The sequence below is a fragment of the Aethalodelphis obliquidens genome, unplaced genomic scaffold (genome assembly GCF_003676395.1).
Source record: "Aethalodelphis obliquidens isolate GAN/ISIS:26980383/991018 unplaced genomic scaffold, ASM367639v1 scaffold12, whole genome shotgun sequence".
Lineage (NCBI taxonomy): Eukaryota > Metazoa > Chordata > Mammalia > Artiodactyla > Delphinidae > Aethalodelphis > Aethalodelphis obliquidens.
In genome coordinates, this window is record NW_020837956.1 from 27876365 (window position 1) to 28020543 (window position 144179).

Genomic DNA, 144179 nt, shown 5'->3' on the forward strand with positions numbered 1-144179 from the left:
ACGTCAAAAATCCACAGCAACACAGTTCCCCTAAGGTTTGCAAAAATACAATCTATAAACACTATTAAAATTGATATGGAAAGCCCTTCCTATACTAAAATTCCCTGATTCTATAGAATACATATTATAGATGATGTCACTCTTACTGTTCTGGGATTTGTTTTCTATGAATTCACATCTAATAAGTCTAGACCAGTGGGGGGGAGGGGGGTGTCCAAGAGAAATATAGTTGAGCCATATAAATAATTTAAAATTTTAAATTTGTAAATTTTCTAAAAGGAATTTGGATTTCTTTCCTTATATTAAGAGCTCCTCATAATGCTTTACATTTTTTAAAAAGTTTCCAGTACATTAGTTTAACTGATCTTTTCAATAAGATTTTCATTTTTCAGATCAAAAAAGTGAAGATAAAGGAAATTTAGGAGTCTGAACTTATGTTTTCTGATTCAGTCCAGTTCTCCATGTACATTACTCCCACTGTTTCACACTGCTCTTTCAACTAACCCATGTAACCATGGACAAGAAATAAAAGGTGAAAGATACAAATCCAAAACCAAAAATACAAACAAAAACAGGTAAAGCACCCTTATGGGAAAGAATGAGCTTATTCTTCCTTTTTCAAAATTTAAGATAATTCTGGTCAAACTCTGACTAGTATTGTGGCAAGGTTACCATGTTCCAAAAGACTGGCTCAAGTTAAGCATCTGTGCCTTGGTTTTCCTCCTCCTATCTCCTCCATACATTCTAAATGGTTTCTAGATTCAGGTCTTTGATATTCTATCCTGAATATCAATATTCAGGATATTGATGCAGGAGAAATAAAACAGCATAGAGAACTTTTTAAATTATGTATTTCAAAATCAGGGCTTCAATTTTTTTAAAAAACATTCTTTATTGAAGTAGTTCCTTAACCAGGGACAATATTGTCCCACAGGGAATATTTGACGATGTCTGGAGATATATTCCCTTGTCATAACTGGGCCTGGGTCAGGGCAGGCGTTCCCACAGGCATATAGTAGGTATATGCCAGATATGTTGCTAAATATCCTACAATGCACAGAAGAACCTCCCACAAAAAAACAATTATCCACACCAAAGTGACAATATTGCAGAGGTTGAGAAAATGCTTAACCAAAAGCAAAAACAAATCCCAAACAGATAAAGAACTATTTTAATAAGTAGAACTTATTTCTACTAAGAGAATTAGTAGAAAATAATCTAATCTTACATTAAAGCTTTCTTCAAGAGACAAAACCTAGAGGCTACAAAAAAAATTAAAATTTTAGAAAATCACAGACAAAAAAACGAAGGTATAACAAAGTTGACATCAATTAAAAGTCAATATCATCTACCACATTAAAAAGATTTGCTCAGGCCAAATATCTTCAATCACCCTTGACTCCACTTCTTTGCATCCTACACACAATCCATCAGGAAATCCTATTAGGTTCATCTTCACAGCACAGAAAAATTCTGACACTTTCTTCCATCTCTGCTGCTACAACCCTGGCCCAAACTACCTTCCTGTCATCTGTAATACTGCATTCCTAACCTGTCTTCCTGCTTCTATCCTTAACTCTACCCTACCCCCATTCATGACTATTCTCAACATTGTAACCAGAATGATCTTTTTTAAAATATAAGACCACAACATGCACTACTGGGCTCAAGAAATTCGGTAGCTCCTAAAAACTAAAACCATCACAATGGCTTATTAAGTCCTCTCCTTATGAGATCTAACGGCTATCGCCACCACCAGGACCTCCCATGTTTTCTCTTACCTTATTGCTATTACACTCATCACACTGCAGCTACAGTATCTTGCCAATCCTTGAACTTCTTGCCTCTGGGTTCTGAGCCTCTTGTTCCCAAAGCACAGCTTGCTCCCTCACCTCCTTCAAGTTTTTGGTCAGAAATGTTTCCTTCCAGGTGAAGCATTCCCTGACCACTATTTAAAACAGCAAGCTTCCTCTAATTTAGTTGTCTCTAGCCACCCCGCAACCCCTCTTTCTCTAGCACCAAAAAAAGTTCCATTAAACCAGTGGTTCTCAAATATTTGGCCTCAGGACCCTTTTATACACCTAAAAGTTAACGAGGACCCTGTTATGGACTGAGGTTGTGTGTCCTCTCTCCCCAAATTCATATGTTGGAACTCTATCTCCCAATGTGAGGGGGATAAGATGATGTTATGAGGATTGAGCCTTCGTGAATGTAATTAGTGTCCTTCACTAATTAGTGATTAGTGATAAGAGTCACAAGAGCTTGCTTCTCTCTGCTCTCTGCTGTGTGAGCATACAATGAAAACACAGGCATCTATAAACTAGGAAGCAGGCTCTCACCAGACATCAGATCTGCTAGCTCCTTGATGCTGGACTTCCCAGCCTGCAGAACTGTGAGAAATAGGTTTCTCTTGTTCATAGGCCATTCAGTTTAAGGTATTTTGTTACAGCAACCCCAGCTAGGACATAACCCAAAGAGCATTTATCTGGCTTCTGTCAACATTCACCACATTAGAAATAACAGAAAATTTTAAAATATTTAGGAACTTGGGCTTCCCTGGTGGCGCAGTGTTTGAGCATCTGCCTGCTAGTGCAGGGGACACGGGTTTGAGCCCTGGTCTGGGAGGATCCCACCTGCCGTGGAGCAACTGGGCCCGTGAGCCACAACTACTGAGCCTGCGCGTTTGGAGCCTGTGCTCCACAACAAGAGAGGCCACGGCAGTGGGAGGCCCGCGCACCGCGATGAAGAGCGGCCCCCGCTTGCCACAACTAGAGAAAGCCCTTGCACAGAAACGAAGATCCAACACAGCCAAAAATAAAAATAAATAAATTAAAAGAAGGTTCAACATTTTAAAAATAAATAAATAAAATATTTAGGAACTCACTTTCAAATAACAATAAACCCATTAAATGTTAATATTTTCATGAAAGATTTTTTTCAGAACCAAAAAAATTTAACGAGTAATATGGCTTTACAATTTTTGAAAATCTCAGTATCTGCTTAATAGAAAGTAGCTGTATTCTCACAGCTGCTTCTGCATTCAGTATGTTGCAATGCATTCAGTATGTTGCAATAGGTTGCTCTGGGTAAAGTATGTGAATAAAAGCTGGCCACACACAGATAATGTATTGGGTTGGCCAAAAAGTTTGTTCGGGTTGTCATCTTACAGGAAAACCCAAACAAACTTTTTGGCCAACTCAAAGAAGGGAGGAACGCTTTAACAGCTTTTTTATATAACTGAGGATAGTCTTTTTTTTGATTTTCACAAAAACTCTATGAGTGGTCATTTCTTAAAAATTATTTACAACATGGAATATTAAACCATATAAATAAACTTTTTGTACTGTTACCTTAAACTCCCTTAGTCTATCATGCATTTTGAATGGAATTTTTAAACATGAATGATTTTAAAAGATATTACATTGATTCATTTGAAAATACTGGTTCAGTTATACAGAACTTCCATATACTGACATAGCACATTACCCAACATCTTAAATCAAATTAATATCACCACCAACCTCATTAAAAAACTCAAATACTGGGAAATCGTCAAAGCTTGCCGTGACAGACACAAGTTTTCCACCTTTCCAATTAGGGCTTTAAAGCCTGAATTTTATCATTGACAAACACCATCAGCTGTTTCCTTAAAGTGTCAAGCTCACTTTACTCATTTTCAAGAAAATGTCTGCAAAATATCCAAATCTGAATGACCAGTTTGTTCCTGAAGTAAAAATGGAACCATACGACTGTACGCCACACAATGGAAACTAATCAGCAATAAAAAGGAACAAAGCATCGATACACACCACAACACAGATGGATCTCAAAAGTAATTATTCTGAGTGAAAGAAGGCTAAGGGAATATACACTGTATTCCATTTACGTAAAATTTCTAGAAAATGCAAACTAATCTATAGTGAGGGGGCAGAAGAAACTCTTGGGGGTGATGGATATATTTATTATCTCGATTATAATAGTTTCAGGGGCATATACATTTGTCATATGTCAAATTGTACACTTCACGTGCAGTTTGTTGTACCTCACTTATACTTCAGTAAAGCTGAACACAACCTAAAGTTTATTAATGATGGAAGAGTAAAATAAATTTTACTCACATACACAACCTAAAGTTTATTAATGGTGGAAGAGTAAAATAAATTACGGAGCATCTCATTCTTTGGGTTACTACTGAAAAGCGCTAAATTACATCTATTTTTATTGGCTCTGATGAACAGGTCTTGGGAATCCTGTTAAGTTGCGGGGGGTGGGGCCTGAGTAAGGTTCAGAAAATAAAAATTATATCTTACATATGTACAGGAATATGTGTCTCTCTGCAAACAGATGAAGGGATGAAGGATAAATCACGAGTTGGAATTGGCAAAACGGGAGGGGGGGGATGAACTTTACCTTCTGTTTAGCTGCTATACTGCAAAGGGCTGGCACGTTTTTCCCTAAATTCTAAAAGGTAGAAAGCTATTCTTGAATTGTATTAAAGTATTACATCAATCAAGTGACTCAGCAAAACTCAGTTTCTTCTGAAGAGCACCTCCACACTCTGACTTGATGCCTTTTGACCTCCACAGTAAAAGCGCCTGGGCAACACCATCAGCCATCACTGAGCCGACCCTGGGGGATACACCCTCTCTGAAAATGGCATTTTTCATGTCAACGATATCCGGCACCCACAGGGAGCCGACTAACAAACGCCGATATGAGACAGGGAGGTCGCGGAGCTGACAGGATCCCACAACAGACCGAGGGCTGAGGGCCGGCCGCCTCTCCTGAGGCCAAAGCCACGACGGCTCAAGGAACAAAGGGGCAGAGGGGCTGCAGAGCGGACACCATCGAAAACAATACTGCCTACAGCAGGCTGACCATTAAAAAGTAAAGCACGGACTTACAGAGAGCGGCCAGCGCAGGTCACGCAGTTCTGTCCGCAGCACCCGGGAGACAGCCACAGCCCAAGATGGCGGCACATTTAAAGCGTGTTCTCGGCCCTCGTTCGCCGCGGGGCGCATGCGCAGGGCGTGAAGGCCGCGGGCACAGCGGGAGGCTCGCAGCTGCGCCTAGTTCCTCCAGCCCGAAGACAATAGCTGCCTGGGTCCCGGGCAGGGCGGTTCCCAATCTGAGCTTCTAGCTCCAGGTGAGCATCGTCACAGCCTTGTCTCTCAGGGCCCGGCTAAGTCCTGGGTTAGAGCCTTGTGGAAGGTCTCTGGGCTGGGGGGAGGGGGTGTGTGTGTAAAGGGTGTAGATTGTCGCGTGGATGTGGCACGGGGCGGGACGGTCACCCCACTTCTCTGGTTGTGCGAAGACTGCAGAGCACGCAGACCTCCGCGGTGGCTGCGCAAGAAAGAAGCCCAGGAGCCCCCAGTGAATTTACGGACTGGTGAAAGTAACGGCCATTTATTGAGCACCTGTGAATCAGGTATTTATGTATGTTATTGCGTTTAGTTCTATTTCTCTATTTTGTAGAAACTGGAATTGGATCTATGAAATAGATAGTAGTCATTTATGATGTTAACTTCCTGATCTCAAAGGGTGTTTGAGGATTATGTAAGAAAAAGCCCTTGCTTGTAGAAAATAGATACTGAAGTACTGGGAGTGATTGGGTATGATGTCAGCAGTTTACTTTCAAATTTGGGGGGTTTGCGGGGGAGGGGTATGTTCTTTCTACTCTTGTATCTTTCCTGTATGTTTGAAGTTATTTCAAAAGAAAAAGAAAAATTAATTTAAAAAATTACACTAACCTAAAAAGAGCTGTGTGCTACAGTCACTGTTTTTCTGTATTAGGTAGAAATTTATATTACAAAGTAATTCACAGTTCCTTGAAAAAAAGAACAGCCACGAAGTCATCTAGGTGTGGGTGTTTTCGGGAAGACAAAAATCTGTGACTCCCATATAAATTCTTTCATGCCCACAGGTCTAGTGACATTTTCTATTCCTCGAATGAATTTTGTCATCTTTTTTTCTCTATAAGTGTATCCAATCCCCCTAGGTTTTCAACTTTATTAATGTATGGTTTTAATAATACAAGCATATTATTTTAAAATCTGTGCCTGACCATTTCCTCTTTTATTCTGTACTTTGTTCATTTATGTCTTCTCAGTTTTTTCTTGACAAATCTTATTAATTTTTTCGATTGTTTTTTCTTGTTCTAATTGTTGTTCTCTTTTGTATTTCTTTCCTTATTTGTATTCTTTCCTTTTTAAAAACATATTTTAGTTTATCCTACTAATTTTCAACTTCTTCTGTTGAGTGTTCACTGTCTTTATTTTTAACCTCTCCTTTCCTAAAAAGTGCAAGCTATTAATCTTCCTGTACTGCTTTAGATGTATCCTTTAGGTTTTTGTGGCATACTTTCATTATCATTCAGTTTTAAATTTTTCTAATTCCTATTGAGATTTCTTTTGTAGTCTATGGGTCAAAGACAATTTTTCTTAATTTCCAGATATGTGGAAGCTTTTTCATATTCATCTATAACTTACTTGCATTAATTAACCACATTATGGTCAGAGAACTTGGTCTGTATAATATCAATCACTTAAAATGTCTTCAGATTTCCTTCATACCCTAGTATCTGATCATTTTGTAAACATTAGATCAAGTAGTTAATTGTGTTCAAGTGTTCTATATCCTTACTGATGTTTTTGTCAGCTGTATCAGGTAAAGAAAGTGATTTCTGTCGGCTTCTGTTAAGGCTGCCAATTTTCCCTTTCTATATTTAGAATCCATGTTTATAAAGCATGTAAAGGTTTAAAATTTCTTCCTGGTGATTTTCTCATTTTAACAATTTGTAATCACCTTTTTCAAGTCCAGAAAATTTTTGTCTTGAAGTCTGTTTTTCCTGATATTGATTTAGCCATGCCAACTTTCATTTAGTTGGTATTTGCCTTGGCTTATCTTTCTCTATGTTTCACCTAGGAACCTCTGTGTCCTTATGTTTTAAGTGTGTTTCTTGTAAACAACATGTAGCTCAGGGTTTGCTTGCTTGCTTTTTGTGTGTTTATTTGATGTTTATTTATGAAGCATTAGAAGCAATTTTTTTGGTTCATTGACATTGATTGTGCTTTCTGGTATTTTGTGCTTCATTTCTACTACTTTAAGCTTTTGTTGCGTTTTCTAGGTTTCTCCATTGATGCTTTCTTTGAAGTTGAATTTTTACTGACCCTGTCCTTCCCTGCCTCACCCCCACTCCCACGTGCCATTTTCTTCTCTACTACGTGGGAAGTTACTCACTCTGGTACTATCTTTTGGTGGTCACCCTACAATTTATAACACATTTAATTGAACAAATTCTGAAGTTAATAAATATCTTTTCCCTCCTCATGAACAATATAAGGACCTTGGGACATTTTAACTTCAATTATCACCTTACCCTTTCTAACTTATATGATTTTTCCGGAGATCTGCTGGGAGGAGTTTCTGTGAACATCTGATACACCATCTGCTCCCTGTACTTAATTTACTCCTACTCACCCTTCGTTTCTCAGCTTAAATGACACCTCCTCTGAGAAGACTTTCCTAGGCTCTGGGTGAGCAGTCATCAAACTGGATTACCATATACTTAGAAATGCCCAAAGATTTCCCAAGGGGGCACAGGCATAATAGCTTTAAAGGAGTTAATTTCCAGAGCCTCACCTTTTATGTGCACCCTTTCCTAATATTGAGAACCAAGCCACCCACAAGCCGAAGTAGGTGATTGATTCTCCTTTTCTCCTTCCCTTTCACTATTGCCCTGTTCTCACTTTGTAAAATAAAAGTATGTCTCTAGTACCTGTATTTATTATTATGCTTTCCCCTGGAGTGTAAATTCCTCTCGAAGACCAAACAAATAGGCAGCAGTTCAAAATATTAGTTTAGCATCAGTGAAACTTCCCTGTGTGTCTTTCCCTATATTATTCATATTTCTCTGACAGGCAAAGCATTAAAAACGGAGTATTTTGGTGCATGTTGGGTTGTTAATAGACATAATGTGAGTCAAACCGGTAGGGTTGCCACATTTAGCAAGTAAAAATACAGAAACCCAGTTAAATTTGAATTTCAGATAACAAAAAAATGTTTGAATACAGGATGCCTCAGATATACTAAAACACTGAAAAATTATTAGTTTCTGAAATTCAAATGTAGCTGGGCATTCAGTGTTTTATCTGGCAACCCTAGCAAAGTTAAGAACAGATTTCTTTTTTTTTTTTCCATCTCTGACGTTTTTAAAAAATACAGTGTTCCGAAGAGAAAGTTCTATTAGATCAAACCCCAAAATGTAGGTAAGGCATTTTAAAGCAGAAGTACTTCATTTCATCCAGGCTACAAACTCACAGCAAGGGTCCTTTCCTTATTTACCAATCTATCTTCGAATTAGAATTGAGAAATAAGATGATCATCATAGAGATGCTTAACTAAAACGTTGATTTGAAATGAAAGTCAGAATTGATCTGAGAGAAAACAAGGTAGATTTGGCTAAATGATTTGAAAATAGAACTCACTTTGGCAATTAGGTTACATGCAGAAACTTTTTAGAAATTGAATTCACCAAATCTTCAACTCCAGGATTTATTGCTACCAGTGTCTTTATGTTAAAAGTTGACTGATCTGTACGCTTAAGACAAGTATACTTTATGTTATACCTCAATGTAAAAAGAGAAAAACAAGCTTTGGAAAAAAATTGTGGAAATTAACTATTTTTTCTGAGTATATCTGCTAAGTCAGTCACATCTAAGTGAAAGAATAACACATGTAATTTGATCATTTTTGATAAGGCCTTTTAATGAAACTTCCCAGAGGCTAAGAAAGATGATTCAAGCCAAGTAGTCTCTAATTTTAGCACTTAAAAAAAAAAAATGAAGATTGAAGAATCTAGTCAAGTCCTCAATCAATCATTCAGTCATTAGAGACATGGGCGCGTTAATGGTATGACAGCAAAAAAGTTGAAGAACCACTGAACTACTAAATTATATTTTCTCACAGCAACCTGGACTTTTTCCCTTACTAACTATAATCTGTAAATACATATTTATTTGTATGACTACTGATGTCTGTTTCTCCTACAACATCAAGTCTCATAGAAATAATACTGAATGTATTGTTTTTCCTCAGTGAATCTTTAAGTGAAAGGTTGAATGAACAAATACATTACTGTGCAGGTGGTATTTGCAGTCCTGGGAGTAGATGAGATTACCTGGAACACGTAAGCAGAGCAGAAAATGGAACTCTAGAAAACAGCAGTGGATTAACAGCTCCTATTAGGGCCACAACTGTGTCATTTGTTGTTGCACCTCTTTCCCTTTTCCTTTCCTCTTTTGTCCTTAATAGGGAGCACAGTGTTTTGGACATAGGAAGCATACAAAAGTAAAAATAACCCAGCTTCACTAAACCAGTCTAAGATCCAGAGTACATAGCTACTATTAAGAGTGTTCTTTTCAGTGAAACAATTACTCTAGAAGACTGTGAACTGGGCAAGTCTCTTAAATTTTTGTGCCTCATTGCCTTCACCATCTTGTAGGAAAAGCAGATATAAAATCTATAAAATATAGTCATTTCCATCACCCCCTTCATGGAAGCTTCACGTGATCCCTCCTCAGAACACGCCATTTGAACATTAATTTTCTTTTGTTATCATTAAGTTTAGTAAATCATCTCTGAGTATATCATGCATGTCATGCCATGTGCTATACTGTGGGTAAGAATATTTTTCCCCTAGTTTTTCCCATATCCTCCTGTATCCTAAAGTCAGGTCCATTTTTTCTGTGTTTTTGCTACCCACTTTATAGAACTTCAGCGTTAAATAAATTAACTCTTGACAACTTGTTCAGATAGTCTCCTTTCAGGTTAACTGGGTTTTCTGTCATGCTGGTTTGTTAGGTGCCACCAGGAGGCAGCACAAACTTGTTTGTGATCTCACTCTCGGTGCCTGTACAGCTGCAGTCATTCTGTCGCTTCCTAAGGTAAGATATCTTTTCTACTTAAGATGCAGTTAAACCTGACCTCTTTTTTTTTTTTTCAAATACACAGTGTTAGTGAGGGCGTCGGGGAGCAGGTACTGTCATATACTTGTGGTAGAAGTGTTAACTGGAGCAATTCAAAAACTACATATCCAAAGCTTTAAAAGTGTTTATATCCTTTGCCCTGGCATTCCCCTTTCCCAGAACCACTCTCCCACCCCTAGTCATGTCTCTTAAAAAAATTATTGTGGCTATGAGCAAAAATCTAGCTACAGGGACATTCCATACAGCTTTGCTTATAATAATGTGAACTAGAAACAATGTAAAGGTTCAACAATAAGGAATTCAGATCATACAGCAGATTACTTTGTAGCTGTTAAACACGATATTGTTGAAATGTTTTCCCAAAATGGTATATGTATCACAAGCTACGTTACACTAGACAATTTTAAGTACTAAATAGAAGAGCACCATTTGCTCCCATTTCCTTATATCTGCTCTCAGGTCCCAGAAACACGATCCTTATTCAGCGTGGCATCCTCCTGGACAACTAGAAGGCTAAGACTTCCCACATAAGCCCACATTCTTCTTCTCCCCAACCTCCTTCGGAGCTCCCTGTCCTGTTCCTTCTCCAAAACCCAGGCTTCATCCTGCCATCACAGCCCTAGCTTCCTTTCCTTTCCACCCAGCCCTTTGCCATTTGCCAGCACAGCTCTCCTTCATTCTGGCATCCAGCTCCATCCTCATAGCCTTCAAGTCCCTTTTCATCATATTTCCTGAAAACTCCAATTCTTTTTCTCCTCCTAAACTCCAGGAGGTGACACTGAATTAAGACTTTAAGGATGAGGAGGAGTTGGCCAGGCGGAGACAGAGGACATGGTGGCATGTCAGGATATATATGTATAGACCAAGGCAAAGAAGAGAAATATAACATGAAATGCACAGAGAACTCAAATCAGTGATATGTGGTGGTAAACCGAGAAGCATGTTCAGAGACACAGCCTAAGGGCAGCAGGGACCTGATTACAGAGGACAGAGCATGATGTTTTGTTTGTTTGTTTGTTTTAACATCTTTATTGGGGTAAAATTGCTTTACAATGGTGTGTTAGTTTCTGCTTTATAACAAAGTGAATCAGTTATACATATACATATGTTCCCATATCTCTTCTCTCTTGCGTCTCCCTCCCTCCCTCCCACCCTCCCTATCCCACCCCTCCAGGCGGTCACAAAGCACCGAGCTGATCTCCCTGTGCTATGCGGCTGCTTCCCACTAGCTATCTACCTTACGTTTGGTAGTGTATATATGTCCATGCCTCTCTCTCGCTTTGTCACAGCTCACCCTTCCCCCTCCCCATATCCTTAAGTCCGTTCTCTAGTAGGTCTGTGTCTTTATTCCTGTCTTACCCCTACGTTCTTCATGACATTTTTTTTTCTTAAATTCCATATATATGTGTTAGCATACGGTATTTGTCTTTCTCTTTCTGAATTACTTCACTCTGTATGACAGACTCTAGGTCTATCCACCTCATTACAAATAGCTCAATTTCATTTCTTTTTATGGCTGAGTAATATTCCATTGTATATATGTGCCACATCTTGAGCTAAGATGACATTACTGTATATGTAGCAAACTCACTTCTAAGACACCATCAATTTTAAGACACAGTATTGATTTCATTGATTTTCTGAGGATGGGTAGGTACCAAAAGGGTTAAAATGCAAAATGACTCTGCAGATCTTACAACTGAATGGAGGAGTTTATTTCCCTTCCCTTTAAATTTGGGCTGGCCTTATGGTTTGATTTGCTTTAGCCAACAGAATTTGTGATCAGAAGAATGAGAAGGAAACGAATCTCTTCTAATTAAAAAATTAGCATAAATTTAAATAACTGCTGATGCTATATCTGTGAAGTAATTGAAGATTCCTCAAAATAAAAGTGGAAACTAAACAAATTTAATGATTATGTAGAATTAGAACTGTTGGCAGTGTAAACATAAAAGAAGAGGGGCATAGGTAAGAATGAAATTAAAATCTATTAAAAGAATTATCTTTTTAATTTTAATTTTTTTTACGTTTTTATACATTTTTAAAGATTACTTTCCATCTACAGTTATTACATAATATTGGCTCACTTCCCCATGTTGTACAGTACGTGGTTGAGCCTGTCTTACACCCAATAGTTAGTACCTCCCACTCTCTCACCCCTATATTATCCCTCCCCCCACCCCCCCACACAGGTAACCCCTAGTTTGTTCTCTATATCTGTGAGTCTACTTTTGTAATATTCACTAGTTTGTTGTATTTTTTTAGAATCCACATGTGGTATCATTCAGTATTTGTCTTTCTGTCTGACTTATTTCGCTTAGCATAATGCCCTCCAAAGTCCATCCATGTGGCTACAAATAGCAAAATTTCATTCTTTTTTATGTCTGAGTAGTATTCCATTATATACATTACATCTTCTTTATCGGTTACTCTGTTGATGGACACTTCAGTTGCTTCCATACCTTAGTAATTGTAAACAGTGCTGCTGTGAACATTGGGGTGCATGTATCTTTTCGAATTACTAGTGTTTTTGTTTTTTTCAGATATACACCTAAGAATGGAATTGCTGGGTCATATGGTAGTTCTAATTTTAGTTTTTTGAAAAATCTCCCTATTGTTTTTTACAGTGGCTGCACTAATTTACATCCCCACCAATAGTGTAAGAGGGTTTCCTTTCCTCCATTGCCTCACCAACATCTGTTATTGGTGTTCTTTTTGGTGATAGCCATTCTGACAGGTCTGAGGAGATAAAGATGCTCAACTAGTGATGCTGAGCATCTTTTCATGTGCTTGTTGGCCATCTCCACTTCCTCTTTGGAAAAATGTCTGTTCAGTTCTTCTACCCATTTTTTGGTTGGGTGGCTTGGTTTGTCTTTTGGTTTTTTTTTTTTGATTTTGAGTTGTATGAGCTATTTATGTATGTTGAATATTAACCCCTTATTAGTCACATCATTTGCAAATATCTTCTCCCATTCAGTAGGTTGTCTTTTTGTTTTGTTGACAGTTTCCTTAGCTGGGCAAAAACTTTTAAGTTTAATTAGGTCCCATTTGTTTATTTTTGCTTTTATTTCCTTTGCTTTAGGAGACAGATCCAAAAAAATATTGCTGTGATTTTTATCAGAGTGTTCTATGTTTCCCTCTGGGAGTTTTACAGTATCCAGTCTTACATTTAGGTCTTTAATCCATTTTGAGTGTATTTTTGTATATGGTGTTAGAGAATGTTCTAATTTCACTGTTTTACAAGTAGCTGTCCAGTTTTCGCAGCACCACATATTCAAAAGACTGTCTTTTCTCCATTGTATATCCTTGCCTCCTTTGTTGTAGATTAATTGACCATAAGTGTGTGGGTTTATTTCTGGGATTTCTGTTCTGTTCCATTGATCTATGTGTCTGTGCCAGCACCACACTGTTTTGATTACTGTAGCTTTTTAGTATTGTCTGAAGTCTGTAGATTACCTGGGGTAGTATGATCATTTTAATAATATTAATTCTTCCAGTCCAAGAGCACAGTGCATCTTTGCATCTGTTTGTGTCATCTTCAGTTTCATCAGTGTCTTACAGTTTTCCAAGTATAGGTCTTTTACCTCCTCATGTAGGTTTAGTCCTAGGTATTTTATTCTTGTTGATGCGATGGTAAATGGGATTATGTCCTTAATTTCTCATTCATTTTTAGTGTATAGAAATGCAACAGATTTCTGTATATTAATTTTATATCCTGCAACTTTACCAAATTCATTGATAGCTGTAGTAGTTTTCTGGTAGCATCTTTAGGATTTTCTATGTATAGTATCATGTCATCTGCAAATAAAATAAAAGATAAATTCCTATCTTTGAAAAAATGAATATTATGAGCCAACCTCTTGCAGGACTGATCAAGAAAAAAAAAGGAAAGGCAAATATAAAATATTATGGGGAAAAGAGACCTGAACTACAAATAAGGTTGAATGAATGTACTTCTGTCCAGTAGTGAAAATGAATGAACTGAATCTACATATACCTAAAAATCTTGAAAACATAACTTTGAATTAGAAAAAGTTTCAAAAGGATATATACAATATTGTACATTTGTGTAAATGTTAAACAATCTGTATTCTTTTTGCATGCATACATAGAATACATGCATACATCTGTAATTTAATGCATACATCTGTAATACATGCATACATCTGTAATTTAAATTTTATTTTTTAATTAAAATTTTTATTTTTAATTCTTATTTAGAATTAGAATTCTCATAAGAATTAGAATGCTAATTTATCAACTTTAAGACACTAGTTTTCCCTGGGAGAAAAGAAGCCTAAAGGAATGGGGTGGGGGGTGGGGGATGGGTGCAAAGGGGATTTTAGCTATATCTTTAGTGTTTTATTTCATTTGTGTCCCAGAGAAAATGACAGAGATGGAACTGAAGGCAAAAAAAGAAAAATATTATTATCTTTTAGGTGTTATGGGGGGTACCTGTAGGTGCCTGTTATATTATTTTCTATACTTTTGATATGTTTGAAATGTTTTATAATTTAAAATTATTTTGAGGTTGGATTAAGTCAGTCATGCTCTAAACATCACCCAACAAAGTGTGCTGTATAGTGATCATATTCCTGAATAATCTCACACATGACGTAGCTACCAGATTTACAGACAACAGTCAATACCTATTAGTTCTATCACAGAACTTCCTCAAAGGTATTAGACCGAGGATCATGTCAGTGGTTTCTTAGTTACAGTTGTTAACTGATTCCTTGGAGGATGCCAGAGTTAACACTAGTGATCCACTAGATGATTGCAACGTTTTACTAAATAACTGCTCCTGAATTCAATGTCATGGTTAAATTATTGCCAAGGGTGAGTGCGTGCCCTATGATACTGGCCTTGCAAATGAAGTCAGAGAAATGTCAGTGCTTAGAAAGGAGGATTCAATGTGATAGGGATCCAGCCAGTAATTAATTACACCATGTCCTTCCCCTATGTTAACACTGATCACTTTGAATCATCATTGCTGGTCTGTATGCTTGGCTGGCCATGGGCACGCAATAAACTGTTGACTGACTGATTAGTCTCCAGGAAATGAAATTCTGTGAATAAAGGGATTGCACCTACTTAGCCCCAGTTCCTAATATGGTGGACCTAGCATGAGGTAGCGCCAGCTAATATTTATTGAATGAGTGAACATGCTGCTACTTCCATGAAAATTTCCCAGATCTCTCAGGATCTCTTCCTCTCAAATTTGTACCCTCTCAAAATAATTTAACATCTTTTTTTTTTTTTTTTTTACAGATACTTGCGTTTATGTCGCATTTTCCACTACTACCTTTTACGTTTCTTAAGATCAGGGACTGTTCTCTTTTTGTAATTTATTACAGAGTGATGACAAATGGAAAGGAAAAAAATGCCTTAAAGCTAAAATTAATACATTTTTACACTTTTCTAAGTTCAGAAGAATTATATTGACCTTAAAGTATGCAACTTTAAAGCACTTAAAATGAATTTTACTTCCATGTATTTAGTTGGTAGCAAAGGAATGGATAATAATATGCTGTGCCATACTACCTACAGGGCTGGCATGCTTGTTTGCTCAGCTGTTTCTCATCAAACACCAGTGACCATAGAGAGCTGCCAAATATTTTCTAGGTCATTTGTTCTGTTTGTAAATAGAAAGTGTACAATAATTAACAAGAGGTAATCATTTGCAAACTGGATTTATGCAGAATGAAAGAATTTTTTTTTAAAGAGGAGGGACATTAATGCAGGTCTTGAGTGCTTAATGACCCCATTAATTGAGAAATAGGTAATTGGAGAAATTAAACAGAAGAGGTAACGGCCTTGGAGCCATTACTCTATTCTGGGCGTACTGCTAATGTTTACCAGGTGATTTTCCTCTGAATTAAGAGCCGAGAGTCAGTCTGCTTTCACACAATAGTTCTTAATCTTGCCAACCATAAGAATCTCTTCGAAAGCTATTGAACAACGCAGGTTCCTCGATTCTCTTCAGCCTTCCTTAACCAGAATCTTAGGGATGGGACTCAGGCGTAGAATTTTTACAAAGCTGACCAGGTGATTCTTTTGATTTTTTGATAAAAAGCTAGCCAGGTTTGGACATCATTGCTTTAGAACAGGGTTTCTCAACCTTGGAACTTCTGATGTTCTGGGGTAGCTAATCACTGTGGAGACTGCCCTGCACATCACAGAATGTTCAGCAGCATCTCTGCCTCTACCCACTAGATACAGTAGCACCTTCCCTTCCCCAAGTTGAAAAAAACAAAATGTCTCCAGACATTGCCAGATTTCTTGAGGGGAGTGGAGGGAGGCGGCGGGGGGGGGGGGGGATTAGGAGGGTGGAGGGTGGTATTAAATCACCACCATTTGAGAACCTGTGCTTTACAGCAATCCTGTTGATAGAACTTTATGCAGTGAGGGAAATGCCCAATACAGTAGCCACGAGTCCCATGCAGCTCTTGAACCCTTGCAGTGTGGCTAGTACAACTGAGGACCTAAATTTTAAATGTTATTTTATTTTAATTAACTTAATTGCAAAATCCAGTTTAACTAATAACACGTAACTAATGGCCATCATACTTGACAGCACAACTTGATAAGATCCAGATCTGACTCTAGACAGTGAAATCTACACAATTCCTCCTGAAGTACTTCTGAGACATGTCATGTAGAAATAATTTACAAGAATAGAAAATCTACCTACCTTCCTGTCTGAATCAGAAAAAATCTTGGGATGGTAGGACTACTGGAAAGTTTACTTGCAGTTTTGCTTTCTGTGTTGCCTAGGAAATATTTTTTGTTACTACCTTTGATACCCAGATTATCAGACTTAGAGCAGTCTGGCTGAGAATAGCCCCTTTCAGTTCCAACCTTGATCTCCTTTTATTGCCAGTCCTTAACATTTTCTTAGGAAAAACTCCCATTTTTGTCTGGTTTTCTCAATTCCTAACAGGTTAAACGTAGAGTTACCATATGACCCAGCAATTCTACTCCTAGATATATACCCAAGAGAGGTGAAAACATACGTCCATGCAAACACTTGAACGTGAATGTTCATAGCTGCATTTTTTTCCAGTTTTATTGAGATATAATTAACATACTGCATTATATAAGTTTAAGGTACACAGCATAATGGTTTGACTTACATTGTGAAATGATTACCACAATAATTTAGGTAACATCCATCATCTCATATAGATACCAAAAAAAAAAGATAAAAGAGAAAAAAAAATTTTTTTTCCTTGTGATGAGAACTCTTAGGATTTACTCTCTTAACTTTTATACATACCAGGTAGCAGTGTTAACTATAGTCATGTTGTACATTACATCCCTAGTACTTACTTATCTTATAACTGGAAGTTTGTACCTTTTGACTCCCTTTATCCAATCCACACACCCCCCACCTCTGGTAACCACAAATCTGATCTCTTTTTCTATGAGTTTGCTTTTTTGTTTGTTTTAGATTCTACATATAAGTTAGATTGTATGGTATTTGTCTGCCTTGTTTCACTTAGCATGATGCCCTCAAGGTCCATCCATGTTGTCACATTGGTAGGATTTCCTCCTTTTTTATGGCTAAATGATATTCCACTGTATGTATATATGCCACATCTTCTTCATCTAGTCATCTGTTGATAGACACTTAGATTGTTTCCATTTCTTAGCTATTGTAAATAATGAGGCATAATCTCATTATTCATAATAGACAAAAAGTAGAAATAATCCAAATGTCAACCACTGATGAATCAATAAAACAAAGAGTGGTGTATTCATACGATGGAATATTTTTTGGCAATAACAAACAATGAAGCCCTGTTAGATGCCACAACAGGAGGAACCTTGAAAACATTATGATAAATGAAAGAAGCCAGTCACGAAATACCATATATTATATGATTCTATTTATATGAAATGTCTATAATAGGCAAATCTATAGAGACAGACAGTGGCTTAGTGGTTGCTTAGGCCTGGGAGGGAAATGGGGACATTGGATGGTGATGGCTAATGGATAATAGGATTTCTTTTTGGTGTGATGAAAATATTCTAAAATTAGGTTAGAATATTAGAATATTCTAAAATATTCTAAAATTAGACTGTGGCTATACAATTATGTGACTGTTCTCAAAACCGTTGAATTGTATGCTTTAACGGGGTGAATTGTATGGTATGCGAGTTACATCTCAACAGAGCTGTTAAAAACGCTGTCCATTTAACTACATTAGCAGATCTAATGAGAAAGATCTGCATGTTCTATCAGTTGGTGCATATTTATATTAGAACTGGAAGTGGCTTTGGATAACGTTACTGTCTTATTCCAAAATAGTCTCTCCACTGGCTACCACCACTCTCATTTCCAAGGTAATTAACGTGACCCTGCATTGTGTCCAAACTCAGGGTAAAATCCTTAAGTATGGCCCTTACTGAAGAACAAATCATTCCACTCTTAGAGACCCACCATAAGACAGAGAGTGCATCCGAAGGACACCCGTGGTGTAATCCCAGCCTGCAACTGAAAGGGCCCAGCCTTTGTCATTCCTGAGCTGGTTTGGCCTCTCTAGTCCAGAGGAATAATGGACACATGAATATTGCCAGTGAGAAAAGAGAAAAGGATACGAAGTTTCCAATATGCGCCTAATTTTGTCACGATTCAGGCTGGTCAGACCCTGTCCTGGATGTAAAGCCAAGAATGATAAACAGCTTTGTCAGACAGCTAGAAGACAACATTCACTTTTAGGGCCTTGAGCTCTCCAGGCAGCCCAGATAGAGCCCATTCTCCAATTTTCAGCTCACCTGACTCAGATGACTTTACAGGAAATAGAAACGTTTCTAGGTATTTAGTTATATAGAGAGACCTGATACTGAAAATAACTCCTAGGCTTATGCTGCTTGGGCACGGACTATTCAGGAGACCTCCTGGAAGTATGCGGAAGACGGGGAAGGGAAAATAGCAAATATCAAGTGAGATGAAGTCTTGCATAATGTAAACTAAAAAAAATTTTGTCTAAGGCAATTATGCTTTTATTTTCCAGAATAAATAAGGTCACATGAAGTTAAATAGTTTGTCTAAGTGGTTAGGTAGAGATTTGTTAAAAATCATGTAAAGAGAAATAGGCACTCAGATTGGAAGACATGAAAGAACAGGATTTTTTTTTTTTTGGGGGGGCGGGTACACGGGCCTCTCACTGCTGTGGCCTCTCCCGTTGCGGAGCACAGGCTCTGGACGCGCAGGCTCAGCGGCCATGGCTCATGGGCCCAGCCGCTCCGCGGCATGTGGGATCCTCCTGGACCGGGGCACGAACCCGTGACCCCTGCATCGGCAGGCAGACTCTCAACCAGTGCGCCACCAGGGAAGCCCAAGAACAGGATTTTTAAAGAAAAGCACGTAGGGAGGAATATTAATTCAGTAACTCAGTTGACAAGGCTGTGGACCATAGGTTAAAAAGCAGTAGCACTGGCCTATGTCTAAACATTGACACATTTCTGACCTTTCTTGCGTTCACCAAGGATGCAGATGAATAAATACATACAGCTTTTATGAGAAGAGCTAAGTCCTCTGGCACGGTTCTGGGGAGAGTCTGATTTACTTGGAGGACAAGTGTCATCTTCAAGACAAGACGTATCAAATGTACTCTGAATTTCTTATAACTAGACAGAGTGACAGCCTTCCCTGGCCCTTACCATCTGTCTGGATGAGGTGTCCTTCTGTGTTCTGACAGCACCCTGGACCTACCCTTACTATTACACTTGAATTATTTTCTAAGCTTTTTATTTTTTTTATCTGCTTTCCCCACTAGACAAGGAACTTCTCAGAAACTAAAACATTGTTGGCCATTGTGTGGTTTTCAGTTTTCGAGAGCCTCTTATCAGAGTTACTAAGGCAGGCATACTTTCCCATCTCTGGTAGCATTTCAGTTTCAGGAGTTCTGTAAGGCAGCTGGCCTCTTCCCAGATTTGGTGATTCAAAGGTTAACACCATACCAGGACTCTGCCGTAAGACCTTGGGGTAAGTCAGATTGTTGTACGATACTGAGTTTCACTAATGGCTGGGCTCCGAGATGGATGCCTTTTACAGAATTGCTCACTAGAGTGGGTTTAGTGTCATTGCATTGGCTTCAAGTCACATGTTTTTCAGATGGCATTGTCACATGGCCTTTGGACATTAGAAATGCGCTCCCCCCAGTTGGGCACCCACATGAGCTTTATCTGTTATTTCAGCCATGTTTATGTGAGGCGCTTAAGAAACAAATTACTCAGTGACAACCATAGGACCTGAAAGAATTCAAGCACCTCCCTATTGCCGCTCTTCATGGGAGGGGTGGGTGGGGACAGGGTAATATAGCCATTGAAAATTCTGATTTTTCTCCCAGATATGGAATCAGAAATTTTATTTTCTTCCTTGTATGTTTCAGACCATCAAACCTAATCCCAGATCTTGTCTTCTTTTGTTTGTTTGTTTGAACTCATTCTCTTTCTCTGAATGGAAATCTCACCAAATCTTTGGGTGATGATCTTTTCATTTACACCACTTAAGTAAAAGTTACAATAGACACAGTTTCTCTTTCCTGGGCTGCCTCTGTCAGTGCAGACACTATGTACGTTTGGATAAAGAACAGTAAATAAAGTCCATGAGTGCCCCTAAGCAGCATCAGCCTGTGTGAGCCAGTCTTTTATCTCCAGAGTTATAGGAGCTCCTTCTGCCTCTGCTGCTGAGGCTCCTAGGATAAGAGACCAGCAGACAGACATGCAGCGTTCTGTATTTCAGGAAATACAGATAGATGGACTTTGGAGTGAAGAAATGGTATTTGTGGAAACCTTTGCCCAGAGTTGTACATCTGTGTGCCACGTGGCAGGGATTTCTCTGACTCTGGAACAGAGAACAAAGAGCATTTTAGTTAGTCACGCTGACAAAAACACCAAAGAAGCAGAACTCACAGGTGTGTGGGTAACAATAATGTACTGCCAGTCCCCACCCCTCCTGGAGGACCACCTGTCATGTCTTCAGCTCCTCAAGTAGAGATTTTTTGAAGCATTCCAGCTCCAAATCTGTTTTTTTTTTTCTTTTAATCTATTTTTGGATGTGTTGGGTCTTCGTTGCTGCGCCCGGGCTTTCCCTAGTTGCAGCGAGTGGGGGTCTACTCTTCGTTGCGGTGCGCAGGCTTCTCATCGCGCTGGCTTCTCTTGTTGCGGAGCACGGGCTCTAGACACGCAGGCTTCAGAAGTTGTGGCACACGGGTTCAGTAGTTGTGGCTCACGGGCTCTAGAGCACAGGCTGAGAAGTTCTGGTGCACTGGCTCAGTTGCTCCGCAGCATGTGGGATCTTCCCGGACCAGGGCTTGAACCCGTGTCCCCTGCATTGGCAGGCGGATTCTTACCCACTGCGCCACCAGGAAAGTCCCAAATCTGGGGTTTTAAAACAGTAAAACTATTATAATATCAAAACCATCACCCAGGCCCTAGTGATCCATTTTTAATGATGACGAGCTTAGCGCTTTCATGGAATCATAAAACCTCAAGGTAGCCAAAAACCTGGAAGTCAGTGTTTCCCACCTTGGTGGGGCTGAGGGGGTGCCTAAGATCCAGTGTCACAAAGCCTCTCGGAGGCCCAACAAGCCCCACGACACCTGGAGGGCGTCTTTAAAACACATGACTTATAAATACAATAAATTTGCTTGGTAGAAAGATTTTAAATTATATAAAATCATTAAGACATTTTCATAATCCCACAACAGCACATTTTGTTCACCCTGCTCTTTTGTGATTAAAGATATAATTGACACGTTAAATCTTACAGAATAAAACAGAGAAATGTGGATTTCTACTTTTGATGTTTAAATCCTGGATTTTGCCACTTATTTCATAAAACATCAAAGCATGCTTGGACAGGGACCTTCTTCAAGATAGGCCGTATATTACAATAGGCTGTAAAAAATTGCAAAATCAAGCCAGCTCCATGAGATTGTGCACAGCATGACATTCTCTGAAGATCCTGGCGAGGCCGAGAAAATCCTGCACTCCTAATTGCCTAAATCCTACTTTCGTCACTTGCTGGGCACAGTCCGTAATCAGTGGAAGGATTCTGGAGGTGTGTGATATTACCCCTGAGTTCTTATCACAGACGCTAAAATTCAGACAATTAAATTTGAGAGAAAGCAATCTCGAGGAGTTGAAAACAGAGTGATTGAGGTTTGTGGATTAGTGCTGATCTTGGACTGATTAGAGCTGCCAGCAGAAGCCTCCAGCTGCCCTGAAGAGGTAAAGAGGCAGATCTTTGGAGGGCAGTTTCTGATCTTATGTGAAGTGATCTGGGTTTAGAAGGGAGTTCTGCCGAGAATGAGGATCAGCTAAGCGCTAAGCTAAGTTCTCTTGGCCTTAACTCCATGTATTTGTTGAGACGATGCCTGCTTTGGAGGGATCTTTAGTTGTTCTGTAAACTCTGCAGACCCAGTGGACCATCTGAAGGCAGGTCTACTTGCAAATAAGCACCCCCTGGGTATGAGGTAAATGGGTATATACCCTTGCCTTTTTTTTACCTTGCTTTTCATTGCATTCTTCAATTTCCAGCTCTGAAAGGTAACAGAGAAAAAAAAAATCAGCACCTGTCCTGGCTTCAGTTTTGTTATCTGAACAATTACAGGGTCGGTTGGATGGGCTCATCGCTGAGTGCCCTCCCCGGTTCTGCATTCTCTGGTCTGTGGTTCTAAAAACTAAATGTCCTAGGCAGGAGCAGTGTGATCTCTACTCGGGTCAACAGTGCTGGCCTTTTGAAAAAGCTGGGCTGTTTACTAAAGCAGTGCTTCAGTGACTGCCCCTCTAAACCCAGTTCTTCGCTTGTCAATTAAAGTGTAGGAAGTGGGGCTTCCCTGGTGGTGCAGTGGTTGAGAATCTGCCTGCCGATGCAGGGGACACGGGTTCGAGCCCCGGTCTGGGAAGATCCCACATGCTGCGGAGCAACTCGGCCCGTGAGCCACAACTACTGAGCCTGCGCATCTGGAGCCTGTGCTCCACAACAAGGGAGGCCGCGATAGTGAGAGGCCCGTGCACCGCGATGAAGAGTGGCCCCCGCTTGCCGCAACTAGAGAAAGCCCTCGCACAGAAACGAAGACCCAACACAGCAAAAATAAATAAATAAATAAAATAAATAAATAAAATGTAGGAAGTAAGGGCCACCAGCAAGGAGGCTTCAAAGAATAGGAAAGGAAAGAAAGAGGATATGGGAGAGAGGCAGTACTTTTGCTTTTTAAAAAAATAATAATTTCTTATTTTTATTGTTTTGAGTTTCAAATGCACATTACTTATTAACTGATTACCACTTTTGTTTGCATATGGTGCATTACCTTAATTTTTTAGGAAGCATTTTGTTAAATGACTTCTACAATAGTTTTTCCTTAATTTCAACATTCTCCTGAAAGGATCTTTAAAGTACTTGGAATGCATGCTACCTTTCAGTAAGCTTCATTACTTAGCTCTCTAACAGCTGTGAGGTGGGAAGTTTTGATTCTTTCTTTTGAATAAAGAGGAAACTAAAACGCATAGATATTAAGCACATCAGGGAAGCAGAATTAGTCTTGCTTATAGGGTCATTAAAAGGTGTACAATTTACAATTCTGTCGGAGAGGGAAGGGAGTTTCAACCATGAGTACAATCACATGGATGTCTAAATACCCTACAGACTGCTGCTCTAAGGCAGATCGATGACTGCGGCAGCATCTAGACAAATACCCAGATAATTTTATTTTCCCCACTAGGTATCTTTCTTCTAGGCTAACTGTCTTCAGCCAGCTACCTTGTCCCTTCTTTATGCTTCAGCACTGACGACCCATAAAGGTTGAAAATTGAAGCTGTCCCCTTGCATCTCAGGCCAAAATTGCAACTCCTTCAGATCTCCCCGGAGAGAGCAAAGTGAAATCAAATCAACAGTGTTATAGAAAGCTAACTGCCCAGGATGTAGCTCAGGACCCCAGGTGAGTTAGGTCATCTCTGCCCTCTCCCCCGAGGCCTTGGTTAACTCTGAGGGTATGAAATGGAACTGAGTGAGGCCTTCTCCAGAGATCAGAGATGAGGGGTTCAAGAAAAAAAGACCCATTCCCAAAAACCAGAGAACAACTTTCTTGAGTAGTACAAATCCATTCAGTAGAATCTTTGTTAGTAGAATCAGAGAATGGAAGAAACTCTGTGAAGTCATCCAGTTTGTCCCCTGCTTTCAAATAATTAACAAGCATTCATCGAATTACTCCCTGCACCCTCAGGCATCTACCGGGATGGAATCCAACCCATAGCACTTTTCAAGACGGGAATTATCTCAAAGTATCCTTTGGTATCTTTGCCAATGTCTCACCAGCGTCAGACACCCAGTTAATATCTAACCTAAATCACTCCTGCTACTTATTTAAGCCTTTTTTTTTTTTGGATACCTTAGGAGATGTGAGAAAACAGCAAGTATCCTTTCCTGGAAACTTCTCAATGCTGTGATTCAGAGTGAACAGAGCATGCAAGGGAGAATCTCAAAGAACGTAGACTGTTTAATTTTCCCAATAAGAAAAGAGTCAGGAGTAAAGTTATGTATTTGACTTTTCCATTTATTAGCTCTGTGGTCTTGGACAAGTAATGTAACACCCTTAAGCTTCAATTTCTTCTTTCGTAATAAAAATATAACACTTAAACCGAAGATTATTATAATGGTTTAAAGGAGTAATATATGCAAAAAAAAATTTGTCAACTGTGAAGTGTAATACAGATACAGTAAAATTTTTCATTTGTTATGAGGATTAAGTCAGAAGAATAATGGTAAAATAAGTGTTGGGAGGATGTAGAAAAATTGGAACCCTCGTTCATTGCTCATTGGAATGTAAAACAGTGCAGTATTGTGGAAAGTAGTAGAGTGGTTCCTCAAAACACACACACACACACACACACACACACACACACACACACACAGAAATACTATATGATCCAACTACTACTACCACTGGGTATATACCCCCAAAATTTGAGAAGGATTCAAACAGATATTTTTGTACAAGCATTCATAGCAGCACTATTCACAATAGCCAAAATGAAGAAACAACCCAAATGTCCATCCATGGATGAATGAACAGGCAAAATGTGGTGTATACATACAATGGAATATCATTCAGTCTAAAAAAGAAATGAAGTTCTGACACACACTACAACATGGAAGAACCTTGACAACGTGATGCTAAGTGAAATAAGCCAGACACAAAAGAACAAAGATTGTATGATCAATTCCAGTTATATAAGGATATAATTGATATAAGGATCAATTCCAGTTATATTCCAGTCATAGAAACAGAAAGTCAAATGGTTATTGCCAGGGGTTAGGGAGGAGGGGAGAAGAGGAAGTTATGGTTTAATGGGTACAGAGTTTCAGTTTGGGATGATGAAAAATTTCTGGAGATGGATGGTGGTGATAGTTGCACAGTAGTGTGAGTGTACTTAATGCCACAGAGCTGTACACTTAAAAATGGTTAAAATGGTGAAGTTTATGTCATGTATGTTTTATCACAATGTAAAAAAGAAGATAATGGTCACTACATGGTCCCCACTTGGCAAAGGATATGGGGGATATGAATACAAAAGAAAACATATGGAAGTTACCATTTTGTTAGAAAAACTGGACAATACATAAAACAGTCCAGACTAATAGGCACCACTCTGTGATTCGAAGCTTCTCAAGAGGTGCAAGGAGGCAGTAGTGAGCACACTGGATCGGAGTGACTAGAGAAGGCTGGCTCCGTGGATATGTGGACCTCGACTGGACATAGGCCTTTGAATGAGTACAGTCAAAACTTTATTTCCAGGCTTAGGAAGCATCTTCCCAGCAACTAGCCCTCTTGTCTGCACCTCAGGAAGCAGCCATTTTCCTCCCATTCCAATTTGAACGCCAGGAATCCGGTGCATTAACTGATTCGTTAGCATTTTTTTTTTTTTTTTCCGGTACGCGGGCCTCTCACTGTTGTGGCCTCTCCCGTTGCAGAGCACAGGCTCCGGACGCGCAGGCTCAGCGGCCATGGCTCACGGGCCCAGCCGCTCCGCATCATGTGGGATCTTCCCAGACCGGGGCACGAACCACCGTATCAGCAGGTGGACTCTCAACTACTGCGCCACCAGGGAAGCCCTCGCTGGCATTTTATATTGTGTAGCACCTTCATTCCAAGAGACTGCCCAGAGAACTAGAGACAGGCATTCAGCATTATTTTTTTTAATTGAATGATAGTTGATTTACAATATTGTGTTAGTTTCAGGTGTACAGCAAAGTGATTCAAAGTTATGTATTTTTTCAGGTTATTTTCCATTATAGGTTATTATAAGATATTGAATATAGTTCCCTGTGCTATATAGCAAATCCTTATTGCTTATCTGTTTTATGTATAGCAGTTTCTATCTGTTAATTCCCTACTCCTAAGTTGTCCATCACTCATCCCTTTCCCCTTTGATAACCATAAGTTTTCTATGTCTGTAAGTCTGTTTATTTTGTATGTAGATTCACTTTTGTATTAATTTTTAGAGTCCACATATAAGCAATATATATGTATATGTCTTTCTGTGACTTACTTATTATGATAATCTCTAAGCCCATCCATGTTGCTGCAAATGGCAATATTTCATTCCTTTTATGGCTGAGTAATATTCCATTGTATATGTATATATCATATCTTCTTAAAACAATCATCTGTTGATGGGCACTTATGTTGTTTCCATGTCTTGGCTATTGTAAATAGTACTGCTATGAACGTTGGGGTACATGTATCTTTTCGAAGTAGAGTTTTCATCTTTTCCAGATATATGCCCAGGAGTGGGATTGCTGGATCACGCGGTAGCTCTATTTTTAGTTTTTTAAGGAAGCTCCATACTGTTCTCCGTAGTAGCTGCACCATCTTATAGTTCCTCCAACAGTGTAGGAGGGTTTCCTTTTCTCCACACCTTCTCCAGAATTTATTATTTGTAGACTTTTTGATGATGGCCGTTCTGACCAGTGTAAGGTGATACCTCATTGTGGTTTTGATTTGCATTTCTCTAATAATTAGTGATGTTGGGCATCTTTTCATGTGGCTGTTGGCCATCTGTATGTCTTCTTTGGAGAAATGTCTATTTAGGATTTATATGCCCACTTTTTGATTGGGTTGTTTGTTTTTTGATATTGAGTTATATGAGCTGTTTGTATGTTTTGTATATTAACCCCTCATTGGTTGCATTGTTTGCAAGCATTTTCTCCCATTCCATAGAATGTATTTTCATTTTGTCGGTAGTTTCCTTTGCTGTGAGAAAGCTCGTAAGTTTGCTTAGGTCCCACTTGTTTGTTTTTGCTTTTGTTTCTTTTGCCTTGAGAGACTGATCTAAGAAAATATTGGTATGATTTATGTCCGAGAATGTTTTGCCTATATGTTTTCTTCTAGGAGTTTTATGAGGTAATGTCTTATATTTAGGTCTTTAAACCATTTTGAGTTTATTTTTGTGTATGGTGTGAGGGAGTGTTCTAATTTCATTGATTTACATGTAGCTTTCCAGCTTTCTCAGCACCACTTGTTGAAGAGACTGTCTTTTCTCTATTGTATATTCTTGCTGCCTTTGTTGAAGATTAACTGACCTTAGGTGTGTGGGTTTATTTCTGGGCTCTCTGTTCTGTTGCATTGATCTATATGTCTGTTTTTGTGCCAGTACCATGCTGTTTTGATTACTATAGCTTTTAGTGTTGCCAGTACCATGCTGTTTTGATTACTATAGCCTTTAGCGTTGTCTTAAATGCCTATTTGAAACTGGAAACTGAGAGGCATGTCATAGAGTAACCAAAAGGCTGAGTATTGATTGATACATTATCTGGGTTAAGCTAAGGGAATCAGGAGTTAATCATTAATGTCATCAGATACCTACAGTTTAATGCCAGTACAGAGGTACTACATTGTTGCTCTAAGCACAGTCTTTGCAGTCTACCAGAAAAAAAAATTTTGCTCTGGTTTGGTGATAGCAGAAAGAGGTGATTGTAGTGGATTTTACAGAGAATGGGGGCATCAGGCTGAGTAATGTAATGGAAAGAGCAAGACTTTGGTGTCAGACAGACCTGGATTCAGATCCCAGTTCTGCCACTTAGCACCTTGTGAATTTGAAAAGTTATTTCACTTTTCTTAGTTTCTCATATGGAGCATAATAATACCTACATCACTAGGTTTAAGATAGATTATGGCAATTTTTATAATGTCCCTTAAACATAAAGGGCACTCTAATAATGAGAAGAAAATCAGAAAAGTTTTCAGTAGAGATACCTGTGATTGCTTCTAGATTATAATAAAAATAGCTAACTTTCACGGTACTAATATTTTCCCCAGGAATATTCTAATAACTTTACATTTTGAACTCTTAACCCTTGGGAAAATCCTATCAGGTAGGTAGCATAGTTATCCTCACTTTACATTTGAGGAAGCTGGAGCACAGAGAGGTTAAGATACTTGCCAAATGTCACAAAGCCAATAAAAGTTGGCACCGAAGTCCATGTTCTGAACTGTGATGATATAGACCAGAGGTGATATTAGATAGCCTCCTAATGAATGAATTCACTGTGCATAAAAATATGTAACTTTGGTTTTAATAATAAGATGATTAGGAAAAAACAAAATAACATGCATCTTTAAATCTCTGTAGCAAATCATATAATGGTTATTTTATGGTCATATTAAGTTTCTTTTCAGCAGCTAATTCCAAAGATACAGATAATCAAGAAACATAAATCACCATGTCATATTAATAAGATATGTCTTTCTCACATATAGACACTAAAACATTTAAAGACAGAAGTGTGCCAGTTTTTGTTGCTTAAGTTCTCATATTTGTGATAATTTTAGAATTCAAAAGTTTTAATATAGATAAGTTCAATGTGTACATTTTTCCAATTAGTATTAAAAAAAAGAAATAGATTATCTCTAAGGATTCAGGTTCCTTTTTATTCACAGTAAAACTAAAATTCTAAAAGATTTACATGGGTAAAATTGTACATCAAGAATACCAAACATATTGTAGAGGAATGTGGGCTTGCCTTGGTTGTTTACTCACTTACTTGATATAAGTTAGAAAAATTATGGCCCAGAAAACTCCAGAAAAATGGAAAGATGTTTCCCAGAAAAATGGAAAGATGTTTCACTTTTAAGTAATTGAGTAGACCAGTAACCGTAGAGGAAGTTAGAACTATAGTAAAAAACGTATTTCTCAAAAGGACACTAGGCCCCAATGACTCATGATACATAAGTTGTTCAAGACCAAAGAAAAAGCTGAAAAGCTTGTCAATTTGTATCTGGTATAAACTCAGTGCCAAAAGTGGACAAAGATAGGGCTTCCCTGGTGGCGCAGTGGTTGAGAGTCCGCCTGCCAATGCAGGGGACACGGGTTCGTACCCCGGTCCGGGGGGCGGCTAGGCCCATGAGCCATGGCCACTGAGCCTGCACGTCCGGAGCCTGTGCTCCGCAACGGGAGAGACCACAACGGTGAGAGGCCCGCATACCACAAAAAAAAAAGTGGACAAAGATAGGAGAAAAAAAGAAAACTATAAGCCAATCAAGAATTTGGAGAGTTTTAATGTATCAATTGTAATTTATTACATTTTGAGATTTAAGGATAAGATTTCTATGATACCCTTGATAGATGTCAAAAATGTTTTAGTAAAATTTAACACCCATTCCTGATTAAAACAAGAAAGTCTCTTGGTAAAATAGGAATGGAAGGAAACTTCCCTAACTGGACACGGCATATCTAGTAGAAACCTAAATCTCCTTAGTTTGGGCAAATACCAAAGAAGCTTATTTCTCACTTATGTAATAGTCCAAGGTGAGTGTTTCTGGTTAGCAAGCCCTACACACAGTCTTTCAGGTACTCAGAATCCTTGCATCTCGTGGCCCCATCTCCTAGAACCTCATCCTCTATATCCAGCCTTGAAAAGGAGGATGGAGGAGTACACATGTGAGTTTCTCATGGGCCTGGCATATGTACTGTTCACATTACCCTGGGGAGAACTTAGTCCCATGGCTGTACCCAAGTGTGAGGGAGGCAGAGAAATGGATTCTAGCTGTGCGCTCAAAGGGAAAACTAGAGTGTGGTTTCTGTGGACAGTTAGTGCTCTCTGCCCCAGTCAGCTTCTCTGGCTACCTGTATCTACATACCCTTCTTCACACTCATCTCTTCCCCAAGAGAGATGACCCCAAATCTTATGCAGTTACTGCATTCATCTCAAAGTTTAAGAACTCTGACTGCTGCGCAGTCCAGTCCATCAAATACTTCAAATCAATTTTGTAGTTCTTTATGGTTTGGTGACCTATGAACTAAAAAATGTTAACTGCTCCTGCACACCCACACACCAGCACAAGTTAGTGGAGCAGAAAAGGACAACAGCAATAAAAAGTTCCACTTGGAAAGGGGAGAATAGGATACAAACCAAATCTCAGACCAAACACAAAATTAAAATCCTGTTGGATCTGTATCTAAACATGAAATATCTAATCACAAAAGACTGAACTATGAAATATTAAAAGGTGCTGTATAGTAAAAATAGGTTTTAATTATGGATTAGGAAGACCTATTGAGCATAACACAACATCCAGAAATCTTAAAGTAAAAAATGGACAGATTTGACCTCATAAAAATGTAAAATTTCTGTATCTCAGAAGGTACCTTAAACAAAATTAAAAGGTTTATGTAACAAATATTTATAACATAGCTAAAAGTTGCTTAATATCTCTAATAATCAATAAGAAAAAGGCAAACAACCCAAAGTAAAAATGGAGGCTTTTGCCTTCCAGATGGGAAACTAATTGCACACAGCAATGTTCTCTCCTTCCCCAATCCCATCTATCCTTCTACTCTAAGCCTTGGATTTCTTTTTTGAGTATGGGAATATATACCTTGTTCTGTAAATTCAAAGAGAAAATTTTGGCTCATGAAAATTATGAGAAATTCCTGAGAGTAAAAGAACAAAGGATAAGTTTGAAGAGGGTAATCGCAGCCTGGAATTTGTGCTGGATCCCTTTGGAAAGTACTACCACAGAACATGGGAGAATCACCAGGAATTCCTCCTGCCTACAGGTGGAAGAAGCCAGGAGTAGAAAAGAGTGCTTCAATGCAAATGACAGGAAAATGAGTTGGGGTACCCACAGTGTGTCGTGTGCATCCCACCCTCCTCTCCATCCATTCGGATCTGTCTTTGGACAGGAGCCATGCTGAAGGAGAGGCAGGGCTTGACAATGCCCAGAGATAATGACTGAGCCCAGAATACCAGCCTCTAAGATATTCCATCCAGAATACATCCCACCTTTTCCCCATTCTCACTGAAAACAGTGGGGAGCACAAACCTCAGTAGCTATTTCTCCACCTCCCCCAAGGCTGGCTGAAAGACTACAAGTATAAAGGATCCAGCAGGGGATCCAAACTACAAAGATGAGCCCACAGTCAAAAATCACCAACATCTGGCATGCAGCCGCCATGAAAAATAGGTAACAACCCAACAGAATTACAACTATGCAAAAGTTAATAGAGCGATAAGAAAAGGACTTTAAAACAAGTGTGATTAGTGTCTTCAGATATAGGATGATGTCGCAATAATGAATCAGGAACTGTCTGTTATAAAACAAACCAAAGACAAACCTTGGAAGTAAAAAATATAATTATTGAAAGTAAAAATGCAGTAGATAGAAGAATAGGCATAGCTAAAAAAGAAATTAGATATCTGGAAGACAGCCTAGGGATGAAGTACAAGGCGAGAAAAAGATAAAAACTTAAGACGTGGAAGAAAGTTCTGCAAGTCGTAGGATCTCCCCAATAGAGAATAATGAAAACAGAAGAGAGGTAAAATCTGAAGAAATAATAGGATGGAATTTCTTATAGTTGAAGAAACGTATAAATCCTCAGATTGAAATGGTCCACCAACTACAGAGTAGGATAAACACACAACAAAAATAAAAGGCAATGTACAAAAGTAATCAAAGTTCAGAACTTTCATTAGTCAATATAGTCAATATGCTAAAAGCTGTAAGGATAAAGACAAACTGCTGCAGCCTCCAGAGAGGTTGAGAAGAAGACTGTTCAAAGTAATTCTGATCAGATTTGGCATTAGATGTGTCATCAACAATATTGGATGAAAAAAGACATTGGACGATATTTTTAGTTTGGTAAAGGAAAAGAAGTTCAAATCTAAATTTCTGTGTTCAGCCATGATATCATTGAAATGTGAGAATGAAATAAGATTCTTTCAAATAGCCAAGAATTCAAATTTTAACAACCCAGCAGATTCTCTCTGAAAGCTGAAAGAACTACTAGAGAATATACCCCCCAAAAGAGTCAATCCAGAACTTAACAATGAACTGCAATAGTTAGCAAAAAAATAAAGTCATTCTATAGATATGATTATAAAATTATTTTTAAAAAACAATACTGTGCCAAGATTTCAGATTTTGTCAACATGGGATGTGGGAATATGGAGGCAAGGGTGCTGATGAAGAATTTAGGAAAATAAAAGCATTCTAAGATTCATCAAAAGGAACCAGTGGGTAGTGACTGACTTCAGACACTATTAGAAAAATATAAATCTAACCACTTATGATAAAAGTTTAAGTGTAACTACTAGAAAGATAAAAATAGAATATGTATGATTTTCAAACTAGTAAATGAAAAGAGGAACAAAGAAAATTCCACTAATCCATGAAAACGCTGGGAAGAAGAAACGCAAGCATGAGAAAAAGGATGGCAAATTGAAAACACAAAATAAGGCGGCAGGAATAGGTCTAAGTGTATCAAATGTAACAGTAAATATGAATTGCATATGTTTGTTTCATAAAAGGTAAAATAGTTTGGATTTTTAAGAATCCAGCTATGTGCAGGTTACTAGAGAAAGCCAAAACTGTGATAACTCAAAGTTTGAAAATATATCCCTAGCAAGTACTAACAGAAAGGTGGCAAAGCACCATCAGTGCCAGACAAGATAGAATTGAAAGTCAAAAACATTAAAAGTTTCATAAAGGACATTTCACATGGTTAAATAATTCACCAAGAAGCAATAATAATCATAAACTTAAATGCCCCTAACATCATTTGGAAATACAAGAAAAATTGATAAAATCACAGATGGAAATTAGAAAATCCACATCATAGAGGTATGTTAAAGTATCCCACTATGATGGACTATGAATAAAAATATAGAATATTTAAATAATGTAATTAATAAGTTCATGCTAATATATATGAATAGAATTCACATCCAATAGAGAATATGCAACTTGTTCATTTACTCAGTTAACATTTACAAAAATTGGTCCTATAGAATGTCACAAAGAAATTACAGTTAGGGAAAAAAATGAAATATAGAGATATATAGACCACTTAACCAACCCCAGTATATTAAAATTTTTTTTAATTTTTTAAAAAGTTAATCCAGGCATCTAGATATTTTGTCACTTCTAAATAATTTATTGGTTAAAGAGAATGTCAAAATTGTAGTTTAAAATTATTTATAAATTCATGAAAATGAAAGCACTCCATATCAGAACTTATATGTTTTTTCATGGCTTCAAAAGTATTACACACTAACCTAAGAAGCTAGGAAATAAACAACCCAAACAAGCCCATAGGAAGAAGAAATAAAAATAATTAAAGCAGAAACGGATGAAATAGCAAATAGTTAAGTCCACTTCCTCTTCCTCCTACCTCATTTCTCCTGTCTCCTGTAGCAGAATTCTTCAAAATACTTGCATATTCTCACTGTCTCCAGTTGTTCTCCATTTAAAAAAAAAAAAAGAAGAAGAAGAAGAAGAAAAAAAAGAAACCTAATCAGGCTTCTGTCTTCAGCACTTCACCAAAACATATCTTGCAAAGACCACCATGTGTATATTTCAACTTTAATTTTATTTGAACCATCAGTGGATTGATCATGTAACTTATTTTACAGTCTTGGACACTTAGTAAAAGAGAGTAAGAGAGTGTTGTTAATTATTACAGCTGAAAATAGGCATAAATTGGGTCATGTGGTCACCCCACCAATCAGCAACATTTAGCCATAGATCAGTGCCTGGCATAGAGTGCATAATACATATATATTGAATGGATGGAGTTTATCAGCCCCACAGAATTTCCCCATTTTTTATTTTTGTTGTTAACTGAATAAAATAAAACCTTTGGCAAGATTGACCAAGGAACAAAAAGAGATCACAAAACAACATGAGGAATGAATGAAAGGTCATAGACATAAATATGTGAAAGATAAAAGAAAATTATGAGAATACTATAACAACTTTGTACTAATCCACCTGAAAACATAGATGAAATGGATACATTGCCTACAATACAAATGATTAAAGTTGACCTAAGATGGAGTAGAAAATCTGAATAAATGAATCAATGTTAAAAAGAAAATTGGGGCTTCCCTGGTTGTGCAGTGGTTAAGAATCTGCCTGCCAATGCAGGGAACACCGGTTCGAGCCCTGGTCCGGGAAGATCCCACATGCTGCGGAGCAACTAAGCCTGTGCGCCACAACTACTGAGCCTGTACTCTAGAGCCCGCAAGCCACAACTACTGAGCCCACGTGCCACAGCTACTGAAGCCTGCGTGCCTAGAACCTGTGCTCCACAACAAGAGAAACCACCGCAATGAGAAGCCCGCGCACCGCAGCGAAGAGTAGCCCCTGCTTGCCGCAACTAGAGAAAGCCCACGCGCAGCAACGAAGACCCAATGCAGCCAAAAATAAAAATAAATAATTTTTTTTAAAGTTGGAAAAAGCATTTCTCAGCTGTGCTGTGGAGAAATAAGAAAGTAGTCTGGATACCTGCTTGGGCTTGTATAACAGGGCAGGAAGAAGCCACTTAGGGGAAAGTGGATTTCAGGGCTGAAAGTCAGAGTTCTGTGCTCCAGCAACCCCATCTGTGTCCAGATGTGCAAACTCATTTTTTGAAGGAAACCAATAGATTTCATTGTAGATGCATTACTTTTCACCATAGTTCCATTCCTACTCAGAACTACTGAGTCTTCTCCTACTTTGTGGGAAGATTGGACAAAATTATGAAAGAAGCCAAGGAGTTAAGCTACGAGTTAGAAGAAAATATATCCTCCCTCCAGCTAGCTACATATTGCAGGGTCCAGGCAAGCACGTAGCCTTCTGGCCTAGATTTTTTTTTTGCCCATCATATGAGAAGGATACCATTAGCCCGTTTATCTTGTAGATTTGTTTTTGAGGGTGAAAAGAGAATGAACATCTGGTAATGAATAAAGAGGGACGTAAGTGGGAGATTTAGCATTATTTTGAAGGGTATGTGTGGAACAAAAATGAAAAAACATGAAGACACTTCAGTTATGATGCGTTTACAACACTTTTCCATCTCCAGGCCAGCAACCCACTTGTGTCCCGCCATCCTAAATATGCCCTGAGCATGTCTTCTTGTACTTAGGTCCTACACAGAGTGAGTGTGGTAGCATCTCCAGCAATTTGTTCAACGTATGCTCAATAAAGTATTCTGAAATAAAAGGAAAAGGTTAAGGATAACCTTTAATCATAAAGAAAATACTGAGCTCTGTTCATTATTCTCTGAGGAAGATGTCCTCATTTTAGAAAGATTTTCTTTAAAACGACAAAGTGAATAAAAATGTTGGTGTTGAAAAGAATGACTATAGAGAAAGCAGCTCTCTAGGGTAACACCATTGAGAAGAGTCTAGGAGAGTTTAGAATTTGATATATATTTTCATAAAACTTGGCAATGACTGATTTTATTCCAGTATTTCAAATGGTTTTGGAAAAAGAAATAATAAAGTAATTAAGATTGTAAAAAAGTTAATTTTAGTGATAAATCCCCAACATAAAAGCAATGTGCTGTACAAAAAGTCTTTGAAATAAAAGAAGGTGGAGAGAAGGTAATTCTAATGAAGTTTTATCTCTAGGGGCATATATCATCAAACCCCTCCAGCATAAATGCTATTTTATCATATTCTTATGTCTTACTCATTTGTGTGTATTAAGAGTATTTTATTCTAAGATTACGTATTTGGCTGAACAAACTTCTTGGTGTCTGTAGATGTTAGGTTTTAGTGAAATATTTGTATATAAATGTTTTCAACAAATTACCACATCAGTGACAATTTCTGGAACATGAAGAGCTGAATTAGCAAATTCATTTGAAGAGAAGAAAAATATTTCATTGCTCTTGAGCTCCTAAGTGTTGAATTTTACTTTTTCTGAGGTAATATAAAAATGTATTTCTAATAGTGAAAATATATGAACATACGAAAGAATAAAGACTAGTTTATACTGAGTTAGAGAAGATGAGGCTTGGAAGGTAATTTGAAGCCATATGGTTTAGGGTCTGGAAAAGTTTGGCTTGGGTGGGACCTCAGAGATCATCTGGTGTTTAATTAACCTGTTAATCTTATTTTCAGAGAAATTAGGTCCCAAGAATCCCTCCAATTTCTTTTTTTTTTTCTTATTTATTTTATTTTTGACTGCATTGGGTCTTCATTGCTGTGCATGGGCTTTTCTCTAGTTGCGGAGAGCGGGGACTACTCTTCATTGTGCGCGGGCTTCTCGTTACAGTGGCTTCTCTTGTTGCAGAGCACGGGCTCTAGGCGCACAGGCTTCAGTAGTTGTGGCGTTTGGGCTTCAGTAGTTGTGGCATGTGGGTTCAGTAGTTGTGGCTCATGGACTCTAGAGCGCAGGCTCCGTAGTTGTGGTACACGGGCTCAGTTGCTTCGCGGCATGTGGGATCTTCCTGGACCAGGGCTCAAACCCGTGTTCTCTGCATTGGCAGGCGGATTCTTAACCACTGCACCACCAGGGAAGCCCTCAAATTTCTTTTTTTAATTAAAGTAATTAATCTTCAATGTTTTGTTAGATTCAGGTATATAGCAAAGTGATTCAGTTGTGTGTGTGTGCGTGTGTGTGTGTATTCTTTTTCAAGTTATTTTCCATTATAGGTTACTATTGATACATGATACTGAATATAGTTCCCTGTTCTATGCAGTAGGTCCTTGTTGTTTTTCTATTTTGTATACAGTAGTGTGTATCTGTTAATCCCAAACTCCAAATTTATTCCTCCTCCCCCCTTTCCCCTTTGGTAACAAGGAGTTTTCTATGTCTGTGAGTCTATTTCTGTTTTATAAATAAGTTCATTTGTATAATTTTTAGATTCCATATAAAAGTGATATCATATGATGTTTATCTTTGTCTGTCTTATTTCACTTGGTATGATAATCTCTAGGTCCATTCATGTTGTTGCAGATGGCATTATTTCATTCTTTTTTATGGCTGAGTAATATTCCATTGTGTGTGTGTGTGTGTGTGTGTGTGTGTGTGTGTGTGTGTGTAGCACATCTTTATCCATTCTTCTGTTGACGGACATTTAGGTTGTTTCCATGTCTTGGCTATTGTACATAGTGCTGCTATGATGATGGCCATTATGACCGATGTGAGGTGCTACCTCATTGTAGTTTTGATCTGCATTTCTCTAATAATTAGTGATGTTGAGCATCTTTTCATGTGCCTGTTCGCCATCTGTATGTCCTCTTTGGAGACATGTCTATTTAGGGCTTCTGTCCATTTTTTGATTGGGTTGTTTGCTTTTTTTTGATATTGAGCTGTATAAGCTGTTTGTGTATTTTGGAAATTAAGCCCTTGTTGGTGGCATCATTTGCAAATATTTTCTCCCATTCCATAGGTTGTCTTTTCATTTTGTTAATGGTTTCCTTTGCTGTGCAAAAGCTTTAAAGTTTAAATAGGTCCTATTTGTTTATTTTTGCTTTTGTTTCCATTACTCTAAGAGGCAGATACAGGAAAATATTGCTGCAATTTGTGTCAAAGAGTGTTCTGCCTACATTTTCCTCTAGGAGTTTTATAGTATTCGGGCTTACATTTAGGTATTTAATCCATTTTGAGTTTATTTTTGTATGTGGTATTAGAAATTTTTCTAATTTCTTTCTTACAGGTAACTGTCCAGTTTTCCCAGCATCACTTATTGGACAGACTGTCTTTTCTCCATTGTATATTCTAGCCTCCTTTGTCATAAATTAATTGACCATAAGTGTGTGGGTTTATTTCTGGGCTTTCTATCTTGATCATGGATCTGTGTGAACTGGTTTTGTGCTGGTACCATACTGGTTTGATTACAGTAGCTTTATAGTATAGTCTGAAGCCAGAAGGCATGATTCCTCCAGCTCCATTCTTCTTACTCAAGATTGTTTTGGTTATTTGAGGTCTTTTGTGTTTCCATACAGATTTTAGAATTTTTTTTCTAGTTCTGTGAGAAACGTCATTGGTAAATTGATAGGGATTGCACTGAATCTGTAGATTGCCTTGGGCAGTATGGTCATTTTAACAGTATTGATTGTTCCAATCCAAGAACACAGTATATCTTTCCAGCTATTTGTGTCAACTTTGATTTCCTTCATCAGCATCTTATAGTCTTCAGAGTACAAGTCTTTTGCCTCCTTAGGTAGGTTTATTCCTAGGTATCATATTCTTTTTTATGTGATGGTAAATGGGATTATTTCCTTAATTTCTCTTTCTGATACTTCATTGTTAGTGTATAAAACTGCAACAGATTTCTTTATATTAATTATGTATCCTGCTACTTTACCAAGTTCACTGATGAGCTCTAGTAGTTTTCTGATGGCATCTTTAGGATTTTCTATGTGTAATGATATGTCATCGGCAAATAGTAACAGTTTTACTTCTTCCTTTCCAATTTGGATTCCTTTTTTTTTTTTAATTCTCTGACTGCTGTGGCTAGTACTTCCAAAACCATGCTGAATAAAAGTGGTGAGAGTGGGCATCCTTGTCTTGTTCCTGATCTTAGAGGGAATGCTTTCAGCTTTTCACTGTTGAGTATGACGTTAGCTGTGGGTTTGTCATTTATGGCCTTCATTATATTGAGGTATGTTCCCTCTATGCCCAGTTTCTGGAGATTTTTTATCATAAATGGATGTTGAATTTTATCAAAAGCTTTTTCTGCATCTATTGAGATGATCATATGGTTTTTATTCTTCAGTTTGTTAACGTGGTCTATCACATTGATTGATTTGTGGATATTGAAAAATATCCCTAGGACAAATCTCACTAGGTCATGATATATGATCCTTTTACTGTATTGTTAAAGCTGGCTTACTAGTATTTTGTTGAGGATTTTTGCATCTATGTTCATGGATATTGTGATATTGGCCTGTAATTTTCTTTTTTGTGTGTGGTATTTTTGTCTGGTTTTGGTATCAGGATGATGGTGACCTCATTGACTTCAGAAGTGTGCCTTCCCCTGCATTTTTGGAGTAGTTTGAGAAGGATAGGTGTTAACTCCCTCCAGTTTCCTATGAACTTTTCCCAGGCACACAAACTAGCATTCATAATGAGGGGTTTGGCGGATAGACAGTGGGTAACCATTGGAGATTTTGAGTTGAATCAAAAGAATAGCACAATCATAATTGTTTTGGTGAGGTCTCTTATAGTGATTCAGTATCAATCAGGCTGAGGACACCCTTAAGGACAGTCTTAAGAGATCCGTAGGAGTCTCTTGTAATGTGTTGGATCTGAGGTAATAAAAGTCAAGACAAAAGTGATGTCTAAGGAAATGGGGGTGAAAAGGGACAGAAGTGGAAATATGGCTTGGAGTCTCTTGATTTACACTGCAGTATCATTGCCTCTGCTACTGACTGTGGCTTTACTTCCCTCATGTTTCATCATCTGAAAAATGGAGTTGAATTAGATGATCACTAATCACTCTGACGTCTGTGACTGAAAAGAACATCTGGAAGTAGAAGGTGAAGACTAGAGACACAGTGCAGATCATATGCCTGATCCAGCTAGTGCAATCTAATTCTCTCTCTTAAGAGTCAGAGAGATTGGGAATTTGTAGTTGAGTTGTATTAGTGGTAGAATGTTAAACAAAAAGTCTATACATTCTTGCCATTGAGATCCCCAAATTCCTAAGGACTATTTAAGTTTGCTCTGTATTCTTCCAGAAAGTTCTCCTTTGTAACTTAAACTAGCCTAACTTGATTGCTTATGCTTTCAAACAGAAAATTTTAACTAAACATTGCTTGATAGACTAGACAGTAGAAATTTTCTGGCTGTCTTTGATGAGCATGTTCCATCAGGGAAATGTTGACCACTGTGCATCTCTCTCTCTCTGTCTCTCTCTCTCTCTCTCTTTCTCTCTCTCTCTCTCTCTGTCTCTCTCTGTCTCTCTCTGTCTCTGTCTCTCTCTGTCTCTCACACACACACACACACACACGCACACACACACACACACACACACACACACACACACACACACACCAGAAAGTCTATAATTAGGTTACCAAACTTTTTCTGTGTGTGTGCAGTACGCGGGCCTCTCACCGCTGCGGCCCCTCCTGTCACGGAGCACAGGCTCCAGACGCGCAGGCTCAGCAGCCACAGCCCACGGGCCCAGGAGCCCCGCGGCATGCGGGACCCTCCCAGACCGGGGCACGAACCCGCGGCCCCCGCATCGGCAGGCAGACCCTCAACCACTGCACCACCAGGGAAGACCAGTTGCCAGACTTTTGACTCACTTGTCAGCAAAGCACATTTATCCAGAATAGTGAAAATGTCAGGCAACAAGAAAAGGCAACAAAAGCAAAAATTAAAAAGTGGGACTGCATCAAACTAAAAAGCTTCTTCACAGCAAAGGAAACAGTCAACAAAATGAAAAGGCAACCTATGAAATGAGAGAAAATATTTTCAAATCATATATCCGATAAAGGGTTAATATCCAAAATATTTAAATAACTCATACAACTTAAAAACAAAAACAAATGATCTGATTTTAAAATGGGCAGAGGAACTGAATAGACGTTTCTCCAAAGAAGTTATACAAATGGTCAACAGATACATGAAAAGGTGCTCAGCATCTGTAATCAACAGTGAAATGCAAATCAAAACCACAATAAATCATCTCACAATTGTTAGAATGGCTATCCTATCCTCATAAAGACAAGAGTTAAGGTTGGTAAGGATATGTAGAAACGGGAATCCTTGTGCACTCTTGATGGGAATGTAAATTGTGCAGCCACTATGGAAAACAGTATGGGGATTCTTCAAAAATTAAAAATAGAACTACCATGTGATCCAACAATCCTACTTCTGGGTATATATCCAAAGAAAATGAAAATAGGATATCCAAGAGATATCTGCACCCCCATGTTCTTTGCAGCATTATTCACAATAGCAAATATATGGAAACAGCCTAAGTGTTCATCAGCAGATGAATGGATAAAGAAGGTGTGGGATATATATATGAACTGGAATATTATCCCGCCATGAAAAAGGGAAATCCTGCCTTTTGTAGCAAATGAATGGAACTTGAGGGCATAATACTAAGTGAAATAAGTTAGAGAAAGACAAATACTGCATGGTATCACAAATGGAATCTTAAAAAAAAGTCAAATTCATAGAAAAAGAAAGTAGAAAAGGGGTTATCAGGGGCTGCGGGGGGTGGGGGGATAAGTAGACATTGGTACAAGGGTACAAACTTTCAGCTATAAAATGAATAAGGATCTAATTAATGTACAACATGGTGACTGTAGTTGACAATACTATACTGCATAATTAAAATTTGCTAAGAGAGTAGAATTTAAATGTTCTCACCAGATATAGATAGATAGATAGATAGATAGATAGATAGATAGATAGATAGATAGATTTTAACATATCAAAATATGTGAGGTGATGGATGTGTTAATTAACTATGTGGAAATCCTTTTACAATGTATACCTGTATCAAATCATCATGTTGTACACTTTAAATATCTTACAATTTTATTTGTCAGTTATGACTCAAGAAAATTGGGGAAAAAAAAAAAAAAGACCAGGTTCAGATACTGGCTTGGCCACTTCCCAGTTGTGTAAACTTGATATTTTATCTATCTTAGTGGAAGCTACCCATCCAAGACAGCCTTCAGCATTATGATGATACCCACTGCCTCAGGCTGATACTACTACTTTCCTTACTGGGAAAGCAAGAGGGAAAGGATGATTTGGGGGGGGGGGGGGGGTGTCCTAGCTTCAGCTTTTCTTCAGCTGTATTTTTATTTTTTGTGTGTGTTTTGAGGCCCCTATTTTGTGGGGCTCTAAATACGCTAAGTTTCTCACCCAGTAGGCAGACTTCAGCCAAAATTTACAGTGTATTAGGGACACATAACTAAATTCCAAAGCAATTTCAGCTCCCCTGATCTCACCTATGAGCTCAGAAACCCCTTAGAATAAGGTAGACAATAAAACAGGGTAAAACTAGAGTCTTCCTCTCTGCAGCTGTCTCCTAAATGTTGTTTTTCATATCTTTGCTTTCCAAGGCACCGTTACCCATCTGTACCAGTACCCAGCAACCTTCTGTTTCCCCAAGAATCTTCATGTAGAGTGTATATGTTGATAAGGAAGCATCAAAGCCAATATTTTACCAGTTTTAGAAGCTATCCCCATTTTCAACCATTAGCTCAAAAAAGGAAGTAATGAGATCAAGACCTAGTAAGACAGAGCTATCAAAGATTTTAAAGGCTTGGTGGTTGTTTATCAAGGTTGATAGGTATATGGGGATTGTTAATGAGAGAATAAATTGATGCAGCATCCTTGGAGTAGGGGGCAATTTCATAATATCTACCATCACTTAGTAGCTGTGTGATGCTGAGTTTTCTTTTCCTCCCTGGAAAAGTGGAGATACTAATGCCTACCCCCTAGTTTTGTTTCAAAGAGTAAATGTGACACAATGCCTAGCATATAGTTAGTACTTAATAAATATTACCTCCTGTTTTAATCATCTTGGGCTGCCATAAAAAAATACCATAGACTGGGTGGTTTAAACAAATTTATTTCTCACAGTTCTGGAGCCTGGAAAGCCCCAGATAAAGGTGCCAGCAAGGTAGCTTCATTATAAAGCCTCTTCTCCTGGCTTGTAGGCAGCTAGCATCTCACTGTGTGCTCACATGACCTCTTCTTTGTGTGTCCAGGGGAAGGAGGTGCTCTTTGGTATCTCTTCTTATAAGGTCACTAATCCCATCATGGGGGCCCCACCCTCCTGACCTCATCTAAGGCTAATTACCTTCAAAAAGCCTCACCTCCAAATACCATTGAATTGGGGTGTTAGGGCTCCAACTTATGAATTTGGAGAGACACAAACATTCAGTCCACAGACCCTCCACATACCTAGGCACAATTTTGAGGAAGGAAAATATACTTAACTCAGACTGTGGTTTCTGTTGAAACAGATATTAAGAAATCTATTCCAGGATTTCATGCTTAAGCTGAAATTTCATTTTTAACTTGGAGAACATATCTCAGGGTTTTCTTTTTAAGCCCTGAGGCAGGAGCAGGATCATCCTACCAAGTACAGAGCAGGTTTTCTATCCCTCTCAAAGGTATGGAAAGGAACCCTTTCCTCTGATTTATTTCAGAGACAGTAAAGAGTTCAGGAAGGGGAAGGGGTGATGGGGACACAAAGCCAAGTGAGCTTTGGCCACAGAATAGTTCCTGCAGTGCATAACTAAATATGTCTTGGCTTTCTTGGCAAACTATCCAGGAGGTGGAAATACACCATGATTCTTTTACACATCTGCCTTCATTCTGGTCTGAATTCAGTCACCTTTGGTAATCATGAGAATTTTCTATTAGAATGACTTGCTTTAATACCCAAATTCTAACTTTAAACCTTGTTATGATGAGCAAAAGAAGCCAGACACAAAAGAATACCAACTGTGTTTCCATTAAAATGAAGTTCTAAAATAGACAAACTAATCTATGATGATAGAAATCAGCACTGTGTTGCATCAGGTAGGGCAGGAATTGAGTGGGAAGGGTCACCAGGGAACTTTCTAGAGTAATGGAAATATTCTATAGCCTGATAAAGGTGAGGGCTTATGCATTTGTCAAAACTCACCAAACTGTGCATTTAAGGTCTGTTCATTTCACTGTAAATAACACCTGTTATAAAAATGACTGTATGCATTTATACTATTTCATATCAAAAGAAACAAAATTATGAAAAATATATGTGTTTTTCCTTGGAAAGATCTGTCAGAAATCTAGATTCATGTCTATATATAGTCATAAGTAGCAAGCACAGGAGTATGAATAGGATAGAAGCCATATGCTCCTCAGGAATTCTTCCTAGATTTCTGTAGCCATCCTTAAAGCAGCAGTTCTCACTGGGAAGAGAAGAACAGTGGGAAATAACACCTCCTGATGGTTGTATCGGAACAACCAGGCTGAGTTTTCTAATACAGATATGGGCTGCCTCCCTGCTTCATCCCAAATATTCCCTCAGGATGCTTCCCCACCTTAAGAACCATCCCAGAATGAGCCACTATGATTTCGGAGAGCGTTGTAACCCTCGGGTATGTTCAGTGCAAGCTCTTGATTCCCTAAGGTAAGATGGGTTTACCAACCTCTGCCTCACTTTATTACTGTCATCTACCAACTTCCCAGATACTCCCCTTCGTTAACTGGCAAATACAGGACCTGGATCTTTCTTTCTACCCCAGTTACTGTCATAATTCTGGGTGACACCAAGGTCATGTAGATGAGCCATCCAGAAATGTACACTCGGACTTTCTTAATTCCAGTGGCTTTCACATCCACTCGACTTTAGCCAAGTCACATCTAGAATCTTATCATCACCTGGAACTGCACCACATCCAAAATTCTGCTCTGCACTATCCCTCTATGAGTCTTAACGTCTTATCCTTTTACTTCTCCTGTGCCTTCACTCCCACTGTACCTACTTTCAACTTCAGAGAGACCTCCAGTTCTTTGACCCCATAATTTTTTTCCCAGTCTGTGAGGACTCTCTAAGGCTTCCTTGCCAATGTAAACTGTTATTGATTGGTTGTCTTAGTTATTTTTTTTTACCAGTATCTTTGATGTGTTTTTGTTAGCATACCTTCACCACAACAGCACCTGGACAGTAAATCTCCAGCCCAAGATCAGTACAACATTACTGCTTACTATTATCTTTATTCTGGTACACACATGACTAGAGAAATCCTACAAATCAACCTGACAACCATTTTTGTAATTTAGCCTCAGTTGGTCCCTTAACGCCTATTAACCCTTTCATCTGCCCTTGGTCAGACTGCTCTCCAAGCTCCTGAACAGTTGTCCCAGACCTTTGCCATTCTCCCTCAGATCATTCCCCCAGGAGATCACCTGAGCACCTATGTCATGGAGAAATTGAAATCATCAAGCACACTCTCTATCAGTGTCTTGCTTTTATTCAGCAGTTTTAATGTAAATTCTAGCTGATATTCTCATTCATATCATATCTCAAAGTCTAAGAAAACAAGATCAACCTTAAGTCCACCCCCTTCTGACTTCTTTGACACTCTCTGTGTCAGTCATCTCCTTCTTTTTCCAAATAAACTCTTCCCACTTGCTCCTTCTCTTCAGCCAGTAAACATGCTCATATCAGGCCCATAATAAATACAAGCCCTCTGGACTGCATGACTCATTCTAACTACTGTTTATCGTCACCATCTTATTAAGAGTGTGCTTTCTTAGTATAACGGTGGTTCTAATTGGTAAGTCTTACAGTTATGTTTAATCCCAGTTTCACTGGACTGTAGAGAAATTATAATTGATCATCCTAAAAGAAATACTCCAACATCATAAGAACTAATGAACAAGGTCAGCAAGGTTTGCAGGATATGAAGTCAACATGCAAAAGTCAATTATCTTAATACCCTAGCAATGAACAATCCAAAAATGAAACTTAGAAAAAACAATTCCAATTATTATAGCATTAAAAGAATAAAATATTCAGGAATAAATGTAACAAAAGTGTAATATTTGTACACCTAAAATCATTGAGAGAAGGAAGACCTACATAAATGGAAAGACATCCCATATTTAAGAGCCAGAAGACAATACTGTTAAGATAGCAAAACTTTCCAAATTGATCTAAAGATTCAGTGCAATTTATTTCAAAATCCCAGGGGGGTTCTTTGCACAAAATGACAAGCTAGTTCTAAAATTCATATGGAAATGCAAGAGAGCTGGAATAACCAAAACAATCTTGAAAAAGAATAATGGATTTGGAGGACTCACACTTCCCAATTTGAAAACTTACTACAAAGCTACTGTAATCAAGACAGTGTCATATGGGCATAAAAGTAGACATATGGATCGATTGAGAACAGAATTGAAAGTCCAGAAATAAACTCCCACATTTATGGTCAAAGGATTTGTGACGAGGATGCCAAAAGATTCAATGAGGAAAGAATAGTCTTTTCAACAAATGATGCTGGTATAACAGCATATCCAAATGTAAAAAATGAAGTTGGATCTTTAGGTTTCAGCCCTACATGTAAAACACTCACAATCTTACCCAAAAAAAGTGGGGGAAAGAACCCTAACAATCAGTGACTTTTCTTGGACTCATGAAGCTGAGGTAGCAGGGCAAACAACCACCCCAAAATCTGGACAGACAGTAGAGTCAGAGAGTCATTGAGGTCTGCTTACCTGGAGCGGAAATCACTGGAGCCCTACACTGATAGGAACAGTTTTGCGATAATTTTGACAAATTGCTGGAGCTGAGTGTGGACTAGTATGAGAGTGAGAGAGTCCTGGAGTCTGTGACCTTAGGTGTCACTCACGCTTTCATGGGCTTTACCTCCAGGAAACCCACCAGGTCCTCACAGTGAAGAACCAAGAAAGATAGCCTCATGGCTCTGACAGGTGGTGGAGAAGTTTTCTTCTTTTGAAATAAATCTAGAGTGTTTTCCATAACAAAGCCCTACTCTCCAGGGGAAAGATTTTTCCAGAGCCTTATTTAGCTTGGGAGAAGTACACCGCCCTGCCTCCAGCCCCTAATACGGTGAGGGTCTATGAAACACTTGTGAAGGTCGCATACCAGGGACCCAAGCACACTAAAACACTGAGATTTAACTATAAAACTATAGAATGCTTTCCCGCCCAGACACCTCACCACCACACAAACAGGGCTCTAACATAGCCGTGGATTACAGCTGAAACGGCTGCAAAATACAGACTCTACCTAAGGAGGACTCATTAGGGTATCCCCTGGACAGGAGGGGAGACAGAAACAAAGGCACTAGAGAGATTTGAAGCCTCTGGCACCTACAGCTACAGCAAACATTAAACACAGCCCAGCTCATAGTAGACCTGCTTGGCTTCATTTATTTTAGTCATTCATAAATGTACTAACTTACATAAACTCTTTTACTGGACTTCTGAGTGGTTATATAACCAAAGATGACTAACCTCTCTAATACTTTTCATTTTATATAAATGTTAGTATTATTGTATCATTTTATTTCTGCCTATTTTATTGCTCCAATTTCAATTGAAGTCTTTTAAGGACAAAGACCGTGTTTTACTTTTCTGTACCTTCCATGAATAGCTTACCTCAACGATGCGTGAGTGAGTGAGTGAATGAAAGAATGAATGAACCAGCTTAAGATTGTCGTTAGATTGACAAGGGAGCCCTTGAAGGAGGTACGGCATTTCTGGCTGTTATTGTTCTGATAGAACTTTCTTGGTCCTGGACATCCTCCTCCAGAGAAAGAGTGTGTACAGTGGAGAATGGTTTAGAATCAGGAAGTCTGGTTTCTAGTCCTGAATATACCGCTAGGTAGCTGTGTGGCCTTGAAGAGCTCGGTGCTCTGGGCTTTTTACATTTCTGTAAAATAAACATTCCTTTCAGATCTATCATTCCAAGAGTCTTAAAACCACTGGCCCTTATTAAAATGAGGAAAAAACCTACCAAAATAAATTGAGAATTTAGCAAATGAATATTTCTTTTTTTATATCCTATTAATACCTAGGACTTAATGAATGCCTGCTATATTCAGGTGCTGTTTTAAGTGCATCACCTGTATTAACTTATTTATTCCTATGAAATAAAACTACTTCACTTCACTTTCACATATGAGGTATAGAAAGGTTGTGTAACTTACATAGCTTGTGGCAGAACCAATTTCAGATCGAAGCAGTCTGGCTCCCATAGCTGTGCTCTTGATCTTAATGTTTCTCCCAGGCACCAGGTTAGTACCAGCCTTCCCTTCTGCCCTCAGAACCACTGGCTTCTTCTGTGGTCATATACTTCATTTGAAAGATTAAACTCTAAACTCAATGCAAAGTGATAATTCAGAAAGATGTTGTGAGAGAACAGAATTCCCAGGAGAGCAAAGAGATATTTGCTAATGACTTCATTTGGGACAAGGGATTTTGTTTTATTTGATATTACGGATCCTGTATTGAGAAATCAATGTGTGGATAAGCTTTTGACCTGACTTTTGAACAGAATATCGTTCTTTCCCCCAAACGTTATCAATCATGAGGTTGAAAGGTGAGTCTTGTCATTGCAACATCACCTATTTTTCTCCTACTGAGAGGGTTCCACTTGATTTAATATTAGGAAAGGTTTCTTTCGCATGAACTGGATTTAGGAAGCCACCCTGACGCTGCTTTCTCCCGCTCCTTAGCTCACGAGTATATCAGCTATAAGAAACATATTGAGATGGTTAGACAGCCTTTTAAAGCTGGATCAGGAAGAATGAGTAAACAAGGGAACTTTCCATCATATGAAATGTGTACTTTGAGTCCAACAAAGTATACAGAGTAGCAAGTAAGATAAAGATGATTCTAGAACTAACAAAGATGTGATCAACATTCAGTGCTGCTGGGCCTTCTTCCTGCAATTCCAGCCACGTTTTCCTCACATTCTTTTTTCCCATTCCTACCTTCCCTTTTCTCCTCTCAACTCTTTTCTCCCCCATCCTTTCCTTTCCAGATACCCCCAGGACTGTTATTCTCACATTTCCTGCTCCTAGGACATTGAGGAAACGAGTTTTATATGAGAACATGTAAAAAATCCTGAATATCCACCTATGTATAGCAGATGTTCACACTTTGATTTTTTCATCCATATTCATTCATTCATTCAACAGACGATTATTTAGTGAATGTTCAGTCTTAACAGTTCTTATGCCTCCCCCTACACATATGTATATAACTTAGGACAGATGTTATGTTTGTGTTTCCCTGAGGACATTGGATTTTAGCTGGAAAGCCCCAAAGTAGCAGAAAATTGGGGCATATGCTTGATAGTTTACCATTTATCATGGGTTCGGGGTCTGGTAGAAGCTAGGCCTACAAATTACAGCCTGAGGAAAACCAGCTGTTTGGGAAAACCAGCAGAAACAAAGACTTTCCTATCTGGTGCTTTTATTGGCCTTTCTGGAATTTTCTCTATGAACTCTGGGGAAAGCTCAAGCACAGGTAGGAAACAAAGTGTCCCTCTCTCATCCCCTCCTACCTGTTCACTGAGAAAAAGCCCTACAAGCTTGGGAAACTTTTCCGGTGCAACCCATTGACACATAGAGTATCATAGATATGATACTACCCATGAAATATAATCATACCTTTTACAAGGTATGATTATAAAGCATTATAAAAGGTTTTGGCACAAAAATGCCCAGAATACAGTGTCAAAACCAGAACATGACTTTTGACCAACCTGTTTACCATTGAGCACCTCTGGGGCAGCCAGCATGGTGTTAGGTACATTCCTGGTCCTTTGGGCACTTCCAAGTTGGGGAGGCTAGACAGGCACAAATCAGATCATGAATACAGCATGATAAAGTGGAAATAGCCCTCGATTTGGAATCTTAAGACTGGCTGTGGCTCTAAATTCCACCACTTGTCAGCTGTGAAACACAGTGAAACCTATTTAAGAAATGTTTGTCAATTATGTATGAATAGAAAATATTTTTATGGTTTTTAGTGAAGAGTGCAAAGCAGAACAGGGTTCTTTGTCAGGTTTAATATAATCCCATGAGGTAGCCAGTGGTTTGCAAACAACAAGTTGGCACCCATTGGTGGATCATAAAATCTGTTTAATGGGTGGTGACCAGTTTTCTTCTTTTTTTCTTTTTTTTTTAATGAAATAGAACAGAATAGAAAAAATCAGAGTATATCACATGTAGTAAGGGTAAGTTTCAGGTAACTTTTGTCTCGTGTGTGTGTGCATGTACTGTGTAAGAATGGGAAGGTAATTTCTTACTATAGGTCACTTTCAGAAAGTTTGAAAAGGAGACTGCATGCCCTCTCCACTCGAATGTTTATAAAATTATTTGGACTCAGCCTTGTTTCTTCTTTAATAATTCAATAATTAGATTCTTAGCTCACTCAAGCCCGTATTTCTTTTTTTTTCCCCCTAAAGCTTCTCTGTTTGTTATTTTAAATGTTAATATTCCATTGTATTTTATTTTATTTTTTTTACATCTTTATTGGAGTGTAATTATACTCCAATGAAGCCAGTATTTCTTGATTTCTACACCTGCTCAGCCCCATGGGGCGGTGCCTACAGACATCTTACTCTCCAGGACCTAATCAGGAAAGGAGAATGACCAAAAGTAACTAGAGAATATTGGGAATATTCAAATGTCACACCAGGTAATAATTACTCTTCAGTAACAGAATGTCACAGGGTGGGGGTGGAACTGAGATTTTCGGTAAGATTTCTGGTAAGTCCACTTAGAGCAAACCCTAGAGACAAGGACTTATGGGGGGGCACCATGCAAATAGGGTCGACATCTTGGCTAGTCTCCTGTGCCCATGAGCTCCTGCCTGCCTGGCGGACGCCAGCTACCAGCTCTCAACAAGCAAAGCCTGGCTTTCTCTCCCCTTGCATCATCTTCCCTCTGCCCTAACCCTGGCGAGTCACTATACACAGCAACTATAGGCCAGGAAAGGCAAGAGACAGGCAGCAGAACAACCTGTAATCTGAGACTCGCCACATTTGTATTCTTGAGCTGTTGCGCTTGAAGTGAACCTTTGCCACCAGGGCGTTCTCACAGAAACTTGATCTCTGCACTGATGAGCTATCAGTGATACATCCTGCCCTGCACGACTTGGTGTGGTTCCACTATTAAGGCACCGTCAAGGCACAGCAGGCCTCTGGGACAATGCCAAAGCCTCAGGATCAGGAGTTAAAGTCATGTCGCAGGTCACATGTACTTTAGGAAGGTTATAGCCTCGAAATACCCCTGGAAGCACAGATTGAGCCCAGAGCTTTGGGACTTCCTTCTCTGTCCCCTGTCTGTCTGTCTCCCTCTCTCTCTCTATCTCTCTCTCTCCCTCTCTCTCTCTCTCTCTCTCTCTCACTCACTCACTCTCTCTCTCTCTCTCTCTCTCACACACACACACACACACACACACACACACACACACACACACGGCAACACCCTGAGGAAAACCCGATTCTAAGGCTGGAGCATGGACTACATTTGAAGCCATTTGCTGCATTCTTTCCATAGCACACATTTTCCCTGTCAAGACAATTGGTTCTGGACCTGTGACTCAGTGCACTCATTGTGTGGCTCCCTCCAGGATTTCTTGATGACACAGGAGCAGTTAACTGTACTATTTATTGAAGGATAGTGTTATTCTAGCATCTAATATCATGGGCTAAAGAACCAAAAACCCAGGTCATCCTAACAGCAGTGACCACACACTCATGACTTGCCCAGTGTGTTCAGGTTGGGGTTGCTACTGCCGGCATGTGGGTGTCCCCGACACCCAGCACTCACCGTGCTGCCCAGCCTTCTTGAAATCCTCTCTCCTGAACGCCCAGTGGCTGCAGTGGGCCGGGAGTGGGGAGGCAGGGTGGGACTAGACCTCTGGAGATGCTGGCACTAGTGCACTGAGTTTCTCGGAGGTTTCCTACCGGTGCTCTGGAGCTCCCTGTGGCTGAGAGCGCCAACTCCAACCCCTGGTAAATTGTTCATTCCCAAAGACTCTGAAATCCTACTCCAGGCTGGTCACTGTGCTGGGAAGTTTAAAGGTATAGAGACAGATGAAGTATGAACATGGTTAGTTGTCACATTAAGCAGCTTAACTAAGGAGTTGTTGGGGGCCATGGATGGATTCCAGGGGCTTCACAATGTCTTGAAGTTCTGTGCAAAACTTGCTGGTCATTTGTAGATATTTATAGTAAGAGGATGCTAGCTCTTGTTAGATCATCAAAGGGCAGGGTTCTGTGGCCCCCACATTTTTAAGAACGATCAGTTTTCTCAAGTATAATTTTTAGATATTCTTATATTAAGAAGAGTAGTTCCATAACCCTGGATGAAAAGGAGAGAAAAGGCCTTTTGAGTAACAGAAGCTGACTTCTATCTGATTTACTGCCCCAGCATTTACTTAGTAAGTGGTCAGGGTCTTACTGCCTCAGTGGGAATGTGGACCCTTAGAAGATCAGTCAGAAGCGCTTTGACCAAATCTAAAGGCTGACCCTCAACTCCTTAAAATGTAGTGTCGTATGTCACTAATCCCTATACCATTTGTGCAAGCATTTGTTTCTGTCCTACTGTAGCAGCATGTTCAAAAGCAAGTAAATTGAAGAGAGTCGATTTGTCATGCAGTACAGCCAATCCCACTGCTTCCGTCATCAGCGTGAAGGGTATAGATTGCCCCATGGTGGAGTCTGTCCCTCTGATTGCTACTGGTGAAAATATGGAGAGAATAGACTGTGTTGACTCTGTTGTATCCAGCTAGGCCATGAAGTTTCTTATTGAGTTGGCTTCTTGCAATTCAGAGTCCCATTTGCTAATTGTTATTGACCACATTGTGTATATACAGTCTAATTTTTAAAATTTTGAATCTAAGCAAATCTAAAATTTATTCTTTGAAATTGGGATTTCTCTTCTCTTCTCTTGTGGGAGAGGCATTCCTGTCTTTATTGCTGAATATCTGAGAAAAAAGTTCACCTGATGTCCTCTAAATGTCCTCTAAACTAAATAACTTTTACACAATTGTGTAAATCTAAATCAAGGTGTTTTTATCGGAAGATTAACTGTGGCCTAATTTCACAGCCTGCAGCTTTCCTGAGTTCAAAGAAGGTTAATCCCATACCTAAACTGGAATTGCTTCTTTCTCTTTGTATGAAGATACCTAATTATTTAAGTATTACATTTCTTACAGATAATTAATATCAGCAAAATTAATTCATTCACTTTTAAAAGCAGTGGTCTGAGAACAAGTGAAAAATTCAGGCTGTAGAATATGTAAGTTATCCTCTATTCACTCTTTAGTCTGTTGATAAATCAATAACTGTTTCTATCATAACTGAGTCATTACTGATGGAATAATGAAAAGTAGGAAAGTTAACAGTTAACCATACCATGTGACTTTAGTTATGTAATGTTGATTTTAGAGAGTTGCATAAAATAAGCTCTAGTTGGCTGCTGAGATAATAGAAAATAATATCAAGCAGCTTTATGACCAGTGGAAATCTAACATGACAATTTTAAAATATCCATTTAGTTTATGATGCTGTATTTCAAATATACATTTAAATGGTAATGGGAAAGATGATTAAAGTTGGCCCAGTGACATTTTTCAGATAGCTGAGAAATGAGAAATATATTCTTCCCTTCACAGCTTTATGTTTCATTGGTATGAATTGATAGGTTCTTTTGCTGAAGAAGTGAGCCAGTGGTCCATGTACCAGAGCATTTATATTTTCAATTCTAAACCACTTCATTTTTCTAAACCCAAAGAATTTTACTAGAGTGGAAGTTATATCTCATTACATACAAATCATACAAAAAGAATTAAAAAGTAGGCTCTGTTCTTTTGCTCAGAGTAGAACAGTGTTTTATAAAGTGTAGAGCTCGAAGGAATTTCACATGACACAAAGGAGGAATATTTTCTCACTCTGACCAAACAGATAGTAGAAATTGCTAAAAACCATCTATTGCACTAAGACAATGTGAGTTGAGTTTTTTTCCTTGTTTATTCACTAAATGTTTTGAGGTTTGTGAACTTTTGCAAATGGTTGTGCAATAGAAATTATCTTTCTTAATCTTTTAAAATGCATGCCAGGTAAAAAGGAAACTTCTTGAAATACCAATATCCTGTTCAAATCCAACTGTGCATCTAGGAAGCATTCCTATTAACAGTGTGCTTTAATTCAAACAATGATCTTTCCATGAACAATGGAAACTTCATTGGAGGTTTAAAAGTCTTATTTGTCACACTGTGTAGGAAACTGAGGCTTGAGAAGGGAACAAGTTGTTAATGATAGATAAGAACTACTAGGTTATGAATCTCCATTAATCAAGACATATGGTTAAATATGTGCCACCAAAGGTGATGAAAATGCCCACACTTAAGATACAGAAGGTGAAAAATATGTGTTCAACTAATTCATTCATTCAACAAACATGTCATGTTTGAAAGGTTTGTGGGATATCCAAGTGGAGATGTTTTGATGTGCCGGGCATTGAGATGACAAAAATGAAAACACAGGACCTCTGCCCTTAAAATGCTCAGAGTAATGAAGAGATGGGCAGACAAATGTTCAATTACAGTACAATCAGATATTACTATAATGGGAATATATACAAAGCACACAGATAGCATTAAGAGCAGCAACTAAATTTGTTGGGGACATCAGGGAAGGCTACAGAGAGGACTTTAAGTTTGTTTGTCAAACTAATGGGAGGAGAACATTCCAAGCAGAGAGAATGGCATCTTCAAGGACTCAGAGAAATGAAAGACCTTGAAATATTCAGGGAACTACATGTTGAATTGTGTGGCTGTAACTAGGGTGCAAGAAGGCTATTGCAGTAGTACAGGCAAGACATGTCCAGATCAGTGGCAGCAGAGAATGGCAGGAGAAACAAGTGATGGAGATATTTATAAAGTAGACTTGACTAGGTTTTGTGAAGAGGGAGGAGGCTCTAATGACTCCTAGGGTTCTGCTTTGCACACACGGAGGACACCGTTTACTAAAATAGGGAATGTACATGGTGAAGAGACTTAGATTCAAGGATGGGTGAGGTAGTGTATTCATTTTTGAATATGTTGTATTTGAGATGCCTGCAGGACATCCAATTGGATGGCAATTGTATATGTAGGTGAGGATCCCAAATAAGAAAACTGGGCTGAAAATACAAATGAGAGGCCATCAGCATATAGATAGAGGTTGAAGCCACAGGATAGGTGAGATAGAGAGTAATAAGAACAGAGCCCGAGAGAAGACAGACACTTAAAGAACAGATAAAGCAATAGTTGGGTAAAGTAGGTTGCAAAGATTATACGCAGGATAGGAGGAGAACTAGCAGATTGTAATGACATGAAACTCATCAGGAGAGTAGGACTTCAAGAAAGAGGCAACACGTATCAGTATGGAAAGCTGAAGTTAAGTCAAGCAGAATAATGATTGAGATGCTGACACTGGATGTGTTAAATAAGTTTTGGTACCCTTAATAAAGCAGTTTTCATGGGTTTTAGTGGTGGAGAGGGTCTCCACCAGATTGCGTTGAGCTGAGACGTGAATTGGAAGTGAGAAAATGGAGGCAATGTATATGTGAACTGCATTTTGGAAAAGCTGTGGGAAAATCAAGGAGGAATAGAGGGTGGTAGTCAGTGATTCAGTATCAAAAACATTTTTTAAGATAGTCGGGTGTTGACAAGTTTTATATATGCAAACAACAGAGCATGTTTTATATGCAGTTTTAATCATTATAGATATGCATTCTTGGTTAATTCTCAGAATAATTCTGAGGTGGTAACAATAATATTTAACATTTATTGAGTGCTTCCTATGTTCCAGTGTAGGATATGGGCACTTTACATGTATTACCTCATTTAATCCTCAAAACGACTCTTATGAGGTAACTGGTATTATCACCCCCATTTTGCAGATGAGAAAATTGAAGGACAGAGAAGTAATGTATAGCTCCAGGCATAGAGTTACAAAACAGCAAAGTCAAAATTGAACCAAAAGTCTAATCCCAGAGTCTGTGAAGTAATAAGATAGTTCTTATCGCCCTTTTAAAGATGAGAATACTGAGCCTAAGAGGTTAAACAGTTTGCCTACTGTTAGGTCAATCGATGAGTTTCAAAGCAGGATGGGCACAGGATGCCTGATTCCAAAGCTTGGAACAACCATGTTGCTGATGGAGCAGAGTCTGGAGATAAGAGAGAGAGGGCACAACACGTGGAATAATTCTGACCCAGCACAGCCAAATAAATATTTAAAAGAAAAAAAAAAGGAAAAAAAGAAAAAAGAACCTCTAAAAGCGGAAGAAGGTAACAACACAGGTGGAGAAATTAGTCCGTTACCTGCAACATGTGAACAAATCCAGGAATGTACAAATCACAGGATTGGAAGGAAACTCTTTGAGGCCAACCCTGCTGCTCTCTTAATACACCACAAGCAAAGCCAGACAGGCAAGTGTATTGCTTGCCCAGGGAAGAAGGTCAAACACTTCTCTGCAGGCTCTCAAGGCACCAGTATAATATTTACTCCAGCATCCTCTCAGACATTTGTCTCAGGGAAATGAAAACTTATGTTCCCGCAAAAACCCATACACAGTACTTATAGCAGTTTTTTTCTTAATAACCCAAAACCTGGAAACCACCCAGATGTCCTGTGAAGGGTGAGTGGTTAAACATACTCTGATAAATCTTCACCATGGAATACTACGCAGCCATAAAAAGGGAAAATTATTGATACACACAATTTCTATAGCTCTGTAGCTAATTATGAGGGGTGAAAAAAGAAACAATCTCAAAAGTGTGTATACTGTCTAATTCCATTTATATAACATTCTTGAAATGACAAAATTATAGAAGTGGAGAACAGATTAGTGGTTGCCAAGGGTTAAGGAGGGGGGGACTGAGCTGGAAGTAGTTGCAGTGATTAAAGGGTGCAAAGGAGTCTGTGAGGGAACAGATTTGTGTCTTGCCTGCGGGGAGCGCTCACACAAATCTACATATGTAATAAAATTGCACAGAACTATCTGCGCACACACCACACACAAATGTGTGCAAAACTGGTGACAGCTGTACATCAGCAGGTTGTACCAGTGTCATTTTCCTGGTTGTGATATTGTGCTGTAGTTTTAAAAAACGTTCCTATTGGGGGAATCCAGGTGAAGGCTATACAAGACCTCTCTGTATTATTTCTTACAACTGCATGTGAATATGCAATTATCTCAAAACTTGTTTAAAGCTACGTAAGTAAAAGCCTTAGAGATTGCTACGTAGGCTGTCTCTTTTTTTACTTGGATCACCCCAGAATAGATCCCGGGGAAAAACTGTGTGGTACACTAAAATAGGAATATAAAGTTATTTGGACTTTCTTAAAACTGAGACAAATACATGTTGATCCATGTTTGTTGAATAAATGCAGGATGAATGAATAAAGACAGGACAAGTTTCTTTTTTCATTTCCTGCCAACTTTTTAATAATGTTGATTTCTAAATCAGTGACTCACCCATACTCTAGACTCAAAGTACTGTAATCGCCTCAGCTCCAGTGACTTTCACCTATATTCCAGCAACCCACATCCATGGTCACACTCAAAACGGTCTCTCCCTCCAGAACCCCAGAATGATTCTCCTTCTGAAATCTTTTTTTTTTTTTTTTTCCTGTACGCGGGCCTCTCACTGCTGTGGCCTCTCCCGTTGCGGAGCACAGGCTCCGGACGCGCAGGCCCAGTGGCCATGGCTCACGGGCCCAGCCGCTCCGCGGCATGTGGGATCCTCCCGGACCGGGGGACGAACCCGCGTCCCCTGCATCGGCAGGCGGATTCTCAACCACTGCACCACCAGGGAAGCCCCTTCTGAAATCTTAAAACTCAGAAAGCCAACATCTGACCCTAACTTCCAGTAAGCTCTCTTTTTACCCCCATCAAGATCTTCAGTCCCTTCACCCTTTCTAATCTGTCCGTGCTCCACTATCTTTATGCCCTCTCATCTCTAGATTCCAGCTCACAGTGAATCCCTCCAAAGACTACCCTACCCCCCTTGGTTACCTGATTTTTTTGTTCTTCTTCACATCCCTCAGTCAATCCCAAATCCTGGCTTACTCTGGCTGTCCAGTATCTGTGTTTCGAGGCTGTGTATCTCTGCTGGAGAAAATTCCCACTGAGTTCTCAGCGTCATTTCAAACATTATTTCCAACTTCCATTAGACACGCAACTCTCCTTGAGAGAGAGTTCATTATCCTATTCTCAGTTTCTTTTCCCCACTGAGATATCCATTTTCAACCTTTACCACATCCCCTTCCCCCTCATTTCCCAACTCTTTTGGGAAAATACTCCGTCGGTTATTCTTTTTATACCATCGACTTTCTCCTTCGTAACCTCAAAGCATATCTATGTTTCCATCTTGCCAAAATAAATTCTTCTCTGTGCTCTTCTCTTCAGATCACCCTTTTTTCCCTATAACCAAACTTTTCAAAAGAGTCTCCTCCTTCTTCTCTCCCATTTACTTCCCAACTTGCTGTGATCTTGCTTAAGGCCTCACACTTTTTCCAAAAAACAAGATTTCAAATAATTTCCTAATTTCCACAACCAATGGGCATCTTCCATCCTTTGGTCCCATTGGACCTCTCTTTGAAGCCTTGGACCCTTCTTAACATCCTCACTTCTCTTAACTTCTGTGAGGCCACTTGTCATAACATGGAAGATGAGGAGCTTTCTAGGGCCTCAGTCCCGGGATAATGGGGGTTGGGGGGGGGGCATTGAGGAGCCAGGAGTAGGCAGTGCCGGGACTTGAGGGGCTGACAGGGATCTAGAGCCAGTCTCCAGAAAGGTCAGGATCGTAATTCACAATGTTAAGTGGTGGTTGTCTGACAAACAGATTTTATGCCAAGAATGCTGCTTATTTTAGGTCAAACCACATGAAATTTTCAGTGTTCAGTTATTTGTGACCTACAAAAATGGCGTGTCATACATGGTTCAAGCTAATAGTTAGATGCTAGTGTTTTAATGGGTGCTAGTATTTTATTTCCAGAGAAATTCCATCCTGGTTGAAGCAACAGAGAGGGCAACAGAAGAGGGACTGGCAAGGGCTAGGCAGGACATCCGCTGTGTAGTTTCCAGTAAGTGGAAGTCCAGTGCAAACCGTGGTTCTGGCACACATAATTGTAACCATATATAAAGCTACCATTTGTATCCTACTGCTGCCTACTTTTGTCACATGCTGTTTACCTATATTAATACATTTAATCCTTATAACAACAGCAACCTTATAAGGTAGGGCTGTGGTTATCACCATTTTCATAGTAAGGAAACCAAAGCATAAGAAACTCAAGTGACTTGTTTAAGGTCGTACAACTGATAAAATGCCAGAGTATGGCTCAGACTGGGCAAACTAGCCTTGAATGCCACATGCTTAACCACTGTGCCGCACTGCTGCTCTGACACAGAGGTGTAGCTTAGGGCATGGGCTCCAGGGGCACAGTGGAACCGGGACAGCAAGACCCACTTCTAACTTGATCGACTAGTGGGGATGAGGTGCCTCCTGGGCAGGTCACCTGAGCGCTGGGCCAGATGCAGCAGAGCCTGCACCTGAGCCTGCAGTGCCCACATTTACCTGCGTAGAGTGTGAGCAGGCAGGGGCAGGCACCACTGCTCTCTTCTGTGTCTCTTCTTACTCCTCTGAGCTCTTTTTTTCTCTGTTTCTTTTTCCCTGTTCATTCTTTAAATGTTCTTGTTTCTGCTGGATCCATATCTATATGTAAAATCCCTCACTGAATCTTCTCTGTTTTATAGGGAGTCTAGAACCTTTAGCCTATCTTACAAAAGCCTTGGCAGTCAACAAATACATGTCAAAAAGCATATATGTAGGTTGAAATGAGTCCTTGTAATGGACATTTTTAAAATGATGCAGTAGTGTGGGTTTGAAAAGGTAGTGACTTTCAAAAAATAATTAACATAAAATTACAGAGGATGAGAGCAGAGGGAATAAATAACCATAGAATAAGATTATTTAGTTAAACTCCTGTGATTTGGGGATGAGGTAAGAAGAAGATCCTTAGAGACTCAGAGACTTGGGCAAGGTCTGAAAGTCCGTTTTTCTTTTCTTTTTTTCTTCATGGATGTATCTGGGAGAGTCACAGCCTTAAGCAGCTTGGGAACAACCCATTAGATTAGTGGACAGTTAGAGGCATTTTATCCTCTAGTATTAACCTTTCATGAAACTAAAATTTTGGAGAATATCTCTCTACGTAACAAATCACAAAATTATGAATCCCAATTCTGAATTCTTCAACATAAGAATATCCCTTATCAGACTTCAGTGAGAGGGTTTACTTTCCACCCCTGACTGGAGACCAGAGACCTGGGCAGCCCATCCACTCCCACCCTGTTCAGAAGATTCTAAGGCAACTCAACTTTCAGCCTAACCATGGATATTTTAATTGTGTTACAAACTTTATAATGATACTTACGATGATATTTTTACAAACTGTGTGGGAAAAGAATTACTTGTTTTTCATAAACGTTAAAGCTAGATGAAGGAACTGCCTACCCAACAATAATTTGAGAGTTTCTAGATTTCTGAGAATCTCCACTAAAAGTGTAAAGATACCAAATAAGAAGCTGAAACTCATTTTACAAAATGAGAAGTTAAGTGTTGCTACTTCAAATGCAAAGATAAATCCCACCTAATAAAGAAAATACCATGGACATATTTAGTAAAACATAAATATCACAGAAAAGTCAGTTGGCCATTCAGCTGGCATCCTAATGAACTCATTGCAAAATTCCTCAAAGGTTTGGATCGTTCATCATAGCACTTTGTCTCCCGTAACCACCTTATGTAACCGCAGCTGCTGCACCTCTTCTAGGGCAATAATATTTGGTCTTATAGTCTGGCTGTTCTTGTAGGTCTTACTTCCTCTATAAGAGTGTAAACTAGCAGAAAAACTTTTTATTCATCTTGGGAAAATACCTGAAGTAGACGTTACGTGTGCACATCAGTAGATCACAGACATTTGGGAGAAGAAAGGGAACTGAATGTGAAAGGATATATTGACAGACCGATGACATTAACTGATATTTATGGACTATTTACCATGCACAAGAACTGTGCCCAGTACCTTATCGGTATTAACTCATTTAATAATCGTAAAACCTTATCAGGTAGGAACAGTCTATTATGTATTATGATCCCCTTTTTACAGATAAGGAAACAGAGGCACAAGAGATTAAATAACATGCCCCCAATCACATAACCCATAAGTGACAGAGCTGTAGTGTAAGCCCAGATCTCTGGCTTCAGAATGTGTGCTCTTAACCATTCTGCTAATGCACTTCCTAAAAAGAAGAGATACATGAGCAAAGGAAGCATCGGGTCCCCAGCTCTGAAAAAAATGGTAGGTTTCTGGGTCTGCTGGAATCAGCTTGTTCTACAAGAAGAAGTTGCTCAGTAGATCATCCAGCCTGGAAGCCCAGCTTCCTTGTTGTTGGTTATCTAGAACAGAGTCTGGCTGACAGGATGAATTAATTGAACACATAAAGATCTTTATAAAGGGAAGTTACAAATATTTCAGCATGTCATCATGAGCCCATACAAACTGATTTCATACATGACGTAAATACCCAGTTTTCTTAACTAGATCCATATCTACTTTCTTTCACCACCCAGTATAGGATTGAGAGTGCTGAAAAAATAATCAATAAATGCTCTTTTGCTGATTGATTGATTTACTGACTGACTGATAGGAGGAAGCCTTATTCTTTTTGTTTTTAGTCCCAGCTTCATTTATAGTCAGGTGCTTCAACACCCCACTCTCAGCAGCTCATAGAACCAATAAACAAAATCAGCAAGAATATGGAAGAACTCCTCAACCAACAGGATCTAATTAACATTTATAGAAAACTACAGCCAACTCAGTAGAATACGCATTTTTTCAAATGATCATTGAAACATTCACCGATATAGACCATATTCTGGGACATAAACAAGCCTCAACAAATTTAAAATAATTGAAATCATACAGAGTACATTCTCCGACCATAAGGAAATCAAATTTCCTTTGGGTTCAGTCAAGCTACTCAACTAAATAATATAATGTTATTTTGGCCTTATTTTTTTCATGTTAACCAAATATGCTATTACTGTGCCTTTCTTCACAGGCTGGTTGATGTTAATGGTGTCACTTTAAAAATCTCATAAATATTTCTTCCAGCATTTTTTTTGAGAAGCCTGGTATTTCATGTAAATGAGTCTTCTCTAATTTGTAGATTTTTGCACCTATTTTTTCCTTGCAAGAGACGCTTTTATTTCTCCGTTCTCCACCCAAAGCATTCATAGTATTAAAGCATTAATCTGCCCTACATAATCAGACCAAGGTCGCTGGCTGCACTGCTCCTGAGCTAAGGGGATTGCTGGCCCACAGGTACAAGGGACTCCATAGTTCTCTGGGAGTCTGTCTTTAATCCCCTAGAGATGAGTTTATTCTGCTAGGAGAAAAATAGCCCCTAAAGAACGGAAGTCAATAAGCTCTGTTACTCTCCTTCTGAGTTATTTTGCTGCTGTTGATAGGCTGTCTAAACTTCCCAGACCAATTGCTTTCTGGATTTGTCCTACCCTTGGAATTACCACAGGATTTCCTGGCTGCCCAAAGATCTGTTCTAGAGGCATTGTTATCCAGCGATATCCTTCTACTGCAGTAATCACATGGCCAAAAGCCATCTCAGGACTCTGAGGAAGCCATTAACTCAGTGAGGCAGTTCCAAGACCATGTGGACCATAGTCCCTAGTCGGCTACTCAGCTAACAGGGTCTTCTTGAAGCTTTCCAGAGTCCTTCTCAGGAGTCACAAGGGGAGTCCATATCACTGTCAATTGTAAGGAAATCATGTACTTCTGTTTACAGAACCCATTCAGACTATTATGGACTCAAGTGTATCCCCCCAAAATTCATATGTTGCTATGAACAAAATTGTGTTCACCCCAAATTCGTATGTTGAAGCCCTAATCCCCATTGTGATAGTATTTGCAAATAGGGCTTTTGGAGGTAATTAGGTTTAGACAAGGTCATGAAGGTAGTAGGGCCTTCATGATGGGACTAGTTCCCTTATAAGAAGAGACACCAAAGAGCTACCCCGTTCTCTCTTTCGCTCTCGCTCTCGCTCTCGTTGTTTTTCTCTTTCTGTCTCCCCCAATATCTCCTACTCCCACTCCCCTGCCATGTGAGGACACGGGGAGTAGGTACCCGTCTGCAATCCAGGAAGAAAGCTCTCACCAGAACCTGACCGCGTGGGCACTCTGATCTCAGACTTCCAGCTTCCAGACTGTGAGAAAATTAATTTCTATTGTTTAAGCCCCTCAGTCTATGGTATTTTGCTACAGCAATCTGAGCAGACTAAAGCATTCTTTGAAGTCCTAACTTCCAGTATCTCAGAACATGACTGTATTTGGAGATAGGGCTCTTTGAGGGGTTATTAAGTAAAATGAGACCATTAGAGTGAACCCTAATCCACTAGGACTAGTGTCCTTATAAATAAGAAGAGGAAATTAGGACACAGACAGGCACAGAGGGAAAACCATGTGAAGACACAGGGAAGAGGAGGTGGCTGTCCACAAGCCAAGGAGAGAGGCCTCAAAAGAAACCAACCTTGCCAGCACCTTGGTCTTGGACTTCTAGTCTCCAGAGTTGTGAGAAAATTAATTTCTGTTGTTTTAAGTCACCCAGTCTGTGGTACTTTGTTATGGTAGCTCGGGCAAACTAATACACAGGCTATATTGGGAGTCGTTACAGCATATTCACTTATATGCCAGCATCTCAGTCCATAAAGTAACTCAAAATATAAATCAATTCAGAGATAATGAGGTACTAAAATGGTGGCAATGATAAAGCACACATGAAAGAGGAGGAAGAATAGGACAGACAACCTTAATAGAGAAAATGGAGATTAGGGCTGAGGTTTGGTGACCAGGGCAGGAGAGAGAGTTCACTGAGGGAGTGAGAGCAGGAGTGAGAAGGAGCAAAGTAAGGGAGAGAGTGGGAGGGGAAGGAGGTCCCGTAAGGCAGTGCTTCCTCTGCCTCCGTGGGAGGATTTTAGGGAGGGGGGTATTAGGGGGTGAAAGCAGGGCAGCTGCTGCTCTGCCCTAAAGGTGGTGGTGTGCTCATCCATGGGATGGCCTTGGAAGCTGCTTGCGTTATCTGACTCTTCCACCCATGTACCTCCCTCCTTTGAGGAAGGTTCTAGCTTCTGTGAGCAGTAAGGGTGCACATAGCTCCTCTGCCCTCTAACAAGGAGACACAGTTCTGTTATTAATGAAGTGAGAATGAAGTAATTATCTGGATAATTCAGACATCCATCACCGTATTCAACTAAGAAGTCCAGGTAAAAAAGGTGTAAGAGTCTAGAGGAATATATTGATTTGAATTAATTGCCTCAATTTACCATTTTATATTGGACTTGTCCAAATTAAGTTACATAGATGGCCTTTAGCTTTGCCTGTGGGTCAGCCAGTGTTCTGCCAGGGGCTCCAGTCCCAAGAGCTGGTCCAGAATAAGAAGACAGACATATCATTTCATACTGACTCATTCTCAGAGATATTTTCTGGATGTGATAACAGTGTCTCACATTCCAGAGTGTTAATCCATAGGAGTAATGGTGCAAGGCCATTATGTGCAAGATAAGTATGGAAAAAGAACTGAGGTGTCTGAGCCAGCTTCTTGTTTACCTACTTAATAAAAATGCATGAAGGCATTTAGAAGGCAATTTTTTGCAATAAACAGTATTTACATTAACACATCCAAGGAGCGGCGACCACAGGTGTTTCACCACATCTTTGCTTCTTCCCTAAGTACATTTCATCAGACATCAGGATGTTATCAAAGGCAGCCCCTCGAAATGCTGCCAAGCCCCATGTCCTTCTCTGGCAGTGGTTTGCTGCGGTATTTCTATGTTGCCTCTCTGAGTGTCCTCTCTGGGAGCCAGCTATGGCCCAGAACCCCCATGCCTTATCTCTCTACCAAATTCCATAAAAAGTCCTGGGTTCCCTAATCCTCTCATTAAGATTCAGGATGGTGGAGTATGAACTCCTTGGGATATGAAATCAGAACACCTGATTTTGAGTTCTAGCTCAGCTAGTTACATGCCAGGTGATCTCAGAAAGTCATTTAACTCCAGGGAGCCTCAGGTTCCTCACCTGTGATATCTAATATAAAACTCACAGGGTTATTAGAAAGATGAAAAGAAATAATGGATACCAAAGCCTTTAACAAACCTTAAAGCAACATGCAATTGCAGCTCTTGTTAATAAGACACTAGCTTATTTCCCCGGATAAAGGGCAACTTAAGTATATGTGCCCGGGGTCACTGAGATGAACCTTATGTTGCTCATTTGGTCCTCTTATACATTCATAGTTGCCTCTTCTAGGGATCACAAGGAAGACATTGCATAACTTATGTAGACTTTAGCCCTTGCTTCCTTATTTGTAGGAACGAGGGTTAAAAATACCTATTTTGCAGGTTTTAGCTTTTGAATATTAAATCAGATAATTTATGAAAGTGAACTGTAACAGCGATTAGTACATTTTGAGTTCTTGATAAATGTTAATGTTTTTTAACATTTATAATGATAGGACTGTTGTTCTGTTACCACTCAGGAGGAGACATGACTATCCCCCCTCCTCAGCATCTGGCGCACTGGTACAGGTCTGCAAGGGCCCCCCGTCTCAGTTTGTTGGTTTATTTGTTTATTTTCCATCCTAACTCCCCATCCCCACCCTCCAACTCCTGATCTTCTCCCCTTCCTCCCCAAAGCAACCATTCCAATGTGTTTGATGTCACTTTATTCTATTTATTTATTTGTTTGTTTGTTTCTAGTTCTGTATATTTCCTTGTAAAACATGTGAGCTGTTTTGGGTGCAGAAAAGCCTCATTTCTTTAACCACTGGATACTTTCTGAAGGAAAAAGGAAGCATGGTTATCAGAGGATCATGGACTTGAAAAGGAGCTTGGGATTTTAGCTTCAGAGACCAAAAACATCATTTTTCTTTCTGAGAAGACAAGGGCTCAGGGCCTGTGCCCTCGCTGACTGTGGCTCTCAGTCACTGGTGACTGGTCACTGCCTGGAAAGCACCAGGGAGGAGCAGCACCCAATAAGGGACGGATCAGTTCACTGAGCAAAGGGGACTGACATCATTGTCAGGAACAGGTCACGCCCTATTAGCAGAGAGGTGGGAGAGGTTACTCAGAGTCAGGTACAGGCTCACAGAACCTAGAAATGTCCAAAAGCAAGGCTTAGAAGGTAACTTCTATGTACAAAATTTAACTCTAAATAGATCAGAGACATAAATATAGCACCTAATACTATACACCTCCTTGAAGAAAATATAGAAGTAAATTTTCTTGACCTTGTTTTAGGCAGTGTCTCTTAGATATGACACCAAAAGAACACGTAACAAAAATAAATAAACAAAGCGGACTTTATCAAAGGAGATGTGGGGATATATGTATATGTATAGCTGATTCACTTTGTTATAAAGCAGAAACTAACACACCATTGTAAAGCAATTATACTCCAATAAAGATGTTAAAAAAATAAATAATGAGGAAAAAAATTAAAAATGTACTTCAAAGGACATCATCAAAAAAGTGAAAAGCCAACCCACAGAATGAGAGAAAATATTTGCAAATCCTATATCTAATAAAAGGCTTGTATCTAGAATATGTGAAGAACTCTTACAACTTAATAATAAAAAGTCCAAATAACTCAATTAAAAACCCAAGGATTTGAATAGACATTTCTCCAAAGGAGATATACAAATTTCCAGTAAGAGCACAAAAATATGCTCGATATCCTAGCCGTCATGGAAGTGCCGATCAAAACCACAGTGAGATACTGCTTCACACCCACTAGGATGGCTGTAATCAAAAAAACATACAATAACAAGTGTTGGCCAGGATACAGGGAGAGTGCACTACTGATGGGAACATAAGATGGTGCAGGCACTTTGGAAAAGTCTAGCTGTTCCCCAAATGATTAAACATAGAATTACCATATGACCCAGCAATTTCACTCTTAGGGCACATACTTAGGAGAAATGAAAACATATGTCCTCACAAGAACTTGTACACAAATGTTCATAGCAGCATTACGTATAATAGCCACTAAGTGGAAGCAACACAAATGTCCGTCAGTTGATGAACAGATAAAATAAGCTGGTAAATCCAAACAATGGAATATTATTTGGCAATAAAAAAAGAATGAAATGCTACAGCCTGGGTGACCCTTGAAAATGTTATGCTAGGTAAAAAAACCTGTCACAAAAGACCACACATTGTATGATCCCGTTATATGAAATGTCTAGAATAGGCAATTTGTGGCTGCCTAGGGATGAGGGAATGGGGAATTTAGGGGGTGCTGGCTAATCGGCGCAGAATTTCTTTTTGAGGTGTTAAAATTTTTCTAAAAATCAGTTGTGGTAATGGTTGTACAAGTCTCTGAATACACGAAAAAACATTGAATTATATACTTGAAATGGGTGTATTTTATGGTATGAATTTTATCTCAGTAAAGCTGATAAAAAAGAAGTCCTTTTCCAAGGTAGGTCTCAAAACAGCTGAACGTGGCCATTATTTTTTAAAATAACTATTAAAAGCTAAGTGCCACTATTAAAAAGAAGACAGAGATACTAAACAGCACGTTTCTACCCACTTTCTGCTTCGAATACCAAGACACCAAACCAGATTGGGTTCTGGGGATGGCCTGACTCCTCCCCCCATGCTAATAGGAAAGAAAGGATGTACAGATGAAAATAACATCAGCCAATCGGGCAGTTATTTGCTCTTGACTTCAAAATACAGATAAAGACAGAATCAGAAACTTCCGTCCCCAAACTGGCACCTTTCTTAGCTTTCACTGTGATGGATGGTCTGACCTGGACAGAGGACAGAAATAGAATAAACCTGAGATACGACCACAAGGCATTGCTGTCCATACACAGGATCCATCTGGTCCTCTGCAGATAAACAGGCTGGAGGAATGTCCCTTTTAGGGACTTTTAATTGCTGTGCTGACTAGAGCATCATGTAATTTCACAAAATTCCACCATTTAGGCAGTTTGCTAATGGATGCCCAGCTATTCTCAGTCTGATGAGATCCCCGTATTAGGAGATGAGTTGGATGCAGTGACTTTAATGGCCCTTTGAAACCCTGAATCTCTGTGATTCTATGTAATTAGTAACATAACATTGTTTATTCTGAATACAAACCCACAAAAAAATCAATTAAGTTTTTCACTTTTAATGAGCAGTAGATTATAAGGAAATACACTGATATCAAAGATTCATTTTCAGTAAAGCAATCTCCAAGCAATTTTATGTAGTCAACATAGATTTAGTGCAATTGGAGTATAATGAATATTCTAAATTATAAACTAGGGGACCCAAGTTCTTGCCCTGCATTTGCCCTTGTTTGGGAAAAACAACAAGAACAAGAAAGAACCTCAGGCTGTCGAGACCTCAGTTTCTCTGTCTATAAAGTAAGAATATTGTCTAGAGTCTGCCTCTAAGACCTTCAGTATGGGACTTCCCTGGTAGCACAGTGGTTGAGAATCCACCTGCCAATGCATGGGATATGGGTTCGATCCCTGGTCCGGGAAGATCCCACATGCCGCGGAACAACTAAGCCCGTGAGCCACAACTACTGAGGCTGCACTCTAGAGCTTGTGCTCTGCAACAAGAAAGGCTACCGAGAAAGCCTGCTTGCAGCAACAAAGACCCAATGCAGCCAATTAATTAATTTGTGTGTGGGGGGGGGTGTACACGGGCCTCTCACTGTTGTGGCCTCTCCCGTTGCGGAGCACAGGCTCCGGACGCACAGGCTCAGCGGCCATGCATGGCTCACGGGCCCAGCCACTCCGTGGCATGTGGGATCTTCCCGGACCGGGGCACGAACCCGTGTCCCCTGCATTGGCAGGCGGACTCTCAGCCACTGCGCCACCAGGGAAGCCCTAATTAATTATTTTTTAAAAGACCTTCTGTTTGTCTGACACTCTGGGAATCCCTGTTCCTCCATTTCCCTTCACAGCTCTGGACAAGGAGAATCCAGCCCAATAATCATAGCTTTCTCTACTAGCTAGAGTTTCAGTGCCATATGTTCCATATTTAATGCCAAATGTCTAATGTGCAGTTTACACAGTAACTCACAGTTAAATCAAAGACTGAATTAACCAGCACGCTCTCTGTCCTGAGCACAGCAAGGTGTGCTTCCTGCCGATCCCCATCCTGCTTTTCCCCAGCCTCTTCCACGGACTCAGCTGGCTGGCTGGGTTACAGACTGTCAGGCGTGTCAAACAGTGTCAGCTCCCTGCCGTTGCCCTTTCAGTGGTGCCACCCAGTCCAGTTACCCAAATCCTGCCCATCACCCACCCAAGATCCACTCAAGTCCCACCTCCTCCAGGACCTCTGAGACCCACATCAGATCACTGAAGTCTGGCTGTGCAGACCCCACTCTGGACGCTTTATCTTTTCATTTTTTTATTAGCTGTGATGTGTATTCAGGCCCTTCTCCTCCCCTGTAAGCTCTCAGGAGACAAAGTGCTCAGAGGCTTCCTAAATACCTGAAGAGAATCAGCAGTCACGTGGGGATGGCGAGGCTCATCTAGCCAGCCAGCCATCTGTGTATCATCAGCGCCAGTCAGCCCTTCGAGGCTAGCGCATTCTGAGCCTCAGTCCATGAGAAGACAAAGGAAACTTAGAAAAACAAAAATCAGCGAAGAGCAGCTGACCAAAACCAGCAAAAAGTCTTTCAAAGGAAAAGCTAAGGTATACCTAAGGAAGGCAAGGCAAGGATGACGCCTGAAGTTAGACATGAGGAAGAACTTCCCGAGAGTCCCCAGTATCCCCAGGAGGGCATGGCCTCTCTTTATTTGGAAATCTGTTTAAAATGGGTGAAGGGTTATATTCCTTGCACAGTACTATGAGTGCAGGTCTATGAGGTAGGTGGCCTTCTAGAAATCCATCCCGCTCAGTGATTCCAAATCCTTAGCCACAGCTCCTCATCACAGTGAGGTCCCAGCACAGGATAATTTATGTACTGTTTTATTTAAGCTCCAAAGTCTTCACAGAATCAAAGTAGTCAGAGCTGCAATGGGTTTAAAAGGTCACGTAGGGCTTCCCTGGTGGCGCAGTGGTTGGGAGTCCGCCTGCCGATGCAGGGGACACGGGTTCGTGCCCCGGTCCGGGAAGATCCCACGTGCCGCGGAGTGGCTCGGCCCGTGAGCCATGGCCGCTGAGCCTGCGCGTCCGGAGCCTGTGCTCCGCAACGGGAGAGGCCACAACAGTGAGAGGCCCGCGTACCGCAACAAAAAAAAAAAAAAAAAAAGGTCACCTAGTCCTGTCCACTCATCACACAGGTGAGGGACCATACTCAGAGTCTGAGACTGTCCCGTGATCCCGGCTCCGAGATCCTGCCTCTCTCGTGCTGATTCAGATTCACCATGCAGTCTAAATTAAGATATAAGCATACACAGTGGCACCTGAGAGTAAAACTGAGTTGCAGGTATGAAAAACACCTGTCTCACAAGGACCATCTCACATTATAATCACAGCGTTTACTCCTTTGCTACCATCTGCCTTGCCTAGTGCGAGGTGCTGGTGAGGGAGAGGGAAGGCGAATACAAAGGTGAAAACGACGCTCAGTTCTCATCCTCCAAGCTTATCTCTCTGGTTGGCAAGTTAACATGTAAACACATGAAAAGTTAGATAATATCACCCGAGACAAATGTAAGTTCAGGGCAACAGCAGGTCTGTATGAAGGCCCTTCACTTGCCCTGTGAAGAAACTGCCTGATAAGAGACCAGGGTCAGACGCCATGAGGTCTTACTGGACTGGAGCCAGAGGAAGGCTCCTCGAAGGAGGTGGGGCTGGAGCAGGCCCTGGCAGGGTGGAGGGATGAGACCTTCATGGTCAAGGAAGTGATAGCTGCACACACATAGAACCTGACTGCACGCTAAACGGTGCTGACTTCGGACTTTTCTCCCCAGTAAGAACCGCTGCTCAACATTCTGAGCTTATCTCTTGGACAGCAGAATAACAAAGTAAGAAAGTTTCTTTCTGCTTCCTCACCGGAGGTTAATCATCCATCAGTAATGTCTTCATCTGGTCGACACTGGGCCCATCCCACCATCTTTCACTTGTACCACTCACCTCAATGCACTTTTTTTCCCTGACGTTTATCATTTGTGTCTGTGTTTGTATATGTGTGTGTGTGCACTTGTTATTAGCATGCACAGACCACGCTGGGCATGGCTCCATCTACAATTCTTGAAGTTTACTTTCCAGCTTCTGGGCATCATGTGCAATTATAATGCTGTCATAGGCAGAAAAGAGATAGGCTAATTAGTCATTGTCAGCACTGGTCCCTATTTGCCAGATGAGTTATTTGAACAGTACAGCTGGGAATAATTTGCATCAGATTGTATCTCCTTGTTTTATGTCACTGTAAAGATTTATTTAGCGTCATGGTCACTGTACATAAATATCCTGGAAGCCGTGGGGTGTAACTGAATGGCGTAGATTCGTTTGTATTCGGCAAATATATACTGAACACCTATTTCAGTATATGAACTACACTAACTCAGGATATTGGGCTGCTGAGGGGCTTTTAATAGTCTCCATAGGTCCCTGAACTTGACCAGGACCCTTCTGGTCACCTGCACATAAACAATGTGTAGTTTCGCTTCTAGAGGCTGTTAACTGGAATCCCTGGCATTATCTAATTCCTTGAAGTTCCATTAATCAGGTGACTTTCTGATGGGTACGCAGAGCTTTGTGATTACTCAGACTGATGGTTCACCTTATGGGACTTTGCATTCACAGACTGTCAGGTCATAGCCACTAGCTGAGATTAATCTTTGTGATATCAGAACGTGTCTCTGCTAGAGTCACTAGTCTGCTTGCTGTAGGAAGGCCTCCATTCACCCCCAGAAAGGACAGTGATCTCACATCCCCAGAAAAGTTAGGAATCATCAGGGACAAATGGATGTTCTGTCTCCCCTACGCGCAGCCCTCAAGGATGCCCTGTCTTGTTTCTGCTCTCTTTCCCTAATGCGATTTCCTGTTTTTGTTCTGTCAATCTCTGTCTCTATATCCATTGTGGTTAGCTAGCTCAATAGCTACCCTCTAAATATACTTCCACGCCAACACACACACATAATAAATGATAATTTATCATTCATTGTCTTTTTTGCCAGGCATCGTGCTATCAATGCAATTATTTACATAATTGTTTCACTTAATTCTCACAAAAATTCCTATGAGGAAGGTTGCTATTTTTAATCCGGTTTTAGGGATGGCTAAACAGAGGTTTAGGAAAGTGAAGTCACCCAAGGTTACAAGCCACACAAGAAACCCAGCTAGGACACAATCCCAGGTCTTCTTGAGTCTAACACTCATACTGCTTTCCTTTACATCAGCTGACCTCGCTCGACCTGGGTTTTCTCTGTTCAATGAATACCTTATACTAGTAGATTTCCTGACTCCTGACACCATTTGATGTCTCTGTGAAGACAGGTCACTGTCCTTTGAAACTTTGAATGTGTTTAGTAGAGGGAACTGAGAAATGTTCTTCTTAAAGGCAAAGAGATGAAGGGTGATATCTGTGTTCACAAATAATGCTATATTTTAAAATAGCTTTTGACAAAAGATCTAAGTGGATTTAGTAATGTAAGAATAGTCTACGCAGTAATCCTTACAGTATTTCTGTAAGTGTACCCAAGTCAACTCAACGATCCAACACTTCCTCTGTGGTGCTTCTGTACCTGACCTTGTCAGAGGATGAGTACTGCTGGCTGCTACCCAGCACTAGGGTGACCTTTCAGAGGAAATCAGGGGAAGAAAGAGAAGCTGAGCCCAATGCTTCCAAGTCTCCATTTAGAGATGGTGACAGTCACCTCAGGGGCATCTAAGCAACCCACAAGTTTTCCCTGCATCCAAGTTAGCAGATTCATTTTCTGATTCCCAAATCATAAAAATGATGTCCTCTACTTTTTTACATCATCATAATTCAGTATTTGTGTATGTTGTGAAATGATCACAATGCCAACATCTGACACTATACATGCCCCCGCACAATTTTTTCTTTTCTTGTGATAAAGACTTCTACGATCTACTCTCTTAGCAACTTGCAAATACACAAAATAGTGCTATGAACTATGTTCATCATGCTGTACATTACATCCCCAAGTCTTATGTAATGTTCTCTGCTGACAGACTATAGGACAGTGGCTTCATTTGTCATCCAACAGAGAAATCCTGGCCTTGTGCTTATAAATTGAAGTTAACCATCTCATTTCAGTTTCTTTATACCTAAATATTTTTACCCACGTGCATGGGAGCATGACCGTTTCCTGATCTACTAACAGCAGCTCCTCCTGTGGAAAGACAATCCACGGAAAATAGTTCAAATAAAGTGTTCAGAGAAATGGGGTTCGGGGGCAGTTACTTCTTCCAGAACTTTCTGAATTCAGTGGTGTGGGTGTGAGCAGCCTTGGGTTGAAACCTCTGTAATATCCACTTTTAACAATATTAATATACCCTGGATGCAAAGCAGCTCATCACTGAAGGGAGTTTAGCTGCCCACAGGGAGCTCCTGGCTAAGGAAAATACATGAATTGAGGAGAATTGTGGCAACCCAAGTGCCAGTAACAAGACAAACATCCTCCTGAAAGTCTCGGCTAAGGTAATGGGGGGTTTATACACTGTTACTATCTCAGAACTGACCCTTCTGACCATCATGTTTGGCACCAGAAGATTTAAATGACTTCACAGTTAGTTTGTTACATCTGGATACATCTCATGAATAACAAATCGTAACAACAAATACTGACTTCTGCCTCCGGTGCTTCATGTCCCCGTCAGTCCACAGCCCCTCTTCATTGCTCCAGGACCCCCGTCTCCCACGCCTCCCTTTGCTCTCCTCCAGCAGTTATACCCCACACAGTTCAGCATTGCTTTCAGCCTGCCTTCACTGCTCACCAGCAGTTTCCCGTCTACACACTTTGTCTCCCCAACCGGATTGGAGGTGCCTTGTGGACATGGCCAGTCCCAGACATTTGTCCATCCCATCACAGCACCATCCCATCATTCACCCTTTATCATCGCTTCTGGGTCAGTAAGTCAGTGTTGCTGAAATATCTATACTGTGCCTTGGCACAAGTTTCCTGTGGGGAATGGACAGTACCTAGAAAAGGAGGGAAGGATTCATGGAGACGTTTCCGGGATGTTTAGGAGGAACATTATGCATCCACCTGCTACTCTACTTCTCCTCGCTGGCCTCCCCCATCCGTGAGGAAACCCAGAAGCAGTTCATGTAGGGAAAAGCCTCCTCGCCTCAATTTCTGAAGAAGAAATTGGGCTGCTGGGGGGAAGACGGGGGAGGCTGGTCTTTTCCAAAGGCCCCACCTTACTGGGGTTTCTAGAAGATTTAGGCTGCTGGATTTCTGCTTTGACTGAGACGTGGTCCCTCAGGTCGAGTGGGGGTCAGTCCCTCACCAGACCTCCCTCCTTCCCCTTGCTGTTTGCTCCCTCCAGATGGGCTGAATCCAGGGCATGTGACCCAGAGCCACGGGTACTGACCTGGGTTAGAGGCCCCCATGCAAACTCAGAGTCCACTAAAGGGGGAGGAAGGGGTAGGAAAATGTCTCCACCAAGACGTTGTGAAGGACTGGCTCCCCAGTGGTTACAAAGCTCAGGGAGCAGGGGCGAGATTGGCCCCTGTGCTTGCATCTCCGGAGGCACCCCTAGCTCAGGGCAGGCGCTTCGGGTGCTGAGCCCACTGGCCCGGGGCCCTGAGACCCCGGGGACAGGAGAGGCGAGAGGCAAGGCCCCAGTGGCCCTGGCTGAGTCCAGGCTGAGCCCCCTCCTCGGGGCTCAGAGTAGGGCCTGGGGCGGAAAAGCAAACAGGCCCGGGACGCTGCCCTTTGGACCTTTTGCAATCTGCCCGGCGCTCTTTCAGCTGCAGCCCTGCGCGGGCGGCGTCGTATAAATCGGGCGCGGGCGCCGGCCCCGCATTCCCAGGGCGGGTGCGGGTGCGGAGCTGCTGCCTGTGGGCGCCGGTCCCTAAGGAGCCAGCGAGCAGCGCGGAGGCCAGGCCCAGCCAGCGGACGGGAGGGAGCCGCCGGTCAGGTCGGCCATGGGCCCCCCGAGGCCTGCGCTGCTGCCGCTGCTGCTGCTGCTGCTGCTTGCCGCCAGCGCCCGGGCCCGTGAGTGAGGCCCCCCGGCCGCTGGGGCGCCAGGCCGGGGGTGGGGGGCGGAAGCCAGGGCACAGGCGGGGGCTGGGGCAGCTTGGGCCTGGGTCAGAGGGAGGACGGCCACAGGGTCGGGGGACAGGGGCACAGGACCAGCTGGGTGGGTCCTCCAGACTCAGGTAATGGGTGGGGCTGGGGATTGGATTCCTCAAAACCTGCTTCCCTCCAAGACACTGAAAGTCCTCTGCAGTTGTCGTCCCCGTCAGACGCTAGGACCCATCCGGAAGGACGGGAACACCCACAGTTGTCATTCTTCCTTTCTTACAGGAGACACCGTGCTGGAAAATGTCAGCCCGAGCTGCCCAAGTAAGGCATTTCCCGCAGGGGCAAGGAAGGGCCCCCCCACCCATCCCCCACCCATCCCCCTGCACCTCAGGCCACTTAAGTGCTGTGATGCTGTGATTGGCGTACCCTGCTCTGAGCCCAAGAAGCCAGTTCCTTGAGCCTCTGACCCCCTCCAAGGGGTCTCCGCTCTCTTCTACCCACCCTTCCCATCGGTCCTAAAAGTTCAGCCTGGGAGTAGGGTGGGGAGGGGACCGCCAACTGTTGGTCCATAGACAATTTAAAGAGATATCTGTCTTGTTTGTCAGGGGCTAATCATTAATTTGAAGCGCAGGAAGGTGAGGAAATGCTGACTTTAACCTTTGTGCAGAAATCCAGATGCCCACCCCTTTGTATTTACCTGACCCCTAGGGGTCAAAGGAGCTGGCCTTGCAGTGGTACCCTGTGTTCTCCCAAGATCTGGAGGCTGCCCTCTGATGGAGCAGCACTGCCATCTCGTGGGCGTCTGGCATCACTGCATCTGGGCTCAGAACCCAAATGTTCTTTTTCTCAAATTGTTCAGAAAATGCCTCTCACGCCCTGTGGAAACCTCCGGAAATTCCTTCTTGGGGGTTTCTTAAATCAGCCGGATACCCTTAACGCTTAGTGAACTTAGCCTCAGATGTTTGGTAGAATCAAAAAAGAGCCACAGAATTATGGTATTTTCAAGCTGAAAAGGCAATGAGAGATATTTGCTTTTATGCTATCAACTCTTAATTTTCCAGGGAGTCTTTCCTATAGACTTTCTGAGCCTCATTACTTGACACTCCCTGCCTTGTGTCTCAGATTATATATTCAAGGATTACCAGCTAATTTAAATATTAGCCTCAGCAAAATCATAATGCAGAAGCTAAATCTATAAAGGAAAATTAATAAAAAATAATTTGAGTTTAGTTACCATTTTTTATTATCTTTGCCACTACCCCTCCCTGCCCAGGACTGACTGTCCTCGGGCGAGTTATTCCTGCTGTGTAGCTGACTGACTTCTCCTCATTGCAGAAGATGCAACGCGATTCAAGCACCTCAGGAAATATGTGTACAACTATGAGGCTGAGAGTTCCAGTGGAGTCCCCGGGACTGCTGATTCAAGAAGTTCCACCAAGATCAGCTGCAAGGTATGAGGGGAGATGGAGGGCCCTGGAGCCCGGGGCTGAGCAAACCAGCTTGTGCCAGGACTGTCGTAATCTCCAAGTGCTGGACTGGCCCTCAGTTTGAAAGTCAGCCACTTTGCTGAGAAGTTGTCCGCCACAGAAAAAAAAATTTTACCCACCAGGTTTATTTTCCCATTAGCTTCCAAGATGTAATTAGAATATGTGATCTAGAATATCAGGATTGCAGACCAGAAGATTTAATATGTTGAGAGATGTCCAGCGGGTGAGCCAAGGGAGGTGAGCATCCCAGGAAAGCATTCTGGAGAGCGGTTTTTATCATCTAAGTCAAATAGTATCTGCTACTACTTATTGTTGAGAATGACTGTACTCCTATCCATGTTCCTGTGGAACAGATCTAAGGGCCACTATTGGGGTTCGTGTGGGAAAGAGAAGTCAGGCTGGGCCACCCTCTTCTTTCTAGGGTCCCAGCGTCTGTGCTGTCAGATAAGGTAGCCATTAGCCACGTGTGGCTATTTAAATTGAATGAAAGTAAAAATTCAGAGTCTTAGTCACACTAGCCACATTTCACATGCCCAATAGGCACCTATACGTAGCAGCCCCCATGTTGGATAGTGAGAATATAGAACATTTCCAGCACTGCAGAAAGTTCTTTAAACAGTGCTGGATAACAACTAGGGATCTGTTTAAACTACAGCTGCATGCAAAGCTCTGAATAGGCCCTGATAGGTACAGTGGTCTTGGATTTTTGGTTTTTCTATTTATATTAAGGAAACATTCGCTGTTGAAAGCAACGATAGCCCTCCTCCTGCCTCCTGGTTTTCTTCCAAACCCTCACTCCTAGGCTGCCTTTCTTCTAGCCAGTTGTACATCTTTAAAGGGCGTACATTTAGAACCAATAAAAAGATATCATCCTTTGCATGCATAGGGGAAAACTTCAGAAGCATGGTACCCTAGGACATGGAAAAGGCCAGAAAGCCCTGGGCTGAGGGGGGATCTGGTGTTCTTGGTGGAGAGTCTTAATGTGCTGTTACCCTCTGTTGTCAGGTTGAGCTGGAGGTCCCCCAACTCTGCAACTTCATCCTGAAGACGAGCCTCTGCACCCTGAAAGAGGTGTATGGCTTCAACCCTGAGGGCAAGGCCTTGCTGAAGAAGGCCAAGAACTCTGAGGAGTTTACTGCCGCCATGTCCAAGTAAGACGTGGGCCTGTGCATTTACATTTCTGAGCTCTGAGTACCGCTGCACGTGTTGTACATGAGCGTGTGGGTGTGTGTCCACTGAGGCATGAATGTGTGTGTTTATGTTGGGCACGTATGTGAGTATAAGTATTGGTATTCTCTATTCACCATGGATCAGGGAATTGCTGAGTTTTCACAACAATTCAAAAGAGGGAAGCAGTATTTACCCTCCCCTACTGAAGTTCCCCTAATTATCATTTAAATGTGGTTCTAAAAGATCTCACGTTTTAAAACTCCTTGAGACAGTAAAGCTGAGATGGTTTGTTTAAACGAGTGAACTCACGTTTAAAGAATGAAACAAGACTACGCCTCGTAGTCTTCAGACAGGGTCCCGGCAGGACTTGCTGTGGCCAAACATGGCAGTGCAGGGCCTGCTCAGCAGAGGACACCAGCTTCAAGGGGTCCAGGGAGAGCTGAGGCCTGAGCTGATCGCCCTCCAGGGCTGGCATTTTGCCAGTGCACACTGACCAGGCCATTCCTCTTGTTTATGACTGGCATCACTTCTGACTGATCCGTGTTCACATTGTACTGGTTGTTAGATTTTTTTTTTTTTTTGCGGTACGCGGGCCTCTCACTGTCGTGGCCTCTCCCGTTGCGGAGCACAGGCTCCAGACGCGCAGGCTCAGCAGCCATGGCTCTCGGGCCCAGCCGCTCCGCGGCATGTGGGATCTTCCCGGACCGGGGCACGAACCCGTGTCCCGTGTCCCCTGCATCGGCAGGCGGACTCTCAACCACTGTGCCACCGGGGAAGCCCTGTTAGATTTTTTGATCATCCCTGCCTCATCTCCAGATCACAGTCTGTAGTGTCCTGAGCGTGTGCAGATACAGACAGTCATGGATTTGTTGATTTGGTAACATCGGAAACTCCCCCCCCACCCCGTGCCCTTCTTTCAGTTTGTTAAACATCACACTCGGAAGCCAGAGTGGGCCTTGATGCTTCTGTCTCTTACCAATACATCTTATTTTATCCAAAACTAAGATGTATCTGAGGGAGTGGGGTGCAGTGACAGAAGGGAGTCACAGTTCCTGTTTGGTCCTTACCCTCCTGCAAAAAAGGACTCCTGCTTTTGGCCACCTCAGGGCTTTCCTGTGAGCCTGCATCAGTGTCTGCAATTTTCTGAGAGGATGGACAGCTGTGGGAAACATGCCTGGTCTTCTTTTCTTTACTCTGACTTAACTAGAGCAGGTGCTGCCAGGCCATGTGAAACCCCCTAAGGAAGTCCCCAAAGAAAGGTCCCTTAGATCAGAGTTGACCCAGGCTTTAGACATAGCCTGAGATCATATAAAAGAGTGAATGAATGTCCAACAAATGTATGGAAAGAAGCTCCAATTGGCCAGTGGTCGGGAAATGCAATTAATGTAACAATGAGATATTTATCACCTTATACCCATTAAGACTACAGAAATTGAAAACAGCTATAGCACTTGTTGCTAACAAGCCTATGAGGAAAAGTGTACCCTCGTGCACTGATGGTGAGAATGAGTGCCATTAGTCAATATCTACTATAATTAAAAATACTTGTAGCATTTGACACAGCAATTTCAAATGCTGGGACTCTAGCCCATGAAAAGAAAAGTAGTAATGTGTGACAATAGATGCATAAAAATGTTTATTTCAGTGTTGTTCGTGTGGAAAAAAAAAACCTAAAAAATCTAGGAAGAGAAAGTGAATGCCATCAAACAGGGGACTATGAATAAAGTATATATAACCACAGAATGGAATGTTATACAGCTTTTTAAAAAGAATCTGTTAGAGTGCTACCAAATGACTCAGAAGGATTTTCATGGAGTATAATTAAATGAGAAAAGCAAGATAAAGACAAGCATGCATAATACCATCCCATTTGGATAAAACAAGGGACGACAAACTCTTTCTATGCAGGTGTTTTCACTCCCACGCTTCTATACGGGATTGTCTGAGTGTGGAGATACAAATGGGGGATGCCCAGTAGGTTGTTCTGTGGGGGAGTGTGACCGCAGAGACCCGATGTGGGTAGAAAAGAGAGAGAGGATGAGTGAGCCAATCAAAGAAGGAAAAGAAATGAAAGAATACCAAAAGCATACACATATTTGTATGCTCTTGAAAAAAAATATATATGTGTTGATATGTATGAAGAGAAAATGTAAAAAGAAAATAAGTAAAAAGGAGGCTACAAAGCCCCAGCTTATGCCCATCAGGTTCATGGTGGAGAAAGGACACTGAGTGACCACACTCTCTCTGGGACAGGTACGATCTCAGGCTGGCTGTTCCTGAAGGGAAGCAAGTTTTACTTTACCCAGAGAAAGAAGAGCCTAAACACATCCTGAACATCAAGAGGGGCATCATTTCTGCCCTCCTGCTTCCCCCGGATACAGAAGAGGCTAAACAAGTGTTATTTCTGGTGAGAATTTAGAAAGCTGATAACAGTGGCCCTTTGAACGCATCTTCACATATTGGAGCCGGGTCCCACTTATACATCAGGTGGATCATTGACTCAGCTGCATGGCTAGTTACATGGGAGGCCCGATATTGGTGTGAAGCACAGTGCCCAGGGCTTGCCCCAGCCTCTGGGCTCACTGAGGGCTCAGCCCACGCAGCCTGAGCAGGTTGGGTCTAATTTTATAGCAGTTTCTGGGGAGTCCCAACCACCCTACTCCTTTGTTTGATTTTGTTCTGTTTCCACAAGGTATAGCCTCTGTGTGTTTTAAACACAGAAAATAATTGAATCTACTTGCCAGCCTCTTTTAAGAATTTCAGGTTTTGATCGGAGAGAGAATTCAATTTACTTCAGTCCCACTAACACTTTTGAGCCCTTACTATGTTCTGAGTTCCATCCTGTGCTACTCGCAGAGAACTCACGGCTGCATCCTGCAGAGGCCTCTCCTCAGGGAGTTCTCAGGACCTGGGATGAGAACCAAGACACATATAACACAAGGCAGATTGGAATACGAGCCATAAATGAACAGCAGAGAAAATGCTCTGCGAGCACAGAATATAAAACCAGCATTGGCTAGGTCCTAGGAGGGCAGGCAGGTATGCCTCAGAACCAGGATCACCTGTAAGTGGCTTTCTCACTCCAGCTCTGGCCGCCCTTGGAACCAGCAATGCCCACGCTCTGTCAAAGAGGATGAAGCTTTCTCCCAAAGCCACTTTGCATCCGCCTTTTCTCCCTGGCTCCTTTCCCAGCCCCACCCCAAGAACCTAAAGATGTTTCCCCGTGTTGAATACACCAATTGTATCTTTTGCTCCCATAGGACACCGTGTATGGAAACTGCTCCAGTGACGTTACTGTTAAAACAAGGAAGGGAAATGTGGCAACAGAAATATCCATTGAAAGAAACCTGGAGAATTGTGATCACTTCCAGCCCATTAGCACGGCAGTTAGCCCCCTTGCTTTGATCAAAGGCTTGGTGAGTTTCACACCAGCATTGCTATTCACACTGGCAGCAGCCTCTTTATTATTAAAATGATGGAATGTTAGTGCTATAAGGGATCTCAAAGAAAAACTTCTAGGCAAAGAAAACATAAGGAGCAGTAGCAGCTGTGAAGTGTTTGTGTTTGGTGGGATGGACAGGCGTGTGTAGGATACCAGGTCATATGTACTTCGTGCAGGATCATAGGTCCACTGGGGTAGAATAAGAAGAGTCTGTAGCTCGACCCAGCCTTGGGTCTGCCAAGTTGTTGCATCCCCTTGTCAAAATGTCAAGTACCAAGCTCTCTTCTCTAACTGAATTTATCTAGTGGTACAGAACCCCCATTCCCCCACCTTCTTCCCTGAAGGTGAATACCTATGGCAGGAGACTCAGGTTCAAGCCCCAGGGACTGATGAAGATGCTTCTCCCCTGATCTCATTCACAGACCCGCCCCTTGTCAACGCTGATTGGCAGCAGCCAGTCCTGCCACTACACCCTGGACCCTAAGAGGAAGCACGTGTCAGAAGCCATCTGCAAGGAGCAACACCTGTTCCTGCCTTTCTCCTATAAGTAGGTCACCCTCTGCAGCCTTGATTCATTACTTATGGAGCCAGTAGGAGCTGAATGCTTCTCAGGTGCCCTCTTGCAAGCTAGGCTGTGCCTGGGAGGGGGTTGTGAAGAGGTACAAAGCAGAGCCCATCCCTGTCCTCCTGTCTCAAGCTAACAGGCAATTTGGTAGGAAAGTCTTAGGCATGCAGAATAATTTGGAACCAACAAAAGATAGCTGAGACCCAGACTTTAAGGGCTATAGGTCAGGAAAAACTGGGGATCATTACAGCCTGCCCTGGTTATAAAGGCTTTGCAGAAGATTTGGTAATTGGCATAGAGACTTGTGTATCCAAATCCATTCTGAAAACTGATCAGTCAACTAATGTATATTGAGTAACTGCTATAGTCTTGGCACTGTGCTGTGGGAGGTGCAAAGGAATTTCAAAGCACAATGTTAGTCCATTCCCTCTGGGCGCTCCAGAATGGTGGAGGGTGTAAGGTACATATGTCCTTCTGGTGGAAGGACAGCCAACATGACCAGAAGGAGGTGGTACTGTTCACCAGGGGGATCAAGGACAGTTGGCTTTTTTTTTTTTTAACTGGAGTATAGTTGCTTTACGATGTTGTGTTAGTTTCTGCCGTACAGCAAAGTGAATCAGCTATGCGTATACATATGTCCCCTCTTTTTTGGATTTCCTTTCCATTTAGGTCACCACAGGGCACTGAGTAGAGTTCCCTGTGCTATACAGTAGGTTCTCATTAGTTATCTATTTTATACATAGTAGTGTATATATGTCAATCCCAATGCCCCAGTTCATCCCACCCCCCCCTCCCCCCTTGGTATCTAGCTGTTTGTTCTCTACACCTGTGAAGGACAGTTGGCTATAACTATGGGTTGAAAGCTGAGCAGAATTTGGGTAGAAGCAGAGGTGGGGGAAACATTCAACGTGAAAAGAACAGAATGGTCTGGGGAGCCGGCCATTGACGACATGACGTGCCTCCTTTGTTACCAGGAATAAGTATGGGATGACGGCACAGGTTACACAGACTTTGAAACTTGAAGACACACCTAAGATCAACAGCCGCTTCTTTGATGAAGGTAAGACTTTATGTGCACCTGATTGCCAGGGCTGGGAAATCTGCCCACGATGTACCAGCCATGGCTTAGCTCCTTGCTGGGCCGGATGAAATGTCTGCTGGTGATGGGGTCATGGGCTCCAGTGTTCTGGCTGTGGGCCGTTCTACTGAGAAAGCATATTCACCTCAGAATGTCAGGTGGCAATGGGATAAAGGAAAGGGAGTTCCCCAAAGCTACCTGGGTTTTTGTAAGTAGGAAACTGGTTTCCTAAGTCAACCTTTAGTAGATCTGACAACCTCATACACCCCATGATAAGGCCTGGGGCCTGGACAGGGTGGGGCAAGTGAGAGAGACCCTCAGGGTCAGGGATCAGTCTTTAGAGCTGACAGGAACTATAGAGACCTCTAGTCCAACCCCAGCCCTGCATGTCTTGTACGTGAAGCTGTCGTATGTCTTACCTCGTTGTTCTCAGCAACCTGTGATGTCAGGTGGTAGTAACGTGTGCTTTTATACCCATCAAAGGGGAGAGGGACCCAGAGAGAGGCTTAGTGATGTGTTCACAGTCACAGACTATTAGAGGTGGTGAAAAATAGGCCTCCAGGTCTACTCTAACCTAAGTGGACTCCTTCCACTGCACCGTATTTCCGTGCTGATTCACCTGCCTCCCTGGCACAGGTGAGAGCAGGGTGATGAAGGGGACACAAAAGCGTCTTCCCCTCCCCCACAAACTGCCATTAGATCCCCCTGGAAGAAAGGGTGGGCGAGCAGCAGTGAGTCAGCTTCAGCTGTTGCCACATCAGCAGCAGCGCCTCCTCACCAGGTCTTTTAGGCAGAAGGGTTATCCAATACCAGAGTCACAAAAGCCTGGATTCAGTCCCAGCTCTGCCTCTCACACCCAGAAAGGTCTTGGGCAAGGTGAGTGGCTCGCTTCTGGGTCTTAGTTCCCTTATCTTTATTTTTTTATTTTTTATAAGTTTATTTATTCTATTTATTTATTTTTGGCTGCATTGGGTCTTTGTTGCGGTGCACGGGCTTCTCACTGAGGTGGCTGCTTCTCTTGTGGAGCTCGGGCTGTAGGCGCACGGGCTTCAGTGGTTGCAGCACGCAGGCTCAGTAGTTGTGGCTCGCGGGCTCTAGGCGCGCGGGCTTAGTTGCTCCGCGGCACGTGGGATCTTCCCGGACCAGGGCTCGAACCCCTGCCCCCTGCACTGGCGGGTGGATTCTTAACCACTGCGCCACCAGGGAAGTCCCCCCTTATCTTTAAATTGAGGAATACTAGTACCCTCAGGGAGAGTGTGATGAGTCAATGAAAACACTGAAGTCAGACCCCTAGCACAGAGCCAGATAGATACGTAATGGGCATCAAGTAGAGTACTGGATAGTTTTCTTTTCTTTTCCCCTCTGCTGACCCCTCCTTGATCTTCAGTTTCCAGTACAAAGATGAGGGTGAGCAGCAGAGGTAAGCAAGAATCCCTCTGACACATTCCTCCTTCCAGGTGCCGAGGCGGTGGGTCTTGCCTTTGAGAGCACCAAGTCCACATCACCTCCAAAGCAGGCCGAGGCCATCGTGAAGACCCTCCAGGAGCTGCAGAAACTGGATGTCTCCGAGCAGAACGCCCAGAGAGCTAACCTCTTCCATAAACTGGTGACTGAGCTGCGAGCCCTCAGCAATGAGGCAGTCACATCCCTCTTGCCAAAGCTGATCGAGGTGTCCAGGTATTTCTTGAATGGTCGCAGCTCAATCTTTCATAGATTATACACCTGTGGTAGCTGGCTGAGACCTCGGCCAAACAGAGAACCTCAGGGACCACTGAAATTTCAACCCAGTTAATCAATTAGTCAGTCAGTTAACGTTTACTGGATAGAGAAGTATCGGCTAAGGTGTCTAGAGTTCCATGGGCAAAACACACATACACACATTGCATCCAAGGTAGATACGTATTTGTGTATTAAGACAGGAGGAAAATATTTCCCACATTTTGATGTGTATCTTCTAATTCCTAGTTCTATAATGGGTACCCTGGAGTGTTTGAGAGAAAAAGAAGTCTGTGCTCTCTGGAAGCCTATAGGCTAGAGGAGAGAGAACTCAGGCAAACAAAATAATACCGTGCCTTCTCTTTACTCCAATGCACTCACTGTTAGTGCCATGAAGACCAGAGAAGGGACTGAAGGCTGGATGAGTGTTTGCCTGGCATGTTCTGTGTTCTGACCAAAGGATGACAGACCTTTCTGGATGTTGAATCCAGGGGGTCCTTCTTCAGGCTTTGCTCCGTGGTGCTTCTCCGGTGGATAATGCTTATAGGGAAGCCTCTCTGGTTCTAGGGATCTGAGTTAGATTTTGGAAGATGGTTGGATTTGGATTGTGAATAAGGGGAATAAGGGCATTCCTGACAGAGGGAACACCATGGGCCAAGGATATTTTAGCTGCCTAGAAGGTGATGTTTATAACTCTCTCTGCCCTTTTCTTCTCAGCCCCATCACTTTACAAGCCTTGATTCAATGCGGACAGCCCCAGTGTTACACTCACATCCTCCAGTGGCTGAAAAGTGAGAAAGCCAACCCCCTTCTGATAGATGTTGTGACCTACCTGGTGGCCTTGATCCCAAAGCCCTCTGCCGAGAGGCTGCAAACAATCTTTAACATGGCAAAGGAGCAGCAGAGCCGGGCCACATTTTATGCTCTGAGTCACGTGATCAACAAGTGAGTTCTACACTGGTTCTCCTCGTAGGAGCTAAGGAAGACCCCGCTTCTCTGTATTAAGTTTGTACCCTCCCTCCACTTTCAAATTATGATGCTTACTCTTTTGTTTTTCTACTGCTCATTTTGAGAGTAATGATTTGAAATAAGAAATCAGCAAATATAAATGTATATTTTAAGATAAATCTGGCTATGCTCGCTGAATCCTACCTCTTATTCTCTAGCTATCATAAGACAAACCCTACGGGGACACAGGACCTGCTGGAAATTGCTGATTACCTGTCGGAACAGATTCGCAATGACTGCACTGGGAACGAAGATCACATCTACTTGATTCTGAGGGTATTTTCAGTTTTTTGTATGAAATGCAGTTTTCCTGTACACCCCTCACTTCTTCTGTGCCCTGATTCCCTCTTGTTTCTTTTCAATGCAGGTCATTGGAAATATTGGTAGAGCCATGGAGCAACTAACCCCAAAACTCCAATCTTCAGTCCTGAAATGCATCAAAAGTAGACAGCCATCACTGCTGATTCAGAAGGCTGCCATCCAGGCCCTGCGGAAAATGGAGCTTAGAGACGAGGTAAAGTCCACAGAAGAGGACTGAAAGTGAAAAGTTTATTCAGACTGACAAGGATTTGGAATGAGATTCTAAATCTCATCATTCTAGTGACTTTATTCTACTGCTTTTTAATCGCAACTTTCAACACACCTGGTGACTGCCTAGCAGTAAGGTGGACGTGAGAGAAATATTTGAGCTTGTTGCTACTCCAGCAGGCGGAGTGTGAGCTATTCACTATATGCTGTCCTCCCACCAGACTGACCATCGTTCCCATCTTGGGAAAACATGTCTGATTTTTCCCCAGTTTCCCTAGACTAGGATAGTCAAACTGGCCCCAGAAAGTGGCAGTGGCTCCAGAGCTTTGCAGACAACCTGACTGACTTATTAGTACCAAATTCTCACTGTCCCTTCCCGCCTTTATCCTCATATTGAGATAATTTATGTTAAAACAACTTTATCTTCAGTTAGTGGCAGATCTCCGACAAGTTGTAACTTGGCCATAACTTGTGTATTTTAATGCAGTTGAATTCAACATGCATCTGACAGGTGTCTTCTGAGAACACTTCCTTCAGCTGGTTGCTCTGGGGGGAACACAGGCAAGAAGGTTCAGTACCAGCGTTTGAAGGATTCTTAGAGAGAAATTCAACTTGCGCATAATAAGACCAGGCACGTTTGCCAGGCATGTTCTGTGTTCTGACAGTGATAACAGTCTCCTCTTTTGGCTACAGGTCCGGGAAGTCCTACTTCAGACTTTCCTCGATGACACCTCTCCGGGGGATAAGCGACTGGCTGCCTATCTCATGCTGATGGGCGGCCCTTCCCAGTCAGATATTAACAAAATCACCCAACTCCTCACACGGGAAAAGAATGAGCAAGTGAAGAACTTTGTGGCTTCCCACATCGCCAACATCTTAAACTCAGAAGAGCTGTATGTCCAGGAGTGAGTGAAGTTGTCCCCATCTGCCACAGGGGCCTGAAGTTCCAAACCTCAATTCTGATTTAGCCGCTGCCTGCCCTTCATACATTGTTCTTTCTTCTGGAACAAACATCTGGGTGAAAGGGTGGCAGATCTGAGCCAAGCTCTTGGGGCAAATGAAACCCAAATAGCTTGGTAGCGATTGGAAATCCATATTTACTTGGGGGTGGAAGAGTAACGTGACGTGTGTCGGCTCACAATATCCTCCTCTTCATCTAGGTTGAAAAAGTTAGTGGAAGAAGCTCTGAAAACATCTCAACTTCCGACTGTCATGGACTTCAAAAAGTTTTCCCGGAACTATCACCTTTCCAAATCTATTTCTCTTCCATCACTTGACCCAGTCTCAGGCAGAATCGAAGGGAATCTTATATTTGATCCAAGTAATTACCTTCCTAAAGAAAGCATGCTGAAAATGACCCTCTCAGTCTTCGGATTTGCTCCAGCTGACCTCTTTGAGGTATGTGTGAGATTGAAGCAGAGCCTTATGTTTTCTAGGCCATTCTGTTCCACATCATAAACATAAAGTCAAATCAAGGGAGCCGTGAGCCAGCTACAGAGGAACGAGAATCATCAGGCAGTGGTACCATCACTTCTTTCCCTCCTCCCTTGCCTTCCTGCCTCCCCACTAGGGGCCATCTGAAGCATGACTCCTTATATGAATGGAAGTGCAGATGTCTCAGAGAAGCCCTTAGACCCCAAATCCAAGGAAGTGCATGGGCTGCACAGTCAGACGGCTCTGGTTCACACCCCAAGTCCACTCCCAACTCTGAATCTTTGGTGTAACTATTTATGCTCTCTGAACCTTAGCTGCCTCTTCCAGAAAACAGGCAAGTGATAAGTTCTGCCTGTCAAGATTCTGCTGAGATTTAAATAAGACAACTCACGTGGAGTGCTAAGCTCAGCTCCTGCCCTGTAGTTGTCACCGAATACTTGTTTAATGAATTGGGCATAAAGAGGGGAATGGAAGGCTGACAGACAACAGAGAAACATGATGGCATTTTCTTGCCTGATTTTCTTTCTCAGATTGGTCTGCAAGGAAAAGGCTTTGAGCCAACACTGGAAGCTCTTTTTGGGAAGCAAGGATTTTTCCCAGACAGTGTCAACAAGGCTTTGTACTGGGTTGATGGTCAAGTTCCTGATCATGTCTCCAAGGTCTTGGTGGATCACTTTGGCTACAACAAAGAGGATAAACGTGAGCAGGTATGTTTCTGTTAAGTATCCTCTCAATGAAAGCTTTGGGTTTCAATGCGAAAACATTCTTGTCTAAGCCTGGAAGTCACCAAGGTACTATCTAACTGAAGTGGCAACTATGGCTATTATTAACCAGTCCAGTGAGGATAAGAGCCAGTATCCTCTGTAGGTGTGGGCCTCCTGGAGATTCAGTCTACCCACATCTAGACTCATTAGAGGCCTAACATAATTAGAGGCTCTCTAACATTAGAGGCTCTCTAACATAGAGTTCAGAATAGTATGAACTCTGGGGCATGGGTTTGAAATCTAACCTCACTCTCTTCAAGCTCTGCATACCTGGACAAGTTGCTTGATGTTATGTCTGTTTCCACATCCCCAGATTGCTAATAATAATCCGTACCCTTCACGAGGATATTTAAAGACTAAATGAACTGAAGTATGTAAAAAGCGAAGCCAAGTGCCTGACTCTTAAATTGATTACTCAGGAAGCAGATAGTATTATACTCGTTACTTTCATATTTTCATTATTACTAAGTACCTTCTTTGGCTCTCACCCACACCAGTGCACTAGCTTATGGGAAGCTAGCATGAGCCTCCACTTAAGGAGTAGAAAATAGATCGTATGATCTGGAGCTTCTCATGCTTTAGCTTTTTGCTACCCAAAGTGTGGTCATCATTGGCATCACATCAGAGCTTGTTAGAAATGCAGGTTCTCAGGCCCTACTGGGCTCTGCTGAATCAGAACCTGCACTTTAACGAGACCCCCAAGGAACTGGTGTGCACATTTCAATTTGAGAAGCAGGGCCATAATTTACTCCTCCATGCTCGCAAATGGTCCCACCTCTGTCTTCTAATTTACTTACCTCCACCTGAGGCTGAGGGTCTTTGATCCGTTTGGAGCCTTTCAGTCAATCACTCTTTTCTTCCTCAATGCCTAAGCATCAGTCTATGGAATCCTTATCTCTAAGAACTTACCTAGATAAGAACTTACCTAGACCAGGTGCTTTTCAAGCTTTTGGCCAATGTATGTAGCAGCTATGCTTTCCCAAGAAACCCCTAGTGTTTTTGCCTCGTCAAAGGAGAGAGGGAGTAAGCAGGGGAGGGGTTGGCAGACGGAGGGTCTTCTAATCTGGGGGAGCCGTTGGGATCCTGGCGTCCTGGAGAGCGTCCCTTACTATGGCTACATCATTCAAGTTAAGAGCAGAGTGGAAGCGCCGTTGTCCCTGAGCGTCTTCGTCTCAGTCTGGAGGAGCTAGTATCTACCTTCTGATAAAAGGTGGGAGCCTGATTTCAGTGTCTGCCCTGTGCCCCCGCCTTGAGCATTTGTGTTTAGGCCCATCCCGGCTGCAGCAGTAGGTCCCACATCTAAATCTATGGGTGTTTGTTTGACAACACTCACACCTCACTAGACGTTTTGTTGTTAAAATCCCAGGACATGGTCAACGGAATTATGCTCAACGCTGAGAAGCTGATCAAAGATTTGAAATCCAAAGACTTCCCAGAAGCCAGAGCCTACCTCCACATCTTGGGCGAAGAGCTTGGCTTTGTCAAGCTCCAGGACCTCCAGCTCCTGGGGAGGCTGCTGCTCAGCGGTGCCCGTACCCTGCAGGGGATCCCTCAGATGGTAAGTGGGTGACGGGATTAGCCTGGGCTCCTTTTAGGTCTCCCAGGCTCCCTTAAGAGCCCAGCCACACAAACCAGAGAAAGTGCTTGTACTTCCTTCAGAGAGGCAGGTTTGTCTTGAATTTCAGTGAAGAAGATTCTTGGATCCTAAGGAATTGATAACATTTGGAAATTAAGCTATTCATCGTGTTAGATGTATCTTTTAACAGCGTTCATTTGTTCATCTGGAAAACAATGTTAAGTGTGTCTCCCTCTACCTATGCTACAGGTTCCTTTTAATATTGAAATGATGCAGTGATTATGAAACAACATATGTGGAAAACTGTAATCCACTATCTAAATATGAACTATAGGGGGTTTTTTTTTAAGTTTTTTTTTTTTTTTTTTTTGGCTGCGTCAGGTCTTAGTTGTGGCACGCGGGCTCACGCGGGCTCTTCATTGCTGCGCGCGGGCTTCTCTCTTCATTGTGGCACATGGGCTTCTCTCTAGTTGTGGCGTGTAGGCTCCAGAGCACGTGGGCTCTGTAGTTGTGGCGTGTGGGTCCCAGAGCGCATGGGCTCTGTAGTTTGCGGCACGCAGGCTCTCTCGTTGAGGTGCGTGAGCTCAGTAGTTGTGGTGCGCGGGCTTAGTTGCCCCGCAGCATATGGGGTCTTAGTTCCCTGACCAGGGATTGAACCCACGTCCCCTGCATTGTAAGGTAGATTCTCTACCACTGGACCACCAGGGAAGTCCCTATAGTGTTTTATAATTATTAATTTATTAAAAAGGGAGAAAATATCCAAGTATACTCCCTAGGATGTAATGAATAATAATGTGGCTTTAATAAAAGAGATCTCAAGTTATTTTGCAGGTGTGTCATAAAGAACAAAGAACAATACACACTTGTATGTACATCATCTAAATAGCTCATCAGTTTTGTTTTTTTATTATTTTTTAAAATATTTATTTATTTATTTGGCTGTGCTGGGTCTTAGTTGCGGCCTGCGGGATCGTCCTTGTGGTGTGCAGGATCTTTTAGTTGCAGTATGTGGATCTAGTTCCCTGACCAGGGATCGAACCCAGGCCCCCTGCATTGGGAGCACGGAGTCTTAGCCACTGGACCACCAGGGAAGTCCCAGCTCATCAGTTTTTAAAAATCGGTTTTACCATAATATACTGTGCTGCAAGTTAAACCCTCATTTACATTTAGGCTCCAGAAGATCAGAATTCAGCCACGCTATGCAGTGATACTTAAAGTGCATAAATCTCAGAGGCCCAGAAATATTCTGCAATGCCTTCTAAATCACCAGTTGAAAACAACGTGGTATTTACACAGGGCAATTTTCTGTATCCCAATTTGTTGAAATCAATCATCATTCATCTTATTAAACTGTTCAGCTAATTAAAATATGCTGGTCCCTTCGTTTCTGGATAAAGAAGAATAACCATTGTCTAATGCGGGGGGAGGTCGCATTTCACAAAGCCCACTTTGATGAGGCGTACTTTTCGTCTCCCCTGTCGGATCTACAGATTAAAGAGCTCGTAAGGAAAGGTTCAAAGGGTGACTTGTTTCTTCACTACATCTTCATGGACAATGCCCTTGAACTCCCCACCGGACTTGGATTACAACTGCAGGTGTCCTCCTCTGGAGTCATCACTCCTGGAATCAAGGCTGGAGTGAAACTGGAAGTAGCCAGTGTAAGACTCCGTCCACTTTTTCCTTCCGTAGGTTGTTCTTTTCCTCCAGGGTGGGTGTCTTGTGCAAGTTAAAAAATGTGTTTCCAGTTGAAGATGAAGTGCGTCACCATTGGAATCACCTCGTTAACTGTTACGACAAACGTCAGGCTTCCACTAGGATGCCCCACCTTGCTAGTCCTGCTGGGGCACGGCAGTAGCATGAGAACTCAGCTGTTTCTGTCGTCCTTGTGTCTTGTTATGCTTCAAGTTAACTTGGGCACTTGCTATTCCTGGGTATCAGTCTGGCCCTGGACGACTGAGAACTTGGCTTTTCCTCCTACAAACGAATCTCAGTAACGTTTCCTCTGGTGTGAGCCATTCAGAGATATTTGCCCAGGGGTGGGAAGGATGGCTGATCTGACTGCAGGGGACTGAGGTTATTTAACAAAGCTGAATAGGTTGTTTCGTGACTTACAGATACAGGCAGAACTGGTGACAAAGCCGTCTGTGTCTGTGGAGTTTGTGACAAGTATGGGCATCATCATTCCGGACTTTGCTAGGAGTGGGGTCCAGATGAACACCAACTTCTTCCATGAGACAGGCCTGGAGGCGAGAGTAGCCCTGAAAGCTGGGCAGCTGGAGTTCATCGTTCCTTCTCCTAAGAGGCCAGTCAGGCTGTTCAGTGGCAGGTAATTCTTTCAGTTAGATCTGATGAGCCAGTCTGAAAGAAGGAATTATGACTACAGGGTTTGGCCAGGCTAGACAGCAGATTGAGATAATTCAGGCCCCAGTGGATCTGGGGGCGGTGGTGGCTGGAGAGAGAGAAGGTACTGGATTACCTATTTTTAACCTGGCCTAGACTCAGTATGTAATTACAGTTTCCTCGACTTTTCACATTTTACTAAGATGAGACTTAAGACCTACTGATTAATTAGTTGCTGTTAGGTTGTGTTTTCTTGTTGTTTGTTTTGAGAATTAAGAAGCACTAGCTATAGAGAAGTCATCTTTGGGAAATGGGTATTTTTCCCAGGAAAACCACCAAAGGACATACTGATTTGCAGTGGCTAGTTCAGTGCATAAAGCATGGAAGTCCTACTCTCCTGATTATGGGATGCTGCCTCCTATCGAGAGCTCCATTTTCAATGACATCTTCAAACATTGATTTACCTTAGTTTCCATATTTTGGACACGTTAATTTGTCCATTCAAATATAGTGAGGCAGCAGTGACTATCAAGTGAGGGCTCGGTTAGAGGAAGCAGGAGAGGACCATGAAATGACATATCACGGAGCCTGTGGCAGTTAGGGAAAACCTTCTGAAGAAAGCCGCACTTGAGCTGATCCCTGGAAGCTGTGTCGGAGTTATGCAGACAGAAGAGAAAGGAATGACTGTTCCCAGGCAAAGAGAAAAGCACATGAAATGGCCTGAAGGAAAAATGATACGGTTTGGGAACTACAAGAAATTCCATGAGGTCACGTACACGGGGAGCATGGTGAGAGAGGAAGTGAGAGGCTGGCAAGGGCCAGCCTGTGAGCCGTCTTAGGGAGATTGGGCTCTTCTGAAGGCAAAAGGGTTTCAAGTGGGAGCATAAGTAAAATAAGGTCGGTGCTTTAGAAAACTCTGACTCCAGAGCGGGAAATGGGTGGAAAGGAGGCGTGACTGGCAACAGGGAGACCAGTCAGGAGCCTGTTCCAATCACATACAGGAGGGAGCCGATAGTGGCCACACCCGACAAGGGCCAGGTTGACAGATGAGTGAGCCAACCCCAGAAATCCTTAGGAGGTAGAAACACAAGTACTTGGTGATTGACTGACTGAATATGGTGGTCGTGGGGGGGCGGAGAAAGAGGCAAGAGGAGTCAGGGGTGCCCTTCTTTGAAATAAGGACTAAAGAGGAAGAGCAGCTGGTGCGGGGGACAATGACGAAGTCTATTTTCAACACGCTGCACTGGAAGTCCTGTGAGCCAGCCGACGAGAACACCCAGGTGTCAGCGGACCAGTGGGTCTGAGCTCAGTGAAAAGGTCTGAGCTCTGAATACAGATCTGGGCATCACTGGCACATAGCGGCGGTTGAAGTCCAACAGTGATTAGTATAGAGTAAGGCATGAGGGACTAGGGCAGAAACAGGCAGAACAGACACACGAGAAGGGGAGAGGAATAAGCAGCAACGAGTGAGAAGGGGTGACCAAAGCCGTAAAGGGGCCCAGAAGCCCAGGAGTGGCCACGGGGTGGATCACCCCATAGACAGGCCAACGCTGGCACGTAGGGTCCCAGCCCACCAGCAAACGTTGGTCTTAGGGCACCCCCTAAGATGAGGAAACAATACTGAGAAAAGAACACGATATATCAAAGATCCTTTCATCCTTGGATGAAATCAGGACATTGTTGAACTTTCTGGCACTTACTAATTTTTTAAGTATGTACTTGGGAGGAGGATACCATAATCTTTTCAGGGGGTTCGGACTCAAAAGTCTTAATCTGGCCATAAGTGAGCAACTCTACTGAATGCTTCCAAGAGATCAAGGAAGACAAAGCCTCAAAATGTCCTTTGGAGCTGATTGGAGCTGCTGATGAAAGCAATTCCGGAAGCACCATGCGGGTGAAAGTCAGATCCCTGTTCAGTGAGATGGGTGTTGAAAGAAAGTGGAGACTGCAAAGGCAGACAAATTTCTTGACTGTGAGGGAGACAAGAGGGGGCTAGAAGGGAAGGAAAGGTGTGTGTGTGTGTGTGTGTGTGTGTGTGTGTGTGTGTGTGTGTACACACACAGTGGGAGAAGAAACTTGAGCATGTTTAATGCTGGTGGAAAGAAGCTAGTAGAGAGAGATTTCAGAGGAAAGAGAAGCAGGACACCTCTTATCCACACTTTAGGGAGGAAGGGGCAGCCCTGAGGTCAGATCCCAGCGATGATTACTGACCCCTCTGAGCCTCTTTCCTCTGTAAAAGGAGACTCTTAATGCCCACTGTTGTGGAAATTACAGATAACAAATGTGATGAACTTAGTGCAATATCTTAGTGCAAGTTGTTTCAGGAAACATAAGAGTCACCGTGATTGTTAGCCTTGTTAATGTTCTTACTTTTCTTTGTTTCTGAGTAAATCAAAGAATCTGAGGTGGGTGTGGACAGAGGGGAGACAGAGGGCAGGATAAGGGGGCGTTTGTGCTGCAAGAATCAGTGATGTTCATTTCGGTCCGTGACTTGAAGATAACTCAGATTTTTTTCTTCCTTCACCAGTAACACATTGCATCTGGTGTCTACCACCAAAACGGAAGTGATCCCACCTCTCGTTGAGAACAGGCAGTCCTGGTCAACTTGCAAGCCTTTCTTTATTGGCCTGAACTACTGCACCACGGTTGCTTATTCCAACGCCAGCTCCACAGACTCTTCTTCCTACTACCCGCTGACTGGGGACAGCAGGTCAGAGATGTCTCAGTGTCCCCACCCAGCACATGCTTACCTCCTACCTTATGGCAACCGAGCAGGGCCAAGAAAAAACGCTGTGTGTTGTAGACGTCACGTCACCAGCCTCAGAAATTTGCACCGTCCTTTGATTATTTAGAACAGTTGTCCTTTGCCCAACACACCTGAAGGGTACCTACCTAACCTTTGAGTCTAGGGTGGGCGTCTTCGTAGGTGGGTAGGAGTGGGGCGGTGCTGGAAGGTGAGGCATCATGACCCCTAAGGGAGGTCTTTGCTCAAAAAATAAACAACAAGGGACTTCCCTGGTGGTCCAGTGGTTAAGACTCCACGCTTCCACTGCAGGGGTCACAGGTTCGATCCCTGGTCGGGGAACTAAGATCCCACATGCAGCACAGTGCAGCCAAAATATAAAATAAAATAAAATAAGATAAGAGTCACAGGACAAGTCTTATCCTTGTTCTCAGCTTTGCTGACACAACCAACCAACTCCTGCTTGTCCAAAACCCCAGGCACCCTGGGATCTGCCCTTGCCTTGGGCTTTCAGAGGGACTGAAAGGGATCGTAAAGATCATCATTAGTTAAGGACAAGAGACAATGCTAAATAAGGACCAGATTTTTGTTGCAGTTGAGGCTGACTTGTTTTGGGGACGTTGTCACCATCATGAAAGCTCTAACATTATGCATCACACGCATTGTAACATCTTTAGATTTGAACTGGAACTGAAGCCAACAGGAGAAGTAGAGCAGTATTCTGCCAGGGCATTCTACGAACTCCAGAGAGACGGTGAAGCTTTGGTGGACATGCTGAAGTTTGTAACTCAGGCAAAAGGCAAGTGCCCAGAAAAGGGTCCCTCTATCTCTCTGCCCTCAGTCTCAGGTCCAGGACTCACAAGCAGAATATATTTAATTTAATGTATTTAACAAATATTTACTGAGTGCCAGATAAGTGTCAGGCCTGTTCTGAGAGCTGAGGCTAGAATAGTGAACAATGGAGATAAAGTCCCCATCCTTGTGGAGTTATAGTAAACAACCAAACAAGTAAATATTCAGAAAGTCAGATTAGTGCTGGGGAGAAGAATAGAGCACAGAGGGGTCTAGGGAAATGTCAGGAGTGGCAGCAAGGAGGAAGGATGGGGGAAGCCAGTGCCATTTGGAATGATAAGGGAAACCCTCGCTGGTAAAGGGAGCATAAAAAAAAGACGTGAAGGAGGGAAGGGGATAAGCCATGTGGAAAGAGCGTTACAGGTTGAGGGGCGAGCTGGTGCAGAGGCCCTGAGGCAGGTGAGTGGCTACTGTGTTTGAGGAAAAGGAAGGAAGCCAGTGTGGCTGAAGCAGGGAGATCAGGGAGGAAAATGGTAGATGAAGTCAGAGAGGTAGGGGGTTGTGAGGGAAGGATAGTCTTCTAGGCTGTGTACGGATGTTAGTTTTTACGATGAGTGAAGTAAGAAGCTACTATTTTTTTTTAATTGAAGTATGCTTGATTTAAAATGGTGTGTTACTTTCAGGTGTACAGCAAAGTGATTCAGTTGTACATATATTCTTTTTCAGATTCTTTTCCATTATAGATTATTACAAGATACTGACTATAGTTTCCTGTGCTATACAGTAGATCCTTGTTTATCTCTTTTATATATAGTACTGTGTATCTGTTCATCTCAAACTTCTAGTATACCCATCCACCCCCTTTCCCCTTTAGTAACCATAAGTTTGTTTTCTATGTCTGTGAGTCTGTCTTGTAAATAAGTTCATTTGTATCATTTTTTTTTAGATTCCACATGTAAGTGATAGCATATGATATTTGTCTTTCTCTGACTTACTTCACTTAGTACAATAATCTCTAGGTCCATCCATGTTGCTACAAATAGCAGTGTTTCATTCTTTTTTATGGCTGAGTAGTATTTCGTTGTATGTATATACCAGGTCTTCTTTACCCATTCATCTGTTGATGGACACTTAACGTTTCTTCCATGTCTTGACTATTACAGATAGTGTTGCTGTGAACATTAGGGTTCATGTATCTTTTCAAATTAGAGTTTTTGTCTAATTTGGATATATGCCCAGTAGTGGGATTGCTACATCGTATGGTAAGTCTCTTTTTAGTTTTTTAGGAAACCTCCATACTGTTCTCCATAGTGGCTGCACCAATTTCCATTCCCACCAACAGTGCAGGAGGGTTCCCTTTTCTCCACACCCTCTCCAGCATTTGTTACTTTTAGACTTTTTGATCACGGCCATTCTGACTGGTGTGAGGTCCGATACCTCATTGTAGTTTTGATTCGTGTTTCTCTAATAATTAGCAGTGCTGAGCATCTTTTCACGTGCTTGTTTGCCATCTGTATGTCTGTTTAGTTCTTCTGCCCATCTTTTGATTGGGTTGTTTTTTTTGATATTGAGCCATATAAAGCTGTTTGTATGTTTGGAAATTAATTAAGCCGTTGTTGGCCGCATCGTTTGCAAATATTTTCTCCCAGTCTGTAGGTTGTCTTTCCATTTTGTTCATGGTTTCCTTTGCTGTGGTTATAAGTTTGATTATGTCCTATTTGTTTATTTTTGAAGAAGCTACTGTTTGATTTATGTTTATGTTGAAGAAAGACTTGAGGGGGACAAGAGCAGAGAAACTAGTATGTAGGCCATCAGAGTAATCCAGGCCAGAGACAGTGGTGCTTTGGGTTGGAGTGGTGATGGCAAAGGCGGTTGGACTCGGCCATGTTTTAAAGACTGGGCAGACAACGATCTGCTGATACAGTAGGTGTTCAGGGTGAGAGAAAAAAGGCAATCAGGACGACTCGAAGTTTTTGGCCTGAACAGCTGAAGAACAGGGCTGCCACATCCTGAGATGGGGGCACAGGTTTTAAATGTTCACTTTGGAAGATTTTTTATGTAGGAATAATATGTCACAAAATTCAACAAGGAAAACAAAACCCGCAGGAAAGGGGGGGGCACGTACTGAAAAAAAGTGTCAAGTAACGATTTTACAAGAGATGTAAAATGGGTATTGACCTGTGAATTCAAGGAAGCCTGGAAATCTTGTGGCAAAGAAAGGAGGAGCCGGGGAGAGGGGAAGGCAGGGCAGGGTGGCAGCGAACCAGGAAGGGTGTCGTAGGCAGACGATCATACAGAGATGTCACGTGTGCCTGGCACAGAAGGACCCCGAGCCCTTACTGGTCCCTGAACACACTGAGTTTTTCTCGTATCCGAACGTTTGCCTTTCTGATTCCCTCTGCCTGGAAGGCTCTCCCTGCAGAATGCAGCGCAGCTCAGCCTCTCTCTTCATTCAGGTCTCTGCCCACATATCCTCTTGTCAGAACTTCTCTGACCACCACACGTGAAATAGCACCTGTTCTATCCCTTTCTCTCCTTTATCACCTTATCCGGTTTTACTTTTCTTCTTAACAAACATGTATTGCCACCTGACATAAATAATGTACTTGCTTACTGTCTGTACCCCTCCCATTAGAATGTCAGTTCCATGAGGGCAGGGGCTTCCAGTGCCAAGAGCAGTGCCTAGCACGCGATAAGCAATCAGTAAATACTTACAGATTGAACGAATGTGCAAGTACCACTGAGTAAAAAATTTAAGGTAAAATCCTGAACTGTGTCCTCATTTGAGCACATTAAGTACTTGAGGTTTCTCTGCCTTTTTCTCTCTCTTTCCTTCCTAAACATATCTTCTGAATAGACATCTTGATTCTCTTGTACACTCTTCCAGGTGTGAAGCAGACCGAGGCTACTATGATGTTCACATATAACCGGCAGAGTAAGACTTTGTCCAGTGAAATCCAGATTCCAGATTTTGATGTTGACCTTGGGACAGTCCTCAGAGTTCATGATGAATCTGCTGAGGAAGAAAAGTCTTACAAGCTCACCCTTGACATTCAGAATAAGAAAATCACTGAGGTCACCCTCACCGGCCATATGAGGTAAGGAAGGCTCCAGGCGGGGTCTGACCTGAGCTGTGGGCCTTCGTGGCTCTTTCCTTTCTTCCTTTTCAGCTTGAAAGCTGACCAAGGGGTCTGCACTTTAAGGGGCAGACAGAGCCCTCAACACTGTGACCCTCTGCATGTGTCCAGTTGGATCTGCCTACCGTTCATTGGGTACTATTCATCAGGCACTATACTGGGTACTTTAAAGAAATTATCTCAGCCCTCATAATAAACTGCAGATAGGTATGAGTTTCCCTGTTTTATAGATAAGGAAATGGTAGCTCGGAGGGGTTAAATAATTCAGCCAAGGCAGTAGAGCTAGTAAATGGTAGAGCAGGATTCAAACAGTTTTCGAAAACCTTCTCTCTCCCATACCTCCCTGGAGTGTCCTGAATTTGTAGTGAGTTAGCTTTAGAAGTTAAGGAGTTCAATCTCTGGTCATTTCTCTGAGCCATTCACGTATCTTGTTTTCATCGCCACAAGTGGAACTTGCATTGAACCCTGCCTATCTCTTTGGAGTGAATGGAGTCACTGATGTCAACGTTTTCTTTTTCAATAGTTATGACAGGAAGGAAGAAGGCAAAATCAAAGGTGTTATCTCCATACCCCGTTTGCAAGCAGAAGCCAGAAGTGAGATCCTCACCCAGTGGTCTCCCTCAAAACTGCTCCTGCAGATGGACTCATCTGCTACAGCTTACGGCTCAACAGTTTCCAAGAAGGTGGCATGGCATTACGGTAAGCACGTCTTCCCCACGTGAGCACTTCCAAGAGCACGGTGTACTGGACGGCAGTGTGTGTTGACAGCCACAGGTGGGAGCTGACCTGGCACTACTGACAACTATTTCATGTGTGTGTTTTCAGATGAAGAGAAGATTGAATTTGAATGGAACACAGGCACCAACGTGGATACCAGAAAAGCAGCTTCCAGTTTCCCTGTGGATCTCTCTGATTATCCTAAAAGTTTGCATATGTACGCCAGTAGTCTCCTGGATCACAGAGTTCCTCAAACAAACATGACTTTCCGGCACATGGGTTCCAAATTAGCAGTTGTAAGTACACATCAGCCAGTCAATAAATACACGGTTATAAGTGCTAATTACATAGTCAGCTCTGAGTTAGGTGAAAGAGTATCCAGAGATGGATAAGGCATGCTTCCTACCCCCAGGGAATTCCTGGGGAGAAAAAGAAGCACTCACGTATGCATAGTTACCCAGTTATACAAGGCTATGTTTTTAAATACCAAATGAATACTACTAAGCAGAAGAGTTACCTAAGATATCACAGGGAGCTTCAGGACACTGACTAGGGGTTTGACTATGCTACGTATTCCTTTTATAAAATACAGGAAGAGATTAATTACTGACAACCAAAATTCATAATTTTTACGATTTATTTTTTAACTTTGAGTATACCGTCCTGCTTAATGATCGAGCTGCCAAATACAAATTCTCACCTGATGTTAATTGTGTTTGATGCCCATCCATGCCCATTGCTTTTAAAACTTCTGTTATTTTGTAGGCAACAAGTACATGGCTTCAGGAGGCATCGAGGAATCTTCCTTATGCCCAGAATTTACAAGATCATCTCAGTGGCCTACAAGAGTTGTACCTCCAGAAAATGGAATTGCCAGACTTCCACATCCCAGAAAACCTCTTCTTAAAAAGGTAAAAAGAGGAACCAGAAAAATTTCTTGAACCATGAAAAGTAAATGGAAGATTTTACTTAGCATGATTTAGACTTCTTTTAAATTTACATTTTTAAGGGAAACAAGGTAAGCATTTTAAGGAGATTAGTAACTGTCACATAAACATTGTGGCATTTTCGCATTTTTAAATATGAGGTCAGAATGTGAATGCCAACCCAGTCGGGGGAAAAAAAAAAAAAAAAAACCTAAGAAAGTAATTAGGAGATGCTGGTACTTCCACCCTAAGATGTTTTATTCACTTAGTTTTAAACTGAATTTGAAAGCCATTCACTTTTCCTCTACTGTAAGTGAACTCGCCGTATGCTCAGGATCAGGATATACTCATAATCGTGAAGAATTCAAGAGTGGCTGGCAGACTTGTTGGCTACAGGCTTGCTGTTGAGCTCACAGGGTCAGAACAGCCATTGGGCATGGAATGAAGGCACATTCTAAGAGCATATGTCACTTTAGCAAAATAGCATCATCCTTATGGGGAAGTCAGATTGGAAAATGCTCGGTCCCCTTCTGTACTTACAGAAATACATGTGATGCTTTGATTTCTGTCATGAAAATTTAAAACTCAGAGCATGAGCTGAAAAGACTACAGTCTGTTCTGGATTGACTGTTCTCTGTGTTATCTTCAGGGTTTAGAAAACAAGTGGCCTGTGTCACATGGGCCTTTCCATAGTCTGTGTCTGGGCAGCAAAGTTTAATAGGCCAGATAAGTGTGTGAAAGGGCTAAAATCCACCAAAACAGTCATATGGACAAAATATGAAGATAAGAGAAAAAAAGTGGCAGCTTCAGAGGACCCAGGAACCTCTTCCTTCACTCCTAGTGTTTCCAACCAACAGTCTTGTCTGTGCTGTGCTGAAAAGGCAGGACCACAGGACCTTAGAAATGGATGGGGCCTTATCAAGCATGAGATCTCATCATGAATGTTGGGATCTGCATAGGCAGCATCCAGTCCTTGACGGAGTAATGCAATGAATAGTTGTTTGTTTACTACACTTACACTCTGCCATCCTACTTTCCTCTTGTGAGTTGTCAAAATAGTCCATTGTATGTGCATAGTACTGAAAAGATTGGTATTTTAGGTATTTTTTCTCATTTCATATCCAAGACCAGCTCTGTGAGATCAGCAGAAACGGTACGGTCATCCTCACCACACAGATAACATCACTGAGACTCAGAAAGGCGAATTCACTAGCACAGCTCCCACTGATTGCTGATACTAACGTTATAACTCAAGATTACTGATGCCCATGCCTGTGCTCTTTCCACATGTCAAGATGCCTCAATTCAGTTGAGCAGATATGTATCAAGTATCCCGTGTGCAGTACTAGATTAGACTAGGTGCAGTGAGAAAATAAAAACTGGATAAGGTGTAATCCTTCCCCCCACAGGAAGACACTGTGTAGACACTGACAACAGAACAAATAAGTGCTAGTTATATAAGCAGATTATGAAAAGATCTTTGAGATAGGTGGAAGCGACTGTGTCACTACAAGAACAAGAGAAATTGACTGTGACTTAGATGGGATGGTAGAAATAAGGACACAGCTCTTGGGAGGTATTTGAACAGATGTGAGTGTTTGTAGGTAGAGGTTAAAGCCAAGGGACACCAGGCCCTGGGAGCAGCAGGAGGAACAGTGCAGTGCAGGATTGGAAATGAGACACATGCACTATCGCTCAGAAGCTCAGGTGGCAGAGAACTTCGAGGGCTTGCTGTCTTACTGTGGGGACGTTGTCTTTGCTCTTCATTTCAGTGACGGTCGGATCAAATACACCCTGAACAAGAACAGTGTGAACATTGAGATCCCTTTGCCTTTTGGTGGCAAATCCTCCAAAGATCTAAAGATGTTAGAGACTATTCGGACACCAGCCCTCAACTTCCAGCCTGTGGGATTCCACCTGCCATCTCAAGAGTTCCAAGTCCCCACTTTTACAATCCCCAAGTTGTATCAACTGCGGGTGCCTCTCTTGGGTGTTCTAGACCTCTCCACAAATACCTACAGTAACTTGTATAACTGGTCCGCCTCCTATACTGGCGGCAACACCAGCACAGACTCCTTGAGCCTCCAGGCTCAGTGCCATGTGAAGGCAGACGCCGTGGTCGACCTGCTCTCCTACCATGTGCAAGGTGAGCCCTGCCCAAGGGGAGGTTCACAGAGCAAATTTGCTGCAGGTTCCAATGGGCTAGCCTCCTCTGGGAAGGGAAAAACTTGGGCTTTCTTGCAGACATTGTTCTTGCTACTTGGAACCCTATTCTTTTTCCTTCCTCCCTTCCTTCCTCCCTCCCTTCCTTCCTTCGGAAATATGTATTAAACACCTATGTATCAAGCATTCTACTAGGCAGTAACAGAGAAAACAGATAAACTGGCAATTAGAATTCAGTGTGAGAGGTGCTGTGATAGGGTATAGTGTGTAAGGTACAGTGGAGGACAAGGGAACCCAGCAAGGTCTGTGGTGGTCAGGGAAGGCCTCCAGGAGGAATGCCTTTTGCTATCAGATTTTGTGCTCATGTTATAAATGGAGGAGACTGTTGCACAACTGACCAAGACCAATGGGACTTCCTTATTGAAAGACTTTCAACATAGAAATTGTTGTGGAAGTGCATGACTTCATTTAACCAATGTGTTTTGATTTTTATGCTAGGATCTGCAAAAACAACGTATGACCACAGGAATACACTCACGTTTTCGGGTGATGGGTCTCTACACCACAAATTCCTGGATTCACACGTCAAATTCAGTCACGTGGAGAAAACTGGAAACAATCCAGCCTCAAAAGGTTTTCTGACATTTGATGCATCGAGTGCCTGGGGACCACAGATATCTGCTTCAGTCCATTTAGACTCAAAAAAGAAACAGCATTTGTATGTCAAAGAGGTCACGATTGATGGGCAGCTCAGAGCCTCTTCGTTCTACGCTAAAGGTGTATATGGCCTGTCTTATCAGAGGGATCCTACCACTGGCCAGCTAAGTGGAGAATCCAACATGAGGTTTAACTCCTCCTACCTCCAGGGCACCAACCAGATAACAGGAAGATATGAAGATGGAACAGTCTCTGTTACCTCCACCTTGGATCTGCAAGGTGGCCTCATGAAAAATACCGCTTCCCTGAAGTACGAGAACTACGAGATGACTCTGAAATCTGACACCAATGGGAAGTATGAGGACTTTGCCACTTCGAACAAGATGGATCTGACCTTCTCTAAGCAAAGTGCATTGCTACGTTCTGAGTATCAGGCTGATTACAAGTCACTGAAGTTCTTCACCCTGCTTTCCGGATCACTAAACTCCCGTGGTCTTGAGTTAAATGCTGACATCTTGGGCACTGACAGAATTAATAGTGGTGCTCACAAGGCAACACTAAGGATTGCCCAAGATGGAATGTCTACCAGTGCAACGACCAACTTGAAGTATAGTCCCCTAATGCTGGAGAATGAACTCAATGCCGCGCTTGGCCTCTCTGGGGCATCCCTGAAATTAACAACAAATGGCCGCTTCCGGGAACACCATGCAAAATTCAGTCTAGATGGAAGAGCTACCCTCACAGAGGTGTCACTGGGAAGTGCTTATCAGGCCATGATTCTGGGGGTCGACAGCAAAAACATTTTCAACTTCAGAATCAACCAGGAAGGACTCAAGCTTTCAAATGACATGATGGGCTCATACGCTGAAATGAAACTTGACTACACAAACAATCTGAACATTGCAGGGTTATCACTGGACTTCTCTTCCAAACTTGACAACATTTATAGCTCTGACAAGTTTTATAAGCAAAATTTTAATCTACAGTTACAGCCCTATTCCCTGGTAACTACTTTAAACAACGACTTGAAATTCAGTGCTCTGGATATGACCAACAATGGAAAATTACGGCTTGAACCTCTGAAGCTGAGTGTGGATGGGACCATAAAAGGAGCCTACCAAAATAATGAACTAAAACACATCTACACTCTTTCTTATGCTGACTTATCAGCAAGTTATAAAGCAGACACTGTAGCTAAGGTGCAGGGGGCAGAGTTTAGCCATCGGCTCAACACTAACATCGCTGGGCTCGCTTCAACCGTTGACATCAGTACAAACTACAATTCGGACTCCCTGCATTTCAACAATGTTTTCCACTCTGCAGTGGCCCCATTTACAGTGACCGTCGACACGCATACAAATGGCAATGGGAAACTGGTTCTCTGGGGACAACACACTGGGCAGCTGTATAGCAAATTCCTGTTGAAAGCAGAACCTCTGGCCTTTACTTTTTCTCATGATTACAGAGGATCCACAAGTCACCATCTCGTGTCCAGGAGGAGCATCAGGACTGCTCTTGATCACAAAATTAGTGCCCTGCTCACTCTGGCCGAGCAGACAAGCACCTGGAAACTCAAGACCCAGTTGAACCAAAATGAATACAGCCAGGACTTCAGTGCTTACAACACTAAAGACAAAGTTGGTGTTGAGCTCAGTGGACGAGCCCTGGCTGACCTCACTGTGCTGGACTCCCCTATTACAGTGCCACTTTTACTCAGTGAGCCCATCAGTGTAATTGACGCTTTAGAGCTGAGGGATGCTGTTGACCAGCCCCAAGAATTCACTCTTGTTGCTTCTGTAAAATATGATAAGAACCAAGAGGTTCACACCATCAACCTCCCATTCTTTAAAATCCTGCCAGAATATTTTGAGAAGACTCGAGAGGTAGTTATAGGTGCACTGGAAGCTATACAGAAAGAATTGAAACACATCAATATTGATGAACGCATGAGGAAATACACAGCAGCCTTGGACAGACTCCCACAGCAAGTTAATGATTATCTGAATGCATTCAACTGGGAGAAACAAGTTTTGAGTGCCAAGGAGAAACTAACTGCTTTCACAGAAAATTACAGAATTACAGAAAATGATCTGCAGATCGTATTAGACAATGCCAAAATCAACCTTAATGGAAAACTATCTCAGCTACAAACATATGTGATACAATTTGATCAGTATATTAAAGATAATTATGATTTACATGATTTTAAGGCAGCTATTGCTAAGATTATTGATCGAATCATTGAAAAATTGAAAACTCTTGATGAACATTATCATATCCGTGTAACTGTACTAAAAGAAATCCGTGATCTGTGTTTTTTTATTGAAAATATTGATTTTAACAAAATTGGAAGTAGTACTGCATCTTGGATTCAAAATATGGATACTAAGTATCAAATCAGAATCCAGATACAAGAAAAATTGCAGCAGCTCCATGCGCAGATTCAGAATGTAGACATCCAGCACCTTGCGGACAAGGTCAGACAACAGGTTGAAGCTGTTGATGTCAGAGTGCTCTTAGATCAGTTGAGAACCACAATCTCATTTCAAAGAATAAAGGAAATTATTGAGCATGTCAAATACTGTGTTACACATCTTTTTGAAGATTTTGAAGTAATTGAGGAAATCAATGCTTTCAGAGTCATGGTCCATGAGTTCATTGAGACATATAAAATAGACCACCACATCCAGGTTTTAATGGATAAGTCAGTGCAGTTGGCCCACCAATACAAGCTGCAGGAGACTGTTCAGAAGCTAAGCAGTGTCCTACAGCAAGTCAAGATGGCAGATCTTATTGAGGAATTGATTGGGTTTACCGACCATGCTCTCAGGCAGCTTGAAGCATTGTCTTTTAAACAATTCATTGAGGAAATAAACAGATTCCTTGACTTGCTGGTAAAGAAGTTAAGGTCATTTGATTACCACCAGTTTGTAGGTGAAGCCAATAATAAAATTCGTGAGGTGACTCAGAGAATCAATGGTGAAATTCGGGCTCTGGGACTTCCACAGAAAGCTAAAGCACTACAGCTGTTCACAGAGGACGTCAAGGCCACAGTCTCAGTCCATCTGGAAAACCTAAAGGCCACCAAAGTAACCTGGTTCCTTGATTGGTTACGGGTTTCTGTAGTTCACATGAAAGCCAAATTCCAAGACACCCTGGAAGATATACGAGACCGAGTGTATCAAATGGATATGCAGCAGGAAGTCCAGCGATACCTGTTCCTAGTTGGCCAGGTTTACAGCACACTTGTCACCTACATTTCTGATTGGTGGAATCTTGCTGCTAAGAACCTTACTGACTTTGCAGAACAGTATTCTCTCCAAGACTGGGCCAAAAACCTGAAAACATTAGTAGAACAAGGGTTCACTGTTCCCAAAATCCAGACCACCTTTGGGACCATACCTGCCTTTGAAGTCAGTCTCCGTGCCCTTCAGGAGGCTACATATCAGACTCCTGACTTCATTGTCCCCCTGACAGATCTGAAGATTCCATCCGTTCAGATCAACTTCAAAAAGTTGAAAGATATAAAAATCCCATCCAGGTTTTCCACGCCAGAATTTACTGTCCTCAATACCTTCCACATCCCTTCCTTTACAGTTGACTTGGTAGAAATAAAAACAAAGATCATCAGAACCATTGACCAAATGCTGAACAGTGAGCTGCAGTGGCCAGTCCCAGAAGTGTACCTGAGGGATCTGAGCGGGGTGGACACGGTTCTTGCTAGAATCCCTGTGCCAGACTTCCATTTACCAGAAATCACAATTCCAGAATTTGTCATCCCACATCTCAATGTTACAGATTTTCAAGTTTCTGACCTTCACATACCAGAATTCCAGCTTCCCCACATCTCACACACAACTGAAGTACCAACTTTTGGCAAGCTATATGGCACTTTGAAAATCCAATCTCCCCTTCTCATACTAGATGCAAATGCTGACATTCAGAATGTAACTGCTTCAGCAAACCAGGCAGAGATTGAGGCTTCTGTCACTGCCAAAGGAGAATCCAAATTAGAAGTTCTCAATTTTGATTTTCAAGCAAACGCACAACTCTCAGACCCTAAGATTAATCCACTGGTTCTGAAGGAATCTATGAGGTTCTCCAGCAAGTACCTGAAAATGGAGCATGAGAGTGAAGTGCTATTTGTTGGAAATGCTATTGAGGGAAAATCAAACACAGTGGCAGGTTTACACACAGAAAAAAATACACTGGAGCTTAGTAACGGTGTGCTTGTCAAGATAAATCATCAGCTTACCCTGGACAGCGACACAAAGTACTTCCACAAATTGAACATCCCCAAACTGGACTTCTCCAGCCAGGCTGACCTGCGCAGTGAAATCAAGACCCTGTTGGAAGCTGGACACCTAGCATGGACTTCTTCTGGAACAGGGTCCTGGAAATTGGCCTGCCACAAATTCTCAGATGAGGGAACACAGGAATCCCAAAGTAACTTTACTGTGGAAGGCCCCATCACGTCCTTTGGATTATCTAATAAGATCAACAGCAAACACCTAAGAGTAAACCAAAATATAGTTTATGAATCTCGCTTCCTCAACTTTTCTAAATTTGAAATCCAGTCACAAGCTGAATGCCAGTACTTGGGCCGCAGTGTTCTAACTGCTAAAGGTATGGCGCTGCTTAGAGAAGGGAAGGCAGAGGTAACTGGCAACCATGATGCGCGTTTAAATGGAAAGGTTATTGGAACTCTGAAAAATTCTCTTTTCTTTTCAGCACAGCCACATGCGCTTACCGCATCCACAAACAATGAAGGGAACTTGAGAGTTAGTTTTCCATTAAAATTGACGGGGAAGATAGACTTTTTGAATAATTATGCACTGTTTCTGAGTCCTGGTGCCCAGCAAGCAAGTTGGCAATCAAGTGCCAGGTTCAATCAGTATAAGTACAATCAGAATTTCTCTGCTGGAAACAATGAGAAAAGCATCGAGGCCCACATAGGGATAAATGGAGAAGCCAACCTGGATTTTTTAAACATTCCTTTAACAATCCCTGAAATGACTCTACCTTATACAAACCTCACAACACCCCAGGTGAAAGATATCTCCTTATGGGAAAAGACAGGCTTGAAGGAATTCTTGAAAACAACAAAGCAATCATTCGATTTAAGTGTAAAGGCTCAGTATAAGAAAAACAAAGACAAGCATTCCATCCCAGTTCCTCTGGCTGGATTTTATGCATTTATCAATCGTAACATCAATTCCTTCAACAGGCATTTCGAGACAGTCAGAAACAAGGCATTAGATTTTTTTATCAAATCCTACAATGAAGCAAAAATTACATTTGATAAGTACAAGGTTGAAAAATCCCTCAACCAGCAACCCAGGTTCTATAAAATTCCTGGATACACTATTCCAGTTACCAACATTGAAGTGTCTCCATTCACAGTGAAGATGTTGACATTCGGGTATGTGATCCCCAAAGAGATCAGTACCCCCAGCATCACCATCCCAGGTTCTGGCACCTACGTGCCCTCATACACATTAGTCCCGCCATTCCTAGAGCTGCCAACCCTTCATGTCCCTAGGAATCTTCTTGAGCTTTCTCTTCCAGAGTTCAAGGTATTGAGTACCACAAACAAAATTCTAATTCCAGCCATGGGCAATATTACCTATGATTTTTCCTTTAAATCAAGTGTCATCACACTGAATACCAATGTTGGTCTTTATAACCAATCAGATATTGTGGCTCATTTTCTTACTTCCTCTTCTTCTGTCATTGATGCACTGCAGTACAAATTAGAGGGCACCTCAAGTTTGACAAGGAAAAGAGGGTTGAAGTTAGCCACAGCTTTGTCTCTGAGTAACAAACTCGTGGAGGGCAATCATGACAATACTATTAGCTTCACCAAGAAAAACATGGATGCATCCATGACAACAACTGCAAGAGTCCAAATTCCACTTTTGAGAATGAATTTCAAGCAAGAACTTAATGGAAATACCAAGTCAAAACCTACTGTCTCTTCATCCATTGAACTGAAGTATGATTTCAGTTGGCCCCATGTGTACACTACTGCTACAGGGGCGTTTGACCACAAGCTCAGCTTAGAATGTCTCACCTCTTACTTTTCCATTGAGTCATCTACCAAAGGAGGTGTCAAGGCTTTTATCCTTTCAAGGGAATATTCAGGAACTCTTGCCAGTGAGGCCAGCACTTACTTGAATTCCAAGGGTACTCGATCTTCTGTGAAGCTGCTAGGAGCTTCCAAAGTAGATGGTATCTGGAACCTTGAAGTAAAAGAAAATTTTGCTGGAGAAACCACTCTCCAACGCATATATGCCATCTGGGAACAAAATACGAAAAACCATTTACAGCTAGGGGGCCTCTTTTTAACATCTGGAGAGCATACAAGCAAAGCCACCCTGGAACTTTCCCTGTGGGAAATATCAGCCCTTGTTCAGGTCCGTGCACGTCAGCCCAATTCCCTCCTTAATATCAATTACCTTGGCCAGGAAGTGTCCCTGAATGCTAACACTGAGAACCAGAAAATGAGCTGGAAAAGTCAGGTCCAGGTTCATTCTGGGTCTCTCCAGAACAACATACAGCTTTCCAATGGCCAAGAAGAGGCACGCCTTGACATGGCAGGCTCCTTAGAAGGGTACCTATGGTTCCTCAAAGATGCTGTCTTACCAGTTTATGACAAGAGCATATGGGACCTCCTAAAGCTGGATGTAACCACCACCAACAATAGGAAACAGTATCTCCGTGCTTCAACTGCCCTTGTATATACCAAAAACCCCAATGGCTATCCTGTTTCTATCCCCGTGCAAGAATTGGCTGATAAATTCATTATTCCTGGATTGAAACTAAATAACCTAAATTCCGTTCATGTCACACCTACATTCCACGTCCCCTTTACAGATCTTCAGGTTCCATCCTACATACTTGACTTCAGTGAAATAAAAATCTACAAGAAGCTAAGTACTTTGCCATTTGCCCTCAGCATACCAACACTACCCGAAGTGAAATTCCCCAGAGTTGACGTGTTAGCACAGTATTCTAAACCAGAAGTCTCCTCAGTTCCCTTTTTTGAGATAACTGTGCCTGCATCTCAGTTAACTGTGTCCCACTTCACCGTTCCAAAAAGTATTTCAGTTGGCAGTGCTGTTTTGGATCTAAATGTGGTGGCCAGCAACACTGCAGACTTCGAGTTGCCAACAGTCACCATGCCTGAGCAGACTATTGAGATTCCTTCCATGAAGTTCTCTGTACCTGCTGGAATTTTCATTCCTTCCTTTGGAACACTGACTGCACGTTTCGAGGTGGCCTCTCCCTTGTATAATGCCACTTGGAGTGCTGGTTTGAAAAATAAAGAAGATCACATTGAAACATTCCTGGATTCCACATGCAGCTCCACCATTCAGTTCCTGGAATATGACCTAAACGGTAAGGAAATTTCCTGCCTCCCCTACGCGCTTTATTTCTTCAGTGCGAGTTGTGAATAAATAACTATGTATTTAGATATGACTCGAAGCAAAATTGCTCTCTATAGCAAAATTGAAAAGAGGCAGGAAGGAGACACATGTATACCCCACATGTGAAAACCATCCTGTTGAAAACCTACTGACATTGCTGAAGAATAGGTTCAGAGAAAATAGATTTTTCTGTAATCATTTTAGGACTAAAAAGGTCTCCTGTTTTTTTAAGTGAGGACCGCATGTTTCAAACATATAAGACAGTTAAGATAGAATTCTCTGCTTTCACAATGAAAATGTTTATATCCTGCAGTTACTAATCTAATGAAATATAAAATCTTTCCCATACAGTTGTGGCAACACACAAAATTGAAGGTGGCATGTTAGTTTGTAAAACTAACGGATCATTTGCACACCGTGACTTCAGTGCAGAGTATGAAGAAGTTGGCAGATATCAAGGACTTGGGTATGGAACTTCTATTTTCATCTCTTTTCCAGTCATTGTGATGTTTGCCATCTCCACATCCCTTTCGTGACAGCCCATCTGCTTTCTTTTGCTTTCAGGTACTGGAATGGAAAGGTCGACCTTAACATCACCAGCCCGACATTAACTGATGTCCGTCTGCGCTACCAGGAAAGCGAGAACCACCAATCCTCCTCAGTAGCCTCCCCAGCCATAGGCACTGTGGTCATCGACGTGAAGAACATTAACGATACCTTATTGAGATGGAACCTCTACTACCGCCCTCAGGTGAGTCCCATCTAGTGGGTTACACACCCCAAGAGCAAACAGAGAATATGGGCAGGTAATACAAAGTATTACCTAGGGGCTTTCCCAAACTAGGTGAAACACAAGCAATGAGCAGGTTGAACTTCTCTTCTGAGGAGCTGTTCTCCAGAACGTATTAGGAGTCTTTTATTGATTGTATTTGATGCACACATGACCTCATGTTACCACTATTATTTTATTACATTTGGGCAGTTCTAGAAAGATGAGTTTTGCCTCATCACCTAAATCGTGGAAAAACTCTGCCATATGCTGAGTACATTTTTCAGACTGGGGCTTCTTGGAGTATTCGAGGCTTCAAAATTCTTCCCCACAGTAGGATTGTTAGATATGCCAGGTTTCTCTCACGTACTTTACAAGCTCTGCCAGGGCCCAATCAAAGATGCCATCAGTAGAGGAGAGAAAATAATCGGGTTCTGTCACTAAAGTTCATCACAGGCTTAGAGGATGGATGGCCCCTGATATTGGGCTTCTAGGTCTCTGCTCGGTGGGCCCTGGACTTTTTTCTTTTTTGTTACTTCTCCTTTCTCTGAATTAGTCTTTCCCTGTGTTTTTCTCCCCATTCTTTTCCTCCTCGTCCTCTTCTGATCTTCAGGCCTAGAAAGGCCTGAATGTTAAATGTTACTGTGTAAATGCCTTACATAATTTTGTCCTTTCTGGGGCATGTGTTAAAGAGGACTTAACAAGAGTGTATTTGTTTAACCGTAAGACAAACACATGAACTGACATATGAAAGATAAATCCCCATCAGAATATGAAAGATCCTCTGATCTTTACTTTTAACTGCTAATGAAGTTTTAGTGTAGTATATTATGTGAAATCAAGATAATTGAAAACATGTTCTTTTCATCCTTTTTTGCTGGTTTTAGTCCTCTCCAGATAAAACACTCAACATAGTCAAAATTGAGATGAGGGCCCCGGAATCGGATGATGAAGTTCAGATTAAAGCTAACTGGGAAGAAGAAGCAGTGTCTGAATTGCTAAGCTCTCTCAAAGACAATATGCCCAAGGCCATGGGGGCCTCTTATGACTATGTCAACAAGTACCACCAGGAGTACACGGGACTCGATCTGAGAGATGCTTCTTTAAAACTGAGAAGAGGTTTGCAGAACAGCGCTGAGCAGGTGTATCAAGGGGCCGTGAGGCAGATTGATGAGGTGGACGTGGGGCTCCGAAGGATAGCCAGAGGCACCACTAATACCTACCAGCAGTGGAAGGACACGGCCAAGAGTCTGTACCAGGAACTGTTGGCTCAGGAGGACCACAGTGGTTTCCAGAGACTCCAGAAGAAGGTGTTTGACAGCTTAATAGGAGTTACTCAGGAATACAATGTGACAGTCAACCGTGTGATTGACTCGTTCATTGATTTCCTGAAGTCCACCAGATTCCAGCTCCCAGGAAGAGCCGGGAACTACACTGAAGACGAACTCTACACTATGGTCCTGAAGAAAGTAGGTAAGCTACTGTCCCAGGTACAATCAAAGATCCATAGTGGGTTAGAAATACTGTTTTCCTATTTCCAAGACCTGATGGAGAAATCTGAATTAATCAAGGACCTAAAGAATAAATTTCCCTTTGATTCAGTGTACTATCAACTAATAGGTATAGGCTCGGAGTATGGAAAACTGTTGAAATCTTTATCACAAGAGATCCAAAAGGCACTTAGTGACCTCCAGTCTGTCAAGACTACAGAGATGCTAAGTAATCTTAAGAGGTTTCTACAAAGCATTTTCCAAGAGATAGAAGAAGATCTTAAACGCTTGAAGGAGAAGAAATTTACTGATCTCATTAATGATATCCAACACGACATCAGCATAACCTTCGACACATTCATTTCATTTGTTTTTAGACTCCTGAAAGAAAACCTAGGTCCTAACTTTGGTGAGTTTAATGAGCTTGTTCAAAACAAACTTCAGGAAGCCTCTCAAGAGTTACAGCAGCTCCATCAGTATGTGCAGGCTCTTCGCAAAGAATATTTTGATCCAAGTATGGTTGGCTGGACAGTGAAATATTATGAACTTGAAGAAAAGTTCATCAACCTGATCAAGAACCTAGTAGATGTCCTTAAGGACTTCCATTCCAAATACACTGTCAGTGCTGCTGGCTTTGCTTCCCAACTCTCAAGTCAGGTTGAGCAACTGGTGCAGAAAGATTTCCAGGAATATCTGAGCATCCTTGCCGACGCAGATGGAAAAGGGAAAGAGAAGATTGCAGAGCTTTCTACCAGTGCTCAGGAAATAATTAAAAGCTGGGCTGTTGCAGTGAAGGAAATCATCTCTGATTACCGCCAGCAGTTCACATATAAACTACAGGATTTTGCAGACCAACTCTCTGATTACTACGAAAAATTCATTGCTGAGTCCAAAAGATTGATTGACCTGTCCATTCAAAACTACCACATGTTTCTGAGATATATCATGGAGTTACTGAAGGAGCTACAATTGGCCACAGTCAATGGCGTGAGCCCCTACATAAAGGTTGCTCCAGGAGAGTTTACTATCACCTTCTAATTTTTTATAGCAATTCTCATTTATTCTTCTGCTCCAATTAAACTTCCACATAGCAGGGAAAAAATTCAAACTGTATGTATTAATATAATCATCCACCAGCCAGCCCTGTAGCACGGAGCTGACTACAAGCAGAAACACATATGAACTGGACCTGCATCGAAGCTGGCATCAGATCTCTGAGGGTCTCTGAACTCTGGGAAATGACATTTTTTGCAAGTTAAAGAAAACCAGGATCTGAGTTATTTTGCTAAACTTTGGGAGAGCGAGAACAAATAAATAAATTCTTTACTGTGTCTCATACCACTCAATGTGACTCATTCATATTGAAAGATAGAGAAATGAGGTAATTTATTCAAATGTCTGGCATTTCAAAACCTCTAGAACACACACTGTTTTGAGTGATAGGGGAAAAGGAGAATTTAGGGAGGGAAACACTCTGCCACCTTGAAGAAAGTAACTGATCTCAGAGACTGTATTTGCCAAGTGAGAATGAACAACTATTTGCAAAGGCTTTCACATAATTTGACCCACAGGAGCATCTCAGTATGTGCCACACAACCTTCCTCACCAACCAGTCTGCTTTTGCCAGGTAAGGCTCTCTGCTAGGCTCTGAGATAAACCATCAGGCCCTTTATTTGACTCACCTGCCAGCAGTGGAAAAGGAGTGGCTAAGAAAGAAATCGTAACGGCAAGGGCTTCATGGCAGTAGGGATCCCAGAAGGCTCCCTGCAGCTCGGCCAGGATCCATTCGTGGCAGAGGAAGTAAGGGTGGGAGAGGAGACTTGGGACATGGGTTCCTAACATTTCTGGGACCAAGCATACATTAATGCTCTTGAATTTCTTTATTTCTCCAAACTTAATATCCAGTAATCCTAAGTGTAATCAAAACCCAAGCGTTTCCCCTACTACATCCACTCACCTCAAACTCTGATTTTAAACACTGGCAACATCCAGTCAGAGCATCCAGGATAAGCTCTGGTGAGGGAAGGCTGCAGAGAAGCCGTGCAGCCCAGCTGTCCCTCATGTCATTGGGAAGGTCAGCGATAACTTGCATTTCAGCGGCACTGGAGGACAAAGGAAGGGTGTGACCTTTGGGGAATAGGAAATTGGAGACCACCCCAAGTCCTACATGAGACCTGTTTGGAAAAGGCCCTTTTTATCCCCAGATACCTTCAAGCTGCAGCATTCTTTCATAAAGCCTTCAGATTCCCTTGGTAAAGGCCACTCTTAAAATGCACAAGCATTACCTGGAAAAGAAAACACATAGCCTCTTGGTACCTTAGCAGGATTCTCCTGTCTAGAACCGAGGAGCCAGAAAGAGTCATAGGGAGGTGGAACATGTATGGATCTGGTGCTCAAAGAAAGTCTTTTGGCTAATGAATCAATAGATGGATGGATGGATGGATGAGTGGATGGGTAGATGGATGGACAGTTGAGTGAATGAATGAGAGGGTAGATAAGGGGTCAGTTCCAAGCGCGAGATAAGGGGAGAAATTAGGCCCAGGTCCCACAGCAGCATGTGAGCGGTTCCAGACATAACTCTGAGACTTTCCCTGATGAGCTGTGAGCAGCAAGGATCTACTGAGTGTTCAAACTGAAAGGAGGCCTGGGATTATGGCTTAATTTGGAGGGAAAGGAGGAGTCCAAACTTCCTGGTGCTCACGTGGCCATATCTGTGTCTGGGGCATGAGAGGAGGAAAAAATAGACACAAATTCAAAATGATCATAGAATCACACAGTGCCACCTGTTCAGTTCCCTGACTGGTATCCCTTATACGAGGTGCCCCTGGCTGGCTTAGAGTATCTTTATCATGCTCAATAAAGTTGGAAGAAGGGATCTTTGGCAGGGCTTGGACTTTGCTTGTCCTCTACCTTGGTCTTCCACTACATATCAGGATACTTCTCTGGGATCAGTTAGTGGCTACATTCCTTACTTGTTTGGAGCTTTGAGCATGTTATTTCCCCTCTGTGAGCTTCAGTTTTCTTATCTACAAAATGAGGATAATATCTATCCTACCTGCCTTGAAAGGCTGTCCCATGAAAATCAGTTGAAATAATAATGTGAAAGCATTTTGTAACCTTTAATGTTGTGTGGAAACGAAGTGTTATTATTATTAGATGATTATTTAAACAAGTTTATGGCAAGGAGAGAGAATGGAGACAAGGAGAACTGGCCAGTTTAGTGAACATTTATTAAATGCTTCTATGTGCTAAGCACAAAAGCTCTACAGAGGAGACAAAAATCAGCAAGACACAGTTCTTGGATGTCTGTCTGTCCATCTGTTTATCAAAGGTGGAATGTGTTGTCGCGTGATGGGTATAAACAAAGTACTATGAAGGCTTTATAACAGGAAAGGATAAGAATCAAGAAGTTTTCATGGAGACCATTGAAATGGATCTTGAAGTTACATAGACTTTAATAAGAGATAAGGGAGAAATGACATTCTAGAAGAAGAAAATAGCAAATAAAGATAGATGGGTGTGTTTGAAGGTGGCCAAAGCACAGAAAAGTCAAGGGGAGACAGGATTGGAAAGGCAGCAGAGGTCTTGAAAGCTGGAATGAAAGGTGGTACTCTCTTGGCTGGAGAGGACATCCAATGAAAGTATTTGAACAGGAGGGTGTTATGGGTTGTGACTTAAGAAAACTGATAATGGCAGCTCTTGCAGGATGAATTGTAATGAGATGAATCTGGGTATGAGGCTGTTCCAAGGTCCAAGTAAAAGATGCTGAGCATCTGAGCCAAGTCATAGGTGCTGCAGATGGTGAGGACCAGTTGGATACAAGAAGCATCATGAGGACATAAGACAGAGCCAGGGGGCTGACTGTTTAGGACAGAAGGGATGGGTACAAAAGCTATTAGAACTGAGCTGCCTTGGAAACTCACTGGAACCAAAAATTGGAGGGGTTGCTGGAGTGACCTGAAAACAAGGAAGAACGACTAAAGCAGACTTCAGAGTTACGAAATTTTGAAACTGCGTAACTTGAAGACCTATGGGGCATCACTAGAAATAGGAGAAACGTGTTGAGGGTAGACTATTAATGTAAGGCATGGACTCACAGATGATCAGTGACAGCTGGAAAGGGAGTGTGGGATCGCATGGTAAGTTTCAAGTCGCAGTGGTATGTCCAAGCAGAAGTATCTCCAATATTAAATTGGAAATGTGGGCTAGAGAAACAACATCCAAAGGAATGGGGACTAAGGGGAATGTTAACCAATTGCATTGATTTTATGTCTTTATACGTACCTTTAGAAACATAACACGAAAACAAAGTGTGTCCTCTTGTACAATTAATTGGCCTATTGACCTGAGAGTGAGCCAACATGTATGTGTCCTGAGAACACACTGTGAGATGATTCGGAAAGCACTACTATAAACACAGCTATTCCTCCCGTAAAACAAATATCCAAAGTTTAAAACCAAAGGAGAAATAAGATAATGGCGCCCAGCCCAGGTCCCTGGAACTCTGGAAGCGTGATCAAGCTGTGTGCTTTGGTTTGACTCCCAGGTCCTGCCTTGGACTAGTGGTGCTGTCCCCAGAAGAAACCTTGTGATCGTTGGGTCCACTGAGAGTGGGCACCACCAGGTGCATTTGGAGCCCCCTCAGTTCTCTTTGCTTTTCACCTGGCGGCTGGTCAGTTGGGGAACCCAATTGCACTTTATTGGTGAGATGAGCAAAACCCCCTCTGACTTCTCATTCTAGGTCCCTCTTCTGGCTCTAATTTATGACTTAGTCCCCATTCAGTCAGAGAAGGGGCCAAGCTGGCCCTCAAATGGGGCCTGTAACATGGGAGCCAGAGTGGACAAACAGATGTTCCCTCTAAAAGTGTCTAATAACCAGAGATAAATGTGCAGAAACAGACCCTACCTCTTAGCTCATCTCCTTGTCTTGCTGTTTCACATTAAGAGGTCAGCTGCACTCCCTTCAAGCACTCCATTTGTTGGTGCGATGGTTGGGTGGTCACTAACAAATAACATTCCAGGGCCTCGTAAAAGCTGGTGGAGTAGGAGGTACACACGTTTCTAGGAGGAGAGGGCCCTGCCCTTCTCCTGTACAGACTGGCTCACGCCTCCTCCGAGTCTGAGCAGTGCTTTGGGTCAGTGATACCCAGGCACTAGGCACTGAGCTCTGACCTTTGTGTCAACTTTACCCCTCCACTGGCACCACCGAGGCCCAGTTTTAAGTGAGAGACACAACGCAGGCCTTGGAGGTAGCCTGGTCCGTGAGCTGTAGACCTGTGTCCCCACCCTTGCTTCTAAGCTGTGTCTGGGCCATAGCTGTGCAGCATGAGTACCACACAGAGAGCAGAGGCATCCACAGTTCAGACTGTAAGCTACAGAGTAGCCTGAGGAAAGGGCAGTTCAGTCAGCAGCCCAGCTCCCCAGTTCTCCCTGGCCCCTCAGGTGGACTCTCCACTCCTTCTCTTCCCTTCCATCAAGCAGGTCCCACTCAGACCGGCACCTAGGCCCCTATAGAGCAGTGAGGTCCAGGACAGCTCCAGGAGCCTTGTACCTGGGCTGGGCTAGATGGATGGGAGCTGAGGTCATTAGAACACTCCTGGAATTACATGATGCCTGGGAAGTTCACGGAGAGAACAGTAGAAAGATGGCGGAGTCCTGCCTGTAATTCTGCTGAGCTGGGGCAGCACTACTTCCCTCTTCTCAAAAGAAGGCTAAGCTCTGGAGCCAAATTCAGGCTTCACCATTCCTGAGTTATATAACCTCAGGAAAGTTACTTGAGTTTTCTAGTTTCACCTTTCAAATGGGAATAATGAAAGAACAGGTTGAAGCACTCTGAGCAGGAATAGAGGGTGGTTCCCTCTTACATTATAGGCTTGTAATGAAGGTGAAAGGAAATAATGTATCTGAAGTACCTGGCACACAGAAAGTGGATTAATTGAATGTATCGTATTGACAGAAGTTAAAGCGAATGAAGTATAATTACAATTACACACAACCATGTAGAGGAATTTTACCAACATAAATGGAGCAAGAAGGTAAGTCCCAGAAGACTAAACACAACATGATACCCTTTTAATAAAGTTAAAATCAACTAAAACCAAACAATTTATTTTCTGGAATTATAGTTTTAAAGGAAAGGAATGGTAGACTCAAGATTCAAAATAGGTTACATATGGTGGAGAGAGACAGGGGAAAGGATGGGTGTATTAGTCAGACTTCTCCAGAGAAACAGAATTAATAGTGTGTGTGTGTGTGTGTGTGTGTGTGTGTGTGTATATACACATATATATGTATATATATATGTGTGTGTGTGTATATACACACACACACACACACACACACACACAGAAACAGATTTAACAGGAAATTTATTATAGGAATTGTCTAGAAAATGGAGGCCAAGAAGTCCCATGATCTACCATCTGCAACCTGGAGAACCAGGCAAGCCAGCAGTGTCTGGGTTTGAAGGCCTGAGAATCTGGGGGCCAATTGTGTGAGCCCTGGTCAGAGTCCAAAGGCCCAAGAACCAGGAGCAGTAATGTCCGAGAGCAGGAGGAGATGGACATCCCAGCTCAGGAAAGAGCAAATTCACCCTTCCTCTGCCTTTTGTTCTATCCAGGCCTCAACAGATTGGTTGGTGCTCACCAGTATTGTGACTGCTATCTGTTTTACTCAGTCTACCAATTCAAGGGCTAATCTCTTCTGGAAGCGACCTTACAGACACACCCAGAAATAATGTTTACCAGCTACTGGGTATCCCTTGGCTCAGTCAAGGTGACACATAAAATTAACTGTCACAATGGGTGAGGACACAAAGGTAGGTGTGAGTTATGTCATGCTTTCACTCTCATGCTGGATGAGTTTGGGGGCATTTATTATGTTATTAATTAATTTAAATATATTATTATTTTTTACTTTATTCAAAAATGTAAAGAGAGAAAAGAAAACCTGCAAGGGCCTGACAAATATTAAGTACTTAATTTAATTTGTGGTTCCCTTTCTTTATGGCATCAACCTGGGATTTTTGGATGGACAAACTCCTCTTTGAAAAGAAAATTATTTCATATCTTCAGCAGCTGTTCATTAAGCCCCTTCCCTAGGCCAGGCACTGTCCTAAGCATTCAGGACACAGAAATGCACAAGGCTCTGCAGTGGGAGGCTGGGGGAGGCCCAGATGGGAAGGACTCACAGGAACCCTAGGGTCCCAGGGGACAGTGGGGGCAGGGAGGGAGAGAGGGAAACTAGTTGTGGGGTCCTGGGAGAGTCACTCTGCCTCTCAGTCCTCAGTTTCTACATCTGCGAAATGGGAACACAAAAGTCATGCACTCCAGATAAAGTGAATTAGTCTTGGTCCTCTTCACTATCTAAACTTTATTTCTTATCTCCATGACTGATCCTTTTTAATTCTCCCTAGGAAAATCCTTCAAGCCTCAGCAAAAAATGGCTCTTACATAAAGGTGGCCAGTAGGCACATGAAAAGATGCTCAACATCGCTAATTATTAGAGAAAAGCAAAGCAAAACCACAACGAGCTACACCTCGCACCGGTCAGAATGGCCATCATTAAAAAGTCTACAAATAACAAATGCTGGAGAGGGTGTGGAGAAAAGGGAACCCTCCTACACTGTTGGTTTGCCATGTAAATTGGTGCAGCCACTATGGAGAACAGTATGGAGTTTAGTTTCAAAAAACTAAAAACAGAGTTACCATATGATCCAGCAATCCCACTCCTGGGCATATATCCAGAATATAATTCAAAAAGATACATGCACTTCTGTGTTCACAGCAGCACTATATACAATAGCTAAGACATGGAAACAACTTAAAAGTCCATTGACAGATGAACAGATAAAGAAAATGTGGTATGTATATATATATATATACACACACACACACACACAATGTACAATGTATATATATATTTATATATACTATATATATATGTATATATATATATACAATGGAATATTACTCAGCCATAAAAAGGAATGAAATAATGCCATTTGCAGCAACATGGATGGACCTAGAGATTATCACACTAAGCAAAGTAAGTCAGACAGAGAAAGACAAATACCATATGATATCACCTTTATGTGGAGTCTAAAATATGACACAAATGAACTTGTCCATGAAGCAGAAACAGACTCACAGATGTAAAGAACAGACCTGTGGTTGTCAAGGGGGAAGGGGGACAGGGGAAGGATGGATTAGGAGGTTGGGACTAGCAGATGCAAACTATTATATATAGAATGGATAAACAACAAAGTCCTATTATATAGAACAGGGAACTATATTCCATATCCTGTAATAAACCACAATGGAAAAGAATATGAAAAAGGATATATATGTGTGTGTATGTGTATATATATATATCTGAATCACTTTGCTGTATACCAGAAACTAATACAACAATACAACATTGTAAATTAACTATACTTGATTTAAAATATATATATATATATATATATATATATATATATATATATATATATATGTGAAAATAATAGGTCTTAGTCCTTGAAACCTCTGGTCACCTATGATGCACACTCAGGCCACATGCTGGCATTGACCCATGTTCTTTGCTGCCCCAGACCAAATTCTGAAATCAACCAGGCTATTGCAATGGGCTTCCACTAAGACTTTGTCAGTTTTCTTCTACGTTCCACCTTGTGGCTGGGTGCTTGAAGGTCCCAGCCTCTTTTGAGGATCCCCTGAGTTTGGTGAAACAACAATTCCCTTCTGTGAACTCCTCTGAGACAACCCACTCAGCCCTGCTGTGGGCTGTTTGTTGACTGCCTGAGTGACCATTGCACTGAAGTCGTACTTGTAGACTTTTTCTCTCACGAAAGGGTTTGAATGGAAGAAGGAGGGGGCTGAAAACCCACAAGGCTGATGTTGGCTCTTTGGGGAGAGACCATCCATGTCTTCCAAGGAGGCTGAGCTGCCAGGGGCTGCTCAGGGTGGTGGGAAGCTGAAGTGTCTCTTCTTTCCTCCACACCCGCCCTGGAACTGCCCCTCCACACACCCACTCCCCCCAGTAAAAACTGGCCGCCTCCTAACTCCAACCCCCTTCCAACCTACCTGCTGCCTTCCCAGCCTCCACACAGCCACCACTACTTCCTCTGCTCCAAGATGACTGGGTGTGCATTTTAATTAATCAGGCCAGTTCATTTGGTCCATTTTTAGCGGCATTTCCCATTGTACGTCGTTTCTCTGATGTCTTAGATCACTTCGTCTGCCTGCTTTATTACCTTGACCTCTGGTCAGGGCTCTTAATGCCCCGGGTGATGGATAACAGAAGGCCACCTTCACTGACTGCAGCCTGATACTCTGGACTGCCTTCTTCCCTTCCCTCTGGGTGCTTGCTCCCAGGCCAGATTCTGTGTTTTTACCTCAGCTTTATCCTCCCCGGCCCTGGCACCCCACCTCCCCATTCACAGGTCTCCTAGGCCATGCAGGACTGAGTCTTATTCTGTATCAGGTACAGATGCAAACTCTCCTCAGGTCTGTGTATGGGGCAAAGCCATGGGGCTAGGACAGAAGGCACGTAAAGCCTCAACTCCCCAGTGACACCGGAGGCGGGGATAATCCAAACATGGGACACACCAACCCCAACTCCTCACTCCTCCTCTGACGGCCGCTTAGCTTCTCCATGCTCCCCACAGGGCCACCGTGTCCTGGGAAACCCCAGTGGAAATCTGGCCTCCCGGGAGTCCTCCATCTGGCCAGTGGGGCAGTCTCCATCTGCAAGCAGAGCCTCTACTTGGAGGAGTCCCTCCACGGCAGTCAGGAGGCCTGGCTCCATCTCTGCTGCAGACCTGGCTGGCTCTGTGACGCTGCACAGGTCACCCTGCCTCCTATGGTCCTCCCAGGACTGACAGCCTGTGGGTCCAGTATGACCACGGCGTGCCCCACTTTGAGCAAATCCATATACACAGAGCACAAACCTAAAACTCATTATGCAACCAAGTGCTGGCTGCCTGGATGTGCCCACATTATGCAGCCTCCAAGGTCTCCCTCCTCTTTAACATCGGAATCAACCCACTGAGCTCCAGCCCACATACACCCCCTCCCCGAGGTCCCCTAACCCATGGCTGTCCTGTGAGCCAACTGCTCCCATCTCTCTAGGGCTCTCTTCTCCTCCCCCTTCAACTCTCCCCAGGTCCCCAAACCCTGCCTGCCCACCCAACAGAGGAAGACTCCAGTCACTGTGGACGGCAGGAGGATTTGACTCTTCCTGGGGAGGCAGTGGGGCCTCCCGTTTTCCAACAAACGCCCATCGACCTATTTTCCTTTAAGACAAAACAAGCAGCCTTCTTACCAGGAAACATTTTGCCTTCCTCTTAGGCCAACAGGCTCCAACTGCAGCTGGCTTTAAAATACTTTTTTCCTACCTTTCACAAATAAAATGGGGCAGTGATTCATCCTACCATGTTTTTAAAAGAATCTGTTTATCGAAAATTCTTCACGCAGTTTTCCTGGGACAAGGTAGATAGGTAACGAGAGGCCCCCACGTGTTTCTGCCTTCTCCCGAGAGGGTGAGATGAAAACCTTGCACGGGGAAACTTAGTCAAGGCGTTGGTTTTGTTGTGAGGGGTAGGTCCTGTGGATGCAGGTTCCTGATAGAATATTCTCTGCGGGGGCTTCCCAGGTTGTGCAGTGGGTAACAATCCGCCTGCCAATGCAGGGGACACAGGTTCGAGCCCGGGTCCGGGAAGATCCCACATGCCGCGGAGCCGCTAAGCCTGTGCGCCACAACTACTGAGCCTGCACTCTACAGTCCGTGAGCCACAACTACTGAGCCTGCGTGCCACAAATACTGAGCCTGCATGCCGCAACTACTGAAGCCCACGCACCTGGAGCCCGTGCTCCGCAACAAGAGAGGTCACTGCAGTGAGAGGCCCACGCACTGCAATGAAGAGTAGCCCCCACTCACCACAACTAGAGAACGCCCGCGTGCAGAAATGAAGACCCAGCGCAGCCAAAATTAATAAATAATTTTTTAAAAATTCTAAAAAAAAAAAAAAGAATATTCTCTGCATTCCCTTTTGGTGTCTAAGGGAAGGAAACAGGTAGGAGAGAGCGGAGGATAGAATTTGCAGGCGATTTTTCTGCTGCAAAATAGTCACTTACATTGGAAGGTGATTTCTAAGCCAATCACATCCCTGACTCACTTTACACATTTACTAGGTCCAAGAAAATGTGAGCGTTCACTTTGATAAATCAAAGAATATCTGAGGGACTTCCCTGGCGATCCAGTGGTTAAGACTCTGCATTTCCACTTCAGGAGGCACAGGTTCGATCCCACACGCCGCATGGCGCGGCCACATAAATAAATAAATTAAATAATGAAGGGAAAATAAAGGGAAATAAGTGTCTTTAAAATAACATTTCAGTAGCTGATGTTGCCAAAGAATGTTTGAAATGTACAATATAAGAGAATCTGATGGGAAGATTCTCGTAAAGCAGTTTCCTCTTATCCTATGAAACATTCTCCCTAAAATGAATGTTCTTCACAGTTTTCAGAGTTTTATGGAGTTTTCTTCAATCAGGGTGGTACCCAGCCACGTCCTACTGAGGCCACTGGAAGGCACTGGAAGACAGTGTGCAGTTATACCAGGTTACATATATACCAGGTTACATCAGGGAGGATTTGTTTCTACTGTTACAGAAATACTTCTATTCTAGGAAAAATCCAATTGAGAAATCAGGCCGGTCACTTGGTTTGTACATATGGTGCATTTTCCTCACAGAGGTCCCAGTCTGACACGGAGGCAGGAGGTATTTCCTGCCACGTCATCATCACCGGCACATACATGAGGGCAAGGTTACCCTGGGGAGTCCGTCAGCGGATCCAGCCTCCTCTCTCACCTAGAGCGCGGGCTCCGCCGGCCCCCTCTCCTGAGTTCCCTAAGTCTTGACTACCTGTCTGCCCACAATGCAGCCCCACTGTCTCCATCGTATGATGCGTCCTCTGGGCCTGACACAGGCTGGTCTCGCTGTGACACCTCAGCAGTACCGGCCTGGGGCCCTCTTCTCAGAGTACGGACGAGGTTCCCTACTCCCCTCAGCTCACTGAGGGCACAGAGCTTGGTTGTACTCCCCCAAGAGAAGGAATGACGACACACCCCAGCCCTGGAAGCGGCCCTGCTTCCGGCCAGCCAGCAATTTCTTTGTGGTGGAAAGGGCAGGTCAGGTGGAAAGCAGACTGGACTTGGGAGTCAAGTGGTCTGGGTTCTGGTCCCAGCTCATCCTCACTCGCACCTCTGACCTAAGTCTGGGAGGTCACGTAACTTCCCTGAGCCTCCATTTCTGCATCTTATAAAAATCCCTCTCACAGGAGCACGGAAACACCGGTGCCCGCTGAAGGCATGGCACACTCAGCCTGCCCACGGCCTGGCACACAAGGAGATGCTGAGTAACGTGTGTTGATGGGGTGAAGGATGGTGCAGGCTCTCCCGGAGGGCTGAGCCCTCCCCTGCCGGCTCTGACCCAGGAACGGGCCTGGCTCACCGGCCCGCCCAGCAAGGCTGCTTCTCTGCACCATCTTGATTCCCGCAGAAACTTTCTCTTGTCGGACAGAACACACGCTTCCCGTCATCTTTTATTTCTGTGAGGGCTTGCTTACGAGCAGGGCATTCTGTTCTTGGAATTTCTTGTTAAAATATTTCATTTAATTAAGTTTTTACAACCAGCTCTGCTTTGTGTCTGTCAGAAGGTAGGGGCCATGGCCGCCCTCTCCCCAGCTCCCTGGGAGGCCAGGTCACAGAGCCTCTGGGGAGGGACAAGCCCAGGCCTAGGGGCTGTGGCCTAGGTCTCCAGGCATGCAGCCACCAAAGCTGAAATTGTCAACAGGTGGACGCCCTCGACGGGCCCCACTGGAGAACTCAGTGCCACCAGAAAGGTTGCCGAGGACTCCACATGGGTATCTCTCTCTGCCCAGGAACTGCCCTGTCTCTGAGCCGGAAACACAGTCCAGGGCAAGCACACCGTAGATGATCACAGCCACCTCTCAGAACCTCCGAAACTCCAACCAAGACCAACACCTTGTGGCCTTCCTTCCCAGGCCCCCACCTCGCCCACTCCTCTGCCTGTACAAGCCTTGCTCAATTCCTTCTCTGCGGGCCCCGTGGTCAGATCTGCCTCCCCACTCCAGCCACATCATGAAATGCAGACCGTACCCACTGCCCGACTGGTTGTTCATCCATCCTCTCCTCCGGACCGACAGACCGTTGCCTCCACCACACCAGGCCACGGCGGGGTCACCACGTCCACGTGGGCCCCAGTTCATGGCCTTGCTAGGGAACCTCAGGAGATGCTGAACTCACCATGCCCTTTCTTCCCCAGGGCCCGGCTGCCACTGGGCAGGAATCTGTGGTCAGAGAGGAGGCAGGAGGTGCTGTGCCCCCCACACTCGGGTTTTGGAAGGATACAGACCATGGACACCTAACAGGTAGAACATGAGGTCACTTAGATGGGGGCGGGAGACGCAGGTGAGCAGATGTGTTTGTGCAGGGACGTGGCTGCGCCCAGCACCCAGCACGGAGCCTTAGGAAACTCTCTTACACAGCAAACCAACCGGCGCTCCCCTGCTAGTCTCCCGTGGTCCCTGGCAGAGCTCCCCCAGTGCTTCTGGAAAGCAGGACCCAGGGTGAGGGAGCTTAGGAGGGGTCCGTCCTGTGCCCCAGGCTAAGGCCGCACCCTGGTCTGTCTCAGGAGCACTGGAGGCCAAGGTTCCCCCTTCCTTTCTCTGGACCCGGCCTGTACCTGCCCTAAGGGAAGCACCGTGGCCCCTGGATAATTCCAGGCTCCTGGTGGCGTTGCTAAGAGCCCGGCTGCCACCTGTCAGGAATTTGCAGTCAGGGATGTGGCAGAATGCGCTGTTTTCCCACACTCATATTTTAAAAGGTTACAGACCATGTGTGCGTAACAGGCAGAACATTAGGTCACTTGTCTCACTTAGAACAATAATCCGTTTTGCTAGGGGTCAGGTTGACACAAAGAATCTGTCCAGACCAGGTCTCTGGATGGGACTTAGCCCTCCCCTCAAACTAATGAAATTTTCAACTCGTGGGTACTTGAGTTAATAAAGTGTGCCACACATCTGCTCGGGCCGCTGGCAGAAGAAAGCCCTGGGGTTCAGTTTTGAGATCACTGACATAATGTTTGAGTGGCCTCCCGCTGCTGCCCGGCGGGACACCAAATTAAGGAAAGCCGCACAATGAATGTGTGAGAAAAAACATTAGTGTCTAAACACAGAGGCCAAGGCTCCCCGAGGAGAGGGTGAGCGAGGGGAGGCCAAGGAATTACAGAGAGAGGGTCAGTGGGTGCTACCGCTGGGATTTCACACCAGCGGCCTACAGGTAATGAATTATTTTAAAGGAAATTGGCACCAACATGATCTTAGGTCAAAAAGATGAAAAAAGTAAAAAGAGCGTATTTTCTGTGGCTGTTGAATTAAGTGCTAAAGTATAATGGGAACAGTTCTGAACGAAACATAAAGCTGGAGGTGAGAATATAAAACGGCCCCGGGAGAGGTTACGTTTCAAGGCCCACCGACCCCTGAGAACCAAGCCACCGCTCCCCATGCCACCAGCCTGGCAGGGGCGGGGTCATTGGGCTTGACTGAGACCTACTCAGGGCGGGGAGGAAGGAGCCTGTCGCCCGTGGGCACACTCTCCACAGGCTTTCCCAGCTGCCCACAGACAGAAAATCAAACTTAAAGGTCTTCAGGGTATGTAATTCCTGATGACCCCTCTGCTAGAGATGTGGAGAGGACGGCAAGAGGCCGGCCCTGAATTTTCCGTGGTGTTCCCTTGGCGATGAGGGAGAAGCCTTCTTACTTCCGTGGCCTGGCTCCCAAGAAACGCCACTGCGTTTGCTTTGAGGTCAGTCTAAACCAAGGTAGGGCCAAGGGTGTTCCCCGCCCCCCAAAACCAATGAGTAAGGGGAACTGATCAGGGCTGAGGCCCCCTGCTGACACTGCCCGGCATCTCCCCCAGTCCTGCCTGGTGACAGGGTGTAAGGGGGAAGGGCGCTGACGGCTCCCCATGGCCCCCGGCCAGGTGCCTGGGCTGAGGGTGGTACCCTGGAGGAGAACGCAGCACCCTCAGGGGCAGCTGCCCCATACACGAATCCTGGGCTCAGGCGGGCCGGAGAGGCACACAGCTAAGGTGAAGGAAGACCATGCTTATGTCCTCCAGGCTTGGCCCGGGCTTCTGCTGCAGGCAGGCTCTGCTGGGGAATCACCCGGTTACTTGTCCTTAGTTCCTTTGTTCCTCTAAGTGCTGCCCATGTGCTCTGGGCCCTGCCCCGTGGGGCGCACAGAGGGGTGAGGCCAGTACACAGGGGTGAATACCGGAGCCTGCATGATGGGGCCCTGTGGCCCAGCACCACGAGGGGTCTCAGCCCTCCTGACCCGGGAGGAAAAGGGCTCAACAAACGTGGCCCCAAGGGCTTTGCCAGCAGCCCCTGTCACTCCCACCCTTTTCCCAGTAGCAGGCCACACCTGTCTGCTCACCCCTTTGCCACAAAGCTCCCAGATTCCCCCTCCTCTGGGAAGCCTTCTCTGACCCAGTGCCCCAACCCTCAGGGCCCCTGGTGCTCCCGTGAGCCTGCCCTCTTGGCTCCTGGCCGTGTGGCCTGTGCGTGCCCTGGGCCAGGCCTGGGTTTCATACATCTCATCCCATCCATAGCCCACGACTGGGCCTCGTGGACCCAAGCCCCTGGCAGGGACACAGAAAAACCTTAAAGATCAACTTTAGGGCAGAGTTGGTTCCAACTACACACCCGTGGGAGGCCAGGAGCCCACCCTTCAAGGGAAGGCCACTCTCCCTTTCTCAGTGAGAATTCGGCAAGTGAGCGAGGAGGGGCAGGGCGGGTGGGGCCAGTCCCCACGAGGGGCCACGCCGTGATTAATGATGCTCCCCAGAGGCTCTCCAGGCAACCGCGCGTGGCCGCCGTGGAATGCAGAGTAAGCCGCTTCTCAAGCCGCCCAGCCCCGCGCGGAGCTCCAGGGCTTCCTGTGCCGAAGAAATGCCCATGCTTTCAGCTTCCCAACACGCGGCCCAGATCTCACTCTGGGGAAGGAAGGGGCCTTGTCCTTCGAGCCGATCCTCCAACAGAGAACGCAGAGCAGACTCCAGGGCCTGGTCACCTGGATCTAATTCCAGTTCCCTCGTGTGCCCGGGCTGTGGGCTTCTGAGATCCCTGGGCTATTCTGTATCTGCGTTTCCTCAAATGTAAAATGGGGATTATAATAGTACCTACCTCAGAGGTTCTTGGGAAAATTATAGGCATTAACACATGTCAGTTGCTTAGAGTGGTGACTGACACAATGTGAAGGCCATAGAAGTACCTGCTATCTTTAGTATCTCATGATCTGACTTCTGAAACCCACTATTCCCTGAGAACCACCTGAACACCTTGTGGGCCATCAGCCTCCACCTCCTTCACCAGCCCCAAAAGGAGCAATAAGTTCCTGTAACCTTGGTACCTGGGGAACTAGGAGGCCTTGTCTTGACTCAGTTTCTGCCTCTAACTTTAAGGCAGCGTCTACACAGACCTCACAACATGGAGAGGATGTTTCTCAGGTGACGGGGCCAGGGCAGCCCTGACCTGGGTAAGCCAGCCAGGCTACTGCTGTGTCCAGCAGAGAAGAGGCTCCACGATGCCCTCCCCGCTCCCCCCCTTGCTCCAAAGTTACTAGGAGCCCAGGTTTCAGGGAGGCTGCTGACACAACACACATACGAAGAATGGGAGTTGTCAGCGATGAGTAACAATTGACAAGCTGATCAAAAGTCATGAAAGGCGTGTGTGGCACCAACGTCTTGCAAAGTCCCAAGGTCAGCTGCGGTCACACAGGTCACAAGGTCACTAAGTCCCAGGACTCAGCAAAGTGAAGAAAGCCATCCCAGCTGAAGGCCCATTGGCCTTCTCATGCCTCAGTGGGCCCCTCAGGAGGTCAGTCCCATGTCACATTTCTCCAGACCACAGCAGAACCAGGTAATGTCTAAAGGCCTTCAGGTTCTGATAGACTGTGTCTCTTCTTTTACCATCATCATCATCAGAAATAATATTAATGGACTCATCTATAGATTACTTCCTATGTGTGAGACAGTGTTCACAGTATTACAACAAACCCATTGCAGCACACTGTGGTCTTTATTTTACAGACAGGGAAACTGAGGCTCACAGAGGTTGAGTAGCTTCAATTTTACAACTTATACACAGAAAACTGGCCTTAAAATTCAGATCTGTGTGATCTCCAAAACCATACCTGGAAGCATATACTGTGCCATTTGTATAATACAAATGATAACACCAATAATTTTAACAACTTTCCCGCCCATGCACACTGCATGGGTTTATCTCGTTTCATCTTTACCTCATCCTTACATAAAGGTGGGTGCGGTCATCCCAGTTTACAGGAGGATTGACAGAGCGCCCTTTCTAACATGTAAATCAGATCCTATGGGCTCCCTTTGTTGAAAACCTAACAGAGCTGAAATATATTTTCCTAGTTACTCACCCAAGTTTATTTTTTGTGACAGCAGAACTGATGCACTAGGAAGGCCATGCCAGCTATTAAAATACTGAAATATATCTGAACCAGTCAGTACCTCTGCACATGCCTGCCTCCTGCCCCGCCCCCGTCACCCTAGCCCCTCCTACGGGATCCGCTGGGCCACCCTACCCCTACTCCAGCCGCTGCCCTGTTACTGACAGCGTCATTCTGATTGGTCAGTGCCTGTGCTAGTCTGAGTGTGGGCCCTTGGTGACAGTAACCTAAGCACATACACAGGCATGTGAGCACACACGTTACATCGACCAGGGCCGTATGCATTTGTGCACGTGGGACACAGGATCGCAGAAACAGAAATACCTGTTAAAAATTAAACATACTGAGGTGGTTCTAATGCCTCAGTAGCCTATGTAAGCAAACCAAAATGGAAACCTAAGAACCACCAGTCACAAGCAGCCAACTAGGCGCTCCCAAATAAGGCAACCCCTTCAGCTGTAGCCAATCAAATAATAGGTGCTCCCAAATAAAGCAACCCCTTCAGCTGTAGCCAATCAAATAATAGGTGCTCCTAAATAGGCAACCCCTTCAGCTGTAGCCAATCAAGTAATGTCCTCGCTTTGCTTCTGCCCCTTCTCCACAAAAGTCTTGCCCCATCTCCTCTTGCACTGCCCAGTTCAAATCGACTTTGCTCCCATAAACTCTTAAGGTGTTTAGTATGCCTCAATTTATCTTTTAACACCTGTATATAGACACCAGGCACGCACACACGTGGCTACACACATCTGCATGACCGTACACACCTACCCGTACACACGTACCCGTACACACGTACCCATACACACACAAATGAACAGATGCACCCCGCACTTACATACCCCCCAGTGCATCCTCCCTCTTGGTGCCTCCCTGTAGCTGCTAGAGACGTACCATCCCAGGTCCGCTGCCCACCTCTGCTTCTGAAATTCTCCCTTTCCTGTTCCACGGTACGTTCAGCTGCTCCCTTGAAAGCCAGGGTTATGCCATCTGGTACCTGGAAGCAGAGAGGGGCTCCACAGCCATGGTCAGATGGCTGGTCCTTGAGAAAGGGGGCTGAGAGCAAGGTCTCCGTCAACCCAGCCTGGCGTCCCCGGCACACACCAGTGCTCTGCTTGTTAGACACCAGCTCAACTAGGAGAGAAACAGCCCAATCACAGGCAGGCAGGTTTGATTGCCTGATTGCCCACAGCCGCCGAGCTCCCGGTAAGTCCACAGCCAGCTCTGGGTGAGCCCCAGCTGGGCACCGGCCACGAGGCAGGGGCAGGAGAGTTCCTCGCTTGGACTGTTACTCCCCATGGGGTACAGCTCCTGGAGCTGTTGTAGAAATCCCCAGAGTACGTCGCAGCACTTTGCTCTCAAATGAGCTCCTGTGCAGGTCAGCCCACACCCCCTGCCTGAGCACAAGTCTGGGACCCCTCACCTCCCTGCCTCCTACTCCAGCCAGCATCGAAGTGTGGGGAGAAGGGCGCAGAAGTGGAGATGGGCTGTGCTCTTTCATTCAACAGTTACTGAGCACCTGCCGTGTGCCTGCCGCTTTCCTAGGAGAGAGCAAACAAACGCAAATCTCTCCACTCTGCCTGGGTAGCTCTGCCTGCAAAGCCGTCCCCTATCCTGCAGTAACATGTCACTTGTTGGCCTCTGACTCTTTCTCTTGGGGCCACAAACTCCCTTTCTGTTCTATGAGTTGTTTGGGTCTCAGAACCTCCCAGCTCGGACTTTTATCAGGGTAGCTCCCAGAGACGTCTAATCTCTCATGGCCAGGAGAGCAGCTGAGCTTCCAAGGAAAGGCCTGGAGTGTCTGAGCAGGCAGGCATCTCTGCTGCAGAAAGCGCTCCCTCCCAGCACCGGCCCCAGGCTTGCGTTTCTCCGGGGAGTGTCTCTCATTTGAGTAAGATGTCCCAGAAATAAGCCCCCTCCTGCCTCAAGAACTGCATCCAAGAGCTGCCTGGGGCCCTGACTGCTGCGGAAACGCACTTCCAGCTGCACACGTGCGGTCTCTGTTTCACTCCATGTAGAGGGGCCCCTGGGAATTTCAGAGGTGACACTGATGAATAGAACGCACACAGCCTGACTGCCAAGACCAACAGGACTGTTCGGAGGGACTTTCCGCCAAATTTCTGTGCTTGAGGAGTCGCTCACCAGAGCTGCTGCCACTGGACCAAGCCACTCTCCATTGGGACCACCCCCCAGCCTATAGCCTGGAAGAGCCCTGCACCCCTCCCTGCATGCAAGGAGCACACCCATAGCATCTTTACCACCAGCACAAGACCAGACACAGAGCAATGACCCCCTAAACACACTGCTTGTGTTTGCCTTCCGCAGAATCAGCTCAACGAAGGCAAGGTCTCTGTTTCAAACCCCTTCCTGGATGCCCATGTGTCCTCCCCCACCACCATCACCTCTTGTGCCATCTGGCTCCAGGTCAACACCAGCTGAAGGGGTCAGGGGAGGGAGCCAGTTTTCTGCACAGCTCCTGCCTCCAAGGAGTTGGCTTGAATCATCCCCACGGCTCGCCTCCATCCTCCCCGTGTACCTGTGCCCCTCCGGACGGAGGAGGTCACATCAGCACACTGGCTGTCCCTCACCCAAGGAGACTGATATTTCACACACAGCCTCGAGGTTCAGGGTAAGTCCCACTGTTGGCTCCAAGCCAACTTTCAAAATTAACTTAAAGCTCAAAATGTGCCGTAAATGCTCAGCCCAGGACCGGGATTTACAGAGAGCTGCCCGGGCCGTGGGTGTTAAGCTGACTGTGCATATTCCTCACTGGATGCAGGACGAGACTGGACCAGACCTGGAACTACTCTCAGACCCCCCAAATCCTCCCCGAGTGGGGGTCTTCTACCCTGGCCTCGCCACCCAACCTTGCCCGAGAGCGCCTCAGGCACGACCAGCAGGAGGAAGCCTCACTGCAAGCTTCCGGAGCAGAACAAGGATAGAAAAGACAAGAACAAAATGTTGCTTTGACTCACCTTGGTAATAATATTTCCCATTCCCTAGATGACCTTCCAACCCCAGAAAACCCATATAAAAACCTTCAGCCCGCTCAATAACATCAAGAGTTTGCAAAACATGTGCGCCCATTGAAATGACAGCTAGATCGAGGCCTGAACTTCGTACTGTGATCTCAATGCCCAGAACAAGGTGGTCACTGGCTCCTTATTCTCTAATGAGTGACAAGAGCCACGTTGTTACGGTTTGGCTTGGTTTGGTTTTTGTCTGTCTCTTAAGCCTCTCAGCATGTTATGTTCGTGCCACACAAAGAAAGCCTTAGCCATGAAGACAGGCATCATGGGGCCAGTAAGAACGTGGACCCGTAGGAAATCTGCAGGACGAAAGGCAAACCTGGGCTGAAGGCCTCGGGCTCCACAATTTCCTAAGAGCCGTGAGCATCGCTTCCTTTCTCTTCTGAGGCTGTAGGCTCTGGCTCTTTCTGTGGCCTTGGCTGTCTGTATATCAGGTTCTGCCAGCTTCTAGCTTTTTATTCAATTATGCCTTTCAGTGTCTGGGCAATAACTTTTGGGAGGATGAAAAAGTCACGGCACCACCAAATTCATCAGATGTCTGGGGAGCTTAAGAAAAATGCCTGTCTGGCAAATAGAAGGGTATCAGAAAATAATGGAACTGGGAAATGGGCAGGAGTTCTATTTCCAGTCCTAGTTCTGCCCCCAACTTCCCATGAAATCTTGGGAAACTCCTTCTAGTCTTCAGTTTCCTTAGTTTCTTCAGAGGGAGGCCAAGAGGCAGAAAATTCCTGAGGGGCCTGGAGAACTGCCTCCCTGGAAGAAGATGCTGAGGCAGCTGGAGCCCAATTAGGGGCTAATTGCCGAGGCTACTGTGCTGGCTGACAGGTGAGGCCAGAACCCTTCTCCTCGGCCCTGGGAACCAAGCAAGCAGTCAGGATCTCAGACTCACACAGAAGATAACAGGGAGATGTGAGGTTGGAGGGTCCCCTCAGGGCCCTCCCTCCCAACTGCGGGGTGCATGGCAGGCTTCCTGAGTCACTGCATGCAGCAGAGTCCCCAGGGCAGCAACCCAAGCTGCACGCGGGCATTGTGCTCCTTAGGAAGGGGCACTGGTTGACGTGGTCCAGCGCACTCAATGCAGGCTTCTACCAGGCAGAGGGCCGGCCAACCAGCCCTGAGGCAGCTCATTCTAATGCGTGAGAGAGTCAAATGGGATTTTAGGCTCAAAAAGACTTTTGACCACCACTGCCTCTTTGAGGGTGAAAATGGATGGTAATCCCCATGTCCCAGAATTCTCATGGTCTGTCTGTGAGATGCCAACACTGTGACAACCCCACACTCTTCCTGGCCTTCCCTCCACCCCAGGATACAGGGCTGGTGATGCAATGGGAACTCGGGCTCCAGAAGGGTGAAGGGCGAGCAGGGCAGCAGGGGAGTGCTCACCCACCCTAGACTGGCAAACCAACTAAACCAGCACCTCCCTAACCCTCCCTTTGGTCCCTTTGCCTTGAGTGAAATCCAGGCCATGAGGATTCAAGAATGTGCCTCACAGTGATCCCAGACCCCAGCTCCTTATTAGACGTTTCCATACTCATTTGAGCACAATCAGAATTTTTTAATCATCTTCCTGAACATCAATTTATGGGGACAGATCATTTCCAGATGTGATTCAACATACAAAAAAAAAAGCGCATTCATTGATTAACAAATGATTTCTAGATGGAGAAATGCAATTAGCAATTAGCAATCCCCAGGTGAAACTTGCATCAAATTCTGTTTGAGTGATACAGAAGCCAGGTATCCCCTAGTGTGGTCTATCTCTTTTCAGCTGAGGTCTCTTCCCTAGGCTGACTCAAGATGTATCTGTTTCTGACCAGAACAAACAGGAGCTGGAGAGAGTGCTTTGGCCTTTACCAGATTCTCTCTCCCACTTCTGTTGGTGATTTCTCACAGCCCCCAAGCTCTGAGCCACAGGCAAGAGCAAATGAACCACAGAAGAGTTCAGAGCTGCCCATCAGAAGACAGCTTTCTAGTCCACACTCGACAACGAATTGCCTGGGAGCTTTAGGAAGACACCTGCTCTGTCCGTCCTATTCATGCCTCATTTGGCTACTCGCTGTACCAACATTTCTAAGTCACGTACTGGGCACTAGTCCCTGATCAGCCTGTGCTGTGTGTGCCCTTGTCCACAGCAGACATTGCTAATCGATGATTGTACACTTTCCCAAGATCCTTCCCTTGGTGCACTAGGCACCCACTGAAAACCTACTCCTGCTGCAGAGATTCAAATCTGGGCATGACTTGGTGTCTTCAGCCTGAGCTGGCAAGTCAGCAGAAGAGGCAGATCCAGACACACTTGCCACAGAAAGCGGCAGGAAAGCAAAGCCGCAAGTGAGGGGAAACTGGAGATTCCAGAAAGGGCAGAACCGGGGCTTGACGTTTGGGCTCTGATGTAGGAACTTACCAGTTCAAAGAGAGATGTGCCCATCCTAGAAAGAAAATAAGGATACTGAGAATTGGGGAGATTGCCCCAGTGCCAGTCAAAACCACTAGACTGGCTTTAGTTCTGCCCAGACTTAGCACCAGCAGCTGACTCCTGTCCACCTGGGGCCTGCTTTGCTGCTTTTCTTCTTTGGCCTTTCAGAGCCCCTGCGGTTCCCCTAGATGCCCCACATTCCATCAGTTAATTGGTTTGTTCCTTCTATTCTGTGCATAGCAGATACCACGTGACATTTGCTTTATTCCCAGCCCTCTTTCAAATGATATCAATTCCTCCAATGACCGTAAGTGATTCTCAGTTCCTGAATGTTTCGAGGGGCCTCTGGAAGGGCAGATGCGCCTATCAAAAAGGAAAATGTCTGCATCTTGGGCTGCAACCAAGCCACAACTTAATTTCCTCTTCTGGCTGTACTTCTTGAGAAGTAAATATGAAAAATGGGGCTGGGGTGACTTTGTCTCAGATAAATATGCGACACCCTGTAGCTGGACAAACAAGGTGCTTGGCTGGAAATACGATGTTCTTTGGCTGGCATCTCCAAAACGTGACAGATTCTTCCCAGATGCTACTTAAAGCATGCAGTGAGCTTTTCCTGCCTTGATACACTGCCTACACCAGACTTTAAAACTCAGGCAGAACGCAAACATAGCACCAATAAAGCTGATGCTTTTCAAATAAATACTAGGTCGTAGTCACTAACAGAAGCATTTTGCCTGTGTTTTCTCCTTTAATCCTCACTGCAACCCTCTGAAGTTGTTTATTACTATTACTATTAATATTTTCCCATTTTACCAATGAGGGAACTGAGGCTCGGTGGGGTTAAACCAATTGCCTGAAGACACACAGCTAGTAAGTGATGCGGCAGGGATTTGAACCAAAACCTAACTCCAAAAACTGTCATCTTAATTGCTACCCTGCGCTAGCTTAATTGCTTTAAGTGTCAGCTTAAAGGCTAGAGGCCACGCCTATGGACTCTGTCTACCTCATGCCCACAGGGTCCCAGCTGAAGCTTGTCACCATGACAACAAGCATTTATTTGGGCCACAGAGATTCTAAGATCCTCAACAAATCAGAACTCCCTTTTGTTCTCCTTCCAGGAAGTTTGGGGGCCTCATTCTGCCGGTGGGGCCTCTGGCTGGCCCGGAAAGCAGAGGGGCTTGAGCGCTAGGGCTCACCCTCAACAGAATGGTCACAGCTCTGGTCGAGAGACAGGAGCATTTCTGAGGAGCCTGGGGCAGGCGGAGAGAAGGTATGTGCCTGGTTACTGCCTCACAGCAGGGAAGGAAATGCAGTGTGAAGGCCAAAATACAGACAATTGACAATGTGCCACTTTCACAGCCAAAAGCTAGTTTTCCAGGCAAAGCAGAAATTCTATATTGAGCATACCCCTCTGTCACAGCCCAGGACGACGACTTTTAAATACAAATATAAAATAATAACATGCAGAAATTTGTCATGGATCTCGGTTAATGACTCACTTTCACCCTCCAGATATATCCATTACCACCAGCAGGAACTACCAGCCGCCCTTTCTTTACGGCTTCCTCCGCATTGCATCGGCAGGGCCCCGGTGAGCCAGGGAGGGGCTGGGGCTGGGGCTTGCGCAGGCACTTCTGAGCAGGCCGCCCCCTGTCCCGCCCTCCTCGTTCCTGTCACCTGAATCAGATGGCAAAACGGTGGGTCAGGCCGCTTCTTCATGTGCCATTGTGGAAGTCTCTGAGGGTGAAAGATGGTCTTTTCTCTTTCAGGCTATCAGTTCAGCCCTGGACATGTTTTCTGAGTTAAACTGGATCCTTTTAGTACAGGACAGAGCTCCTCCTGGACGGTCCCTGCAAGGGTATAGGTTCGATTTTCCCCCTGAGTTACCTTGTCCCTGGGGACTACCCAGGCCTTCGAGCACACTCTTGGTGACCTCTGACCCTGTCTTTCCATCCTGGAAAGTCACTGGGGTTTAAGCCCCTAAGACTCTCTCCCTCCTCTCCTGGGGCCCAGGGGCTCTCACACTCTCCTTTATGGTTCTAGAATTTGCCTTGCTCTTTCCTCCAATATGCTCCTTGGACTTCGTCCTCGTGGTTATTCTCTCACCTCCAAACTGGCCTTGAAACCAGGGCTTTCCCAACTAGTAGCTCAGCTTCCAGCCGAAGTGCAGATGACTTCAGTGAGTGGAGCTCTTGTGGGGGCCCCAAAGCAAACCAACTCTGTTCAAAAGTCTCTCCTCGGAAGGAGCTTGGGACAAGTTTCCTGGGGCAGGATTGGAGAAAACTGTGGGACCTTATTCCCTCCCTCCCCGCAGTGAGTGACCATCGTCTCTGAAGGGTCTTCATCTCTGCAGCCCAGGAGACTGTCCCAGATGTGGGTCCTAGAGAACCCGCCCTTGCATGTCAGCTCCCCCCAGAGAGGAGCGTTGTGTGCATCTTCCGCGCCTCCAGAAGCTCGACTGACCTGCCTACGACAAGAGTGTCAAGCTCAGGGGATCTGAACTCAACTTTCCCATCACCCCCCACCACTCAGCACCAAACCTACTTAACGCCCAACTCTCTTCTCTTTTTTTTTTTTTTTTTTGGCCACACTGCACAGCCTGTGGGCTATTAGTTTCCCAACCAGGGATTGAACCCGGGCCCTCAGCAGTGAAAGCACAGAGTCTTAAGCGCTGGATGGGTTTGTCACCTCGGAGCCCTTCCCACATGTCACCAGTCAGCCACAACTCCAGAGACTCCCTCTCATTCGTTCCACGTACATTTGTGGCATGCCTTGCATCTGTCTCTGCTGAAATGTCCCCACTGCACACGCCCCTTTCCTCTGAGTTTTGTTACAGCCCTACTGTGAGCCTAGTGACTGGGGTGGAGGAGAGAGAAGCAGCCAGGCTGAACCTTTCTCTCTCTCCGTTTTCTTTCTCTCTAGAATTTGAACTAAGAGAGACAGAAACTGCAGTAAAAACGTTTGAGGCTCTCAAGGTCATGCATAGTTTGGACCAGAGTAGGTGTCAGGGCAACCCAAAGCCGTGGGCAAGCTGAGATTCTGAAGGAACAGAAATGAAGGGCCTCGTAGAGGAAGCTCCAGGGAAGGAGCCTGGAGCCGAAAGAAGCAGAGAGACAATGTCGTCTCAGAGAGCGAGACACAGATAGTCTGACAAGCACCCCTTGGAGACTCTCCAGACTCCGTGAAGCCTGGCAGTGCTCTCAGCCCCTCCCTCTGCTTACTGTTTATCCTCCTGTTTTGCTTAAGCTCATTTGAGTAGTTTTTGTTTTTGTTTCTTATGATCAAATAACCCTCAACTGAGCCGAAAGCTTAGAATGAAGCTTTACTTTTCACATGTTCACGATGAGACTCCTCCCCAAAATGGGCAACCCCCGAAGGCAGGTCCCACACCCTGCGCATCCGAGTCTCTTTGGACAAGGGGCAGACCTGGGCATCCGTGGAGGCACCTGTCAGCAGCATCATAATTCTCCAAGAACACTTTCATTTCTTCAAATCTATTCACTGCCCAATCAGTCATGGAATACTGACCATGGCCCAGCATGGCCCTATGGCCCCCTCCCAGATTCTCCTTTTGTTCTCTTTTCAACCTTTCCTGTCCCCAGAGACATCCCTCAGGGGGCAGATATCAGGGAGAGGGGCCAAACATCATTCACCTTGCAGGCGGCCAACAAATGCCCTGAAAAATTGCTAATTGTTCATCTTTCATTACATATCCACCCACCCATCCATCCATCCATCCATCCATGCAGTCTATATAGAGCACCACTCCGGGACTCACTGGGATTGGAGACACAGAGATAAACAGCATCACGTCTCTGCCCTGAACTCAAGGAGCTCATACTCTTGAGTCCACGTAACATCAGGAACCAGCGTGCTCAATCTCACCCCAAAAGCATAGCCAGAAATAGATGGGGGAGAAGTTACTGCAATCTTGCCCAGAAATCTTCCCGCTAACATCTACTATCCCTAGAATAGGGGAGGAGCTGTCAGGCAGCAGAGGAGGGCAGGACCCTCTGTACCTGCTGACATCACGTGAGAGGTTGACTGTCATCCTTGCCCAGGTATGAGGCCAGCCTAGGAATACTCACTTGCCCTTTGTAATGGCAGAGGAAGAGTTTATGTTAATGCTTCAGTGAGCAGATGTACCCATCATCACCACCACCATCGCCGTCATCACTACAACCTCCATCACCACCACCAGCATCATCGTAACCATGATCATCGTCACCATCATTACCCCCACAAAACTTACACAGCGATCACTACATGCCAGGCAGAGTTAAATACATATTATCTCATTTAAGCTTGTGGCAACTCTACAGGACAGACATTATCAGTATCCCCATTTCACAGATAAGGATGTGGAGACATGAAAAGATTAACTAGCTCAGGGTCACCAGTTTGTAAGTTGTGAAGCTGGAATTCTACTCTAAGCATCTGGCACTTGTGTCTGTACTCTTCACCCCCCTGTGAAACTACTTCCGATGAAAAGAGATGGACGTCCTGCCCTGGTGATGAATGGACAGTTGAGACCAGCACATAAAGAACAAGGTGAGAACAAGGCAGCAGGCGCCTGAAGGGGGGCTTTAAGTGAAAGGGGGGTTGCAGAGAGTGAGCACTGCAGTGGGGAGAAAGGTAGCCAACGGCTGGGGAAAGCCTCTCTCCACCTTCCGGTCACAACATGGTAAAGCGTGCTTCCACTGGGCCAGACACTGTGTAGGTCCTGGGGCCATCGCGATTTCTCTTTAAAAGTCGGCCACACCTGCCTTATGCCTTGTTGACCCCGAGCGTGTGGGATTGGGAAGAACTAAATCACGGTCCCAGAGCCACAGAGCAAGCTTGGGCCTTATTAGAGTTCAGTACTGGGGAGGAGTGAGGTGAGTGGGCAGAGGGAAGGGGCTTTGGCTGGCATTCTTGGGACCCCTCACCAGGCTATAGCGGCCCTATGACTGGGAACCCAACCAACCCGTCAACTCCCCATTACAATTGTCACTCCCTTGCTGCCCAAAGATACTTCCGAAGGATCTATCCTTTGTGATACCCAGTTATCACTAAGGTATCCTTCAAGCTGAGCCCCATTTCTCTGGATGTTAAAGTGACCTTCAGAAGTTAGTCTTAGTTTCATAAGCAGCTCTGAGCCTGGGGTAGGAGTTATCAAGGGAAAATCCACAACAGGTAACACAGTGGCAAATGGTCTTAAGGGCTACGTAAAAGAGATTGCGAACTCTTGAGAGTCAAGTTAGTCTTTGAGAGATAAGACTGTGATTAGCATGTTAATTAGAGCTACATTTTATTTAGTGCTTAATATTTACCAGACTCTGTGCTGAAGACTTACACACAAAAATCACATTTAATCCTCACAACAACAGTGCAAATTGGTTCTAACTTGAACAAAGTCTGGTTTTCTGGTTCTGCTTTTGAAAGAATTGTCTCAGCATGATGCCACACTCAAAGGAAACTCTGTGGAGACATCAAAGGGATAGAAGAACCGACTCAATCAGCACTGTAGTCCCTCAAGGAAATAGCAAAGTGGCATCACCATCCTAACAGAGAGAATCTTCTCAAAGATCGTCTTTCCCTAGTTCCTTCTCTTACCACCTGTTTCACATGCTTGACAGATGTCCCCAATCCTCTCTCTTCCCTCATCCCTAATGGGTAAGAAAACGAAGGCTCCCAACTAAGCGAGCACAGGCTCCAACTCCTGCCCCACTTCCCTTTTCTGGCTGGGCCCCTGTCCTTCAGCAGCACCCTGCCCTTTGCAGTGGACATCCTATAAGCCCCCATGTTTTCCCCTCACCCACATCCCCCAATCTGGGTAATAAAGACGCCATAACTTTCAGGCAAGAACAGCAGATGTGTTTGTTAGCCAGCAAGGGGAGGGCAGGAGAGAGATGTCTTATTATGGTGGAGACTGAGCTTTGGTACTTTCTGGACCATCATAAATGAATTATCAGCTACAATTTACAGATCAAAAAACTGAGGATCTGAAGCATTAAGTAACTTTTCCAAATCAAACTACTAAATGGATTTGAACCCAGGTCATTTGCAAATAAATGATGAAAAACTGTAAATAGCTGTCATCTAGCCAAATGCTACTAACTCCTGTGGCTAATGCTAGATTAATGACATGAATACACTCTTCCCACTACTCTTCCGTGGGCCGAGACACAAAATATCCTTTCCCATTTTTGATCTTGTGACCTCTGGGATGTCACAAGCACAGATATACACCTGATGCACGCATGCAGATCTGTGCACACGATACGCACTCATGCACAAAAGGCACACTCCCACGACCTCACCTCCTGGGTCTGTGAAATCTCGGCAGCTTCTACACTGGCAAAAGGGGGTCTAGTATTTGAAACGGCTCCTGAGAATCCAGCACTTCTGCATTTTAGCCTCCTCTCCTACTGTGCAAGGGAACGCATTCTCTTCACCAAAGTAGAAATAGCCTTAGGAAATGCTGGATAAAGCTTTAGGTAAAGCCTTAGGTTTGTGCTGTAGGGAAGGGAGCAACTGAAAGACGTTCAGTTACCAAGACCAGAGCAAAAAGGCAACCAGCTGGGGCCCATCCTGTTACCCACTGGGAGGAAAGAGGGGGATGGGGTTTGCCTCCTAGAAGAAGTGGAGGATTTTTTAATAATAGATTGAACACTTTGTTTATATTTGTAAGAGTAATACTTTTTCTCTTTTGTATTCCCCTGAGCATGACCTAGTCCTTAACCAGCTAAGGTATATATTAGTTGGGTGGAGTGGTATGGGGTGGCTAGTAATGGTATAGCAGGAATGCATAGAAAAAGAGTTAATATTCAGCTCATATTATTGAAATACGATTTCACAGTAAGACAATAGGCCTGAAAGCTAGGCACTGACTAGAGAGAAAAGATGTTCTAAATCTCTTTAGGTTCTATTCAACATACTGACAATCAGTCAGGCATGCAGTCATCAATATCTACTGAGCCCTTCTCTGTCCATTCTAGAAAAATAGCCTCATCCTCAAGAAACTTAGGGGGGACAGACCACAAATAAACTAACGTAATACAATATCAGATATTGATCAATACTAAGAAGATAACATTGGGTAATGTGATGTGTCTGTCTGTTTTGCAGGGGTGGGTAGAGGGCCTGTGGTCCTCAGGGAAGTCAGGAAAGACTGATTGAGGAGGGGACATTTAACCTGAGACCTGAGTGATGACATAGCAACCAAGCAAAATCTAGAGAACACAGAAGTAACAGCAAGTGCAAAGGCCCTGAGACAGGAATGTGTTCAGGAAATTGGAGAGAAAGACGAAGGATCATTGCTGCTGGAGGATTGTAAATGAGCAGAATGGAGAAATAGGAAACAGGGGAGGTCTAAAGAGGGTAGGTCCTATGGGGCCTTCGAAACTAGAATAAATAATTTAAATTTTGTTCTTATTACACTAGCAAGCCACACTGTTTTAAGCACGGGCGTGACACAATTTAATTTATACTTAAGAAAGACCACCCTGACTACTATGTTGGGAGACTGGCAGGGTTTTTCAACCTTGCCACTGTTGAAATATTGGGCCAGGTAATTCTTTTTTTTTTTTCCTAATAAATTTGTTTTATTTATTTATTTTTGGCTGTGTTGGGTCTTTGTTGCTGCGTGCGGGCTTTCTCTACTTGCAGCAAGCGGGGGCTACTCTTCATTGCGGTGCACGGGCTCTCACTGCAGTGGTTTCTCTTGTTGCGGAGCATGGGTTCTAGGTGTGTGGGCTTCAGTAGTTAGTTGTGGCTCGCAGGCTCAGTAGTTGTAGCTCGCGGGCTGTAGTGCGCAGGCTCAGTAGTTGTGGCACACAGGCTTAGTTGCGTGGCACATAGGATCTTCCCAGACCAGGGCTCAAACCAGTGTCCCCTGCATTGGCAGGTGGATTCTTAACCACTGTGCCACCAGGGAAGCCTCCAGGCAATTCTTGGTTGTGGGGAGCTGTCCTGTATCTTACGGAACTGCTAGCAGCATCCTGGCTTCTCTCCACTAGATGCCAGTAGCACCCTCCCACCTTCCAGTAGAGACAGCCAAAAGTATTTCTAAACATGGCAAAATGTACCCCCAGGGGGACAAAATCACCCCCAGATAAGAAACTCTGCTCTATGGGGACACAAGTAGAAGAAGGAATCCCAGTTAGGAGACTGTAGCCATGGCCCAAGTGGGAGAAATGGTAGCGTAGATGCTGATGGTAACCATGGAGATGATGAGAAATGTT

The 144179-nt window shown here is 43.3% G+C and overlaps 1 protein-coding gene and 1 long non-coding RNA gene across 2 annotated transcripts; one reads left to right on the forward strand and one right to left on the reverse strand.

Moving 5' to 3' along the window:
- Nucleotides 1–74921: 74921 nt before the first annotated feature.
- On the forward strand, nt 74922–114291 carry APOB (apolipoprotein B). Its single transcript, XM_027113739.1, has 29 exons — nt 74922–74991; nt 75304–75342; nt 76357–76472; nt 77514–77659; nt 79932–80085; nt 80939–81094; nt 81543–81667; nt 82660–82745; nt 84221–84440; nt 85197–85424; nt 85646–85763; nt 85855–86001; nt 86709–86920; nt 87176–87413; nt 87980–88156; nt 89580–89771; nt 91280–91447; nt 91904–92115; nt 94657–94839; nt 95550–95671; nt 98552–98762; nt 99325–99500; nt 99627–99814; nt 100284–100429; nt 102217–102590; nt 103106–110665; nt 111046–111160; nt 111259–111445; nt 112351–114291. The coding sequence occupies exons 1-29, from the start codon at nt 74922–74924 to the stop codon at nt 113989–113991; spliced, it is 13707 nt and encodes a 4568-aa protein (XP_026969540.1). The 3' UTR covers nt 113992–114291.
- A 9293-nt stretch (nt 114292–123584) lies between these two features.
- Nucleotides 123585–144119, reverse strand: LOC113624145 (uncharacterized). Its single transcript, XR_003434241.1, has 3 exons — nt 144107–144119; nt 125307–125315; nt 123585–123691 (listed from the first exon to the last, which is right to left on the reverse strand). It is a non-coding gene; the product is annotated as an uncharacterized LOC113624145 (long non-coding RNA).
- Between the last annotated feature and the right edge of the window lie 60 nt (nt 144120–144179).

What these genes read in the sequence shown, in the direction of transcription:
- APOB (XM_027113739.1), top strand. Translation starts at nt 74,922, where the DNA reads ATGGGCCCCCCGAGGCCTGCGCTGCTGCCGCTGCTGCTGCTGCTGCTG. An exon ending in AAGCTGATCGAGGTGTCCAG is followed by an intron (nt 84,441 to 85,196) that starts GTATTTCTTGAA and finishes TTTTCTTCTCAG; the next exon opens with CCCCATCACTTTACAAGCCT. An exon ending in GCTCTCCTACCATGTGCAAG is followed by an intron (nt 102,591 to 103,105) that starts GTGAGCCCTGCC and finishes TTTTTATGCTAG; the next exon opens with GATCTGCAAAAACAACGTAT.